The sequence below is a fragment of the Aquila chrysaetos genome, chromosome 1 (genome assembly GCF_900496995.4).
Source record: "Aquila chrysaetos chrysaetos chromosome 1, bAquChr1.4, whole genome shotgun sequence".
NCBI lineage: Eukaryota > Metazoa > Chordata > Aves > Accipitriformes > Accipitridae > Aquila > Aquila chrysaetos.
This window is the reverse complement of record NC_044004.1, coordinates 26,491,289-26,613,184: the sequence shown is the minus strand read 5'-3', so window position 1 is coordinate 26,613,184 and position 121,896 is coordinate 26,491,289. Positions and strand designations below refer to the sequence as shown.

Genomic DNA, 121,896 nt, shown 5'->3' with positions numbered 1-121,896 from the left:
CAAGGTTGTAACAAACTGGGTAGATCTAACAAACCAGAACTGCTTGGTTTTAATACTGAGCGAAAGAATAGCAAAAGTATTCTGTTTTGACACAGATTCTTGTAGTGAATGGGTATCTCCATCTGGAGTGGAGTCTTATTCTGGCATTTCTTGCTAGAATAAGAAAGATTAATATAATTTAATGGAGTATCTCTATACAATGGTCTACTCAATGATAGAGAGTCCCTAATCCTTTTTTTCCTCCTGAAAATGATAAATTACTGCTGTGTATTTACTACAGTTTTTCATTATCTTCATTTACTATGTGCCCTTTAGCTCCTTGATAGGTAATTAATAATATATTTGGGCTTGGGGTTATTTTTATTTGTAACATTACTCTTGGGGAATCATAACCAATCTGGACTGTACCTGACCTCATTTTTCAAGTTTTTCTTAAGAGCAAAGTTATTATTCTTCAGACTTCTCAAGCCGAGTCATGCATTAATGTTTTCAAAGTAACAACCACAATTAAAATCCCTGCTAGCATTTTTTGTGTGTGTGTGTGTTTGGGTGGGTACCCAAGTAGCTAACCAAGAAAGGTAGTTTCATGATGTGGCCTCATAACCTTTTGCACTCGCACTTTTGCTCTGACATCATGAGCAGTACAATGCTGGTTTTGTAAAAAAATATAGTCACGTCCTTGAAAACTATTAAAATGCCTCATGCATTCCTTAAACCATGACAGACACCCATGTGTGCACACATGCACACATTCATGAGGGTAAATACTTTGCTAGTTCAGTAGGAGTCATTGAAATGCCACTTGTTATTAAGTAAAACCTTAACATGCACCTAACAACAACTACTGAACTTCCAGCTGCACTTTTTGTGCATCATTTGTATCGACATGCCTCCTCATTTTTTTGCTGCAAAACTAGCAAACCACTCCTTTCTAATGTGAAGAGAAGGCAGAGCATTAATTGTTTGGGTGGAACTTGGGGATAACAATTACAATGACTCTGAGGATGCTTTTAGTGATCCAGAAAGCTGAGCATCAAAGCATTTCCCTTTGTTTCACATTCTCAGAAAGCAAATCCATAGAGGTACTTGATATATGTCGGTTCCCCCCCCCCCCCTTTTGTGCTGCAAGGAGTGTTCTGGCTTCCTGCTATTGTCCCTGTTCTCTGTTTTTCTCCCCACACCACAGGGCCTGGTGCCTGCCCCTGCTACTAATTGCTTTTGTTTACAGGTAACATACTGCGTGTTGCCACGCAACTCGTTGCCCTTCAGAAAATCCTTTAACTCCTCTTTCTCCTCTGATAGTGGGGTGGTGTGCCAGCAGCTCCTCGCTTTTCATATTCAAAGCATCTAGGTTGTGTAAGAGGCACAATATTGGACGCCACTGCTTTGGAGGGTTCTTTGTGGTGGCTTTTAATATAGGAGAGCAACCTGGATGTGGCAGAAAAGGCAGGGTTCAGAGCTGTTTTCCAAAGCAATCATTAGTAGTCAGACCCACTGTACTGGGTCAATGAGTAAAACATCCATTCCTCTCTGTGCCTGTCATGGCAAAAATATACTGGTGTGCAGCTGGTCCCATTAGCATCGCTGCTTTAGCCCAAATTGTAGTAGTTTGGGCTTTTAACTTTGGAGGTCGCCAGTGATGGTGGCATTACAGGGGGAGATTTCTATAGATGTAAATCCTCCCCCAAATTCCTCTGAGGTAGAGAGAGCCCACCTTCCTAATCTCTTCCTTTCCAGTTCAAGAGGAGGTGGTTAGAAATTACTCAGAAATTACAAAACTGTACACCAGCAATGACCCCCATCTGCTGAAGAGCAGAGGTCTCAGGAAACTGGTGGCAGTGGCCAGAGCCACTCAGGGCGAAAAGGTTTGCAAGAAAAAAAGCAAAAAAGAACGATCCATATTTATCTCCTCCAGAACTGACCAGGAAGCTATATACCCCCTACTGGGCCCATACACAATCAAGATGGCAGGGGCAAGCTCAACAGTTTCAGAATTGAAAGTCTCATGGGCCAGCAGAGGCTTTGTTGGTAGAAGACGTCATGTTTGTGCTTCCTGGGCCAGCTTCAGTGAATCCAGCCCTTCACTGCTTGTAATGTTCAGACAATCCAGATTTTGCTAGTCTGTTCTCCAGACCTTTATTCCCTGACGAATAAATGGAAGTTGTACCCTGCAACCTTTTTCTGCTTCTATGCATGGTGAATTTCAAATTACCACTAAAGAAGACCCAGGAACATCCATGTTCGTTCATCCCAACTAATTAATAAATACTTCTGCCTGCTCCTGTGCATGCAGTGGAATATTAGAAAACTGAACTGTATTCCTGTGTTTACCCATGGCTGTTTATCTTTGTGTATGCTTTCCCTATGTGTCACTATGGCCTTGCTTTGATGTCTTGGACTAGAACTAGTCCTGCACTGATTTCCAGAGGCTTTGTGATACATAAAGGAGTTCCTAATGATGCCAAATAGTACTAGTAAATGCTGGATTTCACAAGGTAAATGAGATGGGCTGAAACAGGTTCCCATTCAAATGCATCATTCAGGTGTGTCCTTAGGAAGCAGGAGAAGCTTTTCATTTGAAGAACCAAGGCAAACCTATCCAGTGTGCTTATACGAGCCGGAGACCAAATGTAGGCACCTCACTTTGCTCTCAGAAATCTGCAGGCCTGGTTTAGCCGTACTTTTAAATTATCTGCAGTCGGGTTCTAGTGAAGTTGAAGACCTGCATTATGTAGTTCTCATCGCAGTTTTTGACAGGTTTCTCTGTATATGAGCTTCTTTAAATATCCTAATATCAGACAAAAGAGCCATTGTTCAGCCATGTCAGAGAATAATATGGGGATTAGTATTATTTCACCAGTCTAGCATATGCCTGGGTAAGAATTTTATTTCTAGTAAAGTTTTGAAATTCACTTGCAAAGCAGAATAACCTAAACAGAGAAAGTTAAATTGTACATTTTCTTACATACTGACTCAACCCTGCGCAGCTCCAGTGGAACAGAAGTTTTGAATTAGACCTATTTTTAATTTCACCTTTTCTTTTCTCACAGATGTGGCATCTGCTAAAAAAGTTGTGCTTGTGGCTACCTGTGTTCTTATGGGTTTTAAATTCTCATTGCATTTAAACGTAGTCTTTCTGGATTCAGCCAGGAGGGAAGGGAAGGAAAGGAAAAGAAAAGCTGACAGGCAGAGAGGGAAGCAAGGGGTGTCAGTGCTCCCATGCTCCTCATTGTAGCCAAAAAAGGGATGGAAGAAAGATCTTGTCATCCCTTAGGCTGTGGTTCCAAGGACATTTCTCCTGGTGCCTTGTGCTGGTGCAGACAGCTCCCTCCATCTCTCAGGTGCTCGTTCCCACAACCATACAGTCCCGTCAGTTACGCCTGCAAACCTGAAATTTTCTATAGGGGCTGGAAACTAGCACCAGAAATGGAAAAAGTGGGGTGAAGTGCTTATGTTTGCACTGCTACTGAAAAAAAGACCTGTGGAACCACAGGCTTACAGTGGTACCTGGGCAGCTGCAGATCTGAAGAGCCTGTGAGACCCTGGCGTATGTTTCATCTCAAAGTCCTTGCTCTGTGGAAGGTGGACAGATGGTAAGGGTACTGCAACCAGCTTCAGTTTGTGGGAGGGTTTATCTGTAACAAGGTGAATATTTGGTTGCCTCTTCCAGAGGACTTTTTGACTACTTTATACCATCTCAGGAACACAAAGATGCAAATTTGAAGCCCAAAACAAGTCTTTTACATAATGCCCAGAAATGCTCAAGTGCTTGGTACTTTACAGCTCATCAAAATCTGACCAGTTCTTGAAAATAATTAAGCCATGTTAAGTCAAAATTCAGGAATATTCACTCGTCATTATACTATGACAGAATTTCACCACGTTGGATCACATAGCAGCCCTGTAAGCAAGGAAAGACTGTTATACTATGAATTAATGTACTGTTATGCCAGATGAGGAAACCAGAAATGGTAGCTTACCTGACTCATTTGAGGATGTTTGGAAGCACTCATTTAGCAAAGCTCCCACCAACTGCATGTGACCAGGAGTGATACCTTGAGGCAGGGAAAGATTCTCACCTCTCTACGTACATTTGATACGTTTGCACGTTCTGTTTTCTGAAATGGTCTCACCTGCAAGATGTGGCTTAGCAGGAGAATCCACATGGCCTTTGCGATGGGCCATGATGTACAGCAGGGGCAATGCTGAAGTTCTGGGTTATTGTGGAGGCTCCCCCAGCACTCTGCTTCATTTGTCTTCTGGAGGGTGTCCCCTCCTCTGCCAGGACATCTCCCCTGATAGGCAGTTCTGGCTGAACTGCCAAAGCTGAATGACAGCTGCTGCCCAAACTGGAACCAAACCAACAATTTCCAGGAAAAGCATCCTGTCCTGAGCAATCAGGTTCCAAAGTTCATGAAGAATTTTGTGTGAGACCCTCACACTGAGGCATATGCCATTTTTTGGGTTACCAACATGGTTTTCTGCCATTCAAGACTTCCAAAGCCTTCCATTTTATGGATTACCTAATTTACTGTATATGGGGAGGGAAGACACAGAATTTCTGGACCTGTTTTGCTTGACAGTGGTAGACTCAGCACGTGCTCTTTTTCCATTAGAGTACAACGCTAGCTTTATTCATCTTCTCAACTTTTGTATAGGATGTTGCAGGATTTGTTACAAGGCCTTTGCTACTCCGCTGGATCCGTGGAATCCATACTAGAGCTGACTTTGAATAGCTTGCTTGTCCACATTCACAATCTATCTTTCAACAACCAGCACAAAAGAAAAGAAGCCAAGTAATGCTGCTGGTTAGAAGTTTCCCCTATTGTGCATCAAAAATCGTTAGCTTAAAGCCAGCTGAGAGTTCTGAGGAGAGTGGATACAGTCTGCAAAATTCCAGCTTAAAAAAAAAGGGGGGGGGGGGGGGGGGGCAAAAAAAAGCTGTAACAGTGTAATTTTTACAGATCTCAGAAGTAATTTAAAAGAGGTGCCCTAGGTCTTGTACATCTTATGCTTTCCTTTCACTGAAGTTTCCTCAAATACTTTACAAATGCTTGCTCTAGCTTGTGAATTTGACACTATTGTTTAATACAATGATGTGTTTGCAACACTGGAAAGTAATGTTTTTCTACAATGGAGGGATTTTTTTGTATAGCTGTGTTTCCATTCTTTGATGTGGGTGAGGTGATCTATACCCAGTCAATGCGCTAGAATGCTTTAAAAAATGTTTAAAAAAAAAGAAGTAAACCCCCATCTTCTAGATTTCCTATATATTATACACCTTTGATTCCTTTGCAAAATGCCAAGAACCTAAACAAAAGCCTGTCTATCTGTAAAGAAATCTACCAGGCCAAAGAGGGTCTTACTGAGCTTTTATTCACTTGTTTGGTTTGTCTGAAGTCTTTCATGAGAGCCATATTTCTGAATTCTTTTGCTCTTGTATTTTATGGGAATGGCTAGCTGGTTGTACTGTATATATGTAGTGGGGTATACAGAATCGTGCAGAAAAAGCAAAAAAAGATAATTTTAAAGCCTTTTGTAAAGGAAATACTAAGGGGGGGGGGGTTTTTTTTTTTTTTTTTTTTGAGGTCTAGTCCTAGTTGATAGGAATCCTTTGCATTTGGGGGTTTAGGCTCAGTGTGACCCGTGCTGTTCCCGAGGTGTTCAGGGAAGGCACAAAGGCTGGAGTTCCCTCTGTTCCACCCTTGCTCCCAGGGTTTAGCATTTACCAGCAGTAACTAACCACAGAGGTCTTGCAGAAAAGCCCTGTAAGCACAATTTGCATATACAGTACAACACCTGCAATGGCAAAGGAGTGCAGCACTCTTGGTTTCGATTGCCGTGTCACCCAAATGACTTATTTCACTATTCTATGATACAACTTATTATGAGGAAGACAAGGTTATTTCCCTGTAACCTGAAGTCTGTGAATTATATTGTTTCTGCACAGCACTATTAAGTCCAGCTTAATAGGCTTGCCTTAAATAGCCATGCAAATAGGGCTTTTAAACAGTTTGCTGTTAAATACAAAGGGTTTAAATTCAAAGGGTGTTCTCTGGCTTCGTTGGCTTTACATTGTCAGAGTTCGTATTCTGCTGAAGAGTTCATATTCAAAGGCAGCTGCTTCTCTGAGCGGTTCTGCGTTGCCATCAATGTAATAAAACAGTGCTGATATTCACTCTCAAAATCAGATGGGGTAGGGGGTAGGAAAAGAAAGCTTTTAACTTTGCCTCTGCCTCTTCCAGTTCTTCCCAGACAGCTTTTTCCAGCAGGAAAACAGGAGGCCTGTCCTACCATTTCATACAGCCAAACCACGGAGTTCATAGGATGACACCAGGGGGTTCACCTGGGATAACACTGGGGCAGAAGGGCCGCTGTGGGGCCTGCCAAAGGGCTTGAAGGTGTATTTAGGCCCTAAATAACAAAAAAGGCTTCCTCATCCTGGTGTAAGGGATGGAAGGAGCCAGCATCTGGCAGCGGTAGCATCGCAGGAGCTCCTCGTCAGCCTGCTCCTGGCCCTGGCCAGGCTGGCCACGTGGGGCACCTTGGCGGCTGTGGGCCTGTGCCCACACCTTGTCCTCCCACCTCCCTGTGCAGAGCAGCCCTGGGTGGTGGCCATTGCCCCTCCGGACAGCTTCAGGGGGTGCTGGGTGCTCTTGGGGGTGCTCTGCTTGGTGTAACAGAGGAGCAGTCTCCCTCTGCTCCTCTACGGATCCATTTTCGAGCTTGTACCTTTTGCACCCCCCCGCCCTTTTTTTTTTTTCATTTGTTGTCCCCTTGAATCAGTTGGTTTTCTTCTCAGGTTTATTTTTTTCTTTTTTTTTCCTTTTTTTTTTTGTTGTTTTTTTTTGTTTTTTTTTTTAGGGCCTTTCCCTTCTGCGGAGGGCTTGAAGGTTTCATTAGAGCCAGGAGCAGATAGGGTGAGTTGCTGTGCTGAGCACAGCCAGTGGTTACTTGGAGGACTTGGGAGTTTGGCTGCAACCCAGGAGGTCTGACCTGCCCTGATATAAGGTGCTGGGCTCCCGGAGGTGGCAGCAGACCAAGGTGTGGTATAAAGCTCAGTTGTCCCGTCAGGCTGGAGGGGTGGGAGCTCTGCTTGCTCCAGTGGAGAGGGAAGAAAATGTCTGGGCTGTGCCTGCCATTCCCGCTTCACAAGGGTAGGTTGGAGCCAGGACCTCACTTGGTGTGCCACCAGCAAAGGGACATTTAGAATAAGAGGATTCCTAGGCTTTTATTTTCCTCCTAAAGCCATGCTTTCCCCTTTCTCTTGATTTTACCAGTTTCTGTTTGTATTGCTTCTTTGAAACTCAGTAGTTCTGTCTGTCAGAAGCTTTACATCCCAATACAAGTGTGATTAGTGTCCGATAGTAATGGCTTGGTGAGCAGTGTGGGAAAGAATACAGGAATTTTCACATAGACAGTGGTTTTCTGGATTTTCCTGACAATGATAATGACTGGGATTTGGCCCACGGTTTCAAAACTCCAGGCTGGAACACATGGAAGAAAATCATAGCAGCATTTTTTTTCCAGAATCCCTTTCTCTTTAGGTCATACAAGTGAGGTCAGCTTCCAGACATGAGGTTTGTATAAGCAGAAGACAACCGGTCCAGCTGAGGGGTATGTGCCGGAGATATCAAGTTCAGCTGGAAGGAGTTTGTATCTCGACATTTTCAGTCAGCTGACACTCAGGAAGACAATTTCCCAGTACGAACCTTTTGAGACTCTCAACCTCAGACAGTACTGCTGGATCTTGCTGTTTGTTCTTCAGGACATCTGAAACTACTTGGGGTTGGAGAATATACCTGCAAATTGCAGGCAGTTGTGTCTGACTGCACTGGGGTTTCGGTTCTTTTAACAGTCACACATACAAGTGGAGTATAACTTGTACCAGTGCTGCATTCTGGAGTTTGACTGGTGCAAGTCTTTAGCAAGACCTCACAGTTAAATGTATGCCTAATGCTACATTATTATGATGTTTTTAAATATAAGGTGGCATTATATAAATGAACAGGTTTACTCAGCAGTTTTCTGCAAATAATAGGCACTTTATTAAAAAAATTCCAGATCAGCTTAAAGCTTAACCCCAGTCATTGACAACCATCTTTAACAACAAACCTCTACCTTTCAGGTAATGGGACTCGTGCAAAGTATTGAAAAATCAAGCCTGTGGCTGACATATTTTTTAAAGATCTTAAAAAATTAGGTACCTCAAATATCCTTGCAGAGTGACAGTTTAAACATCTCTTTGCTTGCATTAGGAAGGTATCATTTGTTGAGTGGCAGAGCCTCTTACCGAGGGAGTTTGCAGCAGCTGAAGTATTTCTTTACCAGCATAGTTTATAACAGTAGTACCTAAGGAAAATAGTCTATTGGTAGTATGTGGTCTAAGCAGAGAGCAAAGAATTATTTTGCCAGTCTGATTGCCAAGCCACTGGCTTTTTCTTGCACAAGCTAAGTCATTAATTTTGCACTTCTTACAACATAGCTAAGCTGGCAAGAACTTTAAGCACCATCTGTGCCTGTGCTTACTTAACAGATAAAGTAGAAGCATCAGAAAATTCTGAGAATCTGAAAAAAAAAAAGCAAAACAAAGCGATGGAGGTATGATTCAAAGTATCTAATAGCATTACCCATGCCTTTTGCCAGTGTGCCTTCCCTCAACATCAGTCTTTATTCCAAGCCTTTGCAAGCAAAATGTAGGTAGCAAAATGTGAGCCTCATTTTCTCATGAAAGCAAACGGCTTGCGCCATGTTTTGGGTAATCCAAATATAAAAGGTCTTTTAATCCTTCTACAATGACAGGGCTGCACTAGCAGCGGGACCATAGCTTGGCCGGACTGGGGAGACCTGTGTCCCCTCTATGCTTCAGAGCCCAGGGTGGCCGCCCCTGTGCAGAGGGTTGCAAGGTGGCTGTCATGCAGGCATTGGTTCACTGGTGCACAGTGCTCATCTGTCACTCAGCCGCATCTGTCACTCAGCCTGAAGATCGCTCTTCCTCCACCATCCTCCACCTCCCAAAGGAATCTTGTGGCAGGTCCGGTTATTTCATCCAGACACTAAAAAGCTTTGCTTTATCGTCTTCCCATCACTGCCAAAAGCTCTGAATACTCTCGTGTGTCAAAAAACAGCTTTGCTTTAGACCTCAGATAATTAAAATCAAACAGAAATCGTTACAACTTTAAAAAAAAAAGCTTAAAACCTGTGAGCTGAAGATAAGCTGGGGACTTACTCATTTAAAAAAATGGCTTCCCTAGTTGACAGCAGTTTAGAAAGCTTGTGTGTTTATACAGGTACCTAGATCTCTCCATCTCTTTGCCAAGCACTGATCTAAATAAATGGAGAAGACATTAATTTCTTCACACACGAAGACTGCTCTCTTTGCTGTATGGTCACAACATGAGCAGGAGCAGATTTTTCTGGCTTCACAAAACAAAGCCAGCCATCCACATTAGCTCACCATCCTGGCTACACTTCATGCTTTTTCTGTTTTCCAGCAAAGGTTCATTCCTGGAAACATCTTGTTCTTGGAATAATCCTGGCAGTCAAAGAGAGAAAAATGGCCCTTTTTTTGGCTGCTTTTCTCCGATGGTCTTAGGTTTAGCAGGTTGCTAGTGCTACTGTGTACCAGGCCTTGCCCCGAGGCACTTGGCAGTGGGTGTGTTGTTGGTAACTGCAGAGGTTTGAATCCATCATTTTCTTCTGAAATTTTCGAAAGGGAAAAATATTGCTCTTCTCCCAGTTTTTCCTCTTGAAGCCTATGGAAAATTAGAAGTAAGTTCACAAATGTAGCTCTTCTATAGTGAAAAACAAAAAAACTTTTAGAATAGAATTTGAAACCATGTTGTTATTGCTGTATTTAATCCTTCAGACCACTTCTGCTAACTAATAAGTAATTTTAAGAAAGTTTACTTTAAAACTTAGGTACTAGTTTCTTACTGTGCCTGCATACTACAGGTTTATATGCTACAGCTAAAATATACTTTTGATCACACTCTGTAGTGATTGTATAAGGCTGGTAATATTTCTTTTCCAAGTTCCTTCTTAAGAAATTCTAACATAAGGTCTCGGCATAGGTGTTACTTCTAAGCCTTATGGACATAATCTTCCATTTTGCTTATAAATCAATAATAATAATGCTGGGTTTTACTTTTAATTTTCTATGTTCTCCCATTTTAGAACTGTGACAGCAGACAAATGTATGAGTACCTGAAGGAAGCCGAGCTCCATCTTGGGCTGTCTTTGTTCATGAAGGATTGTATATGCTGACAAAATACATGCTGTGACGTTCCTCATGCATTTCTCATTTATAAGGTTTCTAACGATGCACTCTAAAGATACATTTCTCATTTAGAAAGAGCTAAAAGTTTGATTCAAAGAGCAAATAATCACTCTGAATATCCGCTTATTCTCAAAATGTGCTTTTTCACATGGGATCACAGGACCAGTCTGCTCCTCTACAGCAGCAGAAAATCAACCATTTTCCTATTAAATTGTTTCGTCTTCTCTCTGCAAGGGTGTAGTTTGTACAAAGTTTGCCATCAGAGAACTGTACAGGGAGTGAAAGGACAGTGACAGAGATGGGGTGTACCATGGGTGAAACACCCTTCTTCCCATGTAATGAATGCAAAGTAATGCCGAGGAGCAATTCTGGTACTTAGGGATTTCGTGGTCCCCTCCACTCCCAGGCAGGGCCCAGTGCAACCCCCAGATCCTGGCTCTCCCACTCATCCCCAGCTGTGGCTGCCCCTCTGGCCTGGGCAGCATGATCTGACAGCTGAGGGTTTCTGAGCTTGCTAAGAAAGCTAAAAGAGAAACATTTCCAGAAGAGCACGGTGGGATAATTCACAGATACACAGTTCCAGTACATCATCGACTGTCTCAGGAGACGCCCATGTGTCCTACATTTAGTATGGGATTTTATGCATTTTCTCCCCCTCCAAACAGGGGTTAAAAAAAATGGCCAGTACAAGACAAAATAAATCAGCTCTCTAATTACTTCTGGAAAGCCAGACTCCTCCTCTGACACTAAAGCTTTAGCTCTGGCTGTGTCCTGGCATATCTTCTCTATGCTTGTTTGCCTATGTCCTCCCTGGGTAAATTTTCACCATTAACTAAAGATTGTCCTCCAGAGGAGCTGATGCAACATGACAGTGCAGCATCCCTTGTGTGATCTGCAGCTCAACAGCCTCCTGTCTCCCCCAGTTTGCGCTCTTGGTCTCTGTCGGGGATGACTCCAGTTCTGTTTATCCCCAGGAATCAACACAAATCTGTTTGCTGTCTAGTAGCTTTGAGTTTCCCGAGATTACTCCCAACTGTGGGAGTTGTCCCAAAACATCTCTGCTGTTGTGACTGCCTTAGCCAGCATCTCTTTGAAATGCAGGCTCCAGGTGATTGACTTCCAAGTAAGAGGAGCTGAATGGGTTTAGACAGATTAACATTCTAGCAGTAAGTGGCAGTCATTCCAAGGAGCTAAATCAAATTCTCAAATGCTCATTAGCAACAGGGGGAACAAAAAAAAAGAAGGGAAAAAAACCCCTAGTTTGAGAACATAAAAAAGAATCAGCACATAATGGAGAGATTTGGTGGAAGCTGTTTTCTTCATTAGAGTTTTTCCGTTGATGGCCATCTCCCTAAAACACCAGGTCATGGGGTGCTGCTGCCTAGCATTTATTTGTTTATAACACAAAGTATGAAGGTGCAGTTGACCCAGGTTCACTTCAAGTTCAGAATCAGCCTGGTAAAGTTTGTCTGGCAAAACATGCGTTAACAATTCCGTACTTCAGCGGCAGGGTAAAAACTACTGCAGCTGCCATTTGCTGTCCAGTCTTAGAAGAACTGCTCTACAGCCCCGAAAAACAAAACACAAGTCTGCTGGGATGATTTCACTCAGGTCATCCAGGGCACTGCGTGTGCTCATAATAATTTGTCTGTTTGGAGTGTCCTAATAGGACATAATTGCATAAATGGCTGTGTGGGGGAGGTAAAGAGGACGTTCACCACTTAGCAATCCGGACAAGAAATACCGCTCTGTCTCGGGGCGTGCAGGGACAGTGGCTTCACCACAGGTTCGGAAAGGTGCAGCCTGTGTTTCTCACTGACGCTAGCCATTTCCAAACGATACGCTGAGGAGGGTGGCACAAGGTGGCCGTGCAGCAGCTGCCCCCGGCACGGCCACCCTGTGTGTCCCCCCTCCTCTGGCAGCACAGCACCCCTGCCCTGCCGCGCTCCCCTCCCCGGGCACCCACTGCTCCTTCCCCTCCCAACGCTGTCCTCATTGCTCACTGCAGGCTTGGGAGCAAGGGCAGAACGTGGGCCTCAATCTTACTAGTGAGTGGAGTAGTTTACATTAATTAAAAATATTTACAGTTTTTTCTTAAGCTTGTTTTCCTAGAGTTCTACAAATCATGCAAACAGATTTTTGCAGTTTTGGCAACTGCACTGCAGAACTTCACCTGTTCTCACTAAAAACATAATAAAAGGCATAAATAGGAAAGATTTGAAATGATTAACAACTAGTTCCATAAAAGTAAAATCAGCTCTACCTGGGTAAGATTTTCTATGCAGATTGAAGTCCCCGTTTACCTCTTACATTTCAGAAACAGCAGAGGCAAATCCTGCCCCAGGTCCCCCTTGCTGCTTGATTTACTCCTAGAAATATTTTCACTGCTGTTTTCACACAGCACTAATGAGTTGAAAACCCAGTCAGTTCACGGCAGCTGAGCTGCGGCGAGAGCACAACCCTGAGCTGTACCCGGCTACAGACTCGCCTGGAGGAGGGACACCCGAAAGCACCTTGCAGACCTGAATGCTGGAAGGAAAGCTGTCTAAGGGTTTGGTTTAAATCAGGCACCCACGGCTGGCATTCTGCACATCAGCGCTCCTGCTGCCAGCCCTCCCGAGCTCTGCTTGGCTGCTGGTTCGTGCTGCTTTGTCCCCCGTGCTCTCCGCCTGCTCTGCGCAATGGTGCTTTGGGTAAGTGAAGCTCACCCGCGGCACAGGAGCATCCCTCATGGAAGGTGCCTGGGTGCTCTGGTAACAGAGTCAGCATGAAGCTTGGAGACAGAAAGTTAAATACATTCCCTTGACCAGCACCCACATTTTTCAGTGCCTTTTGGAAAGCTGCTTTCGCTGGGGAAAAAAAAAACCAAACCAGCAGCAAAGAGATCAAGACGTCAGGAAATGCTTTTGCTGACTTGGTGTGAAGAAAATATTTTTCTTATCCAAAACGGCAGAAGAAGCTGAATAAGCCACTTCACCTTCCTTCCTTTCCTCTCCTCCCTCTCTAGACCTTCTGCCTCTGCAAAGGACATTTCTTCAGCCATTTGACATCCCGTCTAGGATATTTGTGATTTATTCTCTTGCACGGTCAGCTCCTGGGACTATTCAAAATGGTGGACACCTCTTGGTTTGGCTCCTACCTTGCACCGATGGGCATGGCAAAGCCTTCTGCTTGAATCCATCACACACACAAGGTGGTTCCAGGTTTTTGCAGTGCCACAGAAACAGAAGCTGAAATGATAGCAAGTATATTTTCTTTCTGGGATTCTGAATCTCTCCACTATAGTCTTGATAGTTTACAAGCAGTAAATTTGTGGATCTAAGCCCATTATGCTTGAAAGCGCTGTATACTGCAAAAATTCTTGCAGGAATGTGAGTGATTTCTGCTAGGAAGTGTCATGCATTGCTCCCATGATCACCATTACAAACTATGATCCTAATTAAAAAAACAAAACAAAACACAAAAAGTACCTTTGTGTTCAGAATCCTGGCTCTCTGCTAGCAGAAATGATTATTTCCTTCCCCTCTCCTCTGGATTTCTTTGTTCCTCTAAACCAACACAGGTAAGGAGTAGAGAGTTGGATCCGTTTCCTACAATTCTGTACATCAGGAGGAGCTTAATAAATCGTTCACCTGTACAGCCCCCACTGCAAGCACCGTGGGCACAACATGGCCTCCAGGATCATTAACAGTGATGATTAATGGACAAGTACCTGTCAGAAACAGCGTGGGAATAATTGATCATCCCTTTAGGCAGGGGGACACACAGGATGACCTCTCAAAGTTTCTTCCAGCACCATGACTCTGTGGTAACACAAGGAGAAAAGGACCCCAGCCTGATTTTCAAGTAGTCAGCTGTTTGCAAGGCTGCAGCTTTCAGCCAGGAAAAAAAGCATCTTTCTGTCTGCAAGCAGAGCTCGTTGATAGGTATGCAAAATTCTCCTGCTGTGTAAAATTTTCAGGAATATTTGACTATTTTCTTCCAAGTATTACCACACTTTACTTATACTATGATGCTACCTGCTAGTGGCAGGCTCCCTGTTCAAAATTATACTTTTTGTGATACCTATAATGTATGGGCCTGGAAATGGAGCCTGGATTGCAGTAGGTGTCCTGCTGCCTTGTTAGTTCAGAGAATTCAACCCAATCATCTTTCTTAGAATGCAACCCAACGATGCGTAGTAAAACTACTTCTTCTTATCTGCTTCAATGGAAACAGATTTGTATTAGAGAAGAATGAAAACACCATGTGTCAGAGATTTAGCTTTCTGTAAAGCCGTTGTCAACATTGCTCTTCCTTCTGTCTTCCACAAGAAAACTAAGAACAAGAGCACACTTTAATGAAAATTTCATTTTTTAATAAAGGTCCTCACTTTGAAAAGGGAAAAATATTTCAAGTTTTCTTGATGATGATGTGAACTGAAGCGTGATGGCATGAAGCTGGTGCCACTGCAGTAGCTCATGTGCATGATCAGGTTTGTTCCCAGGTGGTGGCTGTTCCTCGATAGCTAGGCATCACCTTCCCTGCCACCCCCAGTAGCACCTCGCTGGTAGCTCAGGGGCTATTTATGCTGAGTTAGATGACTTGACCTGAACTATGTTTGGGAGTGCTTACATGATTTTTCTCTGTCGGCTCAACTTCAGCTTGTACTAAAGGAGTGGTAGCAGATGGGAGGGAATAGGTACTTTTCAGACCCCTCTACATTTTTGCCTACAACCTTTCCAGAGGTGCTCAAAGCCTACTTCTAGTTTTCTCCCTTGTTCCTGCACACTGCCTGTTACTCATCTCACTGGTTAGAGTCTAAGATTTTTGCTACCTGCAAGTTAAACAGGTGAATTTTGAGATGAACTGGGGCCGGATGGGTATGTCTGGGAAAAAGAGAAAAAAGAAAGAAGTGAAATGTAGTAAAGATTACAGAAGTAGAAGAAAAGAGAATTAGAAGAAATTAGAGTACTAGTCAGGAGAAAAAAAAAAAAAAAAAACCAAAACCGAAACAAAACAAACCCCCAAAGCACCTTGGCCATTGCAGTAGAAATTGCTGCTAACAACACAGTTGTGTCAGCATTGGCTAGAGAGGTGCTTCTGACTCAGTGCACCGCGTTCCTCCCTGTCTCTCCTGCTTAAAACAATTCTGTCTATAATGCCAGTAGATATTTTGGCTTTGTCAAGGTTATTATTAACAAACCACTAATTACTAAGCTAATAGTATTTAAAAAAAAAAACAATTAAGGCCTATAAAATTCATATAAACTCTGCTTTTGTAGGAGCAGTCTGGCAGGGATGGCAGAGTCCATTATGGAGCACTGAAGGTAAGTCCCGGCTGGCTTCCAGGCAGTGTAAGTCATCAGGTCTTTGGCAACTCATACTTCTCAGCAGAGGTGGGAGGGGATCTGGAAAACTGCTTATTGCAAGTTAATAAAAGCTAGTTTTGAATTTGTATTTAATTTCCTAGGTGAAGGAATGTTCAACTATTGATTACTTTGATTAGTAATAGCTCTGCAATAATTAAGCTGAAGCAATTCCTTCTGATCTAGGTTTCTTTCTGGTTAATGTAATTAACAAAGAGAAATGTTAATCTAGTGAATCAACAGATGAGTTAGTACTGATTTCTCTTTGAACTTCTAGGTTAAATGTAAACCCCTTTGCCTCATCATCTTCTCCATGTCTGCTTCCTGCCACCTCCCTTTACTCCACTCTGCTCCAGGTTAACTATCCCCTTTGCCTTCTCACCTGGGCAGGACACGTCTTCACCGTCCATTTGCACCAAGTGTTCCTTGCTGCCTTGTTTTTTACCTTTCTGTTTACAGCTTTAGTTCCAGTAGAGACCCACCCTCAGTGGAGGCAGCACTGAGACACTGCTAGCATCACCCCCCACGGCTTCCAACCACCGCTGCCCGCCATACACCTCTAGTACGGACAGGACCTGGAGAGTAATGTATGAAACACTGCTTCTGTCAAAGCGGCACTACATTTGTTGGTAAGAGACTATTTTAGAGCACATAGATTTATTTGGCCTTCTCTTACGAAGACCAGACTAAGCCATTAGTTTTTCTTCTAGTGAATCCCATTAATCAACCTGCCAAATATTTCATCAGGGTTCCTGATGGGAAAACCTACGGAGGAGCTAATGGTTATTATGATCACTAATATAGCTTACCTCACTGTAGGGCTGGAGGGACTTGGTCATGGATCAGGACCTTATTATGCTAAGTGCTGCCAAATGTGGATCACATCCCATGTTTTTCCTCATAGAACTTACCATCTGAATAGACTTTGTCAACAGGTCTTCCTCAGGAGAGAGTACAACTGGACTGGAAATATACAACAAGAATTACTTTTTTTGTTATTATTTATACTTACTTAAAAGTCAAACCAGCTGTATCCATGACCCTGTTTGTGACTGTGTCACAACTTCTTCCACTTAGCATGTATGTACCATCAAAAGTCATAGTTTTATTTTGATCTTGTTCCTATTCTGTATGAATTGATATATGCAATGATAAACATGGCTTCTAGGTTAATTTCTTAAAGAACAGTGAATTGCTTAGACTATTGCAACTAAGTCTAAAATAATGCATGAATATTAATGCCCCATGTCTTTAATTCATGTATATACAGTTTGCAGTTTTCACATAGGCTGGGTGAGTTTCACTTTTATACTATATGTATCTAATAAATTTTCAGCTAGGGAGGATTTAATTCCTCTTTAGAACTGTCTTGTTTGAACCCTTAGATTAAGTTGAAAAGATGCTGTGAAACATTGAAAAAGAGGAAAAAACAGAAACATACAGATGTTCATTATTAGCTAACTGTAGGACACTACAAGTAAGTGAATTGAACTGATAAATATTTTTTTTGTGTAACATCACAAATCTATGTTGTACTGTTCATCTTGCTGCCATGAATATAGAGGAGCTGGTAGGGGTAGGAGTCCTCTTCAAGTATTGGAACAAGACATGCTGTGTTGCTGTTATATAATTATCAACAGCATTGTCTCACATGCTCAGTTGTAAAATAATTATCATAGAAATTATCAGAACTGGACTTTAGTGCTCCTCAGAGTATTCCTGCTTGAGCTGGTCACTCTCTTTAGATTCAAGCTGGCTTGACAGGCAAGCAGAGTGTTTTTAACTTTTCTATACCTGATTTGAGACTGCACACTTACTGTGTGCAAATCCAACTTTCATAATGGCTTGCAGTGCAATTTGTTCTTCAATATGTGATGTGTATTCTTTCTGTGGTTCTTGGATTTTTTTAAAAAAAAAAAGAGAACAGAGAAAATACTGTGACCTTGAAAGTTTCCCCGTCACATAGCCTGTCCCTATTTACCAGCAAGGTGTGTGGATATTTTGTAATGTTTAATTAATCCTTCCATCCCCATTGCTGATGCTGGGCTCTCCTAGTAGTCTGCACCCTCTTTTTCCCTTGTGCATGACCAGTAACTGATTTCTGTATCCTCTTTGGAGGATGAGAGACACACAGCTGAACGCTGGTGCTTGCCCAGCCTTGGCATTTGGGATTTCCTCACCAGTGGGGGCAGGCAGCGGCTGCTGCCCAAAGCCTGGGATGAGGAAACATGAGTAATGTTTGGTGAAAGGGTGTCAAGGGCCCAATCTTACTTTTCTTTTTGCCATATTATGGCCCCATGGGAATATTTTAAGGGATTATTTCAAAAATTATTTAGATCTCATGGAATTTGGTTTGTTACATCTGCCACCTGTTATTGAAGGCAGTTCAATAGGCTTTCAAGCTCCTGTACCAGAGTGGGTATTAGAAACAAGAACAGTTTCCAAATTTGAGTACCGAACCAGAGCTTTGCTGAAAGCCAAGGCAAATGCAAAGATAACCATAATTTCCTGCTGAAATTCATCTTTGGCCATATTTCCTTCTAGGGTTAGAAGGTCAAGAACATTACTGTTGGGTGAGTGGGTAGACTGGAGACAACTGAGGGCTCAGAAGCTGCAAGCTAATGCACAGAACAAAGAAGCTGGCCAGTGTACAGCAGTGCAGGTGGATAGTCCTACCAAAAGCCTGCAGAGGGGCCTTCTGGTTTAGTGTCATCTGTTGCTGCAAATAAACTATTTCATGATTATTTGATTTCTCCTGTGTCCAAGAAATCACGCAACTAAATATTTTTGCAAGTACTTTGAATTGCAATAAACGTTCCTGGTTTTGTTGCAAATTGCTAATTAAAAGAAATAAAAAAGTGCCTTTTAATTTTACCTAGCTATTTAGGTCAAAACTAATATCAGTGTTAACATAAGGCTTATGTGGGACAGAGATCTCGCATATCTGGGTGACCTTCCTGTTTGATGGGTTCCTTTTTCTGCGTTACAGTCTTACAGCCTGTGTCCCGTGTCCTGCTGGAGTACTTCTCTCCATTGAAGAGTAGAGAGGGTTCAACTCTCACCATTATTTTTGAGTCACTGAGTCATTTGAGTACTTTTTTTTCTGCTAACCACCTGTGACTATTATGGGATGTGTGTGAACACCCCCTCCCTCCCACAAGCACAAGCCTTCCTAGTTGTTCCCCTGACCTCTAGGGCAGCTCACACCCAGCTGAGCACGCAAGTGTCTACATGTGCTGCAGTGATATCTGATGTTGTCTCGGGGGTTTCTCAGACCTTGCTTCTTCTGTATGCTGAGAGACAGAAATTGTGAATTTAGGCAACTTCTTTTGTTTTCTTTCCCCCTTTTACAAGGATTAATAAATAGCTGAATTCTACTTGGCTTGATTTTTGTTCTGTTCTTAGAGCTTGCTTCAGTACATAACGTTAATTTCCTGCTGAACTGCTTCTGCTGCGCTTTGCCTGTTTCACTTCCCTTCCAAGAGAAGTGACTTCAAAGTAAATACCAGAGCAGCACTCAGTGTGTCTCCTAGCCAGGGTTAAATCTGACCACACAGCCTTGTGATTTTACCCAGCTTCTGATTTCACCAGCGACGGCTTCCAGTTTTGAGCTAGAGAAATGTATGTTTGCTATGAAGAGAGCATCCAAGTTTTCACCTGTGAATTCTCAACCGTCCACAAGGCAGAAGATGTCTCCAAGATCCCCTGTGCAAACTATCCGCTCTTCTGAGCTGAGAAATTAAGAGAGAAGAGCAATACTACATTCAGAGGGTTTTACCCTAGCATTTTCAGGTCCTCATTTTATTACGAGGACTGGAAAACCACTTTGCATATGTGAGAGAGCTCAGCATAATAAAAACAGAAATGACAATACTATTATTATTTCTGTGCTGGAGGAGCTGCTGCCCATGGCTATGTGAAAGTGCAGAGCCCTCTTCCCTCCAGAGCTTTAATAAAATCAAGAGGGAAGAAGAGCAGCAGCTTGTTGCAGCACCCTGTGAGTTGTGGGTTCGGTTGGAGGCGCAGCGAGGGTTATCTAAGGGCACGTTTACATGCAGCCAAGGTGCATCGTGCAGACACCCCTGAACTAAAGCACCCCAATGAACCTCTCTGGCTCCAGGAGCCCCCAGGGAGTGTTTTCTGGCCGAACGCAGCAGGAGCACATGGCATACCAAGCGTGCCCGCTCCCCTGAGTGAAGGGCTTTTACATCAAAGGTGAAGTAGAGCTGCTGCTACCAAAGACAGGCATTGCTGTGACATCCCCGCACTGGGGCTTGCTGGAGGGCAGAGCCCCAGCAGCTGGCAGGCCCTGGGTGCAGAGGAGCAGCCCCCGGAGCGGCTGTGGCCGGGGGCTCCTGCGCACAGCGAATGCAAACATCAGAATCAAAAGACTGCTTCGTACCCGGCTCCCACAGGCGTAACTGGCTACACAGGGTGCAGAGCGACCGAGAGCCGGGACCTGGAGGTGGAGGGGGGTTATGGCAGTGAGATGAAGGGCAGAAAGAGGACAGCAAGCTGCAGCGCAGCCCGGCAGGCTGCATAGCTTCTGCCAGTGCCGAGTGAGGGCACACCTCCGGCATGTCATCTCCATCCCAAAACATAACACTGGGAATCTCTCACTGGTGTCACAACAGACAGTCTTAATGATGGACTCGAGGAAAAGGCCACCGGTGGTTTTACCTGCTTCTTTTAGTTTGGGGATTCTATTTGGTGTAAGGACAGCGTGGAAGAACACATGAGGTTACTTGGAGAAAAGCAAATATTAGTGTAACCTGGGCTGGCACTGCTGGACTCATGGCAAGGCAGAGGCAAAGTGCTGAGACAGAGACAAGAATGAGAAGAGCTGAGACGTGAAGGGTTTAAACGAAAGCCTGAATCTGAAAAGCATGTAGATAGAAGATGAGGCTGTTGAGAGGACACCAAGTAGGAAAGCAAGACGTACAGACTGGGAGGAGATGATGGGGAGGGAGGGAAGCCATGGAGACAGAGGTTGCAATCAGCCTGCATGGAAGTATCAGAGAGAAAACAGCACAGGTGAGAAAATATGAGAGGAAAGAGGATGGGAGAAATCATGTCAGCTGCTATAATTTCCTAATTCAAACTATAATCCTTATAATTCGGATTATCAAGAATAATTTGAGCTATTCTATTAAACTTCTGCATTCAATGCGATGAGGTATTTTCAGGACCACATGAGGAAAAGAGACAAGTTTTTCCCCTACCCATAAAATATTTCTGAGCAAATTCTTCTGTACAAGTCTGTGATGCCTTTCATGAAGTTACGTGTCTGGATTTGACCTTTGAAAGGAAATTCATTCTCTTATATTACACTCTTTTAGTCTTGGTGGAAACTGATCTCGAACCAAGCCAGTTTTGTTAGTAAAATGCATTGTATCAAAGCCACAGGATCTCTGTGTGCATCCCAAGTGATAGGACTTAGTTTAATAATTCTGGACTGGTACGAGTAGCAAAATATCTGTAAATACATTCTGAGGAGAAGCTGAGTCTTTACAGTATGGGGATTTTGTTGGTAAGAGGCATTTAAACCTATAGACAGAGCCAGCTCTGATTCTTTCAGCTGTGCTAACAAAGGGATGATTTTTCTGCCCTGATGGTACGTTGGCCTCAGCCAGCTCCCAGGAGAGTGGATGGGACAGAAGACAGGGGGGTCCTGGGAGACCAAAGATCTGCAAGGGTTTTGCTGGGCTTTCTTCTGCTACCCTCCTCATTAGCTGCCCATGCCCATCTCATCCCCTCTTCCTGAAAAATGGGGTCCCAGGCCTGGTCCCCACAAGACCTCTATGGAGGAGAAGGTGCTGTGTCACAGACTAAGCATACTGAAATCTTTTACGTAGGAAACGACAGTGTTTCACAGACCGCTATCAGAACTGTTCACTCTCCAAGCTTCAACTTTAACTAAGGAAAAATCAAACAGTGTTAAGATGACTGACTTAATTGCAGACTGTCTTTGCTTATTGAATTATTTCCAAATATTTAACCTGTACTAGGAAACATTCTGTGTTAGAAAGCTTAAACAAAAATTTAGAGTTGAAATAGAGGCTTTTAAACTTTTTATTTTTACAGAAGTAACAAATATTCTACTTCTCCAATTAGTTTCTGATACTTAGAAGCATTTCATTCCTGAGTAACACACTTTCTCACTTGTGTTTTTCATAGTTTCCCAATTAGGAAAAAAAAAAAAAGGTTTTTCATAATCTCCTGAATGAAATGCAGTCGCCAAACTTTCAACATGCAGTTTCTTGCTGCAGTAAAGTCAGCTCTTGGCAGTAGTGATAAACTGTACAATAGGTATTACACAATTGACACCACAGTAAGCCATATTCAGAAGGAAACACTACAAACTGGGAGACAGCCCCCCCCCCAAAAAAAACCCCAGCTCCCCACCATTGAATGTTCATAACCATTTTTTATTGCAATTTTAAGATCAGTTTTGGAGAACGCTTTCCTTAATCAAATACTGTTGCCTTTAAAGATTAGTGTTCACAGCCTAATCATGCTGCACTTAGCTTAATTTGCTTTGCTATGGACTCATTAAATTCTTTTTTTTTGGTCAGAAACCCTACCATGGCTTGGCAGAGGAACAGGAAATCTCTGCTCCGTGCTACAGTGTTGTGACTGCTCTTTCATTTTAACCCATAGACTGGAGGGTGCTGCAGCAAATTATGGCTGGGTCACTCTTTCCTTCCTATGTAAAGAGCTCACAACCCCTTAAAACACATTGTCAGCTGAACAATTGGGACTTACAGAGGGAGAAAAATTACTCTAATGCCAAAAATGTATCAGACTGTCATTAGATCAATTAGATCTAATGTTTAATTTTGGATGACCTGAACCCCCAATGGCAACAATCCCTATGACTGATCATAAATTTTCGAGGATGCTTTCATTCCACCTCAGTTTGCGATAGGTCCAGCATTTGGTGGTCAAGAAGAGACTTTCCTGAATTGCTGCTGTCATCTGAATGGCTGCTGTAAGCTGAGAAAGGAAAGTGGGCTTCAGGAACAACCTGGCAACATTTACCTGTTATTTGAACTGGAATCTGTGAATCAGAGTGTAGTATGAAATACCCTATTTATTGCCACAAACAATAAATAGTGGAGGTTTTGCACGACTGTTTTGCTGGCAGCTGTGCAGTGCAGAAATCGGTGTCTTCGCCAAAGTTTGGAAATCCATTAAAAAGCTGTGAGCAGATATGTCATGGTCGTCCCTGTACCTGCAGGGGTGTGCAGACAGATGTGGTACCTTGCAGTCTCACCTGGGCCCATGGAAAGTGTCTGTCACACAGAGAGAGCAGTAATGGGTATTTTAATTGTCGGATGAGCTATGGCCTGGTGTTAGCTCTAACTAAAAACCCCATGTGCTGTAACGCTCTTGCACCTGCAGCTGAACTGCCCTAAGGAAAATGTCAAACTCTTTCCTATCTTTGATATCTTCCAAGCAAACCTATTTAAATTGTCCACCAGAAAGGCATTTCAGAGAGGATGTTGAATCCAGCCTGACCGGCACTGACAAGGGTGTCTCGTGGTAGGATAACTGGTACGGCTGTTAAAATAAGAGGAATTTTTTGTTTTTTCAGAGATATGTCAGTCAGAGGTGAGACCCACAAACACATGTAAAGGGTCAGTAAAACAGGCAGAGCTACACTTTTAGCAGCATACCTTAAAATAGTTGGCTTTACCACACTGGTGCAACCACAGCTCTTGGTAGTATAGCCGTGTCCTGGACATGCAGAATTCATACATCCTTCAATTTTCTATACTATTCATTGTATTACAGAGACTCTCATTTAGAAGAAGTAATCTGTACATGTTGGCAAAGAAGTACTTCTGCCAGTAATGCCTATTTTGCTCCTCTAAAGAGAGCAAATGGAGCATAAGCTCTCTCTACATGAGATGGATTTCCTGGGGACTTTATTGGCAAACTTACGGGATGAAGACACTATGGAATATCCTTGCTTTAGGACAAATGGCCCACGTTTTTAAGGAAGACGATACTAGAATACTTAAGAGATTTTTGTACCACTAAGACCCTCATTATTTGCTTTTCTGGAATATTTTTCCTTAATTAATTTAACTGCATAAAATGTTTGCAGCTAATGCTGAATTCTCATTTGAATTCAAGTATTTGATGAAAATTTTCCCCATGATTATTTGCTCATTAGCACTGGTAAGTTCTGAAGGAATTTTTTTATATTTGATGCACTTGCTAAAACTGGAATCACATCCCTTTATCAACTTTTGAATTACAATAGTTTGGAGAGAACACACTGCTAACTTGACCTTTGCAATATTTGGCTCTGTGGCTTTATGTGTTATCCCCAAAGTAGTTTGATTCATTGGTTTCTGCCTGAAGCAAAACTCTCTTAGGGAGTCAAGGTGGATTTGCTTAGGTAAAACCTGTGGGATTTTTCTCTATTGCAATATGAATATAATTAGAAATTAGAATTTCAAAAAGCATAGGTAATATAACATTAACAAAGCAGCATAGTGTGTACTCAACTCTGAATACTTCTTTTAAAAATTAAGAAGAATTAAGAAGACTCCTTAATTAAAAACGCCTAAGAATTAATTAAGAATAAAAAGAATTGTTTTAAAAATTAGGAAGAATTATGAAGAATGAATATGAAGAATAAAATTTCTGTCACTAGCTTTGACCTCCAATATTATTTATTCTTTAAAGTTTTAACTTGCAGGACTGCTAATCTGCTGGTCGTTGGGGGCTTCTTGTTGTCCAGCTATCCTAGATGAAGATCCTCCATCTAGTCATCAATTACAGATGTTAATTGGGGGGGGGGGGGGGGGAGGAACTAATCAGTTGCAGAAACGTGCTGCACAGGAAAACAAATAGATGAATAAGATCTTTAGATCACTACTGGTGGTAAATGTTTTTCTCTTAAGTATTTGCATATATGTGATGAAACATTGCCTGTACTAAGCTTTCCAGCAAAAAAAGAACTGCATTTGAAGAAAAGTGACTGAAGGGAGAAGCTGAAAACTTTTTTTTTTCCTTTTTTTTTTCTTCTGTTGCATGACAATGCAAGCAGGAATTACTACTCAAAAAAAAAAAAAATCTGCTGGTGTGTGCTTCCTGTTCCAGTTTGTTTAGTCACAAGTCTGAATTAGATCTCTCTGTTGGTTGGTTTCATTTACTATAAACAGGTCTTGTGCTTTGTTTCAATACATCAAAGCCCATAGCCAGGCACAGACAGGTAAGGTAAAAGGGGGTGAGAAAGTTTACAGTCTTGCTTCATTGTTTCTTTAAGCCTTCCAGACAACGGTCAGAGGGATTACCCGGAGGTTAAAAGAAGGCTTGGCTGTTTTTTTTTTTTTTTTTTTCATAAACTGGTTTCTCTTTTGTTCCTTTTCTAGAAACCACATGTAACTTTAGGTCAGAAAAGGGTAAAATGTGGCACTTCTTTAACCAGCGTTACCGCTGCCTTGGGGTAACCGGATCAGGCAAAGGTGTAGGCTCCTCTCCCTGCTATGCTAACGCCGGTGATGCTGTCCTTCAGGTGAGTACCAGTGGTTTATTTTCTTTTCAAATCTCCATCCACCTGAAGGATGCAGATGGCCGAGGAGGGTATTTTCTCATGACTGACACTGCCAAAAAACAGTCACTGGTTTAGCCGTTTAAAGATAAAAGGGAATCGCTCCCTCCCACAGCATTTTTAGTAGAGCTGCTCTAAAAGTTTGCTTTCTTCCAGCCTTTGCATCTCTCCAGGTTTCCCTCTCTCTTTTCTTCCTCTCTTTCTTTTTTCTTTTTTTTTTTTTTTTTTTTTAATCTACCCTCTTAAAACAACAGGAATGCTGCGCTGGCTCTCAGCCAGCCAAGGCTCAGCGAGCAGGGTAAAATTTCAGTTCAGATTTACGGGAAGGTGTTGGGAGTAAAAATCTGGTTTGGTGAGTTTAAGGCAGGGAGTAGTCAAGAGACAACCTTGCTACTGTGAGCTCGGAGAGAAAGGGAGGAGGGAGGGGTGGGGGGGGGGGGAGATAAAAAAAAAACCACCCAGGCTGGGGATGAGAGACCAATTTTTCCCCTGTCCGAGTTTCAGTGCGTGTTCCTGAGCTCCTGCAGTCTTATCGAGTTTGTAGGCAGAAAGTCGGGTCTGGAAGAGCTGCGCCGTGCCGGCAAGGAGCTCAGTGTCCGCTCAGCTCCCTGGAATGTGCAGCTTAGGGCAGGGGCGAGCAGGGGCTTTAGCTTAGCTGGTACTAATTGCAAGTTTTAGTGCTCAAAAACTCTGTAAAAAAAAAAAAAAAAAAGAAAAAAAAAAAGAGCCAAGAGAGGGGGTTAAGGCTAGGAGCAGCAGTGTGAGGAGTTGCTCAACTCTTGTTTCGCAGCGCGGTAGAAAGGAAAATGCATTAGGTTGCTGCCCCGAAACGTTGCCGTTGCTGCGAATGGTGCTGGGCGCTGAGGCGGGCTCCAGGTAGGTACCGTCGCTTTTCAGTTTGCTCTGCTCTTCCCCTGTCCTTACCTGAGGGTTTACTCTTCTGTGAGTGGGTTAACAACGTAAAAGGACAGAAGTTTGCGCAGAAAATACATTTTAAAATGTTTTTAGGAGGAAAAGGCAAACAGAGAGGACTGCAGAGATTCTTGGTGAAGTTTTGGTGACTCTCTTCAAGTGACAGATTTCTGGTGGTTCAGAGGAAAGATGACAGACGAGAGGCAAAAGCAGGTATTAAACAAGGACAGAGAGAGAAGTGATCTGCAGATCTGAGAGTTTTAAATTAAAAGATGTATGTTTCTCCATGTCAAAGAAAAACCACGGCGTGACGTGCCTAATGTCTTTGGAGTAAATTTTGGAAGGAGTATTTTGTTTGTATGGCTGTTTCTTCTTTTCCAATGTTTAAAATACTGTTGTTTGTGCAGAACGCAGAGCGGTGGCACAAGTGACAGGGAGGTGACAAGAGGGCTCTGAGATAGGCTGCTGTCTGCCAGTCTGTTATAGACATTAGCATAAGAATGGGCTCTTATCTGGGAAAAGTTTCTGATGAGCGTTTAAAATACATGTATCGATCAGGAGGTCAAGCACCCCTTTCACTCTGAGGTATGTGTGATTATATGAGAAATACCAGGGACTCCTTATTCACGTTAAAAGAAATAGCAGACTGGTTTTTTTTTTAGAGGGAAAGCTACACAGCTCATTTCTTCTTAGGAATTTAAAATAAAACTTTGAGCTAACGCCAAAGTATTATAATAGTTAAAGATGGGCTGGGACCTAACAGGTCGCAGAATCCCTCCTCAATTTTATCAGCCCAACTGGGTTGACCTGGCAGAGGGCAGGAGCGTAAGGCTGGGCTGAAAGGAGCCGCCCGAGGCGAACACAAATTGAATCTCGCTGCCTTGGTGCGTGCCTCCTGGGCTTCGCAAACGACAGTTTGGGCGAGCCCGCAATTCCTCTTCACCAGTCGAGCCGAGTTCGCGCCACGCGAGAGGGGGAACCAGGCATCTTTCGCAACCGGGCGCAGGCCGGGCGCAGGCCGGCTGCCAGCGGGATTGCCGCCGCCCCGCAGGTGCCAGGCCGCGGGGGCGAGAGGTCGCCCGCCGTGTTAAGCGGAGCCTGGTATACAGCTGGGAAACTGGAAGGCCGCGCGCGCTCTCGGAGAGGAAACGGAGATAAGGCCGGGAATACGCTGCCTGCCGTGGGGTGTCCGGCAGGCTCGCAGCGCCAGCGCTGAAGGCGAACGAACCGCCGCCTGGGAGATAAATGAGGAGACGAACGCTTTTCTGGGGCATTTGTTGTCTCTCGCCCCGCTCCCCTGCATATTTTCCTCCCGGGAGAGGCTTTTCTCCTGGCTTGTTTTAAAGCCGTGCATCCTGCCGGGAGCTGAGGGCAGGTGCTCCCACCTTGCCTGCCTGCCTGCCCCGGGAGACCCCAGCTCCCTCCCCTGCCTTCGGGTTTGTTTGAAGTGGTAGAAAGTAAAGGAATGTGCCGCCTCCGATACACCGGGTTAAAAAAACGTTTAAAACCTTGGAATAAAAGTACTTAATACAAGCAGCAGAGATGGCAGAGCCGTCAGGGAATACTATTTCAATGGCAGTTTGGTCTGAAGGCTTGACCTTGCGCAGCCCGGGCGCGGGGGGCTTCGGCAGGGCTCTCCACGGCACCGGGGTCTGCTTTTGGGACTGCCCACGTTTCGGGGTCTTGGCTTCCCCCATATGGCAGAGCCCACTCGCTCCTTTGCTACCACTCTGTGAAATGCTACACCCTCTTCTGCGAAAGCTATGAGAGCATCTGACAGAAGGCAGAGGAGTTTGCTTTTCCTTGTTAGGACATATTTTTTCCGCTGTCAGCTGTTTCCCCCTGTGAAAATTAAAACCCCCTTGGGTAAAAAGCTGGAAATGATGCTGACTAAAAATATTTAATCCCAACAACGTAGATGGCAATTCTTACTTCTACCATCATAGATTTATTATTGGCTCTGACAACCAGTGAAATTGATTTTTATGGTTTTAAGTGTATACTGAAGTCCTATTCACTGGGTTGGCAATGTTATATTCAAAATTTATTAACATCCTACAGCTAGAGAAGAAGGTCCAGGGGTTACCCTGAAGTGGGTATGCAAGCACCTGTTGGTTTACCATAGGACCCCACAGCACTATTACAGTGACAAACTCCAGCAGATGTTATACTACACTTACAGGTGAAGCAATAATACAGTCTTGGCTTTTTCATTCAAACCACTGGCCCTGATCATCTGTGCATGGTTTCCCAAATCAACATTGCTCTGATTTATTAAGAAATGTAATAGGGGAAAATATGTGCTCTTTGTGAAGAAATGTTGCCAGATCCTGTTCCTGGCGAAAATAAGAAATCAATTACTTGGATGAACTGAAAGATCAGGTTTGCTTTGGAACAGGGAAGCAGATCTGACAGACTAACCATGAAGGGACTATCTCCATGCCTGTGTATGGATGTATGTAGTTGCCTCTCTCGTCAGGAAGTTGAGATCTCCAAATTACCGATGACCTAAACCCACAAATCCTTCCTTATATTGTAGTCGAGTCACTTTGAAATTTGTTTCATATGGGGATTTTTAGGTGCAATTTTCAAGGTTGTAAAATGGATCCTGTGAACAGGATATTTTTGTGTGCTGGTTTAGCAGAAGGAAGGACTCTGACCTTTATCTTTCCAGTAAGAGGCCTAAAATAATATTTCTTTCTGCTGTTGTAATTTTTTTTTTTTTTCAATAAAATGCTTCTGGGTACACCTAGCTCTTGCCAAGATCAGGAACATCTCAGCAGCCTTGCTGAGACAATGCAGGCTTTGTATAGCTATGGCTGGTAGGGTTTTGGTGACACGGTAAACTCAACAGAGCAAGGCAACTTCTTAGTAACTGCAAAACTGACTACCTGATATTTGAGGGCATTTTCGTCCTTTCCAGTCTTTCATTTGCTATGATCACAAGCAAGATTTCATTTGAAAAAAAGAGAGAGGTTTTTGATATTTTTTAAGAGTGTGTTTTACAAAATATACTTAAGAGTCTGGATGTTATCTTTTACCTAGCTAGGTCATAAAGCTGAATCAGCACTGATGGGCTTATTTGGCACGAGATGGAAAGAAACTACAAATGCACGAGAATCCTCGACCAAGAATCATAAGACAACAGTAACTTTCAGCTATTTCTAAAGTGGGCATGGCTTAACCAACCACTGGCAACAGAAATGCTCTCTGTCCTATTCGCCAATGTGAGGGCCATTGGGAGATTTACTCTGGAGAAGCACCATCCCAAGTGCTGTAGCCCAGGGTTTGCATTCATGTTTTGGCCTTTCGAGTACCCAGTGCACGTGCTTGAATTCTACCTTTGAAATAAACTGAAATACTGCCTCTGCATTTCTGTCTTTTATCAGAGAAACTTACCAAGCTCTACCACAAGTCACGGTGTAGGCTCAGCCTCAGCAAGTTGAATTCTCAATAACGTTAAAGATGTTGTTAATTATTGCACTATCATAGATTGGGATTCCTGACCTGGGTGTTGCTGCTGCATGTGTACCTGCTCCGCAGGCGGAGCGGAAGGACTGTCACCACCAAGCGGGGTTTATGCATGAAATACCCAGCGAGAGGCAAGAGATGGGCTAGACACGGGGGGGGAGCACAAGGAAATGGTGAGAAGGGTCAGCTAGATACAGAGCAGGCACAGCACGCTGGCAGCCTGGCTGCTGGTGCACTATTTCAGCAGCAAGGGAGAGATTTGAGAAAGAATTTAGGAGAGATGAGCAAAATTTCTCTCCAGTTGTGACCAGGGAGGTAGTCCCAGGGAGGAATTACGAGGGAAAACAGAAAGGTACTTGATGGGAAGCATGAAGTGGGTGTTCAAAAGCTCCAAAAGGCACCCATTGGCCGTTCAGGTCGGCCTGCCTGCGCTGTGTGTAAAGACAACTTTTATTTTATTTGTTAGAGAATGGAGAGGTGGTCAACAGAAGCACAAAAAATGAGTGGCACACTCAAAGCATCAGGCTATGAAAATGACCCTTGTAATAGTATTTGGAAGATGAAATAGTGGATCAAGATTGCAATTATGAAAACAGAGAAAAGGATGTTGCCATCATTACTGAGCTAATGCGAGGGTGAGACCCCGGAGAAGTATTTTAGTGATGAGGGCAGATAGAATAGGCAATGTCTTTGATGTGTAAGCAGAAAGCATCAACAGATATTAGCCGTACCTTGAAAGCAAGGCTGCTCAAATAAAAACTATGCCCTATCTGCAAACAGAGTGGTAATTGTCACTGTGGAAAGGAGAGAAAAGAGATTTGGGTTATCCGTTGAGAGTGGGGGTATTAGGGACTCTGTTTTACCCACATTGAGCTGGAAGCAATGGCTAGGCTTTCAGCAGACAGTCTTTGAGAAGATTGCAGAAAAAGTGGGTGAGGGGCATCAGCTGGGCTGGATATTATGGGAAAGCAAATGGAAGGAAGTTGAAGTATAGGGAGAATTTGCAATTGAACTTGGTAGAAAGGCAAGGGTTAAAAGCAAAAGAGAAGTCATCAGGGCTGATGGAGTGGAAATCACAGGAAGGCTGAAGGGTGGGACATAATGGGGGAGGCTAATGGATGGTGCTGAATGGGACCACTTGAAGGTTAGTGCAGGGAAAATTCAGCAGTAGAGAGCCTGGAGTCAGAGCAGTCCATGCCAAATAAATGGTCCTTTTTTATGAGTAAAAGAAAAGGATCAGGGCAGGAGAGGAAGGGAATAGGTAAGATGGACATAGCATGATGAGGGGGTGATATGGGTCATCAGCATAAATTAGCAACAGTGAGAAGAGAAAAAAGGAGAATCAAAACCACAGGATTTTGCAGCAAAGGTGGTGGACTTGGGTGAAGTGAAGGTGTCTGCAGGGCTGGGAAGGGAAGGGAGTAAATGAGAAATGAGGGATCCTTGTAAAGAGGAGGAGGAGGGAGAAAGGGGGGGGAAAGATCAACTCACTGAGTATAGCCTGATCACAGTTACGGAAAATCTGAGACAGAGATGCTTCATTAGGGTTAGAAAGCCTTGCTGCTGAAGCAACAAGGTTTTAGGACCTGGAGGGAAGGAAGTATGGAGACACTGTAGCTAACTGAGGTCTTTAAAGCTGGAGTGTGTGCTGGAGTGAGAAACAGAGGGCGTGAGGACCGGGCAGGCAGCATGCAGAGTTAAACTGCAGCATCTCTCAAGGTTGGGGAGAGAGAAAGAGTCAGAGCTGGGAAAAAAGACACCAAAGGCAAGGAGGGAAGATAGAGTCAAACACGAACGTGCACGCAGGGACACATCCTCAAGAGGTTTTTACAACAAAAGAGCACGTTCAGCTCACCTTAATAAAATATTAACACGACTTTAGGCCATGTCCACGTCATGTGCATGCTTCTAGCAGTAAAATTTCTGTTGGCTGTGGATGCTGCAATTTCACCAGAGTTCATGCACTGGTACCCACATCCTAACGTGAGCGCTAGTCCTCACGTTCGCTGTCATTAGTATTCCCATTAAAGATAGCACTGATGAAGTGCCTGAAGCTCAGAGGAACATAGTCACAGGTAATGCTGCAAGCAGAAGGAGATTTCATGGGTGGGTGTATTCAAACTTTTGGGATTGCAGGATAATCTGTGGTTCTTGTAGACTGACTCTGTCCTTGGCTTCTTGGCCTTGTGAAGCAGGCAAGAAAAGACCCACCTTATCTGACTTGCTGAGTGCACACGTTCGAGGGATGGGAAGCTGGAGGCACCTCAGGTTGGATCAAGGAGATCTAACTGTGCCTATTGTTGCTGCCGTGTGTAGTGTCTTACTCAGTGTTTACGAAGTAAACAGGGTGAGGAGATGCTGCTGACAAGGTTGTCTGCTCACCTTGAGCACCCAGGCCCAGGGCAGCTGCAGACATACCCAGCGGTGCTGCACAACCCCAGGGCCAAGGAGCAAGCTTCAACTTGGGCATGGTCCAAACAGGCCATGATTGTCCTGCAAGGAAGAAAAAAAAGTGATTTTCATAGAAGTGAATTGTATTGAGCAATAATAAACAAAAAGGCTTCTACGTGCTTCTTCCACGTACTGAAGTCTCATCTTACCTGTGTGAGTCACAGGTCAGACTGTACATGTGCAGAATAAATCTTCCCAAATGCCACAGGGGTGGCGAGGGGTGTCTGGTATGCCAGGAGGATGCTCTTCCTCCTGTGGCATGTGATCAGTGGGAACGCGGTCCAAGATGGGCAGCGGCTCCTGAACACATCTGTGGCTGCTCTGCTCCTCACTGCCTTGTAATGTGCCAGCCTGCAGACCCTGGACCCATTCCTGATTTTGGAAGGTCTTTTCTCTGACCTGTGTTTTACCACAGGTGTTTGCACATCCTTATTTGAGGTGCTGAGAAGATCAGAGACCATGTCTTCCCACATTCAATTTTTATTTCTCTTGAAAATTCTGGTTTTCTGCAGGTGTTCATCTGCAAGGCTACATTTGTGGTAATCAGCAAGACAGACTGACAAACAATTTTAATTTTTACCGTCTGCTGACCTTATGAGTCTAAGTAAGAAAATTCCCGTTGAAATTCCTGTGCAAATTCCTGGCCATTCCCATGGCCACCTGCCTCGGGAAAGTTTATCAGCTCACTGTCTGGTTGATATATGGGGCACTGTATAAAACCTACAGCTCTGAGGGATGTGGAATGAACTGCCAGAAGCCCTGAATAAGTGCAGTTAAGTATTGCTAAACTGGAGGCACTGGTGGCCTTGGCTGTTGGCTTTCTCATCAGAATGAAAAGAGCCCAGGGCAAGTGGCTGTTTTGCTCACAGAGAAGTTCCACAGCTTTTTTTCCCTCTACCTACAGCATTACCTGGAGTTTTAACTGTGGCTTTTTGCTTTCCAAAAGATGGGTTTGTGGTGGTGTGCTAGTGGGAAGAGAGGCACCATTAAAACACGGCAGGGGTGTGTTACCTGTGATCCTGCTAGCCCCTGGGCTGTGGGATTGCTGTGAGCAGACTGTTGGCACTGTTGTGGTGTCCATCCCATCGGTAAAGCAACAGAGTGGAGGGCTGAGCCTGTTTGACCAGCCTCAGCTTGTGGCTTTACCAAGGAGGCTGAAATCTGAGCCAGATCCTGGCATTTCCATCTGTAGATCACTGAGATTTAAAAAAAAAAAAAAAAGTTATTTATATTTGTATATTTATATAAATAGATAAACATTTTTTTATTTTATTTTATATATATTGCACACTCCTTGTGCAAATAGTAGCCTTTCTTCTACACTGGTATTGGTGATCACTGAATTCAGTGAAGTCAGTAAAAAAGTGCTCTGTACTCTATAGGTGCAGAGACCAAGGCTTTGGTAAGTTTAACTTTGCAGCTCTTAGGGGAATACCTTGCTGCTTCTAAAGATATAGGCTTCTCTGTATATGCACAGCAGGTATCAACATAAATCAGTCTCAGTGCTGGATTTTTAATTCCCAAAGCACTGTCAAGCAGCTGTCAGTGTTTAGTTACCATCTTTGTCACTGGTTTAGGGGCATGATCTTGATGGGATCATTTTCCCTCACTGTGCCATAGTTTCCCCACCAATATATAGGAAATACGTTTTTTTTCCCCTCTCTTCTTGTGAAACACTAAAAATGCACTCTTGAGGAGTGCTGTAGGAGACAGGCTGTTAAAGAACATACTGCGTATATACAAGAGGTAATAGGGATGCACCTGCTTCTAGCATGAAGCATGTCTCCCTCTTTATATTTTCCAATAGACACAGCAGTTTTTTCTAAATAAACAAGTTGGGTAAAAAATACAGGGTCTCCAAAGAAAATGAAAGCAAAACTGCTGACAGTGCAATCTACTTACCTATGGGCAGTGTAATAAACTTAGTTTTATGAAAAATGCCGTGTATCTGTAAGCCCAGAAGGTTAGATTTGCAATAAAGCTTCATACTGGTAATGAAGGAAATCAGTTAAAAGACCATGACTCTCAGTGAATGCAGTGGGTACCCAAGGCACAGACTGCACAGGGGAGTTGTAAGCTGGGGTGTAAGTTTATACTATCTTTGGACAAATCTTTGTGTTTTTAATATGTAGGCAACTGTATGTTCTTTTTTTTCTTGTACTCTAGAGTAATCAGAAAGGATCCTGCTGCAGTTTGGGAGCTGTAATCGTGCTATCACAGGGTGGATACAAGGCTATCTGTCCCCATGCATGTAGTTGTGCCCTAGGAATACACACAAACGGGTTGGACAGACCCTTTCCAGAGCTAAGGCCGGTGCAAAGAGGATTAGATAAGCTTGCTAGCTGTTGTGCAAGTTTCTTTCTGAGTACTGGGTTTGAAACAAAACTTGGCCAAAACCACAGGATCGAAACTCCTTGGTGGCCGGACTCCATCCATACGGTGCAATACGGCAGTCCGCATGCAGCGCCTACTGCTGACTCACTGCTTCCCCATCCTACGATGTCTGCCTTTGCTTTCTGGCACGGGTGCCAGTTTCTGGGGCCTCCACACTCTCTGCTTGCTCCCCCTGTGTCCATCAGTGAGTTTGGGTCCGTGGCTGGAGATCCTGGAGCAGGATGCATGTTTGCAGGCACGCAAAGTGCGGGCTTACTGAGCAAGGGGTCTGTGGCGTGCCAGGGCATACGCAAGCCATTTCAGAGCGCTACATAGCTGGATGCAGAGATGCTGGTACTATGGAAAAGCAGAAGGGATGAACCCCCTCCCCGCCAACATTGGGAGCTCTGAATGACATGCAAGGTGAAGGAACCAGGCTTTCGTTTTCACTGTGTTTCTACATTGTTCAAACATGTGTTCCAGCCACTGTGCCAAAATGCAGGAAGGGCTTAGTTTCTGCATTACCTCTGACAAGGGGGCACTGCCTCTGTGTCTCCTAAAGCAAGCACTGTAACATGAACAAATGTGAGATGAACAGCGTTTTATTGCTCCTTCTATAGATCCAAACAATTTCTATCACAGTTCCTCTTCATCTAATCTTATCTGTTTCGTGTTGCAATCCTTGCTGTGCTTCCTTATTTCCAAATCAAAGCACAATCTTTCTGCAAAAAATCTGAAAGCTGCCTCCATTTTGAAATGCAGCCTGTTTTAAACAAAGAACATCAGTTGGTTGTTAACTCATCAGTTTGTTAATCCTTACCTGGAAAGTAACTGATGCCAAAATCATTGCATTCTTAAAGCTGTTGCAAATGTCAATCACTATTAAATAAAGGTTTCTTCTGAGTTCGCACATATTATTGTATGTATATGTGCAATAGGGTGTAGAACAAGCCAGGCAAGAAGCAAAAAGTATACAAATGACTGGTTTTGCAGGAAAGGCACCAGTATAGAGCTTAGGAAACCTGGGTTCACATCCCTGCCTTGCCACAGAAAATGGCATGGACAAGTTAACAACGATATGGTCAAGTGGGTTGTTTCTGGTTGCTGTGGATATCTGTTCTGTGGTTACTGGTCTCTACCAGTATAGCTGAACATCCCATCAGGTTGTGAGGTCTCGCAGCAGGATCTGCTATGGCCTATCTTTGGGGAGCTATGGCAAATCTCAGGGGTTTTTCTGTGTGTTTGGCTTCCGCCTCCATTTTGATAGGGTTAGGCAGTTGTGCATGGACGCTTGTGCTGCGAGAGCCCTGGGGAGGGATGAGGGAAGGTCCCAATTGGCTGGACACCTAACCCAAACCACCAGCAGACCCTGGGCTCCCTGTCCGAGCTCCCCTTCCTGCACTGTCCTCAGCAGCCCCACAGCCCTGGGGCGAGGGGGCCTTTGGGAAGTGCTGTGGGAAGTGCTGCTGGTGTTACGAAGGTCTTTCTTTGTCATCACCAATGGCGCAAGCCATCAAGGGAGGATGGGGAACTGCCCGGCAGGTTCTGTTTTGTGCTCCAGTTGTGCCCCTGTGAAGCGAGAGCAAAGTCCTGCTGCCAGAGTAGGTGACTGGCACTTGCTGTGAAACCCCAGGGCCGGGGGATATCCGGGAGTCCCCAGGGTGCTGGCTGTGACAAGTCCCAGGTTTCTGCTTTGCATCACTGCTTTTGGAAAAGCAGTTTGAAATGCACTGCTGAAGGGCCTCTGGCATTAGTATTAATAAATAGGTATAACTGTTGTAACGCGCTCCAGAAAAAAATGTGCACACAACATACCTACAGAGATCTAGGACTGTAACCGCTCCAAGTGCGTGAAATTTTGCATCCAAAAGTTCCCATTGTACAAGCAGATGTAAAAGGAAGAAGACAGAGCAGCTCTGGTTGATAAGGATGCCCTGCATTTTCTAGTAGGAAACTATTTTCATTTGCTCGTAATTTTGCAAAGCTTTAAGTCCCTGGATTGAAAAATCACATGGCAAAATGTCTGCCTGAGGTTTGTGAATTGTTCTGCATTTGTCCGGATAGAGGCCCAAGAGTTGTTTAACCTAAAATGATTCAACCATTTCTGAAAATTAAAGTTAGAGAATTTGCATTTTTTCAAATTTTTGCAACCTCTTCCTAGGGCAGTGACTTGATCTTGAGCAGGGAAGTGGCTCTTGCGCAGAAGGTACCCAGGTTTAAGCAGGATATAAACCTTTGAAAATCACAGTTTCCATGTGTTTAGTGGAAACTTCAACTTTTAACATGCAAGTCCCAGAAACCACTGTTCACACTACACATGCTCCAGTCTGAGCAAGACTAGTTGCAGGTCTGGTATGAGGCTGCTAGGCTCTCTGCCCAAGTTCAAGAGCAGTGTGTAGGGCATCTAAAGGTAAAGGAAGCAAAGAAACAGGTACTGGGGCTTGGGGCTGCGAAGAGCAGGTCAGATCTAGGAGCAAGGGAAGAGAAGAGAGAGAAGAGGACAAGGAGGTAGGAGAGGGAAGACAACTGGCTGCCTGGAAAAGCTGATGGGCAGTCAGAAGGCTGATGGAAAGGGATTTGTGGGGATAACTCAAATGGAAGGGTCTGAGAACTGGTGGCTGGGCAGGGAGACAGCACATTTGGGAGCAGGGTCTGACATGGGGGCTGCAAATGCAGCCAGCCAGGCAGGGGGACTCAGGGTGAGAGGTAACGACCGGAGGGAGGTAATAGTGTTAACCCCGGGGCAGTGGTGTCGGACAGGGGCGGGAGGGGGAGATGGTGCAGGTCATCCAAGGAGCCTGGACGGAGCCTGAGCTGGAGCACTTGGGGATGTGAGTCCGGGGCTTTTCCCAGCACCACCTTTCCCTTGGGAAGCTGGAAGGAGGACCCGGCTCCTGCCTCTTCCCTCTTTCACTGCTGTTGCCAGCAAATGCCGGGCTGGGCTGCTGCCCTGCCTCTGTGATTTACTCAGTTACTTCATGGAGCAGAAGTCCATGTGGTAAATCTCATGTGCTACCCCTTCGGGTGACACATGCATCAGTAGGATGCCACATGATGGAATTTGGGGTTGGGTTTCTGTTTGCATCCCCCTAAAAATATATAGAAGCTTAGGAAACAGTGCACAGATATATCCAACTCAGAAAAAATATGAAGCATGTAATTCAGATAGTGCCAGATTTATAGTCTGCGCAATCCTAATTTGCTTTCTGGTATGTATTATTATAGTATGATCCTGTTTTTTTGACACATTCAGTACTGCTGAGTTTTTCTGAAGGATCCTTGCCATATACCATGTCTGAAAAGGAGGGTGGTCAGTGAGCAATTTACTTTATTTTTTTCTCCTGCTGTTCAGGACGTAAATGGTTCATGCTCTTGCATTGCTTTGCTCTGAGACTCTTTGGCTTTTTAATGGTGTTCATCTCTATAGCATTTAAATACTTACAAACAGTAATGAGATAATCTGCACAACAACCATTTGATATTTATTTACTAAAAAAATAGGGACACAGAATATAAATTAAGAAGTTTACCATAGTTTTGACTGGACAGTTTAGGATGCCAGGACCAGACACAGGTGAACTTTTTTAGTTAAAAGTTGTCTTCACTGAAAAATGTGCTTTAGGGTTGACAAGTTTTAGCTATAGATTTATGTCAAGCTAAGAGATTATTTTGGGTGTGCAGAAATAAACATATGCAAATAAGTTGAGGTGTTATTTCCACATTTTTTAAATAATGCAACCACATTTTTTTCTTTAGAATGACATTTCATTCAAAAATTTGACCAAATTTAACAATAAAAATGGGGTAGATAATCCAGAAATGAAATGTTTGCCTTGGGGCAGAATAAATTGTCTCTCTTTTTTTATTGCACTTCAGCTAGGAGTATGACTCAGTTGCACTGCTCGCCTTATGACTGTTTTCCAGAAAACTTAGTTTTTCTTAAGATCCACATTTTCAAAGTGCGTTTCCCAGTGAGTTCACTTGCAGCTCTAAGTGGTCTTTGCTTCTGCAAGCAAATTGCAGACCAGAAAATGTTCCCACATGAAAATAAGGAACATGCAGTCAGTGACCGTCTGTACAAAGCTTGGTTTAAATGACTTGGCCAGTGATACACAGGATCCATGTGCAGAGCGAGGACAGAAAGCAGTAACCAAGAGCCTGTTTGTCTGCCTTAGCTATGAGTTCCCCTTTCTCACAGCGCATCAGGCGCCGCGTCACCTCTGATGTCTCCAGGAGAGTGGTGGCAACAGCAGCCACCATTGGTGCCTGAGCCCAGCTTGTCTGCTGGACCACCCTCTCCTCTGCACGGCAAGCAAAGGAGGCCACCATCTCCTGAGAGGGTCCGGAGCAGTTGCAGGATGCAATTTGCAGCACCCAGCTTCCAAATATCAGGTGCTCCAGGGGACCTCTGGCACTTCTGAGGGGGAGCAGCACATTGCAGAGCTCGCTTTCCCATGCACGGGTCTGCAGGATCCGTCCAGACCCGGGCTGGCACCTTCACCTAGTGAAACATGGGGATGAGGGCAGTGGTACCGCCTGTCAGGTTGGAGGGTACCCAGGGAAAGCACTGTGATGCTTCAGTCCCTTCTGGAGCAGAGAGCCTGTGTCAGGGTGTGCGCCCAGGGGCAAGCAGTTGGGGTGGAGAGATGCTGTCCCTCTGCCACTGCATAGCCAGGGAGCTGCAGGGCCAGGAGGAGAACCCTCAAGAAGAGGCATCCTCGCCACCAACGGCTGATTAGGTTTGGGGCTGGGAAGGGGGAATCGTGGGATGTCGTTTCTGCGCCTTGTCCCTTTTCTGTGTCTTATCCACATTCCTGCACCTCTGTGTGGTAAAAGAGGTAGGAGTGAACACCGGCTTCTCATGGGTGGGAGTCACCCATGCTGTGAACTGCACTGGCTTAGGGGCTGGTTTCAGGATGGTTCTGGACGCAATGGTCCCACACGCATCCCTGCTGGTAGGCTGGTGACCCTGGCCCAGCAGGGCAGGTGACCGGTATCTTGCAGGGGTAGCCTTTTTCACTGACACTGTTGCGGCTGGAAAAACAGCCTGTGGAAAAGATAAATGAGGCTGGTGTCCTTAGCATGATAAGAAAAGATAGGAGGATAAAGAAGGAAGACATTATGGAAGACAAATAGTGAGGAGAGTGCTGAGGACTGGGATATTACCTTTGCTAGGTGTCCTAGCATTAGACATTTCCTCGCTTAGGGAAAACATCCAGCACGGCTCTGACTGCCACTTTACATCTCTAGAAGAGATCTGTTTAATAAAAGTGGGGTTTAAAAGCAGGAGTCAAATGTAGCAATCTACCCTGTGCTGCTAGGGAGTTTGGCTCTCCTTTTCCTGATGGATGATAGTTGCAAGTGATAGTTACCTGAAGTTAAGCTGTTTTCAGGTGAGGAACAGGAGATTGGTAGGAGACTGAGATGATGGGACTGTGGCCTCGGAGGTACCCACCACACCGTGCTGTCTCTCTGCTTTGGACTTTGCCTTCAGACAGGTTAGGGCTGAGGCACAGCTGTGCAGGGGGTCTGCTTCTCCTCCCCTAGGGCCACCCCAAAAGCCTCTGTGACTTGAAAGGTGCAGGATCAGAGTGTGAATGCATTAAATGTCCCAGACAGCATGAACTGGCAAAGATTCGGTTCTTTTAATATATTGTTCTAAAGCATAAGTGGACAAATGAAAGATGCCTGTTGCACTGGGTACCGCAGACACCGGAGGGAAAGGCAGCCCCTGGTCAATCAGCTTGAGATCCAGAGTCAGAAATAAAGCACGCAGAGCAACCTCTCTCGTGCATAGCAAATGGCTGAAGATAAGGACGAAACCTCCTGTCCTGAGTGGGCTGAAATGTGGTGGATCATGCTGCAGCCTTCATTGAGCAAGCCCGAGTTGTGAATGTGCTTATGAAAACTAGCGGGTGGATGATTCACAGAGAAAAGGACCCCCCCCCCCCCCCAAAAAAAAGAAGAGTTTGCACCCTTCTAATAGGTAGCACAGCATTTAAACTCTTCTCCTAACCCAGCGTGGTAGCAGTATATTCCCTTTCACGCGCCTGCTCATTGGCACTTTCCCTGTTCTTCTGCAAGGTCACCGGTTTTGAGGAGGACCTGCAATGCATGACGATAGCTTTATAACACATGATGGTAACTTTTCAAGAAATGCAGGACTGTCATTATCATTTCATGTCTGTCTATCCTTCTGTTCATTCAATGGGATGATCATAGAGAATGCAAGCCACCCTCTTTTCATCTTCAAAGCTTTGGTCAGGTCTGCAGTGTAAGCGTTGGCTGGCCCAGCTGTGTTGGCCAGATTATATTTAATTCCTTCTTCTCCTTGAGCTTCCTGCCTGCTTTCCCACACCGACAAAACAAGGGGTCATACCTGACCAACTTACCAGGAAAAGCTCCTCATCTGCTGACCAGATTTTGCCCATACAGGCTGTATGTAGAGTGTGCTGGTACAACATACAGGGAAAAGACAGCCTGAATTTTGTGTGAGCCACGGCAGCTTGCAGTAGTGACCACCAAGCAGCAGCTCACAGCCACCTTGGCTGTGTAATGGTGGCAAGGAGAGCCTGTGTCTGCACTGGTTATGCCTAATTACTTGAAACTGGTGAAAATCAGCACGTGGTTTTCTGGCTTTCAAAGCTGAATTGGCGTCAACCCCCTTGGAGATAACACACATTATTATTGTTGTACTTGAGCGGGGTTTTTTGCCTTTGTATTCTCTCTCTCTCTGTGTTCAGACTTTGATTTAATATTCCTTCTCTCCCTCTGCTTTGGTTACTCTGTGTCTTAGTGCTTAGAGATTTCCTGCCTGTATATTGAAAGTTTTTAATGAAGAATTTCAGCAACACTCAGAGTTACCAGTAAAAGCCCTCTGCAGATTTTGACAGAAAAAGGAATTATATGAAATTACTTCTAATCTCTTTATCCTTGTCACACCACTCTGCTATGCAGTAATACACCAAAGAATTTCCAGAAAGCAAAGGTTGGCGACTTACAATACCTACTGACTTGGTTGAAAAAATAAATAATAAAGGAATTGGGAGGTGAATTCAATCTGCTGCTGTGTTAGCTGGGGGACAAAGGAGGGGAAAAGTGGAGAGAGAAGGCTGGAAAAAGTAAATGCTTTCTCAGTTTAATTTAAAAATAAAATAAAACCTTGAGGCCAAGCAAGCCATTTCCCTCAAAAGTTTAGATCATGTTCTGAAAGTTAAAAAATGAGGCGTTCTGGTTGACTTTATCACGGCAGCTATCAATGGCACGTTGTTAATCCCTGTTAGAGTGGCAAAGCTGCAAAACAAATAACAGTATGTCCTTGAGTGTACCAGTTCTGTGCCTGACAGGTTTTCATTTTTCACCCCGTTGCATAATGCTGGCATGCACATACGACACGTAGCGTATGAAACTTTCTGGGTAGGGCTTGATCCTGCCTCCATTCAAGTCAAGGGCAATACTCTTCCAGTTCTCAAAAGAGGCAAGGTCGTGGCGTGAGCTGGAGCCAACCACAGCCCGACTGGGAAGCCAGGCAGCAATATTTTAGAGTAGGTCAGCTGTCTCCCACTCTAGTCCAATCCCACGTGCCCTTGTGCAAGGACTTACCTTTTGAAATCCCATGGCAACTAATGGCTTTCACCACTTGCCTGCTGTTTTCTCAGATTTATTTCCTTAAAAGAAGAAAAAAAAAAAAAAGGAAAAAGAAACCCCAGCTATTATTTCCCCCTGAGATACACACACACAGGAAACAATATATTGATTTTCTTGTACTCTGTGTTTGTCAGTCTTAGCCAAGCATTGTGTGTAGGTGTTATGTGATTTAAAAAAAATAAGATTAAATGTGGGTGGGACTGAAAAATGCAGTTGCTATTATTCATCTACTTATGCTATCATACACGTGTGATCAGGCTGTGATCAGGCTGTGATCTGGTGCAGCAGCCTAGGAACCTACAGACTGCTTGAATCATCCTTTTGTAAAAGGGCCAGGAGATGTGTTATTTAATCCTTCTACTAGATCAGCAAGGTCTGTATACACTAAATTTGTATTTCATACCTACAGCCAGCATCAGTGCACACATGTGATGAAACAGCAGCATAGAAATCCATACCTGTACTTTTTTTCCTTACAACATGCAAACTCATCAGGATTCCAGCTGGGGAAAAAAATGTGTAAACAGCACTATTACCAAAAAGTGAAGATTTTGTAAAAATAAAACTATTTCTAAGTTTGGGTCATGTTTGCAGAACAATCTGATCTGTGTAAAAATAAAAATTCCAAGGAAAATATTTCTGCTTTTCAATTTGGAGCACCTTATGTGGGAATTGTAGGAAATTTTAAAGAAGCACTACAGAAAAAAAATCAAACTGAAATAGATTTTTTAATTTTGTTGAGAAAAGCAAGGAAAAAGAATCTTTGTTATTGTTTTTCCAGGGTCAACTTGTGATAGAAAGAAAAAAGGTTGTTTACACACCTCTACTTTTGATACTTTCACCTTCCCAGAAGGAGTGAAGGTGTGGCGCTGGCACTTGATGGCCAAGCCATCCTCAGCTGGTTTGAGTAGGGAGTTTTTACATGGGAGTTCAATCCTGAATGTTCTTTCAGCTCCGTGGAAACTTAGCTGTGACGTACGCAGATCATCCAAAAATATTAGGTATAGATCCCTTATCGTGTTTTTGCAGGCTTAACCACATTCCTGCTTCCATAGAGAGCAGTTCCTCTAGCTGCAGGCAGTATAAACTTGTTGCCGTGCTAATTATTTGATCATCTGTCTCAATATTTCCAGATGTAAAAGATTTCTTTATTTTGGTTGTTAAAGAACATTTTGGTTTTCTATCTCTGTTCCTCATTAGCTACATCTCTGCTAGTAAATTAAACGTGCCCAGAATTGCTCCCTGGCACAGAAGCTGATTGCCTCCAGAGGAAGATGCTGTCTCACCCGCCAAAACCAAATGACTGCACTCAAACTGTGTGTTAGGAATGATCCAGAGCTCATCCTAACCCCCAGCCTGTGCCTGGGAGAGCAGTATCTGCCCTCTGGTTTGGGTGACTGGTATTTAAATGGTGTGGGTCCAAAGTGTATTAGGGGCTGTTCTGGCCCTTAAAGGGTGCAATCAGTTTCCAGCACCCAGGAACGCTCACTGATGTGATTTAACTTGATTTACTTCTGTAGAGGTAGTTCTTACATCTCCCCCTTCCTTATTGGCACTGATCAGCACAACAGCCTTCTTTTGGAGGCTCCAAAATCAGGTGTATACTTATTATGTCCCCAAGCAAAGTATTTACATTCAAATAAAAGTATAATTAGTGCTACCAGCATTAGCAAGTGTTCTAGAATGAGGCTGGTAGAGGAGAATGGAGCCATCAAGATAAAACCCTGGGATCCGTGGGATGTCTGCCCAGGAAGAAGCAGTGAAACAAGGCAAAATGACAGGTAGCAGCAGATGCTGATGGTGAGGGCTGCTGGCTGCTGCAGAACCCAACAGTCTCGCTGGGAATAAAGCCAAGAATTTCTGAGCAGGCATAAGACAAGAGTGTGTTTTCAGAGGGGGAGGAGGAGTCTGGAGGCTTTAATGGCCTATTTTTGGTGAGGTTTTTGGTAGGGAGGAAACATTTGTTCAGCACAAATATGCTGTGGATGTAAATTCCATTTTCCCTGCTCTATCCTTACTGGGGATGCTATTGCAAGCAGTTCCTTATGGGGCGAAGAAAGCAACTTCTGATTCCCATGGAAACACAAAAGAAGCTGATTCTTTATAACCAAGCCCCCCCTGGAAGGACAGGGTGGAAAGCCACTGAGAGCCGCTGACTTCCCAGCCGCTCAGTACAACAGGAATGAGACTCGGTCGCTTTCTCAGTTTAGTAGCAGACAGGATCCTTCTGATGAAAGGTTGGAGTTACCCTGTCCTTAGCCAGCTTTTGGCGCTATTTGTATATACCTATATAGCCAATGAGCTACAGTAGTAAACCTGTAGAATAATAGAAAATACCTACATTTCCTTTACAAGAAGAATACTGGAGATCAAACAATTTTAATTAAACCTGGTTTTGCCTTCTGTATGTAGAACAAAGTCTTCTCCTGTTATGTGGCAATACTGAATTCAAGGGAGACACTTTTTTCTATGGAATATACCTGATTTAACTGTCATCTGAGACTTCTGTTTCACAGATTAATTTGTTATCCACTCCTTTCACCCACACGAACTAGGGTAGCATTTCAAAGAATTAACAGCAACAACTTTGTTTCTCAGTTATGTCTAGTTTAACTAACATCTAATCCTCTTAGCCTTTATACCTTCACAAACAGGGATTTGTTTGGCTAAAAACTTTTAATTAGCCCAATCACATGGAGCAGGTATTTAACAACCCCAAGGCAAACCCGTTTCAGACATCAGAGGTGTCTCACCACCAGATTGGGAGAGCTAATTCTAGGAGCCCTTTCCTGCAGGCTGCAGAACTTGAATAACAGGGTTGGTGAGCGGCTGGCACCCAGTTTTTCTACATAAGTGGGCAGCATTCTTTAATGGTAACTTGCCGGCTCCAATCGTTGTTTCGCAATCCTTCGCTAGCCCCCAGTCTCTGCTCTCACTCCAAAGCAGCCCCTCGGTTTGTGCTTGCACAAGTCAGTCCAGCTCTGAAGAGAGCCAAGGATCTTCTCGTGGGTTTGGTAGGACTGCTGAAGACCTGGCAGGTCACTGGAACAAATAATTATGTTAAGCGGACCGAGAGAGGACTGAACCTGCTGAACTTTTGATCTTAGTAATTTGAATCCAGAAGAAAGGCTACTCGAGCAGCATACGGGTCCTAACCCAGGAAGCACGGCGTCACTGCTGCGAGGCAGGCGAGGCTGGGCAGGGAGCGCCGATGCCCGTGGTACCTGTGCTCCTGTGGTGCGTGAAATCAAATGAGAAAAGGAGTGGCTGACACAAAGCAGAGGAATGGACGCCAGTGAAAAAGCAGGAGTGAATGCTTGTGTAATATACCAAACGTGTAATTATTAACTCGAGACTAGCTCTGCCACAGGACCAGGGCCACGGCCGTGCAAAGCCCACCTGTGAGCGTACATAAGCGATTCTCCAGTCCAGGCTGTTTCTCCAGCAGGCTCTCTGGGCAGGAATCCTGTGGAGCATTTAGCGCTGCCCCTCGGGCACATCTCTGGGGAAAGGAGCAATATGGTGATTGACTGAGACTTCAGGGGAAGACTGTGAGTGGTGGCTAGCAGGGGTGTCACTCCGTTGCACTTTTCCAGCTGTAGAATCTTCTTCTGCTGTGTCTGCCACCACAGAGTTTTCAAAACACCCGTGCCAGTAGGAGTGACACTGACCAAGAGTCACCCCCCATCAAGGGTGCTGCCGTGGAGTTATTTTTGGCCTCTGTTCTTATCTTTGGAACATCTCAAAACATAGTAGAAAGAAATAAGTAAGTAATTGAGAAATAATATCTGCATCTTCTCTTTAAAGTTGCAGAGAGGCGAGCCTTCAGCATCTACCACTTTCAGCCCTGACTTTGCAACATACTCAGAGCTTGCCTAGGCATCAGCTTTAACAGATTGCCAATTAACCTGAGGTATTTGATACATTTGTCCCCACATTCTCCACATATTCGTTCCTGGCTCCAGCTGCTCCTCTTTAGGATGCCAGTGCTAACTCTCAGAGCTGCCGGGTGGCCCTTTGTCAGCAGGGGAGCAGATGCCTGGAAGGTTTGCCTAGTTAGCAGGGCATGCGGTGCTCTTGGGATGCCTTAGCACACACAGAGACCTGCTAGGAATACAGCTGGCCAAGCTGGTTTTTACAGATGTGTTATGATGAGCTGCCCCTGCTGTAAACAATAAAAAAAAGCCCTCCCATCCCAGTACAGGAGGAAAACCAGATAGCCATATAGTGTACGTGCAAATGCAGGGTATCTGGTTTAAACCTACTTGGTCACGTTCTAGCTAGACATAAAATCAGTTTTTAAAGCCAATCATTCTGATGAGTGGATGTAAAATCAATTGAAAGTATGTTGCCTGAACAAGACCTGTGTGATCAGGCAGAATTTCCATTACAGACCACTTACTGACAGAAGTTAAAATAGCAAAAACATGAAGTATTAGAAGTTGTTCCTTAGAAAGCCAGCTTTTTAAAAGTCCACTGTCTGAGCTCATCCTGAACTTTTGACTTTCAGAGGGCGACTGAAAATCTCACAGAGTCCAGTCAGTTGGGTTATTTATCTCAGTAGTGTCACATGCAGGCATTTGCAAATAACAGTAAGTTTATGAGTGCTCACAGTGTTGACTATGTTCATATCATTAAAAAGTCTGTTTTCTGGCTGACTCTTACAGCTAACTGAAAGCAAGCCATAAGCGAAATGAAAATGTGGCAGAATGATGTGATGGAAGGGAGACATAATGTCAGGTAGTATAATTAAAAGCTAGTGAGTGCATCTAAATAATGAGGGGATCTTAGTTTTAATAGCCCAAGTTCAGTACACCAAGTAAAGCAAAATCTTTGCTACTTCACTGAGTACCAAGATGAGAGCAATTGTGGGAATTCAGCCTTCCCACACTGATGATTAAGTATTTGGGATCACTGGCCCACACTGAGCTTTGCGTGACTGTTACAGTCAGTACGTTCAATGTCCAGCCAGTGAGTGTGGGGTGAAGTTTTGCAGTGAGGATGTGCAAGGAGCCTGGGCAACAAGAACATTTTAGTAAGTTCCCTAATCCCTTGCGAACGAGCAACTAAAACATACGTGTGATACTCAGCTTCTGGCTGAGTAGGCTTAGGCTCAGGCAGAGACCACCATCGGGGTCAGTTTGATTCAGGTCTATAAAATCCCAGGTGGTGTGGAGGGGGGGTGGGGGTGTGAGCTGCTCACTGTCTCTTCCAATCCAAGAGGTAGCTACTGTTAAGGCAAAGCTGTAGGAGCTATTTTCAGAACAGAAGGAGATACTTATTCATGCAGCAAATACTAGATCTGTGAAACTCTTTGCCAAAGAGTGTGTTAATCGCAGCAGTTTTTGCAGGCATTCAAGGGAAAACTGGGCAAGTACTTGGAAGAGAGGTCCACCGCTGGGCAAACTATATCAGGCTCAAGGGGTCCCCTGAGCTGAAAATGGTTGGAGGCTAGAAGAGGACTTGCAGGAAAGATCACATATGTTCGTCCTGTTCTTGCTGTTCTGCAGGCGTCAGTTTGTAGTCACTGCTGCAGACAGGTTACTGGGCTACTGTAAGCCCCAAAAATCTGAAATAATAATGCTGTTCTTTTATTCGGATAGTGAAAAATTTTTGTACTGGTTTTCTGATGTGTAGATGAATTCAAGGTGCTCTGTCTTCCCACCTGTGCCTGAGCTGGAGGGGAGAGCACTGCAGGGAGCAGTGGTACCACAGTACCTGTGGGGAATTAGGTCCCTCCCTCAGCTCTCTCTCTCTCTCTCTCTATACCATGGCTATAGGTACCAGATGCAGAGGAAGACAGTAGGGCTCAGTGGCAGGAGCATTGCATGATGGTGGATGTTGGCTGGGGGTCCAAGTAACATGCAGGCTAAGTTCTTTGAAGCCATGCTACCCACATGTGCTGTAGTGCTCCCAGTTATTTATGCTAGGAAGGTTTTTTAGCCCTGTTAAACTAGCCTGACAAGATTGACTTAGCCGAGAGCACCTTCTTCTCTGTGTCCTCTACCCTTTTTGTCCCTCTTTCTCTGCATAGGAAGACTCAGAACTGAGCTCTGTGCTTTCTTTTATGAAACTAAAATAATTTATGCAAAGTTTCTGGATTAACAAATGACCCCAAGTTCTTCCTTTATCCTCTAAATAAGTAAAACACCCATCACAGCAACACAGCAAAACTTGTATTGCCCTTGTGCTTGAGAACATATAGCAGGAAACATTAAACTCAGTAGTTTAAATTAACTTGCTTATCTTCAGACCACCAGAAAAAAAAAAAGGCGCATTATTTATCCCCCTCTATTATACTGCAGCATTGATGAGCACTTTGTTAAAGCATATTACATGAATGCAATTCCATTGCCTTAAAATCTGAAGCTGTGAGGAGGAGAGACTCTGACCAGCTGATTCTGGCCCACTGTATTTTGTAGGTTTATAATCTGAGTGCTGATGTGTTCAAGCAATATAAGTTATGAAATCAGAAAAAAATCACTCTGATATTCCTATTGCTCAGGATTTTTAAAATATTTTTAAATTGAAGAAAAATAAATTTAAAAAAATAAATAATTTTTCAAAAATATTTTAAAATAATTTTTACAAAGCAACAAAAGTGATACTGCAGATTTTGTGCACGCATACATGCACAAAAGCATGAGAATTGTGTCAAATATGTGCACAAGTGCATGTCGTCATAAGGTGTGAGTTTCTTTTCTGTGGCTGCAGGGAGTTAGGGCATGTTTTCATATGGACTTTTTTTTTGAGATGTCTACATATCTGTGCTGCCTGGGATACAGGCTTTTATAAAAAGTTTTATAAATGGTATCTGCTTTTTTTAAGTTGTATTAACTGCTATAGGATTTTTAGGTTTTGTCTCAGAGCCAATAAAGCAACTTACTCCTGATATTAGTCACATTTCTTAAAGCTCTGCTGTGAAGCCCTCAGATGATAAGCATGGTATAAGAACATATCTGAAATTGTACAGCTACCTTGACTGTAGTGGAATTATGCTAATTTGGCTTAACAAAGAATGCAGACTCATTAGGTTAAAAGAAGTTGTCTCAAATCATGATCTGATATCCCAGACAACTCGGTGGATTCTGACTGATACGTTAATTTGCATGACTGGGCGCTGTATCGTTTTTCTTTAGGTTAGAAATGCAGGCATTTAACTTGGATATTGCTGCAGCATCTCAGTCACAAGGCAAAAAAAGACCTTGGAGACGCAGGTTTCTAAAAGAATGTCACCAATAACATGAAAGGGCTGAAACCTCTTTTTGAGTGACTGCCATAGTCCCACCATTTCCTTCTTCACTCAACTGGAATGAAATCAGTAGAAAATTTCATTTCGAGAAATCTGTTTCCCAGGGATATGCATTTTTTAACGAGGCTGTGCAGAATTCCTTTCACCTTCTCTGGAACATCATTTATCTTCTTTCGTTCCTTGCATATAGTACTTCATGTTGGCCTACAGATGGCAAGGGAGGGATTTTAGCAGAATTAAGTCAATACAACTCCTTTGCCTCCATTTCCAGCTACAGTGTGGAAGGAACAGAGCTTCTAGGACTAAACAGATGTGTGTTGGCTTGTCCTTGGGTGTGTACGGCACCTAAGGGATGCTAACCTAAGGCATGGGACACATTAGACTATTTGCTCACTAGAAATAAATTCCCTCAGAATACCCACCACCAGCTTCTGCAGAAGCCCAGAAGCTTGTAGAGCTCCTGACAACCACCAGCTTCACAAGTAGCACAGGGATGGAGGGTCCTTTGTTTAAACAGTGGCAATTCCTCGGTATAAATCTGTCTCTCCTTCATTTCTCCCCCTCAGAGATAATAACGGGTGGGAGATCTGCATGCCAAAGGAGCTGCGAGCTACCACTTTCTTTTATGTTCCTTAACAAAGAATGCAATCAGCAAGTTGCTAACATCCAAAACGTTGACTAACACACTGATGAAAATGAAGTTCAGCAAGTGTTAATCCCTGTGCCATTTTTTGTGAAAGATCACTGCAGGCTCTGCCACACAGTCTGCAAACTGATTCATAGCCTGGAATTTCAGGCTCACACACGGCATGACCCCAGAGGCTTATATTCATGACTGCTCTGCCTGGTGCATGTTTTTTGTGGGCTTAGCACCATAAGAAAATGTTGATTGACACTGATCATTTACTTAACCGCAAGCAAATGAAATTGTATTCAAACTATCAATAAAATTACATCAGCCAAGAACTAGAAATGGTCTCAGTAACTGGGATTTAATCAGTAAGTGAACTGTAGCACCCATCATAATAGCATCCAAGAATCAAATGTGCACGTGAAGAATAGCAGCAAACCCAAAAGGTGCAATTTTTCTTCCCCTGTGCTTCTATTTGTTTATTTTTACTGGCTGAGTTGCCCTCACTTGTTTGTATCTAGGAGTGACATTGTTCCAACACGCCATTGCCTTCGGTCCTGAGAGAAGCCTGGCGTGAAGAAACAACTTACCTTTCCCCTAAATGTGCTGGGGTTACAGCTCAGCCCGGCCGGGGCGGCTGGGCGCTCCCCAGCTGCCTGCCGCCCTCCCGGCACCCTCCCGGCCACGCTGGAAGCGAACGCCGGGGCGGGGGGAGGACGGCACGAGATCCGCCCTGGTGGTAGGCTCTCAAGCCCAGCTCTTGAACTGGTGCCCCAACCCAGAAATGAGCTTGCGGAGAGGAATGAGGCTGGTCAGAGGTGGTGCCGGCTGGTAGGGCAGGCTCTCACCGGCGGCGTGCCGTAAGCTCTGCAAAAGACACTGCAGGAGCACTTCTCACCTCGGCTCAGGCAGACCCGGTATCTAGCAGGAGATAATTTATTATTTTTAGTGAAGCCAATACAAGTGACAAATAGGAAATCTGCAGACGCAGCCTTGGCTAGCCCCAAACCAAACACAGGAGAGATGTTGCTCTTTGTTGGTTGGATCTGTTCTTGCCATCCACAGTTCTTCACTTCTGAGCAGTCATGCATCCCTACTTCCTACCTGAGCAATGGGTGAGGGTATGGAAACACTATTTGTGATCTAGATCCTTCTTTTATTTTAATAATGAAATAGATGAGAGCTTTCTGACTTTTCCTAGGATGAATGGTGCTTGCTGCTGGTACTCTTGGAGACAGTGCTGTACTTTAGTAAGAAGAAAAATCTTTAGAAGTGGCTAAGATGCTCCATTTCCCAAGCGTAGCCATCCCTACATTTTTAACAAGTAGCCGGCTAATGTGTGAGATCAGATAAATGTGTCCTATCTCTCAAAATGCTCCCAGTAACCTTAGTGAAACCAAGTGTTTTTTTTAATTTCTAACTTTAATCATTTCACACTGTGTTCTCCTTCAGAGCTGACTGTATATCAAAGGAGGTGAAAACACTATGTGAAAATACTTCAGCAGCTGAGCTGGGATTCCTTCAAGGGAAAGGCTGTGCAAAGCGTAAGCCATTAATAGCATTTAAAAGCCCACGAGTATGTAACTGTAATATGAAACACTGACTATCACTGCAACATACTTCAGGATTATTCTAAAACACCAATCAAGTTTGGGTTTAGATTCAGGTGATAAGTTGCGAAAGAAAAAGGAGAGTACAATCAATCATGAAAAAATCCTGTTTTCAGGTTTGCAATACCACTCTCACACTTCTTGACATTGCCAGACTGCTAATGGTTTGTCTGGTTTCGGAATCTGGTATTTTATTAGTGTTGGGTGACTCTTAGACAGCCACCTAGCAATCTTTCCTAAGGCATCTCTTAAGACCTTTCTCATAATCCGGTGACAATTGGAGTGTTGGTAATTGTTAAAATATGATTTGTCATCTCTCTTCACAATGGTCTGTAACATCCATTTATTTCTCTGAATGTATGTTATTACAGAACAGTGGTTGCCATACTTCTATTCCCCTACATTTACAGAACAAAAAAATCTAGCTGTCCATGACTGATGTGCAGTACCATAAAAATGACCCAATTAGGAGTTCACAACACAAGCAAAACTTCAATACTCTTCAATATCCACATGGAATAAACAGAGCTGTGTTGAATCAAATGCATCCTTTCATTTCAGGTGTTTAAATTCTCACTGGTCAGGGGAACATTTTGAATCTACAAAGCCAAAGATCTGGGTCTAGTACAGATGCAGCTCAACTCAATTGCAAACTGTTGTCCTCAGAGAGGTTTTGTTCTAAGCAGAAGTCCTGCAAGAGCAAGCTGGTCCTGAGAGTCCCTCTGTCTTGTGCAAAGGTTAGTGAGAGCAAACTGTGTAATTCCAGTTTTAACATAAATCAAATCCAAGCCTCAAATCTGAATTGTAGCCTGCAGGTAAGCTGGACTGAGACCCAACCACAAATAGCTGTACCTGTGCTTAAAAATAGACAGCACTTTCTTTTCACTGAAATACATGTATCCAACAGCTCTTGATTTCATAGTAGTGAGCAGAGCTGGGTTCTGTATATCAGCTCTCAAAATAGTGTGTCTGCCTAAGCTGAAGGGTTACAATGTGAATTTTGCAAAATTCAGTGAAAGGTTCCTGAATTCTAAAAACGTGTAGGAACAAGATGGATTTTATAACTTGGGAGTTTGAATCAGGATTTTTCCACTAGCCATGCTGCAAGTCTCAGGACAGCCAGATTGCAGATCAGGTTGCCACAGATCTCAGAAAATGCATTGATATGCTTGCCAGAGTAGGCATTACAGATTTTCTCTTAAATCATTCCTTTGCATGGAAAAACAGATCTACTTTGAGCATTAATGGAAGCTCTAAAAAATAGAAATACCATAAAACTACTCTGGGAAACATACGCTGGCTAAATGCTGTGGTTTTCTGGTACAGAACATTGTGTTACCCAGTTCTCCAGCTTTCATACAATGGTCGGGAACACTACAAGCATAAAGTATTCCTGGTTGTGTGTGCATGGGAGTAAATGATAACTGGTTTTAGCCCGTACATAGGAAAAAAAACAAGTTTAGCAACATATTTTATCTGCACATGTGATGTAGCCACTGTGGAGAGGGTATTGCTGGTTCTCCTAGGCTCCTTTTATGTGAAGATTTTTAATAAGTAAGAAAATCTGCTCGGGGCTATTTTTATCACAAACAGGAAAAAGGTTTGTCGTTTCATTTTTCTTTCTGAACCGTTACCCTTCCAGTTCCCACTCCTTTCATCCCTGCCCCAGGACCAGCTCCACCACACAAGTAATTTTGGCCCTAACCTCCCTGTTTTTCTGCGGTCGGACTCTGTTGCGCCGTCACCTCCAACACTTTCCCTCTGCTCTTGAGGCGAACTCCATCTCTTTCACCTTTGTGCCAGCATGGCTTCCAGCAGCCAGCACAGTGGTGCCAAATGCCTGGGTTGAAAGCAGGTGACCCACCAATTCTTCCTTCACCCGGGGACTGGCAGTCCTTTTGGATATGTCCTTTCAGTACACTATTATTTTACCTGACTCATTCACATTTCTTTAGAGCCAGCATTTGTAAATTCTGTATTTACTGCTTCTGCTTTCCAATTCAAACCTCATTTTCTCCTTGTAGATCATACATTTTCTCCCTTCTCACAAGCATTACTACGTCTGATTAGTTGTCCCTCCAAAACACCTTACCTCACCCCAGCAGCTGGGTTGCCCCATCCTATTTTTCCTTTCCCTTCAGAAATTAGGGATTTTCTCTCATCTCTTCTACACACAAGATGCTTTCCAGTTCTGCCCCACCTTCCTTTCCAGCTGTCACGTGCCCTATAAGAGTTCACAACTCCTGTTCCTCCTGAACCGCGCCTGTTCATCTCTGTGATTCTCTATTAACTTCTTTCCAGACAATTACCAAGTCCCTGACTCCGTCCCAAGCATCCTCAGTCTTCCTCGCATTTTTGTGGTTGCCCATCTAGCTCCAGCCATGTCTTAGCCATGCTGCCGCTTCTAGGCACCTTCAAGGTGTTTCTTTCAGGAAGCCTCCTTCCACCTTGGGGTTCCCCCAAAAGAGAGGAGTGAGAGGCAGCTGGACACCTCTCACGGGTAGACGATAGAAAAACCACAAAGCAAGAGGTCCACTGTGTGGATCAGCCCTTCAGACCTTCATCCCACTCGTGTAAAATGTCATTTCTTGTGCCTTGAATTTGGTGATGAGGTGGACATGCTGTAAAAGGCATCTGTGTACTGAAGCTGAGGGATGTTTTTGGTCGCACGGAGATAATTAAACAGTAAATAATAGCTTCCAAATAATTAAGTACAGTCCTGAGGAACTGGCCTTACAGAGATCTGTATCAATATCTCCTCCGAGATTCTCAGCAAAGCAAATAAGAACAAAAAATATTTCATTCATCTGCTTGGCAGTATCTGCCGGAAAGGCTGATTCAGTCCCAGCTTTTCCATTCAGCTATAAAAACTGTGTATGTATTATCTTCTTAAGCATTATTTTTAAATAGAAACTTTACTTATCTCCTGGGTTCATTCAAAGCAACTAGCTGCACTTGTGGAGTCTGATGAAGATATTTCATGTCATCAAATGTTAGGCACTGAATTATATGGCAAATATCTGCCCAAATTTAACATAAGGCGCTAAGGACAGTGCTAAGAAGACTGTTCATTGCTAAAATAGCTACAGGCTAGTTTCAGTTCCAATGTTAAAGCCCAAGAAAGTAGAATTAAGGCATTGTTAGCAACACGTGTATACTCTTTTATTAGACATTCTTACTTTTTACAGCTCTACGTACCCAGTCAGATGTCCCAAAGCATTGTAAAACCTAGTGTGTCTTGATAGAAAGATATATAATGGATAGATAAATAGATAGATATAGGCAGACAGCCCATAGATGCTGATTCAAGTACTCTCCTGTATAAAATAAACAATTTTATTCTTATCTCAAAGGAACTACAGGGAAATAAAATGTCATGTACCAAGCTGTGGCTTGTAATTATTTAATTCATATGCGTAATAAGTGTATTTAACCAAGTAATTAAAAATGTCTTCACTGAAATGTAAGTGGAAGAAGTCTTTCTTCCTAGTAATACCCCTTTAAAGGAGGAAATTAGTAAAACCACTATATTGATATTAGGGTTGTTTAATTTTTCAAATTTTTACATTTTCTAAGCAACTGACACAGAACTCTATAAATACTTTATTCTAGTGTATTTTCCACCTGCCTTTCATGTCTGGCAGCACATTTGTGTGGCAAATGGCACCCGCCGCGAGGGACTCTTTGCGGACCCTGTCCGGCTGCTGCAGGTCGCTTGGCGCTTGGGTAGCCCGATGCTCTGGGTTGGCGTTTGAGGAGCTTGAGCACGGTCTGAGAGGTAGAGGCTGCCACGCCAACCTCCCTGGGAAAAGGTCTGATTTATAAAATCACTCCGCTCTTTGCAGCTCCACTTGTGACACCGGTGCCCAGGTAATCTCTGGGGCACTGTTTTTGCCTCAGGCTTATTTTGGTGCCTAAAGTGAGAGGCAGGCTCTTCTAAAAATGTGTTTCAACACACTGTGTTTTTCTCCCTGAAGAAGTAATAATTTTCCGCTGCAGTTGAAAAGCTCTCCAGCTTCGCCGGGGTACCTTTCTGTTGCGCTCACCTACACGCCAATGTGCTACAGACACTGCTACGTGCACCCAGTGCCATCCCGATGGCAGGCCAGAGCAGATGTGCCTGCCAGGCACTCCTGGTGCTGCGGGCGCTCCTGGGGGCATCTCCCCCCAGACCACTGCCAACCTGCCCGTTCGCTCCTCTGCTCCTGGTCTGCACAGGCGGACACGAGGGATCAGGGACATGGCGGGGACATTGCTCAAGCACCCAAACCACACAGCCCCCCCAGCTGCCCGGTGAGGATCCTGACTAAACCAGCACTGTCGAAGCCCAAGCCCGAGATTCTCCCTGTTCAGTAATTGTCACGTCAGGGAAATCCCAGAAGCAGCTTAGCTGAGGGACTTTTGCACTCAAATCAAACCCATGGGGAATGCACAACTGTGATTTTAAACCATCGTGTTTCCAACACGATCCTTTCCTAAATGTGACTGTGGGTGGCATCATGCAATGCAGCAATACATGTAAAAGCAGTTGAACAGCTATGAAGAAGGGAATATTTTGAAATATTTGTCTGCAGTGTGAAGTTGCTAAATCACCAGCATAGTGTGGTCGTACAAAACACAGATAAAGTCAAAATAGGCAGTTCTCAAGAAAGCTTTGGATGATAAGGTTTTGAAATATTATTTTTGCAAAAAAAAAGCTGCACATAAGGGTGTGAGCAAGAAAGGTGGGATGGGGTGATTTGGTTTTTTTTAATAAAACCTCTTCTTTCAGGGAGTTTATAGCCTGGCATTATACGAGTTTCTACCAGTGTTGCCCATTTTTTGCTAGCCAGGTGTTTAACAAATCAGTTCTACAGAAACTGCTTGCAAATATTCTTTCCCATCAACATTCAGTTTCTCTGTGAATCGTGAGCAAGTTTTCTTACATCTCTCATGTATTTTGCAAGGTGTGTTCCCTCCAAGGGAATAGTGAAGACTGAAACTCTGCCCAGTGAAACCACTAGCAAAACAGCTCTGGGATCATCTAGTAGAGACGGTTTGTAAATAATTCCCTTGCTATCTCCTTCCTCTTATCAGCTGGAGGAGCACTTTGTCCAGTGCTGAGGACTTATTCTGCAGTAGATGAAGATCCACAGGGCATTTTGCTCTGAAATTTCAGCACAAGATACTAAGTTATGGACTGAAGGGAAGAATAGGTATGGCAAGGCTGTAGTTCTTGCACTGCTGGCACAGCCAGGTACCATTTCCAAGAGCCCAGACACCCAGCCAAAGCCACAGCTGGAGAGGTGTCCTCATGTGTGCCACCTTCAGACCACTGCTGAAGAGCCCTCTCAACTCACCCTTCACGTCTCTGCTATTTTCCTGTACGATAACAATCTTCCACAGCTCACGGTGATTATTTTTCCCCTCCCACCTGTTTCTTTTGCAGCAGGCCATTGCTAGTCCTTCTGCTCCAGAGAAGGGGACGTAGGTCCCGTCAGAGGCGATCAGTGCTGTTCCAGTATTTCCTGGGGAGGTGGTTTCGACACGCTGCTTAGGGATGGGTCTGAACATATTACTGACAGCACCGTGTGCTCAGATACGGGAGGTTCTTTACTGGGAATGTAAAGTTTTCAAAGCTTCCACAGTAGCCCCTCTGGATCTGCCTGTACTGTTTTCCAGAGTGCTGCCATGCAGGATGAAATACAAATGCATCTGTTGAAAGAGAACTGGAACAAAATTAAACCCCGCTTAAGAAGATTCACAGAAATTTCCCCTTCTGTTACCTGATCCCCACGTTTTAGTTTTGTTGTTTGATCTATGTGTTGTTAAGACTGCTAACACTTTGTAAGTAAATTGGTGTTTCACTGAACGTGCTTTGCCCAAAAGCCCCTGAATTTTAGGTGCTTTTTCACTTTTAATATCCCTATCTTTTATTTTACCTGCTCCCAAGCCAGTCTGAAGTTATACGGTGCCTGTACTAAATTAATGTTTGACTTTACAGTCTGTGTGCTGTACAGCCCAGCACCTCCTCCATTTGCAGTAAGTAAATATGCAAGTGTTACGCTGCCCTTGAAACCTGCGCTCTCTGACAAAGGTTGCGCACTGAGAAGAGAGTGAAATGCCAAGTTTCCCCGGGTCACAGTCCCTCCTGTCAGCCGTGCGTTAATCAGAAATCCACCGCCGTTTATCTGCGAAAGCATGGTGTGGGGAACTTTGGACCAGGTGACACAGGGGCAGACTTGGTCTCCTGAGAAGCATCTGCCTCTTTCTGAGCCCTCGGCTGTGCAAACCTCATCTCTGAGAGCGGAAAATAAGGAGAAGCATGTTAGATTCGGGTTGGCCAGAAGCCGACCACACTTGTTTCAGGAACACTGGGAATGATACCTGCAGAGCTGACTGCAGGTGTGACCTTTGGGAAATTACTTTATCTCAGCCTACCCCAGTCTGTTGAAGAGCCAGCCAAAGGCATCAACACTTCAGGGAAATGCCTCACAACAGTACTTAATCCAGTTGTTCATGTTCGCAACTTGCTTTCAGATCTAACACCCTATAAAAATTACTACTGCTATCACTTTCTTACAAAGAAAGGTAAAACTCATTGGTTTTGGATGATTTTTGTTTGGAGGTTAATCTCTGAAAACCAGAGGAAAGGTTGCACAAGCTTGTGTGAATGAAAGACTGAGGTTTTACAAGGTGGTAGCTATACAGAAGCACATAAGGAAGATAATTATTGTTCGTATTGCTTGTGCAACAGTGAAAAAAATTTTTGGTCTCTGTTGCATTATATCAGCTTATGTACAAGGGCAGATTTAGAGGAAGGACCCATCAAATTGTCCACTGTTCTACTTGTCCAAGGTGACGTGATACAACTTCAGTTGTACGATAGTACAACCATTTTTTCTGTGGTAGCTACACCTGGCAGCTGTAACCGATAACTGAGTTTCTCTGAAGGCCTTTGGCCTCAGTGGTTCAATACAACACACAATTTGACTCTCTTAGGCCTGTACCAGGCTAACATGCTTTGCAGAAGTACTAGCACTGTAGAAAAGTGAGTATTTGTACAACCGTCCCATAACAGGCAGTGACCTTGTCTAAGCTGCCAGGCAAACTAAATTTGAGCTGGCTCCATAACTCGAGTACCAGCGTGATGCTCTTCCACTTCCAAATCTCACCACTGCAGCCTCAGTTTCCAACCTTGCCAAAGACTGGACTGGCAATATCATGACATCGAACACAACGATGATAAAATGTAGATCTGATCCAGTTGAGTGGGCAGTGCTCCTCCAGAGTTTTCTGCTGAAACGCTTCTGCAACCAAAAGCAGACCTTGTCACAGAAACATGGTCTCTTCCACCCAGGTTTTATTTGGCAGATTTGAGAGATCTTGAGCTGAGTCCTTATCCAAGCAGGAGAGAGAAACAGCATGGCTGGACCTCCCCCCTCTCTGGGAGCAGCTCTTGATACCAGGTGGAGCAAGACTGCTAGGAGCAGTTCCTGCTCCCCAGAGCTGGTTAGGCAGGGTCTTAAGTGCAGATAAGCTCTTTCAGATAAGACCCCTTTTTCTGCCTGGGGGTCTCAGAGGTGATAGCCACAGCTGAGACTCCAAGCAGCTCTGTGGAATAGCAGGTTGTTATTATTTCCACTTACAGCTGGGGGATCAGCAAGGCACCGAGAGGCTAATTTGATGTGGCAAGTGTCCTGCCACAAGCCTGAGAAGCTGGCAGAAGAAGATGGGTCTCTCCCTCCCCTGTGTGTTCATCACAGAGCTCTTCCTTACAGGTTGGGAGCAGATGCTGTAAAGCAGCTGTGAGGGTTTTTTATCTAGAGGGAATACAAGTTGATGGTTGGGAATTAATAAGGCTTATCCAAAAGACATTGCCAGGTCTTGCAGTTGTCCTACAGCAGCAGGATTGTGTCTAGCAGCTGTAGGGAAGCCTGTATGCCTTCTCTGCTCCTGCCAGCAGCCTCTCCTACCAGGGAGTCACAGGCTGCCACCATGGTGGCCTTAAATACCAAATCTGTGAGACACTCCCCTTCTGCCCCTCCTTTTCCAGGCAAGAGGGGAGGGGAGGGGAGTGAGGACCATCAGGAGGGAACACAACACCTGAAAGCACCCACAGCAAATGGTGGCACCTTGGAGAGCTGAGCAGGCTCGCGTGCGTTGGGTGCGCTGGGCATGCCGCACGGGCTACAGCCACGGGCCTCGTGCTGTGGCAGCGGCTGGCCACGCACCGGCCCCTGCGGGCTTGCCCTGAGCCCTGGGCTCTGAGGAAACCCCCTCAGCAGTCGGGGCTCAGGGAAGGCACTCCTGCTTTGGTGACACCTCTGCTCGAGTCCAGCCGCAGCCCGTTGCCGCACCGACAAACAGCGTCACCCGTGCGTGCCGGCTGGTGAGCTGGAGGCGGCTGCGCCCCTGGCCCCCCGTGAGCACGCTGCAGTGCGCCCAGCGGGCAGAGGAAGCCTCTCCAGACGGACCAGACTCATCTGGTGTCCCTCCGCACAGCATCACTGAGCGTGGGCAACCCCATCCCTGTGCGAGGCCATACAAGATCCAGATCGACAGCAAGCCCAGCACACGGACATGCTCCTTGTTGCACTAAGTGGCAGGTTTAAATAGCTAATCTGAGCTAATCTTTAGTAGCTAGAGCAGCTGGTGATGTAGATTTTCTCCTCAAACACGTGCACTAAAGTATGTCCTGCTCAAGTCCGGGATCCTAGACTAGACAAAATGAATCACTCTTCCCCAAACCAGGACTGAGAGGCCACGACAGACAAGGCAGTATCACAAAACCACACACAGCGTAGCCTCGATTTTCCTGTTGCTCCTCCATGAGCACACATCTGTGTACCAGGCCCATGAAGGGTCTCCCAGGTTGGGAGCAGCCACCGAGTCCCAGCATCCGAGTCCTTCCCAAGCTCAGCAGCTGTCCTCTCCTCCTCAGGGAGCAGCAGCGGCACCTTGTCAACACTGTGCTCGGCTGCCAGCCCATTTCGGCTGCCCTTTGCTTGTAATTGTTAACTTGCTGGGAATGGGAAAGCTCCAGTTAGCACGGGTAGAGCTTTAACTCTGAGGCACTCCCGAGAAGCCGAGACGCAGGAGCAGAGCTTCTACCTGCAAGGTAAAATGTCACAGATTGCCTTGGCCATTTCTTTGCCCCATTTTTGTGTTTAAGCTCCCTTTGCGTTATTTTATGATGCAGTTTCAGGTCTTTTTGTTGTCATTTTGAAGTTTTAGCTGTCATTTGAATGACTGCTCCCTTATGCCAAAGATTTATTTGCAAATTTATGTACTCCCATAATTTAAGCATTCCCTCTCAGCTTTCAGCCAGACACGCCTAGGCTTGCACGCAGACTTAGAACAATACGGAGAAAGGTTATCATGACTTACCTGCCACAAATTATCTATTAATAGCACCATTTATGTACCTTTTTTTTCCCCCCCCTTCATGGCATGCTTTCCCTATGTCCCCCCTCTTAGCAGGTTTCCCTTTTTTGCCATGCTTTGTTTTCCCTGTGGAGGACAGGGCAGGTAGAAGAGAGGCGACTTTGGCACTGGCTCTGCCCCCGTGGCCCCGGCGCTGCCTTCCCCACGGGGTGTTTGCAGGGAGGGTGGGACAGCAGGCTGCTCACAGCCTGGTAAAACATTGACCCGCGTAGGCAGCCGTGGCTGCGGAGGCAGTGGGCTGCCCAGGGAGGCAGGCAGCGGGAGCCCGGCGGCAGCCAGCACCCACGGGAGCACGCCAGCTTCTCCTCAGGTACCATTTTCCGCTTCGATTTTCCTAGCTTTGAGAGGCAGAAGGGCGACGGCGCCCAGTTAAAAGGTTTGCCAGAGGTTCGCTCCCTAAAAGTCGGAAGAGGAGTTAGCAGTGCTATTTTGCAGTTTGCTTGCGTCAACTGTAGTTGACTGCATGGTGTCATCTAGATCACGGGTTGATTAACCCATGCTTGGTTAGCTAGTTGGTTTGATTTTGTTGTGTCTTCAAAACAAACAAACAAAAAATTAATGCACACTTGCATTTGAAAACTTCATGGTTTTCTAATTAAACTCAAAACAGCTGGCTTCTGCTCCTCTTCTAACTGAAGACTAGGAACAGGAGTCAGAGTTTCTAATGAAAATGTGTAATCCAATTATTGCAACAGGGATGAGGGTAGTGACTCATGCTGAAAAACACTTGCTGATTTTTGAACGAGCTTTGCAAAAATATGCAAAGTGACTAATTTTTTCAATATTTTTTCCATGTTCCAGGACAGTAGACACCGAAAAAATACCCAGATTTAAGTTCCGAGTATGCATATGCCACTGAGGGAGGTGAAGCTGAATAGATTCAAATAATTGTTTTAAGTTTGCCCAGGGACTGAAAGTTTCTGCCACATGGTGGAAGCTGACTCGTTCATGCAGGAACCACCCTCCATGTGCTTTGCTAGTCTGGATGTGTCTTTATATAAGTACATATGGTGACTCCCCAAAAATTACCTTTTACATCCCAGGTAGCTGTCAAGTAATCCTGAAGAGGGCTTAGTGTGAAGTGACCAACATGTAGTCAGTATTCATAATTTATTTACAGTATGTTTTGTGTGCAGAACAAAATGCAAGAAAGAGTTTTGTTTTTTTTTTTTTAATTTGTTGCTTCCAGTTTATCAGTGTCATGCACTAGTTGTATTTGCTGCTTGCTTCAGTCCTCCCTGATGTGACAGATTTTCTTGATGTGTTGGCTAACCAGGCTTGCACATGACATGCTATTTATGCTTGGTAAATGCTCAGTGGTGTTAGGCGGTACTGAAGTGTGGTAACACATTTACTTTATTAAAAGTTGTCTAAGTGTGGCTGCAGTTCTTAGCAGTACTAAAACTCCCAGAGCAAAGTGCAGGGAAAAAAATTACTAGAGAACAAAGCAACTGGATTCCCACAAGTATCTGCTTTGAAGGATTGAAATATGATTCAAGAAAAATTTTGGTAAACGCTGCACCATAGTTTCAGTCTGTCGGTGAATTCGTAGACATAAAGCATGACTATGACTAAAGCCTGTGATTTTTATGTGTGTCATAGCTGATGTGTGATTCTTGCCCTCTCCTCCCAGGAATGGTGGTTCCAGTATTCAACAGTAAATTGGACTGATGTAGAAGTTTCTTTTGCAGTAACTAAAGAAGGAGGTCAAATCCTACCTCAGAGCTCACAGAGACTGAATTTTAAAAAATAAATATCTAAATGAAAGACAGTGATGACAATGTTATCTTGTCTGTTTTCATACAAAGATAGGGTTCTTGCAGGTGACTATAAGGGAGATTATGCGGCTTAAATGGAAGAAATAGGACTATTGACAAAATCTGTTCAGTCTTTGAGTCCTGTTTGCACTACAGAGGACCTCTTTCACAGGAATGCCAACCCCTTTCCATCTCTGAATCAAGGAGTCAAGGAAAAACATCATCAGACTTCAGGGCAAGGGGGTCATAACTATCTGTAAATTATGAGCAACTTAAGTTGTTCCAGTAAATAATAACATATTATGACACGCTAAAATGAAACGAGCAGGTTTCATTCTGTGTGCTTGATTTTCAGCACAGCTGTTTACCAAGTTTCAGTTGGTTAAACCTGTGTACATACACTAAAAGGAGCAGGGCTGCACAGGGATCACGAGGACAGCCTGGTCTGCAAAATCTTTTTCTGGGTATACAAGGTGGAAAAGACCTGCTTAGCCTGGGCTGGTTACAGAGCCACCAGTTAAAAAGAAGTCTCTCTTCACCCTTAAAGGCAGCTCCTGTGACACAGGTGTTATTGCTAGACCTATGCAAAATAAATATCGTGGATCCCACTAAGATCTCACAGTGACACTTTTCTAAATTTACATTTGAACCAGAAACGACCATATTAAAGGGCTATATTAAAATGGGAATAATCTCTTCGGATACTTTGGAAGGGAGCGATACTCTCAATAGAGATGCCGAATATTCGGATGGCAAAAAACAGAAACCCTGCCAAACAGAAAACCCCACGCAACCAGGATTACTGAAGAGTAACAGGGGCATGGCAAAACTCTGCTGCCTCCTCCCCGGGAAGTGTCAGGGTTTCCCCGGCTTGCCCGCGTGCTGAGCAGTGCCCTTGCAGAGGCAGGAGTAGCCTGGGTCCCTGCTCTCCGCGGGCCCGTGACGGGGCTGTCACCGGGAGCGTGCCACGAGGAGCATCCAGGCTGGGCGCTCAGGGACCTCCGGCACTCTGGTCCCCTTCCAGCGGCTTTCATTTGTTTACTGTACTTGTTTGTGTAGCACCCATCGCACCACGGGTGAGATGTTGCAATCGCTTTCCTTGACTCCCCGTTACAAAGACGTTGACAACAAATCAGCCGGATCGGACGGGTTAGTTGGGGTTTGCTGTGCTAGACCTCTTGTTTAAGAACATATCCCGAGTGGAGATCTTCATACTCGTTATTTTTTTCCCCGACGCAGCAGCCACGTGGCACATGGATAAGGCCATTGCAGATGCTTTGGGCTTGAGGCAGAAGAGCGAGCAGCTCTGCGGTCTCTGGCAGGGTCTCATTCCTCCTATGAAGATGCGGCTCCCTGCTTTTCTCTCTGAATATCGGAGAATCTTTTCTAAAGCTGTCCACTTGTACAACACCCACATGACTGGAATAGCTCCTTCATGTTACTTTGGGAGCAATTTAAAACATTAGCATTTAAGTAGTTTATTTCCTTAAGGCAGAAGTGTGAATTTTACTGGGGGATTTTTGCCTTTTATAGGAGTAGGAGTTTTCTGAGGGAAATGATTTACCTTTTCAGAGCCAGTTGCAGAAGCATATTTTTGTGACACTAAGCTGTTTTTCCTCTTTCTGTTTCAGTAAACGAAATGATCAGGTAAAATGCAAACCTTTAAGGACAGTGATTAGAGACAAGCAAACTTACCCTTGCACATTTCCAGCTGAGCATAAGTGCTAGCGATGCATTGAAACCCCAGCTCTTCAATTTTGCTAAAATAATACAAAGTGTTAACCCATGAATTGCAGCTGAACATGAAATATAATTTCTGAGAAATGAAGTAACTTTAATTATTTTAATTACCAAATTATTTTGTGCTGGATGCATGTATATGCAGTTCCCAATGATGTCAATGAGAAATGAATGCTTAGATCTTGATGTAGCTTTTTTCTTCTTTGCAATGTGTGCTTTCAATGAGAATATTTCTTTATGCAATTTGTTGCTTTCAGTAATAACTTTCAGAACTTTTACCTCATCAGAAGTCAGATGTTGCAGAGATCAGAGTGCAGTATATAGTTGATGATTAAACATATCTATCCAAATGAATGGCAGCCCTGCCCTCCCCTGCCCTGGTGCTGGGTCACAATGTTTCCCTTTACTTCCAATATTTAACAACAGCTGTCAATACCAAACAGTATTTGCTTACACGCTGGAAGGCAAAAGTAGAAATAATAACCAATAATTTTAGCAGAAATTTTTTTTTTAATGGTTGACTAAACAAAGGCTTACTTCTCATACGACAGTATCCTGACTTATGTGGATTTACTGGTCTTCTTCCCTGCATCTCCCAGGCTATAAGAGTGAAAAACAAAAGACACTGAGCAAAAGCTGCAGTGCCATTTTACCTTCATATTTGGGAGGAATCACGTTTGAGAGGTCGTCAGATTGCCTCTCTTTTATCTAATGAGCATTTGGCTTAAAAACAAAAATGCATTGTTCAAACCAAAACCTTTTGGGTGTTGAGTAAAGGAAGTCATGTTTTGCAGATGTGAAACCTCCACTGACTTTTCATCCTTTCGGAAGAGCTGCAGAAAACAGTCATTATTCCAGTCCTTCCTACCTCCTGCAAAGATATCAGAGAAATGCTGTGGCAATATAGCAGTGGTGTATTTTTTTTAATGGTCTCCAGAAAAAAATGCACATCTTGCTTGGATCTTCTTTCCTCTGGACAGTTTCTGTAATTGCAACTGAAAGCAGCCCCAGCAGCAGCCCTTAGACAGACTATCAGCTGGGATCATGCTAAGCTTTACTGAACTGAATACTTTCACCTGAAAAATTGGGGATGCTTTAAAGGGAAAATTGCTATGTAAACATTCTGTAATGCACAGAAACAGCTTTTTCTAACCTGGTTTATGGCACTTTCGTTAATGCTTCTCCAAGCAATACTCAGGGCAGCCACTCTATCATGAAGCTCTTCCACTTCAACGGCTCCCAGAGTTGCTCCAACCACACCTGTAGTTAGCTCTGTGTGGGCAGACAACTTTCTAAATAAAGCTGAAGCTAAGGACTTGACAATAGAAAATTCATGGATAGGTACAGCTTCAGGTTGAATTTAATGGGATTACTCAGTCCATTGGTGCTAAGTGGTGGGATTGATAGCTAAAATCTTGATTCTGCAAACCCTTCTCTACCTGGTATCATGTTTATTCCTGCTAACATTATCCTTGGGAACTACACTGCCATTAGGTACTGCATACCGAAGGGGCTTCATCAGGCTACACTTACGAGTAAATGCTGTATCTGATAGGGCTATGCCTGCCTGGACCATTAAACAGGCATAATAGCAAGGATGGCTCTGAATGGACTTCCAGGGGAAAACTCAGGCTGTAGTACCAAAAATTTATAGGATGTGCCTATGTGCCTCTTTATAAGTCTCTTCAGGCACCACATCTGCATGAAAATGTAGGAAGAGTGCCTGGGATTACTGCTTGTTTGGCTTGGTGGTGGGTACCTTCAGTACAGATGGCAGGGAGTAGGTACAGTGGAGGTTACTGCAGGTATTACCACAACTTCATTTTTACTTAAAACTTCTCGTCACTCAGTATTGAAGCACAAAGCTTAGCTCTGCGTCAGCAGTCAGTTGGGAATCTCTCAGCAAGGGGGACGTTGTTTGAAACTGTGCAATGCTGTAAGTACAGGCATAATCACAGTGGCTGCAAAAACAGTATCGTAGGTAGGAGCGTGAGATGATCAAGCACATCTACCCAAATGAGAACCACTGATCCCAGAGCTCTCTGTGGAGAGGGCTTGAAATGGGTGTGGGCATGGGGGAGGTCTTCATGCCTTCTGCCGAGGGGAGGGCTGGAAGGCAGGGAAGGAGCTCTGGGTACCTGGTGTCTCAAGACAACCCTGTGAAAAAATCCCATGGAGAGGAACAGTATCATAGAAACAAACAGGGAGAGCGGTGGGTGAAGGGAGTAGGGGAGCAGCAAGAATGGCCAATGTCCAGATGTCTGGACGTCGGAGGAGCTGCCCGTCTCGGAGGCTTATCACACCCCATAGCAGAGCAGGGTCATCCGCGTGGAAATCCGAGATGACAGTGCTGAGGAGCGATAAAAAGGGCCTAAATAAGCCTGTCTTCTTGACGGGCTCCCTTTTCTTCATCTTTCTACTTCTGAAAGACCTTATGCTTCAGTGTCCTGTGATATCCTCTGTACACCAAAACACCAGATGTACCACACCAGAGGGGGAAGGTTTTCCAGAGGCTTACAGGCAACAGACTCCCTCCTTTTCACAATCTGGAGATAAGGGGAATGATCAGTATATCCAACAGAAACATATTTTGACAGGCTCAACAGGCTACAGTCCTCTTCCACAAAGCCCTAGTGGGGTTTCACCCTGGACTAAAGTCAACAAAGACCCTCCTAGTCCATTTTGTGCTGTGCAGTTGCTCCAGTGAGGCTGAAGAGAAGAATTTCTTTCTGATCAGCCAGGGTGAAAACCATCATTATGATTCTGTACTACCACCATAATTACAGATAACCCACATTAAAACTAGCATCATGCACAGCTGTTTAATACAGTGCTGTTCTATATGCTAAGTTTTTTTGCTCTAGGTAGTAATCTATTTTCTGCTGCAGAATATTTTGATGTAAATGGCTGGTGAGTTAATGCTGATGTTGGATACAAATACTATGACTCTCACTAACTGGAGTAATGTAGATGTCTGCAACTGAGTGTTTTTCAAAGAGACTGCTTTCTGCACAGGCATAAAGGACTTTTTTTGACGAAGAATGTGTTTCTTTTTAGTTAGTTTTTAAAATGGCAAATAGAAAGGTGAGCAGCCTTTTGTAAACAGAAGCAGGATACATAGAGAGCTTTCTTTTAAACTTCAGGATGACACATCTCCGTACAGAAGAAAAGAGGAAGGCATGGAAATTAAATCTGGTTAAGGCACTTCCTCAGCTCTGCTCTTCATTTTCATTTAAACAAGGAAGTTTCAATAAAGAAATTGCTGAATTACTTGGGAGTGTCTTCAAGGCAGCGTGAAAACACAGTGAAAGCTCTTCTGTGCATTAACTGCAGTGGTAGGGAGGTTACTGAGACCTCTGGGTACCTTTTGGGAGAGGCAGGTAGGGTCCACCCCAGCCAGCACGTGTCATTTTAAACACATTGTAGTTGTGTTAATGTAGATGGGACTTAAAATGTTTTCACTTGCTTAGATACTTTGCTGCATTGGAAGTCTAATTAGAGATTTGTTTTATGGAAAACTGAAGAACTAGGTTAAAAAGAAGTCGAGAAGGAATTATCTCAAAAACATGCATAATAATCATTCTTAGTCAAATCTTAGAATTTCTGGCAGACACTAGCAAAACTGGCAAACTCATGCTTTCATGAGTTCTTCCCTTTCTTCCCTTACAGAGGCGAGAAGCCTTCTTAAACTCCCACCTGATGAAGGGAAGAGGCTCTGTGTTAGCACCCCATAACAGCACTTCATGGCGCAGATCTCCACTGGCCCTGAGTATGTAGCGCTCTCCAACAACCCCACTAGACTTTGTGTCCAGACTGCATGATTGCTCTGCTTGGCAAGTTATTAACTGGCACTTAAGTTTATCTGAACATTGAGGCCTCATGGTTTTGTTCTTGAATATACTGGAGATGTATGTAAAAAAAAAAGGGGGGGGGGGGGAGATTGTTTTGAAGAATTTTGACAGTGTTTTAGGAAGTCAAATTTTGACAGTGTTTTGGGAATGGAGTTGTGCTAACATGCCAGGCTATGGGAGATAGGATCTCTCTCTTCTCTTGTTTTTTTTTGCTTATCCAATCCAGTTCTAGGGAGTTTGCTGTTTTGTTTAAACTCAGGTTTTCCAGAGTTGTAATTATGTAAATTACTTATCATTAATGTTATGTTTTTGTGAGTGAAGTCCAAGTAATTTAAAAAAGGGTTATTCTAGCTTATAGACTAGTTCCTGTGTTAAGACAGCAGGCACATGTTTCTTAAGGGAAGTGAAAAACTGAAAATATCTCTGTTTTGTGTCCTTCAGACTGTTAGCATACAAGATCTGCGAGTTTGTGTAAGGGGGGCATCTGCAAGTATCTGACAAAGAGATTTGCAAGCAAGTCATTGAGCGCAACCTCTCTCTGCTTCTCCTCTTTAATCTGGGTGACTGCCTTGACTCTGAAAGACAGTTAATACTCAATACTCCAATATCTGCAGGTGGAGTTTTGATATTAGACATGATGGCAGAGGAGGTACTGCATATAGCAACTGGCATTTGGTCATTCCAGATCTAACTTTCATCTGATTAAAAAAAAAAACAACCCAAACCACTACTTTTTTAATTAAGCAACTTTATAAATGTTAAATATCCTTAGCTGTGATGGCAGCTTTTTGAGACCTCAGATAAGCATAGTACATTGGTGGTATTTTTATGTGCAATAGATTTTCCTGTTTGCTTATAAAAATATTTGGGAGTAGCAGTTTTTAGTCATATAGCTAATTTATAGTGTGTATGTCTCCTGTCAGGTCTCTCAGTAAGAGATGGATAGGGTCAAATATTTTGGGGTTTTTTTTAGAAAATTAATGTGGGGTTGAGTAAAGAGGCTGGGAGGTTGTGGGTTTTTTTAAGAAAACCATCACCAGAACAAATGCATCCTTCTGGATCATCTGTTCAAGTCGCCTTTCAAACAGGATTTATTTCTGATTCACAAGCATGCTCTATTTCTCATTTATTCCTCTGAATGCTGATGTGAAAAAGAACAGACACAAATACCAGGAAGATGGGACTCCTTCCCCAGGCTTAAAAGCAGGGAAAATGCACAGCAAAGGGCAGGAGAGCTGCACACCAGCTCACAGTCCCAGCTGTCCGGAGGGCATGTGCACAGTGGCTCCATACCCAGGTCCATCGCCAGATAGGTCTGGTGGAGAGAGAGCAATTTTGCCTTCCTGAGGGGGACAAAACGCAAAACTGTGACTGGTGTGGACTGGGCTGGTACTGAAGGAGGAAGCATTCAACTCTTTGCAGCTTCTCAGATTATTATACAGCAATTAAAATAGTTCCCACCATGTAAAAACACACCATCAGATAACAGGACACTCTGACTCATTAAATACACCCTTGCCAAAATCGTTTCTCTGGGTGTTCCAGTTTCTTGCTTGGGTCACAATGTGAAATCATTACTTGCACTCAAAATCTATGAGCCAGCTACTTGCTGATTGAATAGACCCATAAACACAGCTGTGCTGGCGGCTACTTTTTAGAAGGTTTTCTTCAAGCATTTGGCCTGACTTTTAAAAATAGCCTGTTTCTTTTGCACAGCCTCTCATCTCCAAAGCATGACTCCCTTGTTGAAATCTGATTGTGAATTATGACTTTCCTGTTCACCTGCTAGCAGCAGGATGGTTTCTGTATGAGCTGGGCATAATAGCACAGTATTTCATTCATGTTGTTTGATGATTTGACGCTCTCGGCAGCTGGCTGTGCCATGCCGTGTCTCTGTCTCCTCTGCTCACCTGTCTCATCCCAGGGGAAGGCTCAATTTTCATTTGTGTAGGGTTTTTTTTTAACCACTTGCACTGCAAATGCCCGTGAGAGGGGGGCAGGAGGGGGGATGTGTATATTAATGTTTACACCTCCCTCAAAATGCTCCAATGCTAGATGTGAGTTTCTTCGCATTTATAAATGAAATAACCTTTTAGCTGTAGGCCTACATTTCATATAACTACTCCACTTCCAAGGAACCAGAAGGAAAACAACTTTTGCCTCACCTGAGCCCAGGACAGGTTTTTCCTGGCAGGTTTCAGTAAAATCACACAAAGTCTTTTGGAGGTATGACACCAAACATTTGCAGCTTGCGCCTCAGATTTCCAAATTCATTTAGTCTACTGGACGTGATTTTTGTTTAGAGTAGCTTTTGTAACCAGGAGTTTTCACTTCCATTTACTAACTATGCTGTGCTGCTTAGGGGAAAACAAAAAATAGGTAGCAGATGATTTATTAATTTAAATTAATGTAAATTTATTATTTATATCACAAGCTGTGGTGCTCCGCTAACCACTCCAGAGCAGGCTGGCTCATCCGCACAACACGTGTCCCGGGTCTTCTCTAGCACCTGTAATGACCCTCCTAGTCCTAAGGCATAATTATCATTTCTCATATGCTTTTTGTTAGCTGCCAGCTCCTGAAGCATAGCACAGGGCTGTAATGAAACTGAGGGTGTGTGTTTGGCCACAGCACGGAGTCACGCAGGGACACCTGTGGGTGCAGGGATCCTCTTGGAAGACTGTGTTGCATCAACCCAGGCAACCACACCTGGCACGGGCTAATCCATTTAGTCTGTCCCTGGAGCCACATCTGGGCTTTGTTGAGGAAGAACAAGTTGGTTCTGTCTGAAAGAGGACCCAAAAGCAACCATTGCTGCAGCGTGGATGCTCAGCAGCCCGGGACAGAGGATGACCTGGAGAAGTGAGCTGTCACACGGTGCAGATGTGCAGAGTGCATGGGACTGCCCTGAGCTGCTGCAGGGATCAAAGCGGGCAGAGGGTTGCACCGGCTGGGGCAATGGAAAGGACGCACGTGCCCTGCTCTGCTCTCTCACAGGCCAAATGGAGGTGCAGCACAGGCAGTGGTCCAGCCGTTCCTGCACCAGGAACCTCCTCCTCCTCCTTCCCCTTGTGGGAATAAATGTGACCGTCCTTCAGAAGGGAGTATCTGCAGCTCCTCCTCACGAGACAAGACCTGAGTAGGGGGTTATGTGCTTATGTTACGGCTTGTTGAGATTTTTTTTTGGTGGAGAGCATACATGATTAGAACCAGAAGTGTTCAGAAGAACTCACAGTTTCAATCAAACTTGCATGTCCATGGTGTAATTTCTGGGCTAAACCAAGAGAAAGAACTGCTCCAAAGCAGCCAGGAGGGCAGAGAACCACCCTGAGATGTGAGACCCCCAGCAGCAACCTGTCCTCCGGCTACATCAGGTGGGGCTCTTGCATGTCACTCTGCCACCTAATTGCAACATTTTCATTTTCCCCAAACCACATCTCCAGCTGTCAGTTCCTCTTTCTGTGCTAAGAACTGACACCAGCGTTTGTAAAACGTTGTGCTCCCAGCTTGATAGGCACTTAGAGGAACACCTGACAGGTCGTGATGGGTTCCCTTTGCTCCTATTACAAATTTTCCCTGCTTTCACACTGTTCCTTATTTTCTCTGACAAGCCCAGTCTAAATGTATAGTCATATAATATAGTTATATTCTGGCTGTACAGTTGAGCAAGCGTTGGCTTCCCTGCTCTGATGAGAAACAAGAGCATTGTTTGATATTAAACAATACATTGTTTTGGTGCTTTTGCTGCTTTTGAGAGTAAGGGCATCAGAAACAAAGCCCTGTAATGGGATAATAAATAAACTGGGTTTTTCCTTCGCTGAAATAAATGCACAGTAGTGTGCAGTACGTTAGCTGTCAGGGGTTTCCAAACCACCAGGCAGACAACTAGTGGGATTGTTCCCTTATACATCCTTATTAAAGGGCATTGTTGACTCTTCAGATTTCTACCTGTCCTAGGTGTTTCTTGCTTGTTTTATTAGAAGGTCAGCTCTTCCTGAATATGTCTCCTGTGTTACTATTGCCTTAAAATTAAGCACTGTAATAAAGAGCAACTGAAAGATGGAAAAAGATAAGAGAAAAACAATTCCTCCTTCAAACCATTCCTTCTGTGCATTGTCCTCTTTCTAGAGAAGGAAGGAAAGCAGTCCTCTCTGGAGACGGCACTTCTACCAATGAACTGAAAATAGAAAAACCAGCAGCCAGGATTTTCCATACACGTCCTCCCATTCCACGAGTGCAAAAATCCATTTTTTTTCTCTCTGCTGTAGGCCACGCTTTTAGATGTTTTCATTACTTCTTCTGTGACATTCCAGTAACTTAACATTTGTACCTGTAGTATACTTAAGGAAGCCTAAATTTAGTGTTTTTGAAGACAGACAGACTATTTTAGTGTCTAGGTGAATTAAAAAATGCTACATGCTTAATGAAATGAAAGCGTAGCATAGCCTCAGAAATTTGATTTTTACTCAAGGTTAGAATGTAACTGTGTACTTTTTGCGTAATTTTGATAATGTTTCTGCGAGTTGGGCAATATAATGATTTAAGTTTGTGTCTGAAAGGCAGAACTGTTTTTTTATATGTTGTCGTTTTAAGATGCGGGTATTTAAAGTCAGACCTCCCCAGGGCAATATCTAGGCACTTCTACAGTCTTCAAAGGCCCTTGAGCATGCTTAGTTCCTACTTATCTCAGTGTGAATTTGACAGACAAGGACTGGAGGATTTAACATCATTATAACCGGCTGATCTATGAATAGCAGAACTTATTAAGTCTGGTTTTCTACAGTATCGCCGTAGGAATGCAGAGCAATTCCAGCTCCATCCCATGTCCCCAGCTCCTCCCATCCTCCCAGCCTTTGCATTCCTCCCTTGCTCCTCTCTGCACCCCCTTCCCGCAGGTTGGGTGGCTGCCGGGGGCCGCGGGTGCCCTCACCTGCAGGTTGTACAGCCCTGCCGGCCGCTCCTCCTCAGGGAGGGGGAAAAGCTTGGCCCCAAATGGCTCTCCCTCAGTCGCATACCAATGTCGTTTCCCCGAGTTAGCCCTGGCTTTCCTAAAGCTGCGTGAGCTCCGAGACCTCTCTCCGTCCGCGTGCTGCTCGGCCGCAGCTGGCCCGCAGGTCCACAAGTGGTGGATGGGGCGAACGGGGGCCGGCAGACACGTCACGAGTTCGTACGCCTGGGGTGGGGCATGGGGCTGTTTTTAGGAAACCAGGCTGGGAACACCACGCATTCAGCAAATCAGGAAGAGCGTGCAAGTGCTAGGATGTGCAAACAGGGAAATGAACTCCCAGAGACAACTCACCTATTTATTGCCTGTTTGCTCAGTTACAGTGGCAAATGCTGTTTGTCTTCTGTGCCGAAACGCACTCCCTCCCCTTCCAAATTTTACAGTAGTTTGTATCTGTGAGCTTTGAGCGTCACAGCAGCTTTACTTCTGGAGCACCTGCGGTAAGCCGGAGTGGCGTTAGCCATTTAACCACAAGCTACTGCTGGACTTTGTTCGCTTTGACGTGCTGACCTTTGGCCAGCGGAGGTAGGAGAGAAGCTGGTTGCTCTTGGCAAAACACAGTCACAGTGTACCCAGGGAGGAACCTTTTGTAAAGTGCCCTTTAATCAGCTCCGGTCGCTGTTAGGGGTTGTAATGATTTAGGTTCCCTTGATAGTTTCAGTAAAAGAGCATCTGAAAGCACGAGTCTGTCCTGCTGCTCCTCCGTGACCTACGAAGTCCCCAGCTGAGGTCTCGAAGCAGCGAGCGGCTGAGTGCTGGGGACGCGACGGCGACGGTGGCACCAGGCACGCAACGGCTTGGAGGGGCACAAGCCTACTGCCGCTGGCCAGCTGAGGAGCAACCTGTAGGTTAGTAACCGTACCCTGCAGCAGGATTATGGTCATGGTTGTATTTCCTGTGGTATTTAGAAGGGATGCAGGCTGTGTCGGAGGGAGCCTGGTCAGCGAGGCACCTGTTTCAGCCTCCTGGGCAGTGGTAGATGCCCTAAAACACAGTGTAAGAGTTCATAGAGGAAGTGGTTATGCAAAGTCCTTGTTTCAGAGAAATCTGTCTTCCTAGTCACTGAATGCACCATCTTGTGCTTTAGATGGGAAGGTTGTTTCTTTTGTGAAGCTGGCTATGCTCTGAGTACAACTGAGTATCTCTGTCAGAAATGGGCAGTCGTTGTGGAGGCTCCCGTTCTTCCAGGTCGCAAGCGTCCTCCTGCGCCGTGGGGGTATACATGGCATGCACAGCGACCGTCACACTGTACTCTGCAGTCACTCTTGTGACACTCAATAACAGACCCAAAGTAACCTTTTCAAATGTATAAGTTGGTCTTTTCAGGAGTAAATGCGCAAACTCAAAATACTACATTTTTTCCTCTCTGAAATGATGTAGCTCAGTGATGGCATAAGGAAATTACATTTCTTTTGCTGGCGTCATCAATATACTTAGGAAATTATGTGCAAGGCAATTTTAATCCACTTTTAGGTTTAATTTTTAACAATAATTGTTGTCAAAAGAATCGAGGGTTTCCAAAGAAAAACAGTCTAAAGCCTCGGTACAACGTTACTACTCTTCATTGGTCTTGTGGCACATCTTCTGAAAAAGATTTTGCTTCATTTTACAAAGGCCAAAGATCAAAACAAGGGAAACCTCACCACCTGATGGCTTTATTTGTATTTTTTAGGATGCGCTGTCCTGTACATACCACCAGTATCATACCATGAAACATATAAGAAGTCAAGTTAAATCCCTGATGTAACATTGTTCATGTCAAACATGATGATGTGGCACCAAGAGTGAACTGGCTTCATTCAGATAAACACCAACAAAACTTCAACCATCTCTTCACATACACCCCTAAATAGAAACAGAGCAAATAATTCCTTCTACAGATAGAAAATTCAGACCTCAAGGGTGATGTGGAAGTCTAAATATTTGGACAGGTGAAGGATAGGTGACAACCTGGTTGTTGCCACATTAATCTGTGTACTAGGCAGCAGTATTTCATATTCAGAGATTCCGTGCTAAATCATGTACTGGTGAATCAAATGGGGTAAGACTGGGACAGGCTGCACAAAAATGTCTTCCTTTTTCTTTTGGATTAACCTCCAGCAATGTAGCAGGAAGGGCAATGTCCTCAAACGTAGGTCTCTGCTTACCTCCAGTGGTGCTCTGAAGCCAGCACACAACCCTAGAAAGGTCAGATTTCAACCATCTTAGCTGCATCTAGACTGTAGCAGCTCTTTTTCTGGATATTGGGTAACATGCTTACCTTTAAAATGCAACCTGTATGTATTCCCACCAATTAAATGTGCTTCCTTTAGGAGTTTATGTTGCATGTTTTTGAGAAGGGTGAAGTCACTGACCTTTTAAAGTTCCTGAGAAGACTTTAACTCTTTTTTCAAAAAAAGGGAGTATCTCTGCAGAATTACTGTCTTCTATCACCTGGTCAACCTGCTGACAAGCTGCAATTTCCTGTTTAATTGCAGATGCCTCCTTGCAAACAGCTAATGTCTCAGGCACATGGTGAGCATTATTTATGCTCAACAGTTGAGTACAGTAGTTCCCATCAATTACATTTCTGCTAACAAATAAAACGTGCTGGTGTCTCTTCCCTGGATCCAAAGGCAGCACAGCAGACAATCTTTGAGCTGAAGTCTTCTCCTTCCCCCCAAAACAAGATGGACTTGCCCACAGTGCCTACCCTCAGCAGTCCCAGGCTCTACATGCATCCACCCTGCAGGAGAGAAGAAATACGAGAGAAATAGGGCAGACCTGAGAGTGCACATACTGCTCAGAAGAGGTCATTCTGTGTCTCCAACCCCTCCTTTAGCCAAAGTAAAAGGATCTTCCTGTCTCAGGACCTTTTCATGCAGCTTCTGAGTCTGCACTTAAGGGTTGGGTTAGGCTATTGCCAGTTTGGAAATGTCCTACTGAAAATACAAACCTTCCCAAAGAGATAGGAAGTGTGGGGCTTAGGTACATCATGAATGAGATACACCTACCTCCCACTTAGGTGTTGTCAGTGGCTCAAGAGCGGCAGATCCTAGGTCATTGTAGAAACATTTTCTTTGCCAAGGAAGGGGAAGAGCAATTTAACTAATGGATTTAATAATTACAGCCATTCAGGCCATTCTTCTCATTCCTAAACATTTAAGCTATTATGGTCCTTGAAATCACAGTCACTTTGCCTGTTTTATCTTGTCAAATATCTACAGAAGTAAGTTATGTCAACAGCACTCTGAGGTCTTTCTTTGAGAGAGAAGTGTTTTATAGCAGAAACATAGTCCTGTAAAAAAATCACCTTCTTGTGATTACTGAGAGCTGCCCATTAACACAGCCCTTGAGCACTTTCAAGTTTAATTAGGCTGGCTCTACCCCCACAGGGTGACCTGGGGCAGCTCTGAAGTCAGGGGGATGATGCCTGAGAGCCCTGCACGGGCAGTGGGCCCCAAGGTGCAGCTGCAAAGGTGAAAGTGCCTTTTTACTATTTAAGTGTGTTTGGTTATGGTGGGTGATTTTACTACAGGGTTGCAAAGTTCATACCAAGAGCCCCTTACGTTACACTTGTGTTTCTGCGACGTGCAAGTGGCACGGTATAGATGTAGCTCTAGGGCTTGCCTGTGCCGTAGATAACACGTTTGGTGGAATAAAAGGCAAACCCATCCCGTTTCCCCTGCCGTGGAAGCACATCTTAGCCTGGCAGCAGAGTCCTTTTGGTTGCATTGCTTAAATCAGCCCAAAACCAGCGCGAGCCGCAGCGGCTCGGGAGCGGCGTGCCTGCGGCTGGTTTCTGCTATAACGCTGGCCGCTGAGAAGAAAGCGCAGCTGAAGGCAGGTTTGCGGCCCAAATACTGCCTGCCCGTAGCGAAGGTCGGCAGCGGAGAGGGGCAGACAGGATGCAAACACTGGCAGCGGAGGAGCCGGGGCGCCGGGCTGAGGTTAGGTAAGGCGAGAGCATGTGACGACACAGGCAAATCCACGCTGGGCCACGGGGACAAAGTGCGGAGTGCCGAGGCAGGGCGATGGGCCAAGAGGTGTGACCCCGCTCCTGAGTCGCCGCAGCACGCACCGCCTATGGGCGACTCGGTCGCAGCAGCTTTTTACCATATAAAGTCCTGGGGTCCCAGGTCATCTGGCCGCATAGGACTGGTATAAAGCTTAGTCTGCTTAACACAGACTCCTTTAGTAATGATGCCTTTTCTGTGGATGGCAGTTCAGACTCTGCCAACACCAGAAAAAGCTGCATTTTCTATTTCTGACAATAAATCAGTGTTCTGAGACATGGAAGTTGTGAATGTGTAGCAAAACATAATGTAAGAGACACGGGCGTTAATGGATATGGTAAATGCCCCTGCAGTTCGTTCAGTCTCTCCTAGTCTAAATTTTTCCTTCATGTTACTGGAAGGCAGAAAAATAAATATGTTTTCCTGAAGGAAACGGTGTCAGTTCCCTTATCTGATAACCTCTTTTTACAAACAATTTCCAAGTGATGCTTATTGTCTTATTTTCAGTAAGACATTAAGAACCAAAATAGAAAAGCTTATGCCCTAACCAGAGATGATGCGTGTTGGCTGGAGGAAGCTCTTTTGCTTAATATTCTTATATTCTACTGCACCCTGTAAAAGGGCAGAGGAATTGCTGGAAGTGAGGAAACGAGGGTTATGTGTGCTAACCATGTTCATTTTCATACCCCATTCCGGAAGCCTAGCTTCATTCTCCTATAAATATAAGTTTGGAGGTCTTTATCCTCCCTCTTGTGACCATGTATCACAAAGCTTTTGTGATGCTGTCCTTTGCAAAAAGGCCCCAGAGGGAACCAACGAGAATGTTGTTTGCTAGGAACCTTTTAATTATCAAAATTGGTTGGCACATGGTTGGCTTGTGCTGGCTAGATATCCCTGCCTGCCACCCGAGGTGGCCACTGGGTGCCTTTCAGTGACCCATGGAGCTCACACCACCACGCTGTGCCTCCCTCCTTGATTTCTCCAGTACCTTTAGCCTCTCAGTACCTGCAGCACTAAAATTCACTGGCTGCATCCAATCTTTTGAAGAGTAACAGTTTGCTGTTCTACCCTCTGATTGCTCTGGATGGTTCAGTGAGCTCCTTGGTGTTACAGAAAGGCTCTCAACTACTCCGCTGTGAAATCTCATCGGCTTCACCAGAGCGGGAGCTCTGCTGTGAAACTAGAAGCAGCAGGCTTCAAAAGAAATCTTTCCCTTGTTTTCCCATGAATTTGCTCAACGCTGGTGATTTGACAAATGCTTTAAGCCAGCAATGCTGGCAGAAGGACAGGTCCCACCTTCTTCTTCCCCTCTGCCAGCACAGGTGTTCAGGTAGCGTGTGTGCAGGGTGCAGCCGCACAAACGCTTGTGGCTGCACAAGCGGAGGCTGCACGGGGCGGCTGTGGGAAGGATGGAGCGGGACCTCACATTGGCAGCACCAGTTTAACATGTTTGTGGGTCTGTGGTGTGAAACACTGGTCTTGAGCAGCCACATCAGGCTAGTGAGGGCTAAACCTTTTTCCAACACTGTGCTTTATTTAGCCAGGAACTGAAAAGCAATCATTGTATTAACCTCCCTTGCATATGTGTCTATCCAGAACCCACCCTATACTTATTTTAATGGAAAGCAAACATGCCACAGAAATGTAATGGCTGTGGCTATATAAAAAAACCTTTGGGTTTTGCTGGTTTCCTTCTTTTTTGATGTGCTAATTAAAACCTATTGCACTCCATGGGCTTATTCAGTATCTGTCTTCTTATTTTGGAACCTAAAACCCACTTTCAGGTTTAAATGAAAGCACAAAACTGCACACGGGGGAACTGAACCTTTGTGCTGACTCACCTCTGCAGGGTGATCCTCTGTGCTGACTTTCATTGCAGAATGACAATTAAAGTGTTTGCTAAAAATAAAACAAAAACTTTGTCCAGGAACTGTTAGGGTTACCAGGGCAACTCTCGCTGCCCATGAACCAGAGAAGCCTAAGATTAAAAAACAAAAGGGGAAAGCCCAAGGTGTCCTCGGCCAAATTTCCCCCTTGGTGGGCCTCCACCTTCAGGGCTGTGACTTTGTCCTCTCCATACTGGGATGGGGGATGTGGCTGGGGCTGGCAGAGCGGAAGGGGAGTCCACTTTTGCAAGGACGTTTACTGGGAATCCTCTGTGATGTGGCAAGATAAAGGTCAAAGCACAGATGTAGGCTATGCGTGGAAAGGGCTTCGGTGTGAGAGAAATTGGAAAGCTGTTGTCTCCAAGTGTCTACCTGGGTGCCTGAATACCTCTGAAAATCTCTTGAGACTATACAGTAAAACTGTTTTGAGACATATAATTATATGTGTGTTTGTTGTATACTATCCACCCAAAAAAACCCCAAAGTGCTGTGGTACCTGTTACAGACTGTACGTTCTCTGAAGGCTCTCCCAGGTTTTGGTCTGCAATAACTTATGAAAGTCAGGAAATGATGAATTGTGCTGCATTAACTCACATTGTGTAAGAACAGGTGTAAAATAACATGTTATTCATTTAAATAAAGTGGTGTTGTCCCTTTAAACATTCAAATAGGCAATAAAATGGTTCTACAAACATGTGGGAACCTGTTTCACCAAACACAAAGTTGTTTTGTTAAAAAGAGAAGGAAAAGAAAGAAAAGGAAAAAAAGGGCGGTCTGTTACATTATGAGATCCTAATTTTTGTGGCTGTATTGTGGTTGAAGATGGGCTTATGTGTGAATATACTGATAAACTGTAAAGACTTTCCGAGATTGAGATGGGAGACCTTGCATGTCACCCTTAAATTCATGTGTCCTTTTGGTGAAATATTTTACTTGGCACATTCCCTTCTTATTCCACTACATTCTCTCAGTAGTTTTTGAAGACTAAATATAACCGTAAAAGCCAATCCACCACTCACTCTTTACTCTCCCTTCTTTCACTTGCTCACGTGTCTGCCCTTAACACTTTTCCGCTCTGCCTTAGGTGTATCCCCCTCATGATGCCAGAGCCATCATAAAGAGACATATAAAAAGTCATGCAATCATTATGAATACAACGTGCTTGAAGCCGAAGGGCAGTAGGTGCCTAACACCAGGAAAAGCTGGGGGACATACTTGCAGAATTCTGCCCAACTTTCCTATGTTCCCTATGAAAGCACAGCCTGCAGGACAAATTAATGTATTTTCAAATTCTGCCATTGGGGATGCTAACACCTCAGAATACCCTGCAGCAGCTTGATCTGCTGATGTTCATTGCTTTAAACAATAATGGGAACATAACTTGGAAATTAACAACAAACTGGAGCTGAAAGTGAAAGTATAAAATGAAAGTCAAGAGTCTCAGCAGCCTCCCTACACGATCCTAATGGACATGGTATATTGAAAAGCCTTCTAAAAATGAGCCCATCGGCTCACTAGTATCCGTGCTTTTTCATGCCACTTACTTACACTAGAATAGTCTTCCCTGTGCATTCAAGTACATACCAGCTAAATATTTTATACTCACTTCCCTATATAGATCAGTGGGATCGAGACATGGATCTGATTTTGGCAGAATCTCCTAGATTTTATCCCCGGATTTGAGACTGATTCCTTCCATAGTCTTGGGCAAACCACTTAATCTCCATGCTGCAGCTTCCCTGCCTGCAGATCAAGTACCTGCTTCTCTGCAGCTCTTGTAGCTAAAGAGTTAACATTTGCAAAGAGGAATTTTGAAGATGAAAGACTTGTACAGTAGACTTGGGCTGCAGGCATTTTGGGACCAGGATCCAGGCTCCAGGTGTGTTTGTACAGTGCCCAACACACCACGGCCACAATACTGTGGATAAACAAGTATAAAAAGCCAGAAGAGAGTGATTGCCATCACCCTTTGGGTTTGCGGTATAAGTAGAACAGCTATCCTTCCTGTTCGCTCTCAGAAACTGCCACAAAGATGCTTCTTTTGCCAGTCTTTGCCATCCTCCACATTTCTGCCTCTAATTTGGAGCTTTCTAATTTTAGAGCTCTTATCTCTACACCTGTTGACTCCCCTAGCCCTCTTCTCTATTGACCAGCCTCTGACTCTGCAGTACAAGGATGTCTCTAAATTTTACATGCCCAGATTAAACCACTCAGGGGGCAAGAACAAATTATCACGTAGGACCATCTGATACAAACTGACAGTGCTTCCTCTGCAGAATCCACCCCTGTGCACAGTTTGTCATTGAGAGGTTAAGACACTTCTCCTTCCAAACAGGGATGCTCTGAGGTTGCTGCCTGTGTGTTGCTTGACTGGAGATTTGGACCAAGATTTAGTTTTTGGGAAAAAAAGAGAAAGAAGAAAGGAATGGCTATGCCAGTAAAAAAAAACTGGAAAAGGACTGAAAGCTGTAGTTGTTTTGCTTCTGTGATACTCTGTTTGCTTTTCACCTTCTCTGGGCAGTATCCTTTCCCAGAAATTAGTCATCTCCCAAGGCATGCCCTGCTCCCTCTTCTCCCGCTGGCTGGTTGTGCACACTGCTTGCCGACCGGGCAAATCCATCATCCAAAGAGTGTTTCGGTGCAGTTCCTCCTCTTGGCTGCTCGAGAAGGTGTGTTGTTTGCTTTGCCTAAGTGCTCCCGGGGCCTAATGCTCCGTTGTTATGTACAGACCATTTGTGCTGTCATGAATCATGTTTTACCACCCCTGTGCTTTTACTTCTGCACCAGCCTCTTTTTTTTCTTTCAAGCAAACACATTTGAGTTTCCGTGTTTGCCGCTGAAACGGTGCACGCCGGGTACGCAGCACAGGCTGAGTTTTTCCTACCATCCCGCTGCTGCTGCCGAGATCAGCAAACCTACCTGTCGCTCCAGGAGCTGCAGACCATTTTTTTTTCTTACAACCAAAGGTAAATTGATTCAGCACAGCCTGAAATAATTTTGCCAGATACACATAAAGAAAAAAAAAATTTTTCACTGAAAAAACCTCATGCCGTCAAGCAAAATATGCCCTTTTCTTATCTTATCTGTTGTGAGTAACTCAAGCTATTTGCACAACGCCTTGTGCTAGGAAGGAGTTGTTTGTACATGTTTCACTCCCTTTTTTTCCAAGTTTTGAATTTTGAATGAAATCTTTCTCTTCAAATTCCTCCCCCCTGCGAAAATGTCATGGTTTCTCTTTCCTATGCTTCCCTGAATGTTGGACCCAGCCCTCCCTCCAAAGATACCTTCGTTGCAGATGGTTTTCTATTAATCTTCAAACCGCTTTGGAGAGCTCTCTGTGTCTGGCAGCGCTAACATCCCCTCTCCCTCCCGTCCCACCCACTTAGCCTCAGCCTAAGAGCCCTTAACAAATGACTTCCAAGGAATTTAAATGGCTAACGCTCGCTGGCCAATAAAGAGATGCATAAACTGTATAACCAGGTTACACGGCTCTTGCCATTAGGAAGAAAGGTTGCTCGGGCAAAGGCGTGAGTCCTCTTAACCTGTCACACTTCGATTGCGGGGCCGGAGAGGTAAGGGAAATCTTGTTTGCTCTGTAGGGCTTTTTATCTGGTTTTCATTTATCAGGGAGTTGAGACCGAAAGTATGTCATTGTCAAGGTATCGGGTTTGGGTTTTGCTTTCCTTTAGAGGGTCCTAAAGAGTTGTTTGAGAAGGAAGCAACTACTTCTAAGTTTGAACTACGAGTTCAACATGTGATTATCTAAAAGAATTTGCGTAGCAAATAGCCAAGCGAATGTCAGAACAGTGAAAACTAAACCACCGATATTTTAGACAGAGGAAAACAAATAAAATCATCTCAGAGACATTTTTTCTACTATCTTAAATTAATGAAGTGAAAGGTAGCCATTTACAACTGCCTGACATTGTGTTTTCAATTGGTCTGTCTCTGCCGCTGTCTGTTTGTGCTGCTTGGTATTTGGTTCTGCTTTTTCAAGAGATTGACATAAAAATCAAACTTCAAAAGTGGGTTATCAGCTTTAGGTACAGAATTTGGGGCTTGTAGATTGAAAGTGGCTCAGAAGGTTGAGCAAGGTTGAGGGTATATATGCAAGTATTATTAATACAAAAGAATCTATATAACTCATTCTTCATACTGAAAATTTGATAGCATTTTACGAAAATCAAGTTCTGATATTCTGTTCATATTCTACTTAAGCAGCACGTGAAACGTTTAAGGCTTGCGTATGACATAGGACACAATATTAATCTCTTCATCCTTATTTATTTATTCATTTATTGCTTTATTGGGGTCACTGCTGATAACAATAGTGAAGTTTGAGCTTAAATCTGGAAAAAAATCAGTTGAATCTAAAACCTTTTAAAAAAAAAAGAAAAGGAAACGTAGTTGTTGTAAGTAAGGTTCGATTAAAACCAATGACAAAATTGTCCATTCACATGTGGACCAGATGCAGCAGTTGTGTATAATGGTGTCCTGTTCTGAGCTAGGTGGGATTGAAGCCGTGCTTCAAAATGTGCATGTAAAATGCACCTTCCCCCTTTGCACACCCAAGCTTGCCATGGATGACAGCCAGCGCTCAGAGCGTGTGAGCACGTCAAAACGTTACTGCCATCCCTTGCAATGCTCCATGGCCTGAGAGGCTGGGGTGCAGAAAGGGTGACTTTTTCAATTGTGTTATCGCAGTTGATCTCTGAAGGCCTTCACACCCAACACAGTCCATGGAGATGCATGTTGGTGTTAGCCGATGATGTTGCACCAAAGACCTTGCCAGTGTCTGAAAGAGTTGAGAGACCTTTTTAATTAAATTAACATGGTTAATCTAACAGAACTGCAAACATGTCCTTTTTGCTCATCAAGACAAGGCCATATGACCATCTATCAAGAGCTTGTTGTAATGTTGTTGGTTTGATTGTTTTTCCATGTGTTTCTCATACAGCTCTGCAGTATATAACTGAGATTAGATAATGTGTTGGATAAAAATAAATAAAGTTAACAAAGGAGGAGCCATTTTGCTACTCTCTTTAATAATTTCTATTCAACACTGCATTTCAGCTCCATTCTTTGCTGAAGAAATTATACTGAATCAAATGTTGCTTGTCTTCTTTCTTCAGCTTTTAATTAAAAAAAAAAATAATCCCAGTCACGGTCAGCAAAAGGTGAATTTTAAATGACATCTGTCTCAAATCCCACTCCTTTTCTGAAGTGCAGAGGAATTTTGTTTCCAAACCCTAGGTATTTCCAACTGAGCTGTAATTTCAGTAGACTTAAATTGTCTTGAATTAACCCAGCACAGGAATGGAGCCTCCTGAGAGAGTCCCTGCCTTGGTTAAACATTTTTTTTAAATTTATAATATTAACCCTGGGCACAGGTAACGAGTGCTGGAAATATCTTTCTTGTACTTGTAAACTTTGTTTCTCAATTTCAATCCAAGGTGCAAAGGTTTGTACAAACTTCTTAGATCAGAGGTCAGGTACAAATTGCTGCACTTTGCAGCTCCTTTCTGCCGATATGACAGAATTTCACAGCAAAGATGATTGCCTTTCATCCCCCTCTCCTCCACACACGGGCAACGCCAGGCAGTTAAAAGCGTGATATGTACAAGTCAGCTATTGGTACCTGAGTTTAATAAATAACTAACTGGGTTTCAGTGGTGCAAGGTGCATATTATAAAAGGGGTCGAATGTCAGTGCACAAAGGAAAAAAAAAAAAAAAAACAAAACACCCAGCCACTGACTAAGCCAAATGCTTTGAGTTTAATGTACTTTCAGCAGCGAACATTCACATCCCAACTGCCGTTTGCTTTATGCTGATTTTCACTTCTGTGACCTGAGGGGGAGGGAACACGTTGGGCGACTTTCAGCTTTCCCTGAAATCTCTGCCTCCTGCTGAAAGCAGGGTTGCAGGTTGGGCCCCCCGTTGTTGCGGTGTTCATGTGGTGAACACAAAACTGAGAATGTTGCAGTAAAAATGGTGCATAAGATTAGGGTGAACTGAAAAGTCTGAAGCCATTTTTATTGTTATAAAATTGACTAAGCAAGTATACTTTGTATGAACAGGCAGGATGTATTATGTTTTGCTTTGGGATCTCCTGAAGAATTAGCTGAAAAAGTTAGATCAGAAAGGCTGAAAAAGAACTGTAGTTTATGAACTTTTTTAGATACTCTTGGCTGCACTGTAGGGTGGAACATGTTACAGTAATGTTTACGTAGACAAACAGACAGACAGATAGATAGAGTGTTATGCATTATAATAACAAAGAAAAATCACAAGCGCGTGCATGCATATCCCTACTCCACAGAGTTCAGCAAAGCCTTTCACAGACATTTTCAACAATAAAATTAAATAACCATGTTCATAGATAAGGTTTTTCTTCGAAGAGGCAAGAAGTGAAATAGGTGAATGTCTTATCTTTCCTGTGTAATAATTAACAGATGAGTTTAGTTGTGGTTTTGTTTTTCAGTTACAGAAGATTTTTCCTGTCTTTCTTATGGCAAAAGCTTGCAAGCTCCTAGTCCACACTGAATGAAACACTTCTTCCTTTCCTAGAAAGAACTCTTTTTAAAGCAGACAGTTAATGAGGAGGACACACTTACCTGTATCACCATCTCTGCAGAGAACACTGTTTAATTGCATTTGTAATAAACAAACGCTGCAAAAAGTTTCCCATCAAGTACAGTTCATCCAGAATGGGAAAGACTTGTTACATACCAAGTGACTACATTGCACTTTATTTATGTGTGACACATTTTCCTGTCTGACTGTGGTAATAATAGATGTTGTTGACTATATTGAAATATGGGAATTTGGGGAGAAGGGAAGGGTTGTGTTGTTTCCTGATTTGGAAAGCTGATAGGAAAGATTACACAACCCATCTCTCATCTTCCCAGCTTTCCTCAACATGTGGCTTCAATATCTTGCCATTCAGTAACTTCAGCCTCAGCCAGCTACTGGTCCTATCGAAATAGCTGAGATACATAGAATTATTTTGAGTTGGACTGGGTAAAAGACAGAGCTGGGGCAAACGGTACAACACACAGGTTGCACAACTTGTTGAGGCAAAGTTCTAAATGACTTGCAGCAAAGTGCATTATAAAATAAGGGAGGAGACTGGGTTTCGCTTACCGAAACTTCCTTCAGAAGTGGTTTATGTGGAGATGGCTGATTTGGTACTGGAGTAGCGTAAAAACACTCAAGAAACACACATTGCATTGACAGAATTCACATTGCAGAAGCAGGGAAAATAACAACCATGTTGGTAGGATGCTCTAGGTGTTGGTGGTTAATAACTTTTTCATCAGCATTGTTTCATTCTCGCCATGGGAAAACCATATATGCATGAACAGAATTTTCACTTGTGATCATCAAAAAGCAATGTCAACAAGTAAAGTGCCAGGCTCAGGAAAGTTTTCTCACTTTATTATTTGAGATATCATCATTGATATCTCATTGAATACTATTTCTGCAGTTTCTAGGCCAGGAGGTCAGGTCGTTGAGGGACCTCCATCCTGGGAATGTTCACTTTTGGGCACTGATAGGGCTTATAGATAACACAAGCGGAACCTCTGACAGCCTTTGCAGGATCACACTCCAAATTAAATATGCCTTAGAAGGATGCAGAGAGGGTTGATTACAGAATAGGCAGGAAGTTTGCACAATACAAGGTGACTTTATTTTGTAGGGGAATCATAATTTCAGCTCCATTTTTTAAATTGTATATAAAATTGCTGTGAGCTAAGATTAATACAGCTAAGGGAACTGGTATAATATGGCTAAGAGAATTAGATCTGTGATTGTTATTGTTCTTAATGACAGTGATGAAAATAAGAACTTTACCCTTCAAATCCTAGTCTGAAATTGTAGCCAATTGTTGGCTGTACAAATTCAGTGTTCAATTATCTGGTTAGCATTCAAGTTTTAACCTGGGAAATTCCAGGATGTTAATTTAGAGAATAATTTCAGGTGTCTTCCTCTCCAAAAGGAGCAAGAGGTAAAAGAACAGATTTATAGTAATTTTGTTACAGTTTTTTAAGCCAAATACATTGCTTTTGATTGGTGCCTAGAGGATATAACCGATCCCTGCAAGACTTTTAAGGCAGGATTTTCAGTAGCGCTCATCACTGTCTTAAATATATCCCCATAGAAGCCTTTAGAGCCTTATAGCTGATGTCAGGGGGAGTAGTGCTAGGTGCTGAGTACTGTTGGAAATATCACCCTTAATTTTCTGTTTCTTTATGTTCCTTCTTTGAAGAGAACACGATCAAAAAATGAATCCAAGAATTTTTTGTGTGTTTTAAATGGAACCAATAATTTTTAACGTGCTTAGGCCACTTACGACGAATTTAAGCAACTGCGAATTGTGCACGGACCCCCTCCGCAGTGCTTTTCAGACCCAGAACATTAAATTGCCCTGTACTAGGGAAACTGTACTAGGGAAATCAGTGGCCAGACTCCTGATGATAGGCCCTAGGTTAGGATGCCGAGTGTCACCGTTAGCAGAAGTGGGAATTTCAACAACTGGTCTGGGGATTTAGTAGGCCAGTCTTATCCTACCCCTTAGGTACTTTACACTGTTTCTCTCTACATTTAAGTATAGTACTTCTAGTGGGCAGAGAGCCACAGCTGTACATGTTCATACCTGAACATACCTGGGAAATGATGTGGCGCAGCAAATGCTGCTGCATGTGCATCCCCTTGGGTCCCATACAGCACCTGAGCCAAAAGGTTTCTCCCAGGTGACCCTAGCTAGAGATGGACAACTTTGATTGCCTTAATTCAGGCATGCACATGATGATGAGAGTATGCAGTGCTTTAGTGGTACTGACAATAGGATAACTTGCACAGCTGACAGACATGTCGTTGTCAATAACTAGTGCTGATCTGATCTATGCGATTACTCTCTCAAGCTGCTCATCACAAGCTCCTCATCAAGTCTCTTGCCAGCCAATGTTCCTGCCTCTCCAGGTCTGCTGATGCAGTTCACCACTATCTCCACAGAGTTTTGCCAAAATGATCCAGATTAAGAAAATCCACCTTTTCAAAGTGTTTAACCTAGCCTGGGGCAGTTCACCCAGTTCAGCTGCAGGTAAAGCAATGTGTCTGACACACTGCAGACATTGTCATGGCCTGTTGGCCTCAAGTATTGCTTTTTTTGTTAGAAGTCTGAAGACGTCATCCATCCCTAGTAACCTTCCCTTTCCTGTATGAAAGACTTTCAGAAAAGGTCCCTAGCCAAAAAGCTGTGCTGAAATGCTGCACTCTCCCTTGCACTGACCCACCACAAGATTCAACTTCAGACATTTGCGTTTCATGAGCAACAGCAGGTAGGGATCCAAGCTGTGGTCCAACTCCTGTTGAAAACCACACCCAGGACTAGCCTTTGACATTTGAAAGATAAATTAACCTGGAGTCAGGCAAAGTCTTTGCATGGATTTTTCACCAAAGATCAGACCCTTTTTTCACTGCACCTGCTGCCTGCCTGGCCTCTGCCTGCCCTGTGCGTGGAGAGGAGCCAAGGACGCTGCTTCCAGCAGGATGTCTCCTAAGCTGATTGCAAACCGAGGGCGAAGCCTTCTGCCAGGAAGCATGTGGGATGGCAGCGAGCGCTTGCGGGGCCTGTGGCTACGTTAGGCACGTTCGTAAAAGAGGTGGGACTTTGTGTTTCGCCATTAGTTTGGGAAGGAGCACCTTGCATGCCAGCTCCCTGCCGTGGCTGCAGCTGCAGGACTGCTAGGCTGGCCCTGGGTCCTGCAGCCGGGCACGCCACGGCTCAGCTTCAGTAAACAGCCCCAAAGACACTGGCTTTGTTCAGCTCAGTTATGCAAATAAATCATAGGAAAGGAGTGACGGTCTCGCCAAGAAAGAGAAAACTGATTTATAATGATACCATAGTTATCTTTAAAAGGGGAGGTAACTTGCACATTACACTTGAAGCAGTGCTCGAGCTGCTACCTTATTTCAAATTGATGTGTTTTTCTGTTCAGCCGATATATCTGTGAACAGGCAAACTGTGTTTTCAGCAAGAGCATTTCTGTGGATATCTGATGTTTGTGATTAAGTTATACAGTTGTTCTTAGCAAGCTGTTGTTGTATACATTCTATGTATCTAAAGTTGCCATGAGAAGAGAGTCAGCTTTTAAAAATAAAGAGCTTTAATGGCAGCCGTGCTTCCAGAGCTGCTGCTCAACGTCAGCAGCAGGATTACCGTTTGCCCTTATTATTTCAACTAAAAAACTAGGATGGTCACATTTAAACCAGTAGCTGTTACCTCCCTGTCAAGAGGCTGTATTTAGTTAAAATTTCAGCAACCGACCTTCCCTCTGCAGCAGCTGTGGCTTAAAATGCAAAACCGCGGGTGGTGGTTTTCTGGAAGCAAGCAGGCGGCGGTGTGGTGTCCGTGAAGGCACGCCGTGTCAGCTCAGCAGGAGTTTGTAGGGTCCCAGGTCTGCAGGTGGGGCACGGGTGTCCGCGTCCCCTCCTCCCTCCGGTTATCACAGAGCCAGCGGGTCTCCCTGGGCTCTCCTGCTGCCTGCCGCCATGCTGGCACCCGTCCCCCTGCTATGTGACTGCCGGCGGCCGTGTCACCCGCAGAAGGACACATGATGCCACTAAATCTATGTAACACAAAACCGGAGGGATGAATTAAGCACAAACATAAACAACCCATTTTATAGGAGCACGTGAGTGAGGCGGACACGCGATTGCTGCCACAAGGACACTGGCTGTGTCCCTGTGTTGTAAAAGCCGGTTTTACCACACCGGGATCAACAGAGGAGCAGGTAGCTGCATAACTTTGCAGGGCACTGCTCAGTGCCGGACAAGCCCAGGGATAAGATGCTATACGGACTGTGGGCATCGCTTTCTCCCCAGAGCCCCAGGCCGCCTTTGCCCTGGCACAAGGGACATCAGGGTTTGGCCCTGCGTCGTTGTTAATCAAGGCGTGGTATTTCTATTTAATAAAAGATCTGCCTCAGTTAATCAGCCTGCTCACAGTATGCTTTAGGCCAGTCACTGCCAACACAGTAGGTTTCTCATTTAACATTCTGAGCCGTGATGCAAAAAAAGATAGGTTAGAAGGAAGGTAATTAATGTTTAGGGCAAGAACCATTTACACCCGCCCAACTGGCAGAGGGGAAGAAATTCTGTAAGCAAGGGGAATGGTTTCAGTGAAATGTCTCCATCTGAGAGTTCAGCTGCCTAAGGGAGAGTCCTTGGAGCAGAAACACTGAACCAAAGGGCTCGCAAGCCTGGCTCCTGGTAGGCTGGCAGACGTTAGCATCCATCTAATGTGGCGTTGACAAACAAACAGGCTTTACCTTTTTCTGAGAAGAAAAGAAGCCAGTCTTGTTTCAGTCCTGATAATTAGTCATTTAAAACTTAGTCGTCTCCAGAGCACAATCTTTCTCATTAGCAATTAATATTTTTGTCTGTCTCTCTTTTACGAATCTTTGTCATCAAGATCAGGCGTACCTTACTCCTCAGGCGCTTATATTTCACAAGACACTACATTTTAATGTAGCTTAAATTTTTGCCTCTTCTAGGTGGATGTACTGAAATGTGTCTGGCTTTATTAAGGCCACTAAACCCATAATATTAGCTCATGCCTTGTGTACACCCACAACACATGGTAGCAAGTTTTCACGACCAGTTTACAGTTTACTGTGGACTAAAAAAATGCATAAGTGGGGTTGAACACTTTAGAAATAGGTATTTCTGAAAACAATTTTCTTGCGAGTGATTGCTTTTCGACATGAAAAGGTTAGGTTGTGTTGGCAGCCCTTTTTGTAAGGCAGTAACATAAGGAAGAGAGAGCTCTCAGACCAGACATGCCTGTGTTTTTTCTCATTAAGGCAGATGATATCTGAACTTTATGGAGGTGTTGATTGTGTCATGTGGCAATGAATGTTGTTAAGTGTGTATGTAGCTACATCAAGTAGGATTACATGGACTCTATAATTGTCTTAGGTAGTATATACTTATGAAACCCAGCTCTGTGGAGCTGCACAGAAAAAAAATTAAACACATTTGATCATTTATCTTGATTCCCAATAAATTTCATAGTGATAAATGCATTTTAGGTTCACAAAGAATTTTTAATTAGTCACTATCAATCACAAACAGTGTATGGTAGTGTTTGCAGCAAAGGTGGCCATCAGCACTTAGCAGCAGCTTCAAGTACAACTTCCAATACTAGAAATTGGCCTGCTGGTGCAATGCAAAGTGCTGGAGAACATGCCAGTTGCTGGACGGCCACTGAATTACGGGCTGGTTTCTGGTGGGCAGGGGAAGCTTTGCTCCGTCTCTACTCTCTCCACAGTTCCAGTGCCCATCTGTAGCTCTCTAGACTATAGTCCCAGCAACTGAGCCCTGCAGATAACAGAATACAGAGTCTTTTATTTTGTAAGTTGACCTAAAACTGAGAGTAATGACTCATTTCCAAACTTACCCAAACCTGGGGCGATAAGTAATTCACTTGCTAACAGGTGGCCCATGTGAAGGTAATGATTATTCCTCAGTAAAGTATTTGTTTAACAACCTTTGCTTTCACTCAGGCAAAGGTGAAGTCACATTTTTAGGAACAAATTATCAAGTGAAAAATGAAAATGTTTTTCTCTGCCTTAATTTTTTTGATTATGTCAAATAATTCCCATGTAAAATGAAAATGTCTGACTGTGACACATTAAAAAGGGTAACATTTGAATCTGAGAGAAACAACTTTATCAACAACATTTTAAGGCAAGAAGCTATCAAAACTGATGCACTTCCATGAAAGACCTGGCTCCAAAGAAATTATGTTTTCTAAGGTATTGCGTGGGCATAAGCATCACTATTACTGCCCTCCATCTTCTCTGCCTCCCCCTCTGCTCTCCATATTTTTAAATTAAAATGGATCAGATGCATCAGCGTGTGACACCCATGGCCCAAACACACCTGCAGGATCAGGCCCTACCACAGAGCAAGGCTCAGAGGTCTGGTTTCCCAACCCCAAACACATGGAGGAGCTGAACCAGGCACAGTAGTGTTTGCCCTGGCTGGTGCAGAGGCGCCTCTGGATACAGACCAGCACAATTCTGGGCAGCTCAGGAGCTTTATTGAAAAAAATCTGAGGTGCTAAGCTTACTAGGATTTAAACGGGTTTTGTGGACCATACAAATCAGACTTAGGTGCGTAAATTTTGCACTCGTATTTCTGTGGACTTGGGCCTACTGTACTGGTGAAAGGCCTGCCTGCATGGTAATCGATGCACTGAAAATGGCCAAATCGTTCTAATGAAGGGTATATATCAGAGTCCTTGTGGGACAGAGAGAAACCTGTGTCCCACTGAATAACACAACAGCATAGAATAAACAAATCTGGCTGAAGCTTTGTCCTTTTTTTTTGAAAATAAGCCTGTCAAACCCAGATTGGGAGCATTTCTTACAGTGGTTTGCAGAGTTTCCTACAGGGGCCAGTGGGTTTTGACAGTTCCATCAACAAAGTGGTCATGAATGCAAATCTTAGCAAATAAATTGGTGGATGATGCAAAGGCTGATGGAGTTGTAAAAAACAATGAGAAGGAGCCAATGGTGTAGCACTCCGTAGGTGGGATCTACTCAAAAGGCAGTTGGGATAGGGCTGAACACAAGGTTGTGGCATTTAGGAGTAACAAACACAAGGCATGCCTGCTGCATGGGACATAACCGCAGCAAGTGGTGCTTCTGGAAAGGATTTGGGGTTAGAATTGACAAAAAAAACTTCATGTGGTTTGCTAGTGAGAAGGTGGGGAGGAACAGGTCTCGGTGATACAGAGATGGGGAGAGAAGTAAGAGGGATGATCTTCATCCCTGTATATAGCAAGGGTGAAAAAAGCTGAAACTCTAGAGAACTGTCGAAAGAGCCACAAAAACAATTTTAGGTGAAAAAATGACTGATTGTGAAGGAATTCAGGAGTTCAGCCTGCAAGTTTTACTAAAAAGACAGTTGTGGCTTGATTACACAACTTAAATATCATCATAAGGCAAAAGCAGAGGTCTTGAAAGACTCTTCAGTCTATCAGAGAAAGGTTTAACAAGTAACCCTAGCTGGAAGCAAAAGCCAGACAAATTCCTATGAGAAATATAGCACGCTTGCCTGTCTGAGGGAGTGATTAGCAAAGAATCCATAAATGGAAGTGGTGGGATCTACAGCTCTTTGATTCCTTAAAACCAAGGTCCTTCTGGAAGATACAATTTACTCAGATAAATGTTATAGGACTCAATGTGCAAATAACAATAAAAAGTAATGGTCCATTTCATATACAATCACTCGTATTAAATGGTCTGATGGACCTTTCCAGCTTTAAAAGTCAATGAATTAACTGCTTTCAGAGACTCAAAGTGTCCTATTTAATTGTGCTCAGAGAGGAAGCCCACTGTCTTGCAGTTGCGATCATTAGCATGGTCATCTCCTCCTGTATGTCTGCATTTCGCGCTCTCTGCCTGTGTTCAAATGCAGAATGAGGTTTGCCTTCCTCCTGCTGGCTTGCAGGGCTGTGCTGGCTGCTTGCTCTAAAGCAAGTTGCCTGTTATAAGGGAGTGATTCTCTTCAGCTTTTGTGAAGTCCTCTTGTAATAATGGAAGAGACAAACATGTCAGACATTGTACCACAAGCAGCAGGCAACTCAGAAGCTTGCCAGATCGCCCTTTGCACAAGAGAACAAGAACTGGCCCCCCTGATACTAAAGCGTATTTATTATTTCCTACTCGTCAGTTCCTGTGAAAGCCTAGAGGAGTGAGGGGTAGTTATCAGATGGAAATCGTGCCTAGTGCTTCTCATCTATTTGCCATCTTTCACTGTGGAGTATGGCACCTGGCACTTGCACTGTTCAGGAGTAGATGGATTAACTGAGGAATGACTGAGAGGGAGGAGAGGGCTCTGGAGATGGGAACCACTGGCTTCATGGCAGCATCTTCCCTTTCCCAATCCTGTATCAGCTCCTTCCTACCCTTTCAAAGAGGAGACAAGGCTCCCTGGGGTCTTGAGGTTTTGAGGTGCTTGGTGGCATCCATTCGTGCGACTTCAGCCTCCTGTGGCAGCAGCTCTCGGTGCCGGCGTGGAACGGACAGGTGATCCTCAACCACCACCCCTCAAAGAGGGGCTGTGCCTAAATCCAGGATGCGCTCCCCCTGCAGTATCAATGTTCAGGCCGGTGTGGCTCGTTCATCTGCTTTTCTGCAGCCTTAGTCCCAGTTTGAAAAACAAACTTCCAGAACAATTACAGCAAGACAAAAGAGAGGGGTGGGATGCTGGTGGTAGCTAACAGCTTCTAACAAGTGTCCTCCTTCTTACTTTGCCCAGGCTTTATCAGGCCGTGAATGAGTTTGACACCATGACCGCTGAGGACTCCACTGCAAGGATGAGCAACGATTCCTCCAACGTGACTACAACGAAAGTCCCCGAAGGTGTTGCCGGTGCACCCAACGAGGCAGCTCTGCTGGCCCTCATGGAGCGCACTGGATATAGCATGATCCAGGAGAACGGGCAACGTAAGTACGGCGGCCCTCCTCCCGGCTGGGAGGGCCTGCACCCTCCTCGCGGCTGCGAAGTCTTTGTGGGCAAAATCCCCCGTGACGTCTACGAAGATGAGCTCGTCCCCGTGTTTGAGTCCGTCGGCCGCATCTATGAAATGCGCCTGATGATGGACTTTGATGGGAAGAACCGCGGCTACGCCTTCGTGATGTACACGCAGAAGCACGAGGCGAAGCGTGCCGTCAGGGAGCTGAACAACTACGAAATCCGCCCCGGCAGGCTGCTGGGTGTGTGCTGCAGCGTGGATAACTGCCGGCTCTTCATTGGAGGCATTCCCAAGATGAAGAAGAGAGAGGAGATCCTCGAAGAGATTGCCAAGGTGACGGAAGGTGTGCTGGATGTCATCGTGTATGCCAGCGCCGCAGACAAGATGAAGAACAGAGGCTTTGCCTTCGTGGAGTACGAGAGCCATCGAGCAGCAGCAATGGCCAGGAGGAAACTCATGCCAGGAAGGATCCAGCTGTGGGGACATCAAATAGCTGTTGACTGGGCGGAACCAGAGATAGATGTGGATGAAGATGTCATGGAGACTGTTAAAATCCTCTATGTGAGGAATTTAATGATTGAGACCACAGAGGACACCATTAAAAAGGTCTTTGGGCAGTTTAACCCTGGCTGTGTAGAGCGGGTGAAAAAAATACGTGATTATGCCTTTGTGCACTTTACAACCAGGGAAGATGCGATTCACGCCATGAACAACCTTAATGGTGTCGAACTGGAAGGCTCGTGCCTGGAGGTTACCTTGGCCAAGCCGGTAGACAAGGAGCAATACACTCGCTACCAGAAAGCAGCAAAAGGAGGGGCCGCAGCAACGCCTGAAGTAACTCAGCAACCTAACTATGTTTACTCTTGTGATCCGTACACACTAGCGTATTATGGATATCCATACAATGCCTTGATCGGGCCCAACAGGGATTACTTCGTGAAAGGTTAGTAAGCACAATTAGGGGATGTCATGGGCAGGTTTGGTCTCAGGCTGGTGCAGCCCAAGGTCTGCCTGAGCCAAAGGACAGCTGGTGTTATGCACTTTTTCTTAAACACTCTTACAGGTCTTTTTGCCATAATTGTGTTCAGTCTCATTTTAATTTATGACTATACAGAGTGTATTCATCTGTAAATAATTGCTAACATACAGGCTAGTATGAAGGAGGCATCAAAAATATGGTTAAGAATGAGCTAACGGACCAAGCACAGGATGGGGAAGAAAGGGATCTGTTTTTTATGAGTGCTGTACTAAGTCTGAGCAAGTCCAAGGATTCCAGCTTCTGATGCCTCCTTCCAAAGAGCTGGATCCTAAGTATTAGAGATCATGACAGAGTGCTCCCTTTGCCTTCTCCTGGAGGTGTGGGTACGGTGACCTGGTCATCCAAAGGGAGGGCTATCAGGGAAAGCCTCAGCTGGGAGTTCTCTAGGTGTCATTTGCCCTCTGCATCAAAATGACAGTAGTGCTGTGTCCTTTATAAAGTCATTTGAAAAATACCAGCAGAAGGAATCATATGAGTGCAAAATAATTCTATTTAATTAGTTATCAGTTACAGTCATTAAAAATTAACCAAAAATCAGTTATTCATAAGAAACCCTAGAAGCTATAACTGATGATATAACTACAATTATCCTGTATTTACAGGAATTATAGTTTCCTGAAATGTAATGTGTATTTCCATATAACAGGCAGTTTAGCATGAATATATTCTTAAAGCACCCACGTAAACCAAGAAATACTTTTAACACTAGTTGATCAAGAATTTCAGCGTCTTCTTAATTTCCAGATTTGTACTTGTAATGAACTACAAAGGAGTTAACTGACAGTCTAAATATTCAATTAGGCCATCTTAGAGTGCATTAACACCACAGTGTCCAAAGTACTGTCGTAACGTGCATGGAGTTGCTAAGATAAATAAAGGCAATATTTTTGGAGATGGGGTATATTAACATTACTAATAAAATAGCAGAGAAAACAAACAACACTAGTAAAAATATACGCAATGGTGGGACAAAGTTGGTTAAAGGCCAGGTACAACTTCAGGCCATCTCTGCAGGGTCCCATTGCAGCCAGCTGAGAGGCTGGGTCTCCTCTGGAGGACAGCTGAGGGCAGAAGCTGTTCCTACTGCATAGAAATCACCCTGGAGGAGCCCTTCTCTCTCTGCTGAGTGCATTATATCCATAACACTTGCCACGAGAGTTGCGTCAGTATAAATAAGCGGTTAATATATGGTCAGAAACATCAAGAGCAAAACTTGCGTAGGCTTACTGGGTGCTTCTAAGGCCAACCTCTTCTGTTTTCCTAAGTAATGTCACTAAGATTCAGACTGAACTAACTTCAGCAGCCTCATTTCTAAGCACATGCCTCCCAATCTAAGTCTGGGACCGTTCGTGCTCCCCGTGGGGCTGTCACTCTCCATTATTCACCATCCTCTTCTATGTTGTTATCATAAGCAGGCAGCATACGAGGCAGAGGGCGAGGTGCAGCTGGCAACAGAGCCCCGGGCCCCAGGGGCTCCTACCTGGGGGGATACTCCGCCGGCCGTGGCATCTACAGCAGGTACCATGAAGGCAAAGGAAAACAGCAAGAGAAAGGATACGAGCTGGTACCCAACTTGGAGTTACCTGCGGTCAATCCGGTGGCCATTAAGCCCGGTGCAGGTTAGTATGTGCAATGAGGGGAGGAAAGCGGAGGTGGCGGGCGAGCCCCCGCACCAAGCCCCATGTCAGGCATGCAGGGACCCCTCCAGGGCCAGCCCACAGCTGCGGCAATGGGAACTGCTCCAGGGTTGGCGCTCAGCGCTCCCCCATGCTGGATGCCTCCTGGCCCTGGCCAGGCTTTCTGCAAACAAGAGGCACGCAGTGGGACAGAGGACATGAACATCTGGGAGCTCTTCAGGCCAAAGAAAAAAGAGCTGAAGTTGTGCCCACCCCTCCCATCCCCTTTTGCACCTCCTCAGGAGAAAGCGGACTTTCCTGTCTGTCTAGTCATGTACGCTAGAGCATGGTGACTAAGAGCAATCTTTCTCTCTTTTAATTTCTCCAATGCTAATTTCACCCTGGGAGATTCCCTCCCCAGGTTTCCAGCCAGGCCAGAGCTCTCCCCTGCTTGGTTCGTATTTCTGTGGTACTACAAGGCTGGAAGAAGGACCTGGGGCTTTCCCATTGCAGGGAAGTCACTGGCTGAGGCAAGCTCCTCCGTCACCATCAGCGGCATGGGGAAGGAGCAATGCAGGGAGCCCTCAGGGTCCAGCTTGCAGCGATGCAGTGCCTACAGGGGAGCTCTCAGCTCTGCTGGGCTGCACGGAGCCAGCCCAAGGGCCAGGGCAGGGATCACCCCCTTCTGCCACATCCTCAGCTGAGTGTCCAGCCCTTGCCCTTCCCAGGCGAATGGGATGAAGGCTGAAGCCCAGCAATTCCTCAAGATCCTGTTTGGAAAGATTTTTATTTGGAAAAGCAGCCTGAGGAAGAACGTTCTTGCAGGTGATGGGGGCAAGCCCTCTTGCAGAAGTCCGCAGATCTTCTCCCCGTGCCTCCCTCCAAGTAAATTGTAACTGCAGGACCTAAGCAGTGTTTAATAATAAGAGCTGCAGTGGTTTCCCAAAACATGCTCCACACTGTCAGCGGAAACTACAGCTTGCATCTATGAAGCCTGTGAAGAGTTCTTCACAACAGCTGGATGAGATAATGTGAGAAGAGGTCTAGAGACAAAGGAAGGCTGTTAAGATTAGAGCCGTTTCCAAAGGAAGATCAGACTTCCTGAGAAAAATACCCACTTACAATCAGAAAATATTACCGCTATGTGTGTTTGTAAAGATACTTCAAGAATTCCAGGTATTACTAAAGGATGCTTGAAAAGTGGGCTTTGAAATGCACTCGTATTAGGGGTGTCTGCAATTCATTCGACTGCCAAACGAAAGCCTGAAGCTCAAGTCTAAATGTTTCTACACTTGAAGCATGTTGAGATTCAGATTTCTTTATCAGGTCTTCTCCTCTCATATGGTTCCAGCACAGCCTCTGAGCACAGAAACACCTGGTCTGTTTTCCCCAACCAGATCAGATGATCTAGTAAGAGGTACCACATGCAAGACTTACATCTGTTATTAAAAGGGTATGACTCTGACAGCACATTACCAGAACAAAGGAATAGAGATGTACCAACTCTGCAAAGTTTCCTACTGTTTAGAACAACCTTAAAGCTCATTTCTTTGCAAATGGTTAGAAAACTCCTGAGAGGTCACCCCAATACCCCCGCTGCCTGTTACAGCTTTTCTGCCAGAAGTTACCACAGAATGGAGCACGTGAGCTCTCTGCCTTTGCTTTGGTGAAAAATTATCCAGGTTATTTAAACCAGTGATAAAACTGGTTTGAGCTGACCAGGTGGACTTGGTGTAGAAGGAGAACTGGAAAAACTCATGGGTGGAGGTCTCTGCTTGAGGAAACAGTGGTAGTCCACTGGCAGTGGAAACATCTCTGCCTGAAAGATATCTGATCAGATCCTTTGCTGCAGTCTCCAGGATCAAAACGAGAGTACTGCTTGCTGGCACCTGTCCTGCTCACAGGCAGAATTGCACACTTCCACATTGCAAAGTTTCAACCCAGTGAAAGAAACCCGTCTGCATATTTTGCTTCATTTCTGATTTACTGGCTGCACCTCCCATCACCTGCCAACATCATTACTGCCAACATCACCTCTTAGCCATTTATTGATTACTCTGTTTTCCTTGTGAATACCCTTACTGCTGAAAGGCTCACAAGCCGAATGCTGAAGTGTGCACTATGAGGCAACAACGGAAATCATAGCATCATAGAACAGTTTGGGTTGGAAGGGACCTATAAAGATCATCTAGTCCGACCCCCTGTCATGAGCAGGGGCATCTTTCACTAGACCAGGTTGCTCAAAGCCCCATCCAAGTTCCTGACCTTGAACACTTCCAGGGATGGGGCATCCACAACTTCTCTGGGCAACCTGTTCCAGTGTCTCATCACCCTCATCACAGAGTATGAGGGTCCAATCTAAATCTACCCTCTTTCAGCTTAAAACTGTTACCCCTTGTCCTATCACTACAGGCCCTACTAAAAAGTCTGTCCCTATCTTTCTTAGGAGCCCCCTTTAAGTACTGAAAGGCTCTAATAAGGTCTCCCTGGAGCCTTCTCTTCTCCAGGCTCAACAACCCCAACTCTCTCAGCCTTTCCTCACAGGAGAGGTGTTTCAGCCCTCTGGTCATTTTCATGGCCCTTCTCTGGACCCGCTCCAACAGGTCCATGTCTTTCTTATGTTGAGGACCCCAGAGCTGAACACAGGTGGGGTCTCACCAGAGCAGAGGAGAGGGGCAGAATCACCTCCCTCGACCTGCTGGCCACACTTCTTTTGATGCAGCCCAGGATGCGACTGGCTTTCTAGGCTGTGAGCATACATTGCTGGCTCATGTCCTATTACTGTGGTTATTGGGAATGTTCAGCAAAGCACATTTCTTCCTAAGCACTGCCACGAAGCTCCATTTTGGACCATGTACAAACTCACCATCTCTGAACACCGTCATTCTGACTGGAGTATTTTCCCTTTGTCTGAAAGACCACAGCTCTAATTATTTTGCGTTATCCAATTTTGGCATGAGGGAGAATTCTCTAAAGAGCAATTCCTTTTTTTCGGTGTCATTAAATAGATTGGTCCTGTAGCAGAGAGATGGGATAAAACATACATAACCAAGTTAGTCCTGGGAAATGCATAATAGTAAATGAGCTGATATTTCGTAGAGTTGGCCAAAGGATGGCATATAGACTGGACCAGTTGCTGCCTGCAACTTCTGCAGTACAAACCACACTTTTCTTTCCTGGGGCAGCTCTGCCTATGGCAGCTACATGTCCTTTGATCTCAACAGCTGGAGCGGGGACCCCACTGGGACAGTACGCACTGCCACCCGTCCCTGTGCTCGGGCCACACTCTTGGCCTGGGGGGAGGACAGTGGTGGTCAGAAGGGGCTGTGTAAATCTGGGTCACAACAGCTCCCGGTCCCCAGCAGGGCTCTGGCCCTGGGACACCCATGCTGGGAGCATGGGAGAAAATGCTGGGCAGAGGAGGCAGCACTGAGCCCATCACTGTGCACCAGCCACGGTGCTCCCACTCGTGGGGAGGGCAGAGGTGCCCCAGGTCTCCTGCTGTCACATGGGGCTACCTGCCGTGATAAGAGCAGCACAGGACTGCTGCAGGAGAGCCGGTGCAGCCAGGAGGGAGGGCTCTTTGAGATGAGGTCCTGGAAACCCTCTCCCAATGCACCTAATGTGTCTGGTCTCTCCTAGTGGCCATCCCTGCCATCGGTGCCCAGTACTCCATGTTTCAGGCCGCGCCGCCAGCCAAGATGATGGAAGACGGCAAAATCCACACTGTCGAGCACATCATTAACCCTATAGCCGTCCAGCAGGACCCGGCTAGCGCGGCAGCTGCCGCTGCAGCCGCAGCCGCAGCTGTAATACCAGCTGTCTCAACACCTCCCCCCTTCCAGGTGAGTTCAGCACATAAGTCCTGCTTCCCGTACATCCCGCTTCCCATACATCCTGCTTCCCATCTGTCCTGCTCTGCGTACCCGGGGTGCGGGGAAAGCCTGGCCTCCTGCCCTGCTTCCATTCAGGAGATGTTGTCAAGGATGTTACGGTGCCCAACAGCCCTGCAGTTCATCTGACCTGTCTTAGACATCTGCACTTTGGTCAGCTGCTCTCCCCACTGTGGGGGACCCAAATCTGGGAGGGACGGAACAGCCCCCCATGATGGCATAACTCTCATTCAACGGGACACGTGCTGCCTACCCTCCTGTTATCACCTCCCCTTCTAGGGGGTTTACAATTCAGGAGGTGGAAATGGGGTATTACAGCAATTGAAGCACTTTTTTTGAGGTCTGAACCCGATGCTTTCCTTCCAGGGCCGCCCCATCACACCAGTATACACCATGGCTCCCAATGTGCAGCGGATTCCCGCCGCCGGGATTTACGGGACAAGTTACGTGCCATTCGCTGCACCTGCCACAGCGACAGCGACGATAGCCACGCTACAGAAGAATGCCGCCGCCGCTGCCGCCGCTGCCGCTGCCTATGGGGGATACGCTGGCTACATCCCCCCAGCATTCCCGGCTGCGACCATCCAGGTCCCCATCCACGATGTCTACCAGACGTACTGAGACTGTCAGCAGAGGAGGGTGGTGGAGAACCACACACTGAAGGAACACTTTACTATTTATGAAGAAAGAACCGGCTGCAAAAGAGTAAACATTTGGGCTCAGTAAACTGATGCAGAAAGTGAAGAATGTCATAGAAAAACGTGTTTGAAATATTTTCTACGCTTGAAGTTTTCACTAACTTTTTTAGGCTATTTTTAAAATTTAACACGCCTGTATTCATACATTTCTAAAGGACCTCGATGCATCCAGCCCACCGCTGACGTGCATTTATACACATCCTAGTGGGGTTGCATAGGGTCTTTTTTTTTTTTTTTAGCAGTTATATTTTCAATATATTTGTGGTATGAAGGTTATTTTTTAGTAACTTCTGCACTCCAGAGATGTCTATTTTGTAGTGCCTTTAATAATATATCAGCTATATATTAAAAAGCACACCTGAGCAGCTAGGGAAAGTTTTAACAATATATTTTGAAGAATATATTCAATATTTAAAGAATACATACCTTAGATTTCTTTTTTTTTAAGAAAAAAAAACAACAAGTATCTTATTTAAAAAAATATACTGGAAAGTGCAATTTGAAAAATGTGCAAGACCTCTGCATTTTTGTGCTAGCATTAATACAATCTGCTCGTTCTTATTTGAAATCAGAAGTAACTAATATTGCCTGTTTGGGAGAAGGAGAAAAAAAAAAGCCTCCTCACACAAACCTCTTCACAGTGTGATTTGCAGGCTGGCATTAAGTAAAGGAAAGGCTCTGAGTTTTCCTCAACAACTGGATTTTCTATTTATTGAAGCTACTCGTAGTTGGATCACGTGCAGAAATGAGTAGCCGATATTTCGCGCGAGGTGTCTTGACTTAGATCTTCATCCAGTATAAAGCCTAGGCTCTTTTTCAACACTCTTTATTTTATTCTTTGAAGTATATGTTGTAGTCACTGAGAATGTATGCTGCTGTCGGCAAGAGCAGGTGCGCTCTCACTGAGAGGATGCGCAGCGTTACTTACCCGTCGCTCCATCGTGTTCCGTGAGAAATTTCTGAGGTACTAGGGGTGGTAGTGATACTGGAATTAGTGAAACAGGGCTAGCCTCCCTCCCGGCCTCCCTTCCACACTTAATTCCCTTTCTCCGCAACTGGAGTTGTACATGCACATCAGGGGCGGGAGCGATTAGACCCCATGATTTTAAGACATAGAGCTTGTAAATATCTTTTAATATACATTTTTAAAGTCATTTTATGTTGCAAATTTACATGGTATGTGGTTTGCCACAAAACAAAAACCTTTTATTGCGATGTTATAAAAAAGTTTGTTTTATTAAGAAGTAAATATATTATTGCAGTGTTTTGTGGCCTGTTTAAAGGCTTTTATTTAGTAGTGCGGTGAATGTAAAATATAGTAAAACGGTAAAGAAATATCTTGCCTGTTGTATGAAGTGCATCAGCCCTGAAAACACAGCTCCGGTGACACGAGGTGTGAAGCAGGGAGTGAGCCAACAATGTTCCTTTACTTTTTGTGGTGTAAGTACCAACCGAAAGGGTTTTGTATTGAGTATGTTTTGACAACTGAACCACTTCCAGACCACGTCCAGCTCAGTTAAGTGACCTTTTAATACACTTTTTTTCCTTGCCTCAAAATTGAGCAGTTGTTTTTTAGGTGCTCTCGCTCAGCCAAGCTGAGCTCTCCTCAACCCTGTCGACCCGTTAGCGAAAGCACTGTGAGGTTAACCATTAGGTCGGACTCTGCCCTCCCGCGCCCCTTCCCGGGAGGGAGACTTTTATTGTCTCTCCCTGCGCACCCTGAAAGCGAACCCAGCCCTTAGCCCCGAGGCCCTGCTCCTTTGTAGGGCGAGAGGAGGTGATTTGGGCAAAGCCCCGAGGGGCCAGCCCCCAACCCCGACCCCAACAGGGACGCCAGCGCTGCCTCCTCCAGCCCTCCGGCTAAGGCCTTGCACGGCTCAACACTAAATGCAGCCATGGGTCCGTGGGCTCTGCACGAACACCCCTGGGGTCAGGAAAAGGCAGCCTAGTGGTTTGGGTCTCTGCCGGTCCCTTTCCAGCCCCACGCCACGGCTGACCCGCAGAGGAGGCGCGAAGGGTGACGGCTCCCTTGCCGCTCCTCCTCTCCCGGCTGGCGGGACGGGGGTCCTGCCGCTCGCAGAGGTGGCGGGGAGAGAAAGGAGCCAACAAGAGCAAACCCCGAGGTGCCCCAGGCCACCGGTGGGTGCTGCCTGCGCCAGGGCAGGAGCAGGCAGGACCCGGGGACGCAGGCAGGATGCGGGGATGCAGGCAGCCAGGTCACACGGAGTCTCCCGCCCATGCCTGTCTTTTACACTTGCTTCTAAACCATTTCATGTACACTACTACTGAGGTAAGTCTGATAACTTGAAATGTGAACATCTTTAGGTTAAGAACAAACTATTCAAAGAAAAAAATATATATATTAAAAAAATACAAAACTAGTGTGCCTTATTCTCAAAAGAGCTGATATTTTAGGTGTTTTATTGTATCTCTGTTCTCTGTACTGTCAGAAGCCTCTGAGTTTATTTAGTTCTTGCTCCATTTACGGTACGTTTCTAGGACGTAGTGAATAAAGAATTTTAAAAATGGAGACTGTTATTTCATTGCAACATCCCACTGCCAGGCTTAGCCACTCCGCCAAGGCTGTGCTCCCCTCCGAGCTGGGGAGAGGGTGTTCGGGGCAGGAGGGGAGCTGGGCACCGCAGCCGGCATCCCCACAGGCTCCTGCGGGGAGGGGAGATGCACTGTCCCACCGGCTCCCCCATCCCACTGCCTGCAGAGGACAGCGACCTTCCCGGCAGGCATACTGGGCATCTCCCCATTCTTCCAGCAGCCTCTCATCAGCCTAAATCTCTTTTCACACCCACTTCAGAGTCGGTGCCTGGGATGCGGATGAAGCTGAAGCTGGCATCCCTCTGTACTTCCATCCACCCAGCGCACAAAACCCCAGTAGCTCTGTTGCATGTCCTCGTTGCAGGGCAGAAGCGCTGTGGACCGGCAGGTCATTTTCATCTCTGCATGCTCCGCTCTTCAAATGCACGGAAAGCTAAGCTGCACCTCTTGGCAGTATTTGCAGTCCTCCAGAATCCCTGGCTGTTTCCTTGGTGTAAGTCCACCTGGAGAAAATTTGCTGCAAATACCAAGTCTGAGGAGAAGAGCAGTGTGAGGGAGCAGAGGTAAACTGAGGCAGAGCAGAGAGATGGGAGAGGTGTTGGCCACCAAGGCAGGGAGTAGTGCTAGTGATTAAGCTGAAAGAGAAGGAGACCAGAATATATACTGCATGAGCTTCTACGTCCCTCATAAGAAAGCAAAAGTGTCTGCAACTTCCTACCTCTAGCATCATTTCTCATAATGCAATTAGGACAAGGCACTTTATGCCAGCGTGACTTGGGTTTCCTGAGGATACTAATCATGAGAGGTTTCCCTAGTCTTTTTTTGTGCAAGGAAATGGAAAGAAAATACATTTTTAATTTTTTTTTTTTTTTGGTAGGATTTGGGGGTGGGGATACAGTCACCTAATTTTGCCTGCTTTCCATGTATAAACATTGCAGGTTTGGTTTAGGAGCCTGTGTGTCCCAGAAACCATTTCCACTACCAGGTCAATCTATCTTGTTCAGGGAATGGCTAATCAACATGATGCTAAAAACAGCTTTCAAGGAGATAGAGCCACATTAGGACTTCACCTGTCAGACAAATCATCAAGTCACACAAGAAGACTGTCTTCCTGCAATTCTCTGCTGACCTTTCCACTCACAAGAGGTCCACCTATGTTCTCTTGGATGAGAAAGAAACCACCAGCAAACCACAGCCCTTTACAAGTGTTCAGACATGAGGTATGCCCTTCACAAAAAGCAACATTTTCCAAGTGAGGTGAACTGTGCCAGCCTGAAATGTGTTTATGGCTCTTTCCCTTTATCCAAGCTACCCAAGATTAAAATAAATCTACACAGCTTCTTCTAAACAGATGCTTCACAAGACAGTTTCTTTATTTTCCTAGACTGCTGGTTTCTAACTTCAGTTTTGTAAGATCTTAATTAATGATTAACCCATTGTAAGGTTGAAATATGCAAGTCATTCTCAGGATATTAACATGAACAACACCAGAGAAATGCAACTGTGCTTTCAAGATGACCTTGCTGCCTTGGGAATGTCAGGAGCTCTGCTGAGGCCTTGGGCACTGTGACAACTCAACACGCTGCCAAGTCGATCCCATTCCCTTTCTGAATGTCTGTCTTGATGATCTTGAAGAGCAGACGTGCACTTCCCTGGCTGGTATTGACCTAAATCACTAAAAGCCAGCTTTGACTTTCTGCAGGAAACACCGCCCATCAACACAACTGTGATACAGCTACTATATAAACAGATTAACAAGAAATTCAAGTGGATTAACACCACTCTGATATTGCAACATCTCATTTATATAAGCACTAGAGCTCAAAGTATATGCAAAATGCATTTTTGATACGTTTGAAAAGGTATATGTGGTAACCCATCTCCTTCTCTGGGGCTGGTGCTACACTCCTAACGTCTCTGGTCTGGCTGCGTCCTGAGCACCTACTGAGCTCTCTGCTCCCCGTATGCCTGTCAGCCACAAAACTGGCCCATCATGCTGACCTGTAAAATAAATAAACCCCAGACCTACCTCATAACAAGAGAAACTACCTCTACTGTGCATCTAAAAGCCAGCAAAGTCAGTTTTTATGCTCCAGTGTGTCAATTAAACGCTGAATCACACTTGACTGAGTTTCAGGGCCAAGTTCTGCCTGGCAACAAAATGGTCGGAGGGCTGTTGCAAGAACAAAAAAAACCGCAGTTTTGTAGCACCAAGTCCTTCCCACCTGGCACAAAGGCAGGCTGTGCCATGCGATTATGGTCATTCAAGATGCCAAAGAGCAAAGAGACTATGGAAATTTTTAGAAATTTGGTACTGTAGAAGTCCTTCCATATAAAGTATTTCCATTCAAGCTGATTAATTAGATGGGATATTTTTTTCCTCCAGCCAGAAGACCAGGACTGGAGTTCACTGGTTTCCTAATCAAAGAAGACAGAAGCTCTGCCTTGCAGTCCTCGGTCAGGCAAAACGCAGATCCTGCACATGGGAGGTGAGCAGTCAAGGACTAAGTGTTCACCAGAAAACTTTACGGGGAAAAATGCTCAGATGTGCTCAGGTTTGTCCCACGTGCACCAAACGGCTGTGTCTTCCCAACACGGTCACAGATGTCTCCATCTAAACAGACTGTGCTGGTCGATGCTCTGCCCCACGGGGGGCCCCAGGGCTTTGCCTCCATCCACCCAGGGCTCCCCACAGCCGCCTTTCCCCAGGGCATTTGGAGAGGCAAGATCACAAACTTGGGTTGTGGCTTTGTGCTCACCCTGACTGTTCCTGCACTCACGCATGCAGCTGGTTTGTAGGGTGGTTGCCACGCTGAAGGAAGCTGTATCACTCTTCATAGTCTGGTTGCCCACAGTCGTAGTTTTACTTTGAACCAAGATATGCTTTTGTTCATTTTTTTTTACCTCTTTCCAAACACACACATGTAATTTTTGCCAGCCAGGCTGCACTTTGAGCCTGTCCTTGTGTGTTTTTGCAATGTCACTGAAGTTCGGTGTTAGCTTGGCCACTGCCTGTGATCCACACACTGGTGGGAAGCAGGAAGCCACAGGTAAGCCAGAAGATCTTCCTGAAACATGAAAAAAACCCCTGCAAGCAGCCTACACAAGCCACGGAAGTGACCTCAAGCTAACCAGCAAAGAGGCAGATGCATTTAAATTGGTCAGAGGCAAACCAGCCTACACTTAGAGCAGTTCCTTTGTTCCAAAGCTTTGAAGCAATAACTACAATGAGCAAGTCTCACTCCTGTAACAAACCTGTAGGATACAGACCAGGGTGTCTTGCAGTCACTCAATAGGGCATGCAATAACAAGGGGTTACTTATTAAACTTGTCCATGCACTGGCTGTACACCAAGCATCCTTAGTTTCTCTAGTCTTTGACTCTTCAGCTGCTGTGCCTCACAGGAGGGCTTTCTGGTCACAAGGATAAGCTAAGGATTCCCTCAAGGCTTGGCTTAGCTCCAGGCAGACAGATCCCTTGGCTCACCAGCCTTTGTGCAGGATGCAGAGGGACACAATCCTAGTCAGCAGCTGCAATGCTGGCATCCAACCAGCGCTGTGGAGGCACTTGTCATCCTGCAATCCTCCAGGCAGCAATGGTGCAGCTGCCAAGAGCTTGGCAGAGCTCTCAGGGGGGCTTTGGTAGACAAAATGTTGGGAAGCACCAGCACCTCACCAACAATCAGGTCGCCAAGGGCATATCCAAGCAAGAAAACACCCAATAGCCTTGCCTTTTAGCATCACGCAAGCAGTCCAGTCTTCCCCTCCTCTAACCCCCCCACTACCACCAGCTGGGTAGTTTCTTGCTACCACCCAAAGCGTTGCAGTAAACTCTTCCAAAAGAAAGACCGTCCACTACTGTATCCACACGGTGGAGTGCTACAGCCTGAGAGGGCTGTGGCATACTCCATGCAGACATACCTCCTGTGGTGTCCTGGCAGTGCTGTTGGCCATCCCCTGACCCCATGGTGCTGCAGCACGTCCTGGAGCACACCCAAAGGCTCTCATGTTGCAGATGAGCCCCAAGGAGCACAAGATGAAGTACATCAGGCTTGGCATACGTGTCAAAAACAAAAGATGGGGAAGAACATTATGTCTGACTCGAACTTGCAGCCTAAGTCATGAGGTGTTTGATGATGTACTACTGGTGGAGACGTACCTAAAGAAAGCACTGCAGATATCATGCAGACAGACTGGGAAACTGCAACGGTGGGGTGGCATCCTGAGGCCCTGGCCTGTGGGAAAGCTGGTCAGAGACGACAGGTGTCAGCCTGTGGCAGGAAAGGAATTGTTTTGTGTCCTTAATTTGGACACACATCGCTCCCCACTGGAGTTCCCCTCATGGGGGTGTGCAGAGGAGGTCTCCCCCACTGACGCACCTGGCCGTGTTTAGGGGTTTTCCCCACTATTGGCTTGTCAAACTGAGGACTTTGGCTGGGTAAGTTAGGCGACACCCAGAAAAGGCAGAAAAAACCCCTATATCTTGCTTGTCTACTTTTTTTTTTTTGCGCACCAAGAAGGGCAGTGACACGAGTGCATTGGCTACGCACTACTCTCTCCTGCTAGCATCTCTGAAGGGAGATGCACAGAGAGGCTGGTCTTGCTTCTGCTGACAGATACTGCATTCACCTTCAAGCCAGGCCTCCCCAGAGCACACACGGGGGAAGAGAGTGGGCTGGAAATGGAAACAACCAGAACTGATCCCCCAGCCCTGTGCCTGCTCTCACACAGATGGTGAGGATGGTAAGCAGAGCTGATCTGGCTGAGACGTCCCACTCCATCCCAATCAGGACTTTTTTCTCAGGGTCCTGCAAAACAGAAATAAATGGAAGAAATAATTCTGCCAGTCTGTTTGGGTCTGACAGCTTATTTTTCTTTTGCCAGGGAATATACTGAATATGACATAGAGCAAAGAAAAGCTGACTCTCTCCAAAAGATGGGAATAGTCAAATACACACATGCAAAGTGACTGAAAATCAAATTATAGTTTTGTATTCGATATTGAAGTAAGGGGGATGCTTTTTAAATGGCTCTGATGCTGAGCAGTCCTGTACCAGCAAGGTGACCACTATCATCAACACCAGTAAGATTACAGACATCATTACAGTAGGCATCAAAAGTGCAATATTAAGTGCATGTCAGCTTAGGAAAAAGGTCCCTTCTTCCCCAAAGGCACTACTGGAAGCTCATTCAGAATCTGTCACTTGCTTTCCCTAAAACCAGACAGCATCCATACTCTGTCTGACAAAGATGTTGTCAATTGTACTTTAACTAAAGTAGTTACACTCTAATTAGCAATGTGGTTTTCCTGTGGTTTCACTCTTTTCTCACATGAAGCAGAAGAGGATTTCAGCAGAGCACAGACCTCAGGCTGGGTCCCACAACAGGGTTGTGTTTCACCCACGAATAAGTGCTTCGGCTGAAGCTTTACCGGTAACAAAGACTTCAGCTGAGCAAGGTGTCAGCATGCCTTCAGCATTCACAAGCACTGCCACTGCCCAGAAGCAGTGGACGTGGACTCACCAGCTGCCAGAGTTAGCTCCAGCCAGAGCTCCAAAGTGGTGAAACCCCAGGAGCTGCTTCGAGCACAATCAACACGAGCCTGCTGCTCATGGAAAAAGAGCACACAGCAAATCTGCTGTAATTTGTAGTTGGGAAGAAAAAATCAAGTCCTGTTCGGCACTGTGCTGTCTCAGAGTCCCAAACTCCTTTACGCCCATCACCCCTTACTCAGGAACCAAATTCCCAAAGGCTGATCCAACCCACCAACCTCCTCACCATCCCTGGCAGGTGGGTTTTTGCCAGGTTCAGCCACCTCGCCTTTGCTAAGCCCCCAGCCTGTCTCCAAGGGGTGCACAGGTACCCCAAAATCACAGGGAACTGCTTTGCTGTTTACACATGCTGCACAAGGGTCTCCTTCCAAGCTCACCTAGCATTTCTTAATTTCACCAGGGCGACTAAGACCTGGACCCGGTCCTTGCAGCATGCATGGGTTTTTGAGGCACTCTATGATCGTTTCAAGTGACTTTGTTCCACAGTTTGGCTTTCATACGAGTTCTTCTCAGGCTGTTCCTTTTGGGGTTGGGACTAGGACAGCACTGAGGTCTTAAAGGATTAGATTTAAGAATAATAAATGCTCCTTTAATTTTACTAAAAAAAAAAAAAAAAAAAAATCCACTCCCTGAAAAAGCAAACTTCCTTGTCTTTCTGTGGCATCTTTGTGAGCGATAGGAGGGGAGGGAGAATACGGAAATGTACAGCACTTGGCACTGGGTACACCCCAAACTAGTTTTTCAACATTTTACAACCAGCTCTGGCCATGTGACCTACGTGGAAAGATAAACTGAGATATTTAATCCTTTTTTTTTCTTTTTTTTTTTTACCACAAGGAAGTGAATTTTATGTGGTTGTGATCATTAAATTACAGTAAATGATTTGCCCACAAGAGAAAAAAACCAAACCAAACCAGAGTGGTTCAACGTAGGGAAGGCTGGGATAGGGCAGCTGTTCATAACCGAATACCCTTCCCTAGCTTGAAAACTCTCAGTGAGCTTTGCTGTTTCTCCCTGGCTGTGGCATTTAGGGACATATCAACTCTTTGCAGGTGAGGATTGCCCACCATTTGCTTTTGCAACCAGAGTACAAATAACAACTTTCTAAAAGCCAACTGCTTTTTGAGCTAAAGCAGCAGCAACTACCCACATGTTAAGTCGTTAGGAAGTTATTTAACACCATATCGCCCTGGAAAGCGGCAAGCTTTACAACTTTCGCTTCACCTCCAGAATACCATCAACTTTTGAAATGAAAGCCGGGTGCCCACGGTGTACTGGGGTAGGGAAAGCTGGTTCATCCCAACCAGCAGCACAGGGCTGCCACCACCCTGGACCGGCAACATGCTCCCAACCATTTTACCGGCAGTGTGAATCATGTCCCCAGCACGGAGAGGCTGGGGTGAACTCAGTGCCTCCCTCCTGCCGGAGCATCCCCGGGGACCAGCGTGCAGCCCCCACAGTGACAAGGCCAGCCCACGCCTCTGAGACACTTTAGGCCAGGTTATGAGTGGGGAAGCATCCTTGGTGAGGCAATGGTTAGTCAGCATTGTCAGCTGAGATGAGGACACAGGCTGGGAAGAGGTTAATGGAAACAGAAGATGTGCAGAAACTCTGCAGACCATGCCCATGACTCGCCCCAGCGCAGTCCGTCCTGCCCACGAGGGTACACGCTGCGATTCTCCTGTTAGCACAGAGAACCGCCCCAGAAACGACTGTCGGGTGCGATAACCATTGTCAGAGTGCCAGTCACTGGAGATCGCCTTCTCCAGCACTGAGGGTGACATGCCCGCTGATTTCTGAGAACTGTGGCTTTTTGCTTTTGTTTTTTCTGTTTGGCTGCGCTCCCACATGCTAACACATACCAATATCTTCTTTAGGGCAAGATTAGTCTGACTATTTAAACAGCATTTTGCTACAGACTGCTCAATCCACGGAAACATTGGCCTAAGCAAGATAACAGCTAAAGTTGAAAAGTACCTTTGTAAAGGTACTGCTGCTATCCCCTGGGACATGCTAGCTGCGCATCTGCACAGGCTAAGCAGGGGTTTTCATCCCAGGTGCTATGAAAGCATGACATCCAGGTTTCCAGACCGGAGCTGGCTCAGCTTTGACCAGCCCAGAGCAAGAGCAGGCGAGCCGCGCACCCCAAGCACCTGCGACCATCCTCGGAGAACCGCTGCTGCCGCCCCGGTGCTGGCTCTGCCAGCCCCCACCGGCCGGCACGGGCCAGAGGGGAGGAGTGAGGGCTTGTGTTTAAGGAGGCTCAGCTTCCTGATGCGGTCTGCCACGTCCCCACATGAACCATTGCGCTGGCACAGGCAGGAGGCAGAGGGGAGAGCCCGTGCAGCCCAAGGGAGCTCCCCAGGAGCAGCCCAGCGTCTGCTCCCGTCCCAGCTTGCCTCCATCCACGGGGCGATGGTGAGGGCACAGTGGCAGGAGCACATGAAACACACACAACTAGCGATGCCCTAGGCAGGTGAGCGCGGCTGAGCAATTTGAAAGCCCCACCTGCGGCACAGAAAACATCTTGTAGATGAAATAGGGCGATGCCACTTCTTATAACTGCACTGTGACTCTTCCTGTGAGGCTGCTGGCGCTCAGCCCCGGTATTTCCTGCTACGAGCCATTTTTATTAACTGGCAGCTCTCCTGCTCCCATTTATGCTTGCGAGTAGTTTTTTTTTCCAAAGATAATTCCCAGGGCCTGCTCCACCAGCCTCTGCTCATCTGCTCTCCTGACTCTCTCCTGCTGCTTGCGTAATGGCGTTACACATCTCCTCAAGGCTTAGGAAGGGCCGTAGGGCCGGCGGCAAGCACATCAGCGAGAGGAGGATCAAGCACCGATAACTCTTTCACACCACAGCGCTGCCCCCACTGCTGCTCCCCGCAACTTCCTCCTGCCGTCGTCTTGGAATCCTGCCGATGGCAGCACTCCCACGGACACCGCAATTACCCCCTCACCTTTGAGAGGTTTGACCCCGGTTCACTTGAGAAATGGGTTCTCACATCTGCAATCGGGGAAAGCTGCGGGGCGAGCTGACCTGGCTGTTGTCATCCTCAGAGTTTACGTTGCCTTTGAATACGGAACAGACAAAAAAATTAATGAAAACCAAAAGGTGAACAAGTTTCCTGTGGCATCACGCCTCTGTGTGTCTGATTTGACTGGTGTTGCTCAGACTGCGCCTCCGCAGAAGTATTTTCTTCTCATCTTACCACGACCGTGGAAAATTCCTACCAAAAAGCACTTTAAAATTTGACTTTGGCAAAACTTAGGAACACCCTGAAACGGCCTGTATAAGATAAGTGATCACATATAATAATCTTAAATATTCATAACTCAATGACTTTGGATATTTCAAGACAAGTCTTTAAGAAGAGACTACTAAAACATCCTGGCACCACACGTTATGCTGGGGAAAAAAAAGAGAACATGCCTGCCAGAAATATACTTCAGAATAGCCTTCTGATAGTTCATTACAAACTTAAAAGCTTTATTCTAAATTATGCTTGGCAAGCTTTCCGAGAGCCCCTCCGTCTTTTCCTATTGTTGATTGCAGTCTTACCAGAACAGGTTTTTTTCTTTCTCATTTTTTTTAAATTAATTGTTACCTGTCTATTTATTAATTGGGTCAATCCATAAGCCCCCAAAGGTTTAAATCCCATAGTGAGTAGAAGGGGTGGGAGTATACTCATTATCTGACAAAATTGCATCTACGTGCAATTCCAGAATGTTTTTCCCTGGAGTCTGATGTTACAAGCCCCGTGTGATGGGCAGGACAATGTCATGGGGTCGGACAGGGCTTAGAGGTCTCAGGTCTTGCTCCCAGCAAGTTTTCCACTTCTGTTGAGTTTGACGTGAAAGCAGTACAAAAGGGCCAGCACATGAGCGTTCATGGGAACACACACCTCCCGAAACAAAAGATGAAAGCTACTCTTTTAATGAAAACAGAAGGGGGAAGGAAAAAAGTGAAGGTAGAGTGGAAAAACCTGCAAGAGGTCAAAAAGGGAAACAAGGGCAGCTTTATGCAAGCAGCTGTTTCACCCCAGAAGTGGCAGGACTGGCTAAGGCACTGCTGCCCGGTGTTTTTAATACAGAAATTCAGTGTAATTAGGGCTATGCTTGTACCAAGAAGATAATGGCAACCCAAAAGATAAGATTTAATAGTAGATAAGAAGAGAGGACAAGGAACAGGGCTTTCCTTCTCAAAAAGCAAAGGCCTGCTAAGGAAAATGGAGATGATTCTCTACATGTTACTTTTCTGCTTTGATCAGGTGGAACAAAAGCTTTTGATGACTGTCGTAGGATCTATTGATCAAAAATGAGAGCCAGATCCAAATGAGCTAATATCTCTAATTGAAGGGTAAATAAAGCAGATTACAATTTTCTAGTAAGAAAGCAACTTTTGGACAACTAGTGACTGGTGTAAGAAAGCACATTTTTTTCAGAAACGTGAGGCTCAAACTGATGAAAGCTGGAAATAGATACATTTAAATAGACATAAAAGGATCAGTGTCAAGGATGAACTGATACAGGAACTAGCAAATGATAAAGCTGGGCAAACCATTATAAGATTTCTGTCAAAAAGCTGTTCAGAAGCATCCACTTGAGCTGCATCCCAAGCAGGACAAACGCACACGCGTCGAGCGAGCAGTGCAGCGTTGGGCAGCTGTAGCGTCAGCCCCCGTACTGCAGCCCTGGCCCCTCGCTTCTGCTCCTGCAGGATGGGTCTTGCAAGTTCGAGCTGCCAACACCTCCCCACTTGGTAGGAAGCCTTAGCCTGGCAGCTTGCTGGATGACAGCTTGCTAGCGGTCTGTTACCAAAGCAACTGCTCGTGTGAAATTTTGATTTTTGGTTGGACATTCCCACACTAAGGAGCCTCATGCGATGGCTGTTCTGGTCCAACATAGTATGCGGGTTATTTGCCGGAAGAGAGACAACTGTGCCTACTTTAAACTCTTTCGTTTCTACGCTTGTTCAGCCCAAACTGCAAAGTAGCTTGAATTTACCTAACTTGCTTGCTACTACAAGTAATGCTAAGAGAGAAGATGGTGTTTCAAAGTAGCCCAAGATGAATGGCATAGAAGCAGCAGAGTGATGGTATCTGTTTACTTCCACACCATTTACAGAGAATTCATGAATTGCCCAGGAAGATCTTTCCATCTCTTTAGCAACTGCACATTCAGAACTTACGGGCAGCTGTGCTGAGACTGATACAGGATCCATTTAGGCCAAGATTTAGGCTCCAGCAATGGCAGAAGTCAATAGCCAGGGAAGAAAAAGAACAGGGCAAGTTTATCTACTGTGCCCAAGCACTCCTCCAGCCTCCAAGCACTTCCAGCTCAGGGGATTTCTGCGGATGAACGTATTTTCTGTTTATTTAGTAACTGTCAACAGACATCTCTGCCAAGTACTCTCTCTCTCAAATCAAACTGCAGGCAGCTCAATCAGCCATCCCTCCTTTTTATTCTGCATAGGTACTTTGTACTTTCTGTCACACAGTTGCTTCCATTTAAACTATACATGACTTTCCTGGGCCTGAAACATAAAAGCAGGACAATGGCTCACTGTGGGGAATATGGGAAGGAGCATTCACCTTTGGAGACAGTGTGGCAGACGATCTGTGTTTCACTGACAAGCTGACCCATCCAGCAGCAGCTGCTGCTCTGCAATTCTGAAGATTTAGCCCTCATTCTGGTGCTTAAGCAAAAACATTTTTTGAGACACGAAACTCAGTTTAGAGCAATGTGCCCTTAAAAATCTCATCTTGATCACTTTTGAAAATGTTGTCATTTGTTGCCATTGATTTTAAAGAAGGAGTTATGGATGAAAGAGCTACTTTCCACAAGGCAATTCAAGATTAGCATATGGAGAAATAGCAGCCACACTCTGCCCACACGAACAATTAAAGCTTACAACATACCCACTATTGCAGAAAGCAATTTGCATTGGCAGGTAGATAACATCTTCAGTGCCAGGGGTTGCCATAGGTGTTCAGGCTATTCAGATCATGCCTGAACACTGTACTGGTTAGGAATATAGCCTGACAGCTGGCAGAAACGGAGCAGATGTAATGGACATACTGGGCATAGTACTGCTCATGTATCCAGGATGTCCTGTGCACATGGTAAAATGAAGGCTGGCTTCATTTGGGAATCTCATCTATCCGAGATCAAGTACCGATGTCATGCTGCAAATGATTTCCGAGTTGGGAAATGATGGAGCAGAGGAGCTGTGAAATTGGGCTTTGGAAAAATGATATGCAGTGAGTGAGTAAAAAAGGAGAAGACACGAGGACTGGATGTTCCGGAAAGGGAAGATAAGCAAATGCATTTCTTTAACAATAATTTTGAATGTTGCATTTAGATTGCGTTTGGAGACCCTTTTTTCTAAAGCTGCCCTAGCTTCCACCACATACTGCCTGAAAAGCTGCTTTAAGGTACATTTGGTCATTGCATTCATATTTTGTGCTAAAACATAATCCAGCAAAGGGGCCAGAGAGCTGCAATCAGCTTTTCCCCAGTACAACAGGACGCAGATGTTACAGCGTACGTTCCTCCTCCATACGCTCTGCATAACCCCCGCGGGCCTGGACTTGCAGAGAGGAGGGCGGCCCGGGGGGGTCAGGCCCTGGGCTGCAGCCGCAGCACCCTGGCAGAGCACACCCAGTGCAACCAGAGGCCCTGGCCCCACTGCCTGAGCTGGGGGTACGGTACCGGGATACAGATCGGCATCTAGCTGATTCGCTCATGCAAGCACATAAGTACATCCAAAGTGCTTTGCAGATGAAAAAATTCACATTGTTACTTATTTTCCATGAACCCACATAAGCATTTCAGGATTCTCCTATTTAATGTAATGGATTGCATCTTGCCTCATGATTCATATAGCCATAAGTGTACTTTACTCCCTAGTTTTAATCTCATAAGCTACATTTTACAGGTAGCACGGTGGCTTTGCTGCAGCTGCCTCAGAGATGCTCCCAGCAGGAATGGCAAGGCTGCAATGCTAGTCCATAGGGACCCCGGGAGATAAGAAGAGATAGCCGAGACCCGTGTATGTCCCTGGGCTGACTGCCTCTGCAGGTAGGGATCTCTGCTACAGCTGCTCTGGAGAGCTTTCTAAACTTCAGTAAGTCTCTAGCACACCACCATCACCACCAGCTATCCTGCAACAGCTCCAGAAAAGCTGCGATGCCACCTTTGCGACGCTGTCCCCAGTGATAAAACACAGGAGGACCACCTCGGCAAAGATGAGCTGAAGGGGACAGCACGCAGAAAGTACAGGGGCATCCGCTTCTGCACATCCTCCACCCACACGTGCTCCCAACAGCTCACACAAAGGGCCATTCTGCAGGATTTGGGATTAACTCAGCTCTACCTGCCCTGCTGGACTCTGCCAGTGTGACTTCCAGGAAGAGCAGCAGAGATGGTCCCGTGCATTTCAGTGTGAGGGAGCAAAGGGGTGCCAGATGGAAGGAGCGGGGTGACCCCAGGTTTCCATGAAGACATGCTGGCGCTAACTTGCTCCTGGTTCCCCCAAACAGGAACAGGGTGGATTGGGGCACCGAATCCCCTATTTGTACACAGGTGGGGCTTTGGAAAGCAAATCTGACCCTCACAAACACATACTTTCATGAGCGAGTTGTCTGCAGGGGCGCGAGTGAATGCTGAGTGCTGGCTGGTGCAGCTTTAGGCACCAAAACACCATTGACTGATTCTCAGGCTTTGCTCCAATTTCATCAGCCTGGAGATGTTCCTAGCAAAGGCAGAAAGTTTAGAGTGAAAACAAAAGCAACAGCATAGTTTCCAGTCTCATGAAGTAGGGGAAGGCGCCTATGCAACAGACAGTACAGGATCGGGTTTATGTCCGACAAAGCTGTTTCTACCATCTGATTGCGCCCAGTAAAATTAGAGGTTCCTAACCCAGCTCTGAGATGTCATGCAAAAAATTGGATAGAAATGAACTACAAAGGCGAAATAGTCTTTCTTTATGATGAAACCTCAGAAGAGTAATTAATTTAATCAGCAGACTTCAACACTGCCTTTCATAACCTGAGATGCACCAAGAGGTTAAGCTATAGGGGCCAAGTTATCTTTGTGACCTTTACCACCAGGAAAATTTACAAACGGCAATTAGTAGATTCGGAGGCCAAAAAATTAACCCAGATAGAAAGCACGTAATAAACCTCTGGCATTTAACTCAGCGAGGTTGAAGCAGAAAAGCCAAGACAGAAGCTGGGCTGTGCTACAGCCACTGACTGCAGCAAAAGGAATTAGCGTTGATCTTCTCGCAGGAGGAGGTTTGCAAAAAGTCACATAGTTGTTATATATTGAGGTGATAAAAGTAAACCCACTTATTTCACGTGGGAACTAGAGTTGTTGGACAGTATTTAAGGGAACAGGAGCAAACTACAAGTGACTGTGTAGATCCCTGATAAGATACTTTTTCACCCAGTTTTGCGGTGAACCTTGGAACTTCTAGCTCTGTACCAGAGTGAAACCCTTTTCTCTCAATAGCATGCAATTAGGTCAATTACTTGGTATAGATAAAGTTGCTCTTTGGAGAGATATTACTTACAGTGAGACAGCATAATCCATAGGAGTGATAAAAAGAGGGGAGGCTCATGTACCAGGTAAAGAGTAACGAAATTCTAACAAAGCTGCATTTTGTTGGGCACACCCTCCCCCCACAGCTCTTCCTGGATTAAAGTAATTCTCTATTCCCTTTCCCTGAAGATTTAATCCATTTTAAGAGAAATCTTTGTCTCTGTAATACAAATTGCCTGTGTTTGTTTATTCAGCAATAACGCCTGGGTGCACCTGAAGGGTCAACACGTGAGAACTGCAGAGCTGTAGGTAAGCCCAACAGACCTTTGGGACACCTCCAAAGCAGTGGTCCTGCTCCCAGGGCACGAAGCACCCACCAGTGCCAGCAGCCTAGGTGGGATCCAGAGCTTCACCAAGCAGCTATTCTAGCACTATGCTCTATTTCTACAAGTGCCATCTCTAAACTTGTCAAGAAATGCTTAATTTGTGGGGGAAAAAAAAAAAGCTACAGTCCTTAAATAGAAGGAATAGAGAAATCACTAACGATACACACTGTCCTAGCTAAGCATCCCCACTAAACATATCAGGCAACGAAAAAAACCAGTATCACTCTGTGTTCTGTCTTGTATTCATCCCCATCTAAAGCAATTTATTCACACATCCTGCAATAAAACCACAGGGTGCTTGCTTGCTGCTAGGCAAGCCACAACCGTAGGCCTCAGTCTCAGCAAGACCAGCAGCAGCAGGACCATGGCCCAGAGCTATAATGATACTTCAGTGGCTCATTTTTAATATCCTAAAGCATCTAATCGAAACTAGATGCCAAACCATTGCAAGTCTGCCCATTGTCTCTCTCCAGTCTGTGATAAAGCCCCATCATCCATGTGCAAAACCTGCAATTTTAGGTCCCATGGCATCCCTACAAGGCTTCTTTCTTTTGAGTTCACCACCTGTAACCTTTCAGATGTCCTGTATGGACAGGAATTAATGAAATCAGTGATTGTTCCATGCTCCTTCATTACAGGCAGGGCTTGATGTATTGAATGGATTTAAGCCAATACTCATACAAATCTAGTTGCTAATTACCTTCTTGTTTTGGCTGGGTTTTGTGGGTTTTAGGTTTTAAAGAAAATACATGCTACAGAATAGCAATGTAACAGTCACAGCTGCAGTGAGGTGGAAATGAACATGACGTACATTTTGCTGCTGCACAAAGGTGAAGTCCTGCTCCCCAAGCTGACCGTATCATCATTCAAGCAAATACCCCCAGATCAGTGACAGAATCTGGTAGTGTCTGCAGCCATTCCGCCTTCTCAGCAACATTGCCTCCTCCCCTCTGGCACGTGCAGGGAGAGCTTCAGGTGCGAGTCCCTCTGGGATGGAGAGGGAAAGGGAAGGAGTCACCCACCTAGCTGGGCTCAGGAGGACCACCTCCAAGGAGCAGAAGCAGGTGCAAAGGAAACAGTGTCCTGGGGGAAGGTTAGAGCATAGGCAAGGACCAGGCTGCAGTTTAAGTGCTGTGGGTCACTTGAACTGGACCAAATTACCTCCAGCACAGCCTTATTACATCTGGTACCTCATATGAGTTGCACTGTCTCCACACTTCAGGAATCATCCAGAGGATTGCAATCTGACGGGACAGTGGAAGTTTAAGTTGGCATTTTGAGAAGAACCATCACCTCCAGGAACAAGTGCAGAATTGGATTACAACAATGAACCAGCCAGAACACTGTTTCTTCTGCCTTCTTCAGAAGTGTTACAAATTGCATTTACCAATGTGTCCACCTTTTGAAATGAAAGCCATCTATGGAACTGCCTCCACGATTTCCCCCTCCTCAGTCTAGCTGGTTGTAGAGACAGTCTCATACATAGCGAGGACCTCCTTTCACACCAGTACTATGTGTCTGCAGTGAGCAGGGTACAATTAGTTGTAAAGTAATAGTGAGAGCAAATGATCCCTCTTTCTTCCATGTCAGGGATGTTGCCCTATCCAGTCATCATCTGTGGCTACTGAACTCAAGGAGACACATTTGTGGGGCACAGGGAACAGTACCATGATGCTAAAGTTGTTTCTTATAATGGGCATGGTCACAATCTAGGGCATAACAGGATTCCTTCTACTCTCAGAAAACACAAGGACTAGAGGAGGAAAAGGACTGAAGAACTCAGAAGCAACTCCGAGAAGAGCAAGATCAATGGAAGAAAGCCATTTGCACAGAGCCTTTGTTTTTCCAAGCTACTTGAAGTTGGTTAGAAACCATAAGTTCACACATCTCTGCTGACCTGGCCGAGGGATCAGGTTCCTCCTGCTGTAGCACCCAATGCCCTCAGCAGGCATTTTCTCTTGGTCTTAGCAATGTACCAGACTGTCCTGACCAGGTGTAGGACCAGTCTCCACTGCTCACGAAGCCTTCAATCTGCAGTATTTTGAGGACTAACAGACTACCTCAAATCAGTTCTGTTCATAAGGCTATTAGCCCCTGGATCACACTGTAAATTAAAGCATGGCTTCTGAGGAAGCAATAAAAAGGCCTTTCAGAACAGCAGTCTTTGCACTGGCCCATGGGACACAATTCTTCGTTTACCTAGACCTCAATAAAAGATGAGCAGGGACAACCATGCTAACAAGGCACCAAGTGTACATCACTTGTGGCATCTTGGAGAAAACGGAACATTTAGGGTTAAGAGCAGTTTTGGGGGGGTTGGGGTTTTTTTTAATCATTAAAAAATTGCCTACAAGCACTGCCTTGAAGCACCCTAGCAACTGAACAGCACTTGTATGACCCCTACAGGTCTCAGGATTTGGGTGAGGAACTATCTCCACAGGAGGAGCTTTTACAAGGTGCTGTCTTTCACAGCAGATACACCTGGGTCCTGGACTCATTCTCACCACCAGCCTTCAGGTCTCCTCCCGTCCCCTGGGGGCAGGACCTCCAGGCTGGTTTGCTGCTGATGCCTCAGGAACCGAGGGTCCCAGTGTAATGCTCCTAGTGACACAAAACTTGCTGGCTTGAAGCACTGCTGAGAATTCATGCAGCTCAAGGGTGCTGTGCCAAATCAGCACTTGTCCAACTCACTCCACTTTGAACCATGGTGTTGAGAAATGCTCTTTGTTATAGTTCAAACAACCTCTGCAGGGTGGTGAACATGGCATTCAAAAGCAGAACTAAGGTAGCATACCTGAAGGTGACCAAGTTTTGCCCATATCTGAACACCAGACCCCTGAGCTCACTTGCACTACTCTAC

General features: G+C 44.9%; 1 protein-coding gene and 1 long non-coding RNA gene across 11 annotated transcripts; both read left to right on the top strand.

Annotated features, from left to right (window-relative positions):
- Nucleotides 1–15,331: 15,331 nt before the first annotated feature.
- Nucleotides 15,332–18,371, top strand: LOC115341111. The gene is made up of 4 exons (XR_003923294.1): nt 15,332–15,448; nt 15,544–15,588; nt 16,087–16,256; nt 18,172–18,371. It is a non-coding gene; the product is annotated as an uncharacterized LOC115341111 (long non-coding RNA).
- Nucleotides 18,372–24,759: 6,388 nt separating this feature from the next.
- On the top strand, nt 24,760–104,529 carry RBM47 (RNA binding motif protein 47). Of its 10 annotated transcripts, none has more exons than XM_030022334.2 (6): nt 24,760–24,856; nt 25,017–25,159; nt 94,537–95,696; nt 97,205–97,411; nt 101,051–101,253; nt 101,668–104,529. In XM_030022334.2, exons 2-6 carry the CDS (start codon nt 25,131–25,133, stop codon nt 101,920–101,922), a joined length of 1,854 nt encoding a protein of 617 aa, XP_029878194.1. In that variant the 5' UTR covers nt 24,760–24,856; nt 25,017–25,130; the 3' UTR covers nt 101,923–104,529. The 10 variants fall into 10 exon arrangements, with proteins under 10 accessions (XP_029878194.1, XP_029878186.1, XP_029878225.1 ...); XM_030022382.2 differs by lacking the exons at nt 24,760–24,856; nt 25,017–25,159 and adding exons at nt 26,019–26,071; nt 73,977–74,169; XM_041124969.1 differs by lacking the exons at nt 24,760–24,856; nt 25,017–25,159 and adding exons at nt 61,196–61,278; nt 73,977–74,169.
- The last annotated feature ends 17,367 nt before the right edge of the window (nt 104,530–121,896 follow it).

Coding starts and splice junctions, on each gene's coding strand:
- RBM47 (XM_030022334.2), top strand. CDS start 25,131: ATGCTAACGCCGGTGATGCTGTCCTTCAG. Junction 25,160..94,536: donor CCGGTGATGCTGTCCTTCAG/GTGAGTACCAGT, acceptor TACTTTGCCCAG/GCTTTATCAGGCCGTGAATG. Junction 101,254..101,667: donor CAACACCTCCCCCCTTCCAG/GTGAGTTCAGCA, acceptor CTTTCCTTCCAG/GGCCGCCCCATCACACCAGT.